A 119,970-nucleotide genomic window follows, 5' to 3' on the forward strand; every position below is an offset into this window, starting at 1 on the left:
GTTTCCAATGCATGTCATATAGGAAGTGCATGTGAGGCGCCAGGTGACTGGATTTATTTCTCACATCAACCTCAAAAAACAAGTTGTAAATTGAGAATATCCCATACATGTATTTTGTTATTCACAGGAGATGTTCTCAATGCATAACTACAATGTGGTGTGAGTAACAGCAAGAGTATATCCAAATCTTGCATTGGGTGAGGTTTACCCCTCATTGTATAGCCCATTAATAATTGCATCCTACCTCCAAGCTTAAGTTCCACTATTCTTACCAATTAGATAAATACGCACCCCCACTGTTTATATTCTTACTCTTATGTACTCTTTTTTTCATCTTTTGTTCTTAAAATTCCTGAAAATCAATGAAGCAATATGAATTGCAAGAATTAGGATATGTTTGATTTGCAGTCAGAATCGAAATTAGAATGGTCCATTCTATTTCTATGCTAAATATGTATCCAATTTTTTCACCAGTAATTATCATTTAATAATACATACTTTGCAAATAAGCTTGCTTCGTTTACTTTAATTTGTTTATTTCTTTATATTGTGAGTGGGGGAGGGGGACCAATCTACCTCTCATCCCTCCTCACCCCAGCAGGGCCACCATAGATGGGCAAATCCAAATTTACAGCCACACATTACGCATACACCCTCCACAAGACTACAACCACCGAGGCATGTGGAAAAGAAGGTCCCCATATAGATGGGGATCCATTTGTGCTAGTATCGTGTTTATTCCCCTGTCCATGTCAGCTATACACCCACCATATGACTCTCAAGTGAAACACATATCTAATTATTGAAATTTAAATGCAGTTCACGTGATGTTTTGAATTTATTTTCATGCCAAATTCGTCTTTGTTTGTTTCATTGAAGGGTCACAAGGAAATATCATTGGCAAATGGGGTCACTAAAATTTGGAAGAGAAGTTTTGAGGCACATTTAAATACATTGTTTTTAAAATATTATTTGTCCTCACTCAGTTTTACTGAGCTTGTTGTTGGGTTACAGACAATTTTGTTCTCAAGATATAGCAAATGGGGTCACTAAAATTTGGAAGAGAAGTTTTGAGGTACATTTAAATACATTGTTTTTAAAATATTATTTGTCCTCACTCAGTTTTACTGAGCTTGTTGTTGGGTTACAGACAATTTTGTTCTCAGGATATAGCAGAGCCTTGGGTGATAATATACAACCAACAAAGTTGAAGAGTCACCAAAGAAACCTTCTATGAGACTGTAGCACACCGCATTGAGAGAGAGAGAGAGAGAGAGAGAAAGTGATTTTCGAAAAAAATGTTATGTGTGAAAGCTTGATTCGCACTCCTTAAATAGTTTTTGAAGAGTTATGTAAAAGAGGAAGAGGTGTTAGTTCAGAGAAAAGCACTTTGAACAGTCACAATTCCAAACATTTGTGACTGTTTAAAAGGTAGTTAACAGTTGATCGAATCGTGCCTCTTGATCACACTTGATCAAATCGTGGTCGTTGATCACATCAAAAAGTCTAACTTGCCCTTCGCAAGCCATGCGAGTGTGAGCAAAGTGTGCCTCTAAAGTGTCTCATTGCACACACACACACATGCGCGTTGCGCAATAGCAAGCCTTCATACTCTCCTCTTATATTTCTAAGGAGTGTAAATCAGCTCCTATTAAAATACCTAAAACAAAACTTGTAATTTTACAATGTGGGATAAATTCAAAAATGGTTTTAATAAGAGAAAAGCTATTTTCCAAAACAAGTGTGCAGATGTAATTTCTCATATAATTGACCAATCAAACCCATTAGATTTAATCTCTAATGAGATTAAAATCCAACAACTACTCTCAAAATTCAAGAGTGAAACTTTGTACCTTAAATATTTGAGTTATTTCAAACAGACATCACTAGGCATCATGTAAGACAATTTGTCAATCCCACGAACAAGAATTTATGTAAAGTCCACATAAACCAAATACATAAAATGGAAAGACAACAAAATATTCACGTATGAGATTGGATCGCTTGAAAGCAAAGGTCATGTATACACCCTACGAGTACAGCATTAAGCCACATATTAGGAGTATCTCTCCTAGAATGTGTATTAAGATTCATTGAGATATGGGTTTGGTTTGAAAGAAAATGTAGGAAAATCTATATAAACCTTGCACAGATTTCCCTATCCTTACTTTCCTTATGTACCTTTTCTTTCAAGCCAAATACAGGTGTATACATGGTTTTTAAAAATGACCGAAATCAAACCGGTCAGGGGTCCAGTTGTCGGGTTGAACGGTCGGCTTGTTCTGACAAAAAAATAAAAAATGGTCAAAACTGCTCGAATGGTTAACCACCCGGGTCAACGGTTTGCTGACCAAAATCAACGGTTTTGGGCAAATTTCTAATTTAGGGAAAACCGAAACCGATCACCTGACCGATTCCCAGTTTTTCCATTTCGACTGTCCGATCCAGTATGATTTTGAAAACCATGGGTGTATATACAAATTTTTTGCTTTCTCGAGACCCAAGGCTCTTTACAAATACCACTTATGTTCCACATGGAAAGACCCTAGCACCCATTTGGATTTCTTCGCTAGGCTGTGTTTGGTTTGAAGGAAAAAATAGGGAAAGGAAGGGAAAGGTAAGAAGATCTATACAAAGTTTGTAAAGGTTTTCCTATCTTTTCCTTCCTTTTCCTACTTTTTCCTTCAAACCAAACATAGCCATGAGCAAACATGCTAAATAAAATTCCTTTTTAAACCTAGCTATTTTGCCATGTGAAGTGATGATTTGGCTTTTGGGCCATTTATCAAAGAGAGGACACTCCGAATATGCCATAGTTCATTCCCCTATACTGCATTTTCTCTATGACTTCAATTTTAACCTCTTCTTATTAAGCTCTTTGTTCCACACACACACAAAATAAACTTTTAGCTCTGTATTAGAGTTTCAATTAAGTTATATTAGTTATTCAATTCCAAAGTTTCTAACCTTTTAGGGCCACTTTGGTTCTCGCCTGAAGTTAGATTCAAAACCCCCTCGAATTGGAATCAGATACTAATAATCTATGGGTGAGAGTGGTGGCAAATAAATACCATAGGAAAGATAGACTTTTGGTTCAAATAAGAATTAGAATTGGATTTCATATCTTTTGCACTGACTCGCAAAGAGGGTTAGTATACATCAAGTAAAAAGAAATAGGGTTAGTATTTCTTGTTCTGTTTTTGGCCAACTCGAATGAGATACTCATTCCTAATAGTCCGTTTGGTTCGCATGACCTGCTCATTTTGTTTTACGAGACATGTTACGATGTGATGAGAATAGCATTCTCAAAATATGGGACGTGGGGTCTCACCAAATAGGTGCAACCCCACTAAAAAAGGAAAGTTGTGCAAAGATGGTGAGAAAATTTTTTTGAGGGGTGGATTGTTCTCACCTCCCACCCAAGGATCAAAGTATTGATATGCCCCTGTGTATCAGCAAGGGCATACCGGTACAAAAAAACAACCACTTAATGTTTTTTTTTTAAAACTTGATTTTTGGATTTTTTTTAAGTATTTTTTTTAGTGAAATTAATGGGTCCTGAAACACCTGTAAATAGGTGTATAGACCAATCGATACTTTGAACCTTGAGTCCCACCTCTACAATGGTTCGAACTCCGACCACCTGTATCCTTCATCTCTGACAAAATTTACAGCCTACGGTGAGTACTTCCATCCCGTATCAATACTTTAAACCTTGAGTCCCACCTCTACAATGGTCCAAACTCCAACCACCTGTACCCTTTATCTCCGGCAAAAGTTTACGGCCTTCGGTAAATACTTCCATCCAGTTTCACGCTGTTAAAGTTATTTGATATTTTATTCCATCGAAAAATCTCATTCCCTTCCTCCCCCAATTTCAACTTTAGATCTCAGACAACAAGGAGACAGGTTATTGTCTTTGTCTTCTCCGGCGAAGGTAACATTGTATAATGTTTTGTTTGCATCATTCTTTTTTTTTTTTTTTCCTTCCATGTGTTTCAGGCACTTAACGGACATGGAGCATGGGTTCGTCTATGGAGTTCTCATCCTCAACTTCTAAGAAGGTCAAAGCTGGTATTCTGGTGTATTCAAATTTGCCTTCTTCCCAGTTGCTAACCCCATGCTATTGGGTTTGTAGATCTAAAACCCTTCTTTTTTTTTCTATAAACCCCTGTTAAACCGAAAGTGATTTGTTGCAGATATAACATGTATTTAATTTTTTCATGATTTATTTGTTCTAACAACATAAATTTCTTTTGCAGATCTGCTCTTGAATCAACCAGCTCTCAGATATGAATTAAATTTCATTTTGTGTTCTTGAATAAACTATTCTTTTCCTATTCCTAAAGACATTGTATGCTAAACCGGTTGTGCTTGCTTGGAATGTAAAGTCTCATTCAGAATTATGAAGAATCACTATATTTGAGAAGTTTAGTTCAGATTCTTGTAGATCAGTTTTTTAATTCTTAACTGATGGAGGGTGATTTGACCTAACCTCCTAAGAAGGCGACACGTGGATGTGACTCAACGTAAGGAACAACTCAGCATGACAACATGGTTACAACTGAGTAACGAGCTCGTTAAAGTCCTCGCAGGACAGCTCGCTACATTATAGGTAGCCACGGAATGAGCTCGCTACATTATAGGTAGCCCCGGTATGTGGAAAGGGAATACTCCAAGCCAAGCCTATCCCAGCTCACGAGCTGAGAAAATCAGCTCGCTCCAATACTTAGGCAAGAAGACTACCCCAAAGGCAACCTCAGGCGGAATCACCTCGAGATACGTCTAAGAGCTCGCTACAAGTCAGCTCGTTGTTAAGTGATGCGGCATTCTTAGGAAGCTTCTTATCTAACGAGATTGTACTCGTCAGACAGCATCACGTCTCTTGACTGACGGCGCAATCCCTGCCAGCCCAGCAGACTACACCCACGTCTCTCGACAGGTGGTGGCGTGTCTATCCTTTCCGGGTCGTGTCTCTCATCTGATTGGGTAGTACTCTGCAACAGTTACTTGCATAGCCCTGGCAAATAACGGTTGCGATAGAGGGGTAGTGGCGGTTACGCTCGATTTGACAAGAACATCTGCATTTAAAGGCCCCAATGTCGAAGGGGCGAAGGTATCTTGAATTTAACTGATCTAGTGCTATTGGCACTCTTAGATTTCTTTGCATCCTTTACAGCTCTCTCGAGTGTTCTAACTTAAGCATCGGAGTATTCCCACCAGGCGAACTCCTCGGGAATCCTTCATCTTTTTCTTCTCAGGTACCATTCGTCGCCAGTTAGGAGTCAGGCGTCTGCTAGCTAGGAGTGTCCGGATCACGTTGCATCATTTGGCGCCGTCTGTGGGAACGCTTCAAAAAGCCTTCCTCTAATCTATGCAACTTTCTCTAAGAACTCAGCATCCTTGGCTTCCTCTAGCAATGTCGGATGTGGTGCCAACCAAAACGCTTATGGGGAGCAACCCCAGCTCTCCACTGTCTGCATTGGACAGTTCACCGTCCCCCTCTCTGTGGATGGAGTTCCCAGCCAGAATGTGCCTCCGACAGTGGCACCTGTGAACGCTCCACTCCCTTCAACGATTGGAGCAACCTTCACTAAACCTTTCGTTGTTCCCTAGTGATCAACCAAAACCAACTCGAAGACCTGGTGCAGTGCATGCAAGCCATGCGAGATAAAATGCAACAGTTCCAGCAGTTTCAAGTCTACCAGCAGCAAGTGTTGCATCAAATTTCTCTGTACCAGTACCAATAGCAGTTCCCTTCACTGCCTCAAGCCCAGCAGTTTCTTCCTCCTCGGCATCCAGCCACGAAGCAAGCCAAGCCCTCCCGTCGGAGCGAACGTCCTTACTGGGGAGAGGCCTCTCAAACCCAAAAACCTTCCAAAAGCCAAGCCTCGTCCCATGGCAGGAAGGAGAGACCAGTCACCCCCGCTTGCAGCCTGTAGGCAGGTCGGGGGCCTCCCAGCTGGTCAAGCCCGCATCGCCTCATCACTCTCAATTTGAACTCCCGCTCGCAGAAAACCAGTTTGAGGTCCTAGCCGCAGACTACAGACAGGACCCTTCGGTTCACAGCTATCATCAACAGTCTGAGCCCATCGAGTTCGGTAATACTGAAGCAAGCAGCACCAACGCCGAGCCGACGAAGCAGCAGCGGAGGCATCGATGAGCTCGTCGAACTGCTACCCGCGTCTTGCCCGAGCTCAAGGGTAAGGAGGAGGTAAGCTCAAACAAAGTAAAAGCTACTCCTCTCCTTTCAGTTCCTTCCCCTCTGTCGCCAGAACTTCTTGCTGCCCCTATGCCAAAGGACTTAAAGCTTCTTCCCCTGGATAAGTATGACGGATCCTTTGATCCGAATGACCACGTTGATGCCTTCCTGTCCCAGATGCACCTAACAAGGGCCAGTGAATCCTGTATGTGCGTGGCTTTCTCCACCACCTTCAAAGGAGTGGCCCGCACATTGTACCGGAATCTCACGCCCGAATCAATAAGAAGCTGGGTGCGATTCGTGCAAGTCTTCACTTCCCATTTTGTCACTAGCAAGAGGTGCCCAAGAACTCATGAAAGCCTCCTTGGCATAGTCCAGAAGGAAGGGGAGTCCATTCGGAGTTATATCAAGAGGTTCAATGATGCTTGTTTGCAAATACCCGACCTGGACCCCATAGTTCGGCCCACCGCGGCCAAGCAAGGCATTACCCATAAAGAATTCAAGTGGCATGTGGTTGTTAATTAGCCCAAAACTGTGACCAAGTTCCTCAAGCTCGCAGATCAGTTTATAGGGACAGAGGAGGAAATCAACCAGAAGAACACAAGTGCACCCAAGAAGAGAAAAAGGGAAGGCGAGTCCTTGGTTCAAGGGGGCAGTAAGAAGAAAAGAGACCAAGCTCGGGGAGCAAGGCCGAGTCAGTCTTTCCGAGCTCCAGCAGCCAAAAGAATGGACTACACGCCCCTAAACGCGAAGCGGGCCGAGATCGTCATGGCGATCAAGGATGCCCTGTATGTGAAGTGGCCACCTCGGCTAAAGGCAGATCCTAGTGTAAGAAATAAAAATTTGTATTGTAATTTCCATAAAGACCACGGTCATAGCACTGAAAATTGTAAAAACCTCCGCGACGAGATAGAGGAGCTCATCCGTCACAGATACTTGAGGAATTTTGTACAAAAGAATAATAATAAAGCAGGTCGGCAGGGGGAGCAGAGTAGAGATGCTCCCGAATCTAGCAGGCAGGCAGAGCAACCGCAGAGGCAGCCCCCTGAAGAGAGACCAGTTCGGGGGACTATCCACGTGATCGTCGGAGGTTTGATTGTCGTGGGCTGCACTTCAGCTGCAGCTCGAGCATCAGCTTGCGAGGCCGCTAGGGAAGAGCAGAATCCACCGAAGCGGCCAAGGATGGAAGACCCGATCTTCTTCAAAGAGGACGACGCGCACGAGGTCCACTACCCCCATGATGACGCACTCATCATAAAGATAAAGATTAATGACTTTGAAGTCAGGCGTGTCCTCGTCGACTTGAGCAGCTTGGCGGATATCCTTTTCAAAGCAGCATTCGACCAGCTCCAACTCCAAGAAAGCGACCTGAAGCCCGTAAATACTCCTCTGGTAGGCTTCAGCGGAGAGGAAGTCAGGCCCTTGGGAAGGATTACAATACCTATGGAAGTCGGCACCTGGCCTAGCATTGTGAGGCTCAACCACGACTTCTTAGTGGTCGCAACCCCCTCCCTGTACAATGCCATAGTAGGTCAGCCGATCACCCATTCCCTATGTGTTGTGGACTCCACTCACTATTTGGAAATGAAGTTCCCCACGAACTTCGGAATCGGGATAGAGCGAGGTGACCAGCTTGAGTTTCGCAAGTGCTATGTCACCGCCCTCAAAGGGAAAGACAAGGTGGCCGATGACCTCGAGCTGGAGCGACCTACGGAGCAGTGCGAGGAGCGAGCTGCACCCACAGAAGAGACTGTCTCCATCCCAGCATCGACGGAGGACCTAGCTCGGACACTTCAAATCGGCACTTCCATTGAGGAGCCTCTGCGATCTCAACCGGTACGTTTCTTACTTAAAAATTTAGATGTTTTTGCGTGGTCCGTGGCAGAGATGCCTGGCATCGACCCTAGCATCATAACTCACAAGCTGAATATTGATCCTGTAGTTAGGCCCGTTAGACAGAAGAAACGCAACTTAGCCCAGAGCGATGGACAACCCAGAGCGAGGTCGGGAAGCTCATCGCAACCGACTTTATCAGGGAAGTCCATTACCCGAGCTAGGTGGACAACCCCGTTCTGGTAAAAAAGGCTAACGGTAAATGGCGCATGTGCGTCGACTATACCGACCTGAATCAAATTTGCCCAAAGGACTGCTTCCCACTCCCCAAGATCGACCGTCTGGTGAACGTGACCTCAGGGCATGAGTTGTTGAGCTTCCTAGACGCCTATTCGGGCTACAACTAGATCAGGATGGACTCAACTAATGAAGAAAAGACTGCCTTCATAACCGAACTCGGCCTGTACTGTTACAAGGTCATGCCCTTTGGGTTGAAAAATGCTGGGGCAACCTTTCAGAGACTTGTGAATAAATTGTTTGAGCCATTGATTGGCAGAAAAATAGAATGCTATGTAGACGACATGGTCGTCAAAACCCAATTTTTGCATGATTTAATGCAAGACTTGCATTCAATTTTTGAAAATTTGCCTAAATTTAACATGAAATTGAACCCCAATAAGTGTGTCTTTGGTCTCACATCGGGTAAATTCCTGGGGTACATTGTTAACCGGTGCGACATCGAGGCCACCCCGAAAACTGAAGGAGGTTCAGAGGCTGAATGGCCGAATAGCTGCTCTGAGCCGCTTCATGTCCAAGTCAACAGACCGCTGCCTGCCTTTCTTTAAGGCAATTAAAAGCAAAGATTTTGAATGGACAAAAGAGTGCCAGCTCGCGTTTGACGAGCTCAAAAGGTACCTCACTAGTATACTGGTCTTAACCCGGCCCGAGGAGGGCGATGTTTTAGAGCTGTACCTCTCGGCAAGTGACGAGGTGGTCAGCTCGGTACTAATAAAAGAGGTAGATCGGGTCCAACGACCTATCTACTATGTTTGTAAAGTGTTGCAGGGAGAAGAGACAAGATATCCAGAGATAGAAAAGTTGGCCTATGCACTAGTTATTGCAGCCCGGAAGCTTCGTCCGTACTTCCGAGCTCACACTGTCATCGTCCTCACCAACAAACATCTGAGGCAAGTTTTACTCAACCCTGAGGTCTCCGATAGACTGATGAAGTGGACCGTTGAGCTCAGCGAGTATGACCTCCAATACACTTGGTAGACTTCGTCGCGGAATGCACTTTCAGCTCTAAAGTCCCCCGGCCGGTCGAGCACGAGGCCCCTAGCTTGGGCGAGCCCGAAGTTTCCAGGCCAGTAAAGCTCGAGCACCGTGAGGTTGCAACCAATACGACACCTCTCCTATTTAGGCCAAGCGCGAACTGGGATGAGGAGCCCCAGATCCTTCACGTAGATGGCTCGTCAAACCTGTAGGGCAGCAGAGCCGGAATCGTTCTGTATAGCCCAAGCGGCACAAAACTGGAGTACGCACTATACTTCGAGTTCGCGGCATCCAATGAAGCGGAGTACGAGACGTTAATAGTCGGACTGGCTTTAGCCAAAGAAGTGAAAGCCAAGCATATCGTCATCTGCAGCGATTCCCATCTCATGGTCAATTAAGTCACAAGCGAATACGAAGCTTGTGAACCAACAATGATCGCCTACTTAGCCAAAGTAAGAGAGGCTCTACTAAACTTCCAGTCACACTTCATCAAGCAAATCCCGAGATCGGAGAACGCTGAGGCTGACGCCCTGTCCCGGTTAGCCAGCACCAGTGATAATACCATGAGAATCGCTACAAGGCAGCTCGTTGTTAAGCGACGCGGCATTCTTAGGAAGCTTCTTATCTGACGAGACCGTACCCGTCAGACTGCATCACGTCTCCTAATTGACGGCGCAGTCCCTACCAGCCTAGCAGACTGCACCCACGTTTCTCGACAGGTGGTGGCGTGTCTGTCCTTTCCGGGTTGTGTCTCTTATCTGATTGGGTAGTACTCTACAATAGTTAGCTGCGCAGCCCTGGCAAATAACGGCTGCGACAGAGGGCCAGTGGCGGTTATGCCCAATTTGACAAGAACATTTGCATTTAAAGGCCCTAGCGTCGAAGGGACGAAGGTATCTTGAATTTAACTGATCTAGCGCTATCTGCACTCTTAGCTTTCTTTGCATCCTTTACAGTTCTCTCGATTGTTCTAACTTAAGCATCGGAGTATTCCCACCGGGCGAGCTCCTCGGGAATCCTTCATCTTCCTCTTCTCAGGTACTGTCCGTCGCTAGCTAGGAGCTAGGCGTCCACCAGTTAGGAGTGTCTGGATCACACTGCATCATTAATCTTTCTAGTACTTAATATACAGGGAGAAAAATCTTTTCAGTTTTTGTAGATCTCTATTTTTATAGTCTTCAAAAATTTTTAGAATTGTTAACCGTTTGGTAGAGTCCACTTGATTGTCTCGGACCCTAATTCAATGTATACTAATATATAATAAGGAGCCTTTTTGAAGGAAGTATTTGTTGACTCAATCAACAAGAATCTGGATTTGTTCCTCATACAGTCACACCAACCTCACAACACGTTGCAGCCATGCATTTAGAACTTCTCTTCATGAATCATAATTGGTTTTACAAAAAATGCAAAAGTGAAAGGTAAGGGAAAGTTGTAAAAGAATTTCATGAAATTTCTTACAAGCCAAATATAGCCTAAAGGTGTTATTCTCTCTATTTCTCGGCATTTTGTTTTGCGACAGTACTTGGGAGTAGCAATTTCCACCCTAACCAACAGGGCATGCTTTTTGGTTTGAAGGTGGGGACGGGTTTTGAGATTTTCACAACTCATACAATATGGGTAGGGTAAGGTATTAGATTAAACCTGACCCTCCACAACTAGTATATTGAATTTACTAAAACACCCATGGTACTTATGATTAAATTGTTGCTGTAAGGAATATGTATTTATGTATTGTGTTGAATTTAATAATGTTTTCAATCTTATGTAAAAGACAATTGATAGTTTATGTGTTTTTTTTTATATTTTTCAACCAAATAATTAGAAATTGTAATGCATGTTCATGCTATTTTGTTTGTTTATTAATTATATATAATAGGAAATTAAATGTTGGTTTTAGAACTGACCAATGTTTTAAAAACCGGACCAGACATGGAATCATTTTAGTTATCGGTTTCTTAGTCAAACAGTTTGACCGTTTTGTTTGAATGGACAACCCATTTTGATTAATAAAAACAAAAAATTAAAAAAGGCCAAAACCATTATCCGAGTCGACGGGCCAACAGTTCAACCGCCTGAGTTAGTGGATTGCTGATCAAATCAATGGTTTTTGGCCTAGGAAATGTTTTAGGGTGAAATGGAATCGGCTGTCTGACGGAGTCAATCGGTTTGACTGCCTAGTCTGGTCCAATTTTCAAAAGCATGGAACTAACCCACCAACCCAACACACCCACCTTCAAATATGAATATATGAGGAGGGTATAGTAGGGTTGGGGAGTGTCTTGCATTTTTTGCATAAAGTTTGGATTTTGAAAATCTAACCCACTGTAGGTTTTGGATAGACTGCAGGCTGAAAAAGAAGATTGAAAAAGGGTCTAAAATTTACAAAACCCTCCCAAACCCATCTTATTCTCATCTTCTACAGTTGTACTCTTTGTCTCCCTAAATTATATATTTCTTCTGTTTTTATGGTATGATTTATTAATTTGCTTCTCTACAAATCAGAAATCTCTAAATCCAATGATTTACCCCTTCTTCACCGTCAGGGACGTAGCCAAGGGGTCCATGCCTAATACTTTGGTGAATAGGAAGTGGCCCCCATTCTAATAAAGGCTCCAACCAATTCCCATATTGTGGGGGCTTTCAATTGCATTTGTCCCATCTTGCAATTGGTCTTGAACAAGACTTGCCAAATCATTCTCTTTTTGCAAATGGAAAATGCCATATGAAACACGTTCCTATTGTTAAATTGTCATTACTATAATAAGTTAGGTTCCATTATAAAATGTTTCTTCCACAAAAAAATTATAGAAAAAAGGTATTCATTATATGGCCTTTGTACTGATGTAGTTTAGGTATCATGGTCCCGTGACAAATCTGCAACCTTCAACTTTTAAATCTGAATAAAAATGAAATCCTCTCTGTGTTTGATTGCAGCGCAATTTGATTTGTACTAGTTTGAATACTTAAGAGTGCAATGAAAAGAATGAGAATTCTGTTTTAATTTTGTTTTGGGTTTTTTATTTAGGGAAATTTTCTAAATAATACCTTAAACTTTGGGGGTTGTATCAATTCAGTCCCCAAACTTTAAAACGTGTCCTTGCAGTCTCTTAGATTTTCAAATTGTGTCTATTAGGTCCTCACTGTTACTTAACACTGTTACGTGACATTAGATGCACATTAAATAATTTCAAAATGGCAAAATTACCCTTTATAATATTTTTCTGACTATTTTACCTATTTCATTTGAATGTTAGAAGAAGACAATCAACTGTTGAAGCTTTCGTTCCCCTATTATAACCAGATGTCATAATCCTTCTTCCCCTTCCTTCTTTTAACACTTAGACGAAATGGGCAAAATGGCCAGAAAAATATTATAAATGGTAATTTTGCCATTTTGAAATTATTTAATGCATACCTGATGTCACGTGACGGTGTTGACTGACGATCAATTAACATTAAGGACCTATTAGACACAATTAGAAAGTTCAAAGTAATGCAAGATACGTTTTAAAGTTCGGGGATTGACTTGACACAACCCCTAAGCATCTAAACCATTTATTCTTTTATCTGTAAGATGTAAGATGCAAAGAGAGGAGAAAAAGAATGAGGGGTTACAACCATTTATTCTTTGATTTGTATCATTGTTGTCGCTATAGGTAGAGCTTATTGCACAGTCTTAGCAGTAGAGTGTTCTGTTTGATGTGTCATGCACGCCACATCATCAATTAAATGGAATCGGTAAAAAATGGCATTTGGCAACCATATTTAAAAAAATACGTTTTTGCAATGATTAATTTTGGGGTTTGGGAAAGGAGGGGCCTTGAAATGTCAAATTTTAGTTTCTTGAATCACCTTGATGATTCTAAATCACCCTGGTGACATGGCACATTGGAAATTGAAAAGTTTGACTACTTTTTGAGGTGTCACATTGTAATCATTATAAATATATTATAATATTAAGCCAAATCAGTTTAAATGCTCAATCAACTTGCATCCCCTTTTTTTGTGTTTCTCAAAATAACAAGTGAAATGAATCACTTGTGAATTAGGAGCCACTTGTGATACAAAAGGCTTGTGTAATGCTCTGGTGCCAAACATCACCTTGGATAGGTCCCTTCACTTGAGTTGGGATCTCTTACCAATAAAATACATTCCAACACCCTACCAACATAATCTCACACTGCACATCACACCATGAGACTGGTACTTACTGTGTTGAACCAAGTTTGAGTTGAAATGGGCCCATTAATGGTTTGAACCAAGCCTTGAGTTGAAATGGACCCACTTTCTTGCTCAATCGGCTGACTGAATGGGTCAACGACGGGTTGCAACATTACTGTGGATCTCCATTCTCAGTAACAAAGCTTGTATGGGGTCATCTTATGAACTACATGAATCCTATTCATTTTGTCCTACCTCTATTTAGTGCTCTATCCATCATTAAAACATGGGCCTTTAAATTATTTGTTACCATCTTTTATGTGCTTAGCATTTCTAGTTCCTTTTTTTTTGTATTGTATCACTCGCCTTTGTGCCCCAATAGGTAAGGGTGTCAATGGACCAGTTTTGGATCGGACCTATCCAAACCAAAATCAATTTGGATGGATTAGATGGACCAATATAGCATATTTAATTGGACTAGTCTAGACTTATTGGTCCAAAGTGTTTATTGGATTGGATTGTGATGAGGGACGATTTGGTCCTCCAATGATATCATGACATGTGGCATTACAGAACAATAGAGTGGTACCTTGGCACTGTATAAGTAGACCTTAAGAACACTTTGGACACCTCGCAACCGCCTTGGCGACCTTGGCACCACTTCCGTAGGCCGAATTGTGAATGGCCTGGCAAGACATCAAGTCAACGTAAGATGCGACCTACTTCCACCGATCTGACCCGACTTCGGTTAGCAACCGGCTTGACGTGTTGGGTGACCTCCTCCTTAAGCGGACTATCGTCTTTGGCTTCATCGGGATCACGACGCCACGTCGGAAGAGCCGATTATCACCCCACCCGCTTTGAGCGCGACTAGATCAATAGTACCTGCTTACACGGAGTCCACTTCCAAGCGTAAAACCACCTCCGAACCAAACGGGCTGGAGATCTCAGACACGCTTTGTGATCTTCGCAACAACTTGTCTATATAAAGGCCACTCCTTAAACCTTACGAGGTACGTGCAATTTAGCTCTCTAATCTCTCTAACTTTCTTGCATTCCTACAATCAAATACCAGTTCCCTAACTTAAGCATCAGAGTGCCCACCCTGGGTTAAGTAACCCGGAGACTCTGATATATGACTTCTTGTAGTTCGGCCATGCAACCTATTTATTCCGACATCCGAGCTATCCGCCAACAGGGAGCGTCAGATTGCACACCATCAATTGGCATCACCTATGGGAAATGCTATACAAAAGCCTTATTCTCACACACACACTCTCTCTAATTACAAGCTCAATGGCATCTTCTAGCAACAACCCTGTCAACAATGCCAACAACAATGCATGCGTTGATGAAGCAGCCACAGGGGGGTAGGACCATCCCACCATGCACATTGAAGTCCCCTTTGTCACTATCGGGCAACTCATTGTGCCCTTGACCCTACCAAGCATCCCTATTGCGCAGAATCCCAACCTCCCTCTGCCTATTGTGAATGCGCCTCTTCTAGCGGTCGATCCCTCCGTGGTTCCCATTGGGATTGATGGCTACCAGTTTCATGAGTTGATGTAGTTCGTTTGCAGGATAGACCTGTAGATGAGAAAATGGGAATGCCGTTTTGTAGCAACCGCAGGGATGCAACAGTAGCAGCAGCACCAACAACATCAGGCCACCGAGCAGAATGTGAATCAGAATCAACAGCTTGACAACCAAAACTAGAACCAAGTACTGGACCCACCTCACCGTTATGATGATCTAAACCATGTTTCCGTCGTGGAATTGACCTCTGTGACGTCCGAGGCCACTAGCTCCATTGAGGGGTCCAGGAGAAGGCGTCACAAATGTGTACGCCGCAATGTAGGAAGGAGTTGCCTCACCCCGAATGATGACGAGGAGGCATAAAAGAAGGAAGAGGAGAAGAAAGATGCGAGCCAATTTGCCACCTTGTCAGCATAGCCAATAACCCACTCTTTGCCACTAGCTGTTGAAATCCTCATGGCCCCACGACCTAAGGACTTCAAGGCCCTTAGCTTGGAATCTTATGATGGAACAACCAACCTCATCGACCGCCTCAATAGTTTCCAGGCCCTGATGCATCTATATGGGACCAACAATGCGAGCATTTGCATGGCCTTTCCGACCACCTTCCGGGGCACAACTTGGATGTGGTACTTATTAATGGTTATGGGCTCAATTAAGAGTTGAAGCCAGTTCACCGACCTCTTCACCACCTACTTCATGACGAGCAAGTGGTGTCTGAAGTCAGTGACTTGTCTTGTGAACGTGGTCCAGCGACTCAATGAGAAGTTCCAGGACTACATCAAGCGGTTCAACCTAGAGCGGCTTCAGATACCGAACCTCGACCCGGCAGTACAACCCACCGCAGCAGTCAACGATGTCTGACATCCTGACTTGCGTTGAGAGGTCAAGTTGAACCCTCTGGACTCTATGAAGGAGTTTCTCAACCAGGAAGCCAAGTTCACAAAGGCCGAAGAAGCGCTCGGGTCTTGGTTAGAGCTGAGCGAAAAACAAAAGAGATTAGAAGACGAGTTGGGGAGCAGCAAGCAGCGGCGGAAGAGTAAGTTGCCAAGGCACAACAAATCCCCTCGTAACTGGCATAGTAGGTCATCATGGAGAAGAAGCAGGTCCCCTTACAAAAGGCGATAGATCCTCAAGTCGGCATTCTCGTACCCTTCCCATTCAAAACCGGAACTACACTGCATTGAACATAAAGAGAGGGAAACCCCGCCAATAGAAACCCAGATAAGTACTACAGTTTCCACCGAGACATCCGCCATGACACAGAGAACTCTCATAACCTCAAGGACGAGATTAAGAAGCTGATTCGCCGAGATTACTTGAAGCAATTTATCAAGCAGGAAGATCGACACCAACTTGTCGATCCTCCAAGAGAAGTGCCACAGTCAAGCAGGGACCAAAACAAGGATCAACCCCTATGAGACCCTCCATCGGCAGAGTGGCCCATCCGTGGTGTAATCAATATAACCATAGGTGGGTCCATCATGCCAGGATGCAACACATCAACTAGGGAGAACTCAGTTCGGAAGCTCGTGCATGAGGATGAGAACCCGCCTATGCCCTCGCGTGGAGGAATTAATTTACTTCACCGAGGATGATGCTCGCAGGATCCAGTATCTGCAAGATGATGCCCTCGTGGTCAAGTTAGTGATAAATGACTTTGAGGTAAATTTAATTCTAGTAGACTTCGATAGCTCGACGAACATCATCTTCCTAGAGGCATTCAAGCGGATGGAGTTGAAGAGGAAGGACTTGCTCCCGATCGATGTCCCCTTGGTCGACTTTAGCGAAGAAGTAGTGCGACATCTAGATCAAATAAGAGTACCAGTGACAACGGACTCATCATCGAACCAAGTACATTTCGATTACAACATCCGAGTGATTGCAACTCCCTCGCCCTACAATGAAATCTTGGGCCGACCAATTCTGTATGCCCTTAGAGCCGTGGTGTCGACCTACCATCTGTTGATGAAATTTTTGGCAGATTACGAAGTTGGAGCAGTGCGTTGTGATCATCTCGAGTCTCGCAAGTGCTACGTGGCAATGACCTATCTACTACCACTTTGCGAGTGACAAGGTAGTCAGCTCAGTTCTAATTCACGAGGTGGACATGGTGCAATGACTTGTTTATTACGTAAGTAAAGTCCTGCGCGCCGCCAAGATCAGGTACCCGAACATCAAAAAGTTGGCCTTCTCACTGGTGCTGGTAGCTCGTAAACTATGCTCTTACTTTCATCCCCATACCATTGTGGTCATGATCGATCGACCTCTGAGGAAAGTCCTTCAGAAGCTCAAGGTCTCAGGAAGGTTAAAAAAATGGGCAATCAAGCTCAACGAGTACGACATTTAGTTCGAGCCACGCCCAGCGATCAAGGCCTAGGTCCTGGCAAATTTCATCATCAAGTACACGTTTAGTATGCCAACCCCTAAAGCTGTCGAGTCTATGGCCACCTCAGCGGTATCTATTAGTGTGGCACCCAACCTGTTGAGGATCCCTAGATTCATCATGTGGACAGGTCGTCCAACTAGCGCGAAAGTGAAGCTGTGCAATTCCTCCATGGACCTAGCGAGGAGAAACTGAAGTAATACTCTCCGATTCACATTTCAAGCTTCAAACAACAAAGTTGAGTATGAGGTGTTGATAGTCGGACTATCATTGGCAAAGGAGGTCAGCACGAAACATCTCGTGGTGTACACTGACTCCTAACTAGTGGTGAATCAAGTGAATGGGTAGTATAAGGCTCGTGAATCAACGAGTACTAGTGTGGCACCCTAGCATAGAAAGGGTGGCAAAAGAGGTCGTACTTGTTTTGGCTACGGAATCAAATTGGATAGACCCGCTCATTGACTATCTGTGCCACGAGACCCTATGAACAGAATGCAATGTAGCTCGGAGAGTAGAGTGGTAGTTAAATCGCTATGTTATCATTGACGAGCAACTATATCATAGGTCATTCACACTTCCATGCTTGCGTCTAACATAAGCAAACTAGGTGTTACGCGAGATCCACGAAAGTCTCTACGGAGGACACTTGGGGGGCGGGGCACTGGCCCAAAAAGCCCTATGACATGGCTATTACTAGCCCACAATGAAAGCAGACGTAGTGGAGTTATATCGGAAGTGCGACAAATGTCAGCGGCATGCTAACATACCACACCAGCTTGCCACTGACCTGAGATACCTTACCAGCCCGTGGTCGTTTGAACAGTGGGGGATAGATATCCTTGGCCCCATTCCACCTGCGACCGGGCAAAGGAGGTTCTTGGTGGTCGTGGTGGATTATTATACTAAGTGGGTGGAAGCTGGACCATTGGTGTCAATCACAACTCAAAATGTGCAGAATTTTTTCTGGAGGAACATCGTCTACAGTTTTGGAAGCAGTTTGAAGATATTAAGTTTCAGAACAAGTGTGCCAAAATAGGAATCTAGTAGAACTTCACCTCGGTGGCCCACCCCTAAGCGAATAGTCAGGCCGAAGTAACGAATAGGACAATCATCTATGGACTGAAAGCTCGACTTTCCCGAGCTAAGGGTTTGTGGATGGACAAGTTGCCCAATGTTCTTTGTGCCTATTGAACTACCATAAAGACAGCGACTGGCGAGACCCTTTTCAACCTGACGTACGGGACGGTGGTTGTCATCCTAACCGAAATCAAAGTGCCGATTTTGTGGTTTAAGACGTACGATGAGGAAGTTCGTGACTTAGCCTACATTCAGACCGCGACATACCAACAACGAGTAGCTTGGTACTATAATGGTCGAGTTAAGAGACGCCAATTTCGAGTTGGTAACCTGGTACTAAGGAAGATTATGGTACCTGAGCGCGGAGTGAGAAAGTTAGGTCCAAACTGGGATGGCCCTTACAGTGTACTCAAGGTGATCGGGGAAGGCACATACGAGCTCGAAACGTTGGAGGGGAGGTAACCAGAGCAAAAGTATACAGTGTATCCCGTGCGTGGAATGTTTATAACTTAAGGAGAGTAACCTATGAGTTCGGAAGTTTTGAGTTGCGTTAGCAAGAGCAAAAGTATAGATGGCTCGCTACGGCGACCTAGTCAACTATTAAACGAACAAGGAGAAGCCAAATTGCTTTTAGCTCTAAGGCCCCCTATGCTAACCTCAAAAGATGTCGGCAACACTTTGACTTAGACGAGGAGATAGACAATTCAACAACATCTTGACTTAGCCGAAATTGCAAGTCTAGTCGCTTCGGCATCTAGGCATTGGTGCACCTCGGCTCGCATTTAAAGACTTAGCCTATTTTCTAGAGATAGAAAATAGAAGGCAAGTAAGGGGGCACGATATATGCAAAAAGGCAATTCTATTAAGAAATAAAAGAAGTACATCACTACTAAAAAAATAGAAGAAAGAAATAGATCATTATGAGATTGTCGAGCTTCTGAGCTCGACGTACAATATATATTTAAGGGGTACATCCAAGAAAAGAGGCAAGACGCTCAAATATCTTCGGGCTCCTCAATGCCCACATCGTTAAATCCATTCCTGTCAGTACTAGCTCCGCTAATCATGCCGCCCTCAATGACCTCGTCTTCCTCCTTGAAGTCAAGCTCTTGATCAACCCGAGTCATCATCTCATCCGTGCGCACCGAACTCTTCAGCTTGGTCAAGTTGAAGCTAGGGCACACTGAGGCCACCAGCATTGGGCATAGCTTGAAGTCTTCGACAACTCGGATCTTGGCAGCAAAACATCGTTGAGGAGCTTCCCTTGTAGCTCTGCAAGCTCAGCCTCCTTCTCTTGTAACTCATGGCCCTTGGTTTCTAGCTCGTTGGTCAACTTCTCGATCGTGCTCACTAGGTCAACGCTATGATTTCGTTCCTAAACAATCTCAGTCTTCAGGTCATGGATGAGTCGACTAGCCCGTTTTGGGCGAGATCTGTGCTTCGTCGCCTCCTCTTCAAGAGCTTGGGTCCTGGTAGCTCCCCTCTCAGCCTACCCCAATAGTACATTGGCTATGGTGTTCGCCTGAGAAAAAAAAAAAAGAAGACAATATATCATCAGTGAACCAAAGTTTTTCTAAGTACAAAGGAAGAGGTCAGACACATACCACTAGAAGGCAACACATGAGCTTCCCACCGAGTTCACTAGGATGCGATTCGTGGACTTTCACTACCTCTTTTAGAAAAACAGACTCCTTGCTCTTTACTAGGGCAGTTTGGAAGTCCATGATGGTGCGCTTCTTCTCGATAACGACCCAATGTCCAAAGCAACGGATGCCTCGGCCCCGAGTTGTGGAAGGGGATCATCAGAAGTATGGAGATCCTCAAGTTTTAGCGAGGTCCACTTTGGTCAGTCTTCCACAACAAGGTCTACCACTGGCACGGCTTCGGCTGAACTCTGCTCGGCAGGCTCGGAAGTAATGACTTGAGGAGTCTCTTGGGGAGTCACCTTCCTCTTCTTCCTTTTCATAGGTTGGAACAACTTGGAAGTTGGCACGCCCGACATGTTTTCTACATGAGAAGTCAAAATCAAAGAGGGAAAGGAATATTCTAGAACTTGAAATGATGACCTACTCGGAGGACTCAACCCAGCCTGGATTAGCTTCTCCTCGGCCAAGAATCTACTCAACTCCGACCTCCTGTTCACTAAGAGCTGCACCCTTATCTGCATCTGTTCACTCAATATATCCTCCCCGGCGTCCCTAGTCCCCTTTCTCCAAGCCGCTGGGAATGACCATCCATCACTCTGGTCAAGGAAGAAATATATCCTCTTCTAGTCCAATACCTTGGAGGGAAGTCGTACAGCAACTTACATCTAGAGTGGTAAGACAGGTAATAGCTATACATCCCGGGGGTGTTGAATGGATTTTGCTTTATGTGGCATATGCCGGTGAAGGTCTTGACATCTAAAGGGAAGGTGACATGGTGACAAAAGATATAGTGCTGACCAGATTCTTAATGGAATTAGGGTGAAGTTGACTTAGGTTGACGTTGTAATAGTTCAACACCTCGGGAATAAGTGGATGAATGGGGAACTGAAGACCTACCTTTAGGGCCTCCTCAAAGACAGTAACCTTGTCTTCATCATGCGCCCATGGGTATTGCTCAAGGGGAAGGGAATAGCCAAACTGGTCTAGTATCCTATATCGATCTTTGAGCTCATAAACGTCCTCGACAGTCAGTTTAGTGGGACCGAAATCGGATTTACTCTTAAGTGGACGATGGGAGGATGAGGTTCTCTTATGGGAACCTCGCCGCCCTTGGGCCAAGCACCCCTCCTTGGCCTGGCTGGACAGACCCCTCTCTTCTTCCGATTAAACACTAGACATAATAAAGGAAAGGACAGAACCAAGGGAAGATGACTCGCTTAGAACGAATAGACCGACCTCGCTCACTACACCAATGATTTTGACAAACGTCAAGCTCCGCGATCTCACTATGCACCAAAACTCCAAAACTCCAAAGTCAGGGATGAGGGAAATGGGCCGCCAAGGGTCCTATTTATAGATAGTTGAATCAAGCTATGGACGGTTGAGATCGGTTAGATCCAACGATTCACAAGGTTGCGACAGTTCGTATTCCAAGGAAAAATTATTTTAGAACATCTTTGATGTTTGTGCGACTTAACAACTATGTGGCATCCACGTGTGCTCGAAATGTACCTCGCGCCCGAGTCGAGCTGATCGAGCCAACTCGATCCTGAGCCATTGGTCAGACCGTGGTTGAAGCTGAAACTCAGACCAAATCACTTCAGGTTAAAACTACTCCATCACCGAGCTGATCACACCAAACTTGGGAGTGGGGGGCAATTGATGAGGGGTGATTTGGTCCTCCAATGATATCACAACGCGTGGTATCACAAAACAATAGGGTGACACCTTAGCACCGCGTATGCAGACCTCAGGAACACTTCGGACACCTTGCAACCGCCTTGACGACCTTGGCACCACTTTGGTAAGCTGAAATGCGAATGGCCCGACAAGACATCAGGTCGGCACAAGAGGCGACCTACTTTTGCCGATCTAACCCGACTTCAGTTAGCAACTGACCTGAGGTTGGGCGACCTCCTCCTTAAGGGGACTATCATCTTCGACTTCCCCGGGATCACGATGCCACGTCGAAAGAGCCAATTATCACCCCACCCACTTTGGGCACGACTGGATAAACAGTACCTGCTTACACGGAGTCCACCTCCAGGCGTGAAACCACCTCCAAACTAGATGGTCTAGAGATCTCGGATGCGCTTCGTGTGCTTCATGAAAGCTTACCTATATAAAGGCCTCTCCTTCAACCTGATGAGGTACATGCAATTTAGCTCTCTAAGCACTCTAGCTTTCTTGCATTCCTGCAATCAAATACTAGTTCTCTAACTTAAGCATCGGAGTGCCCACCCCAAGTCAAGCAACCTGGAGACTCTGATATCTGTCTTCTTGCGGTTCGTCCATGCGACCTACTCAGTCTGACGTCTGAGCTATTCGCCAATAGGGAGCGTCAGATCACACACCATCAGATTGGACCTAGTCCATTCATAATCAATTTATATTGGGTTGGGTTGGATTGAGCCCATACCTGGTCCATTAATAGAAGATAAGAATATATGTGTCAATGGACCACGTTAGGGTTAGAATTAATCTAAAATAAAACAAATTTGAACAGATTGGACGGTCCAGACATTGAATTGGACTAGTCCAAAATTATCAAAAATATTCATTGGATTGGACATGATCCATTTGTAAAGGACTCACATTGGACTAGATTGGATTGGACCAAATCCAATCCAATTGACAATTTGACATCCCTAACCTTCAGGCTGTATTTCATTATTTTTTTGGTATAGTAGAGTACTAATTTCCAAGTAACATTCTAATAACTCTCCTCAAAGGTGGCAAGAGCCAATCAAAACCACTTCTCATATGAGACTACCCGATTTACGTACTAATCGAGCCACAACACTGTCTCAATTAACCATGATAGTCGAGCATTGGAAACATCTTCCAAAAAACAAGGGAGATATTCTCAATGTGCAGGTGTAGTGGCTTGTTGGAAGTCTTTTGTTGGTATCCAAAACTTAAAAGTTTAGATAATGATACCATTACTGAAGAGTGCAATATTGAATTGTGTTGAATAAAATGGACGGTAAATTTCTTAAACTACCCTTATGGTTTAGTTAATTGACTAAGTATGCCATTACTGTTTGAAAATTGACTAACACTACCCCTACTATTTTTGACAATTGACTAATACTTCCCTTACTGTTAACGTTCCATCATAAACTATTCAAATGTGCATCACGTGACTGTTATAACTCCAAAAATACCGAATTTACCCTTGTCATAACTTCCAACCCTATTCGAACTCAGCCCTCTACCATGCCTCTCCACTAGACTGCATTTCTCCCCCATTTCAAATCGTTTGCTCAGGTTCATCCACCGGAAACATCACATTGATCCGGTACTCCCGTGCCATAGGTGCATCCCTTTCACCCTCCGCCGACGTTTTTCCATCTCAGATCATCGACTCCACCAAGTTTGACCCGCTGCTCCTCCATCGCTCCAACATATCGCCTCGTGGTTCTTCGCCATCCCCTCTGTCGTCGATATAAAACTTGGAGACCCCGCCTGGATGATGAGTTGCTGATGCTTCTGATAAAACAACAAAATTTGGGTTCCTTGGCATCATATGTAGGAGTCTTTCTCTGGTGGCTGTGGCCCAACTACCCATCTTATAATCCATATGAACAAGTGCTTTAGTTTTTCTTATTTCCATTCAACCCATCGACCACATTGCAACCTGCCAACACTGTCTGCATAACTCACCGCCATGAAACCACAACTAAGAAATACAGAGTGAATGGAATTGCACAAAGTGCAGCGAATTACGAATTGTCAATTGGATGAATGGATGGACCGCAACTTCATTGTATAAAATTCCGATCCAATGGTTCTTATGTGACGACGATACGAGACCTTCACCGATGAAAATCTCTCAGGCCTTAGCTATCTGGTGAGCAATGCAGAGGCAAAAATTTGAAAAATAATGAGTAAAATAGTCTTTTTATCTTTTTGTTGACGAATATTAATAGATGTTAACAATAAAGAAAATATTAGTCAATTGTCAAAAACAGTATGGGTGTTATGGGTGTTAGTGAATTTTCAATAATAAGAGTACACTTAGTAAATTAATTAAACCATAAGAATAATTTAAGAAATTTACCCTAAAATGGATATAGGCAAAATGAGGGATGACTTTTGATGGAATGGTAATTGTTTACGGGACCCCACAGTCCATATCAAGAGCTAGTCTCATACGTCGTTGGTGGTTCTTTGTCTTAGTTGAAATGTTTACCTTTTCAGTGTTCTTAACTGCACTAGTGTGAACACGAGAAAAGAAATGCAAATGTCATCCTAGGTCAATATCTATTTAATTATTGAAGTACTGTTTTTATGATTTTATTATTACTTAGTTGAGACACATGTTTTCTTTTGTGAAATGAAATTGACGAAGGAGCCTTGTGATTAGTCTCTAATTAATAATTTAATTTATAGTTTTCTCTTAAATTTAAAATAAGTTTAGACATCATGCATGCATGAATGATAATGTATTTCCCACATCAATTAATGACAAAAGATGAACACATATAAAGGTAAGGAATAGCTTCAATCCATCATAAAATGAGAGAGTAGGTTAAGATGGTTTGGCATAAAATCAATTCTGATTAGAAGAAGTAATTTGTTATACGTGAAAATGATTCAAAGAACTAGGGGTAGACAAAAAAAAAAAAATATGAATAGACGTAGTAAAAAATGATTTAAGTATTAATAATTTAACAATAGATACGGTTTTAAATAGAATGGAGTGGTAAAGCAGGATTCATGTATCTGACCCCATATAGTTGGGATAAGGCATGAATGATGTTAATGATTCTTAAAAAATGAATTTAGCTAATGACCTAATGATCCATCTAGTTGAACTATGAAAACCTTTTGACCCAATCCATGGGTCATAGGATAGACACTATGTCCTTTTTTGTATTTCTCTCTCTCTCTCTTTATTTTTTTGAACTCTTAGCCATTTCCATCATTAATAGCAAAATCATCATTTACTCGTATATTTTTGTCTAATATGATGATTGATGAATATATAAAGCCATAGACACGATCAACTTTATATGTATATATATAAGAGATGTATATAAATAACATATATATTTACCTGAATTTTATAATTAATAAATCAATATATATATATATATAAATTTGTTATATAAGTTAAAAACTAATTAAAATTTGTATAACTTTTAAAAAATATTCTTTATTTTACACACAATAACGTGGATTTGGATTAAATCCAAATTTGATCTAAGACCAATATATTGAATTTAGATGTAGTTGTACCCAATCCAGCTCGGGCCAATTAAATCCATATAGATATAGCCAATTATTCTGTTCTTCCTTTTTTTACTTTTGTATGTATTTATTTTCATATTTTTGAATAGTTGAACTGTTGACATAGGCCAAAATTAGAGATGTAAGCTGGACCATGCTGGGCCCATCCCGTTTTTGTAGCATGTGGGCTGTGCCTTAGCCCGACCCATACCCTTGGGCCATGTTGGGCTTGGATTTTCAGGCACGACCCCTATATATAATTATAGTTATATACTTACATAATTATATAATCATATACATATATATGTATATAATAATTATATAATATATAATATATTAGTATATATAATTTTTATTTCCAATTTTATTATACTATTTTATTCCATTTTTTTTGTTTCATTTTATTATGCCATATATAAATAATTGTATACATCAAAATTCATATAAAATAAAACTGGAAGATTTTTTTCAATTTTTTGCCTATTTTATTACTTTATTTTAAAATTTTCATTTTTTTTTTAAATATACCTCTCATGGCCTAGCCCAAGGCCCGGCCTTGCCTGTTCTCATGCCATTGTTCGTATCGGGACTGACCTGTTAAGGATCCCAGAGAAGGTAGGCACGGCCCACGTAGGCCTGCAGGCCGGCATGACACAATCCTCTAAAGCATGGGTAGCCCAAAAAGTTGTCGTGCCGACCCATCACCCTCGATTTACACCTCTAGCCAAAATTGTTGAATTGCTGACGTAGACCAAAATCTTCTATATGTATATCAATTCTGTTTTGATGTATATAATTAATATTAGAATTTGAAATTGGGTGCACTATGATATAGAAAAGATATAATATCTGAAAACCAACTGATGAATAAAGTGGAATCATAAACGTAGTAGCAAATAAGGATTTTTTTTAATCAAAATTCATAAATAGATTTTGATTGATAAAAACTCTTTGCATACCATATCTTTCCCGCATCATTGCTTTACCTAAACTGCTACAATAATATTAGAATTGGCTTACTGACACCACATAGCCAAATCAAGAGCCAGAGTCCCATACGTTATTTCTGATGGAAGGTTTGCCTTGTCAGTTTTTCCCATTAACTACACCCGTATGAACACGAGGAAGAAGTGCAGATGTTGTCCTAAGTCGATGTCTATTAATCAATTGAAGTACTGCTTCAATTCGTGTGTGTATGTGCTCTAATAATTGAACTCAGCGTCACCACCAGGCGAATGGAGAATAGTTTATTCACCCTCATCATTCATGGATTATTAAAAATTATTAATTTTCCTTTATTCTTTTTTGTCTTCTAGGGCTACGTTACAGCAGTTTTCATCCATGTTTCTGCTACAACGAGATATAGATCTTATCAATTGAGCCACTGTAAGTATGGGCATCCAACTGAAAATTGGAATCATCTCCCTGTGAGTTTAAAACACATATATTGGAGATATTTACTAAATTTCATGCTCAGTTTTGCTTTCAGTGATCCGGGCGTGTCATCATCTACTTCTTCTAGTCTATTTTATATTGATAAAAAATTTATGATAAATCGTCAATAATAGAATTCTCACCAAAAATAAAATATTTATATATAAAGCTGATCTTTGACTTGATTTGATATAAGTCATATAAAACTTAAATTTGATAATATAATAGTAGTTTATTATCTTCACCTTCTATTTCACATGTTTTACATTAATAAAGAAGAAAAGAAAGGACACAATGCAATTCCTTGTCAGAGTGGATCAATGAAAATAAATATTAAATATATATAATATATGATAATTAAATTTAAATTTAATGAATTGCATGGTATAGGGTTGAAGGATCCCTAATCGATCGGAGGTAGTACAAGCCTTGGCCAATCAGGATTTGGTGGAAGTACAAGTATTGGGTACGATGAATGATGAACAATGGTTCTGAGTCCCATTTCCCTTTATTAATAATTATTTATTATCACAATAATAGTATTAATTGCAAACTTGCATGTGACCACTAAATGCGGTGTAAGACACTTGTCATTTCTAATTCTCTTATCTTAATTTTATGCTTAACATGGCAGAGGGTCTTAAGGGCAGAAGAGATCATTTGTCAAGTCCAAGGGAACACCAATGGTTTTAGTTAGGCATGTATGTGATTTGATGTGATCACCGATCACTACAAGGCAAAATGATCGAACCAAAAGTATCAGGGACCCAAAGATATACTACAATATGGCTTTAAATCTCGTAAAAAGGTGTATCAAGAATCCAAAGATACAATACGATTATTATGCCTAATACGGGTGCATTGTATTGACAGTTTGAACCTTAGTTAAATTAAATCATGTTGTACAAATAGAAATGTTTTTGTTTTCATTTGCTTTTCAAATCATTGTATTGATACAAAACAAATATATTCTTAATTTGTGTTTTAATTAAAAACAAGATAATTTCAGATTTTATTTAAAAAATATAATGATAAATCATACTAGTACTAATGCACTAAATCTCATCAGAATTCTGAAGTTAAATGTACTTGGGCGAGAATAATACTAAGATGAATGACTTCCTGAAAATTCCTCATGTTGCACACCAACTTTTTAGCTTAATATTTATGATACGCCAATTTCTTTAGATTGTATATGTAAGGGTGACCCTCATGTTGGGTCATCCTACCCTTGTGTAGCACCTTTCCGTCTTACAAAAAAAATCATATCAAAGCATGAACACATTTTGGATTTTACTTTATTTGTACTGTACAAACACAGCCTAAAGGATAGACACCAATGACATTTTCTTTAGGCTCAGTTTGGAAGGAGTACATATTTGTATTTGTACTCTTTCCAAAAAAAAAATCTAAGGTTGTGTTTGGTTACAATGCAAACAAATTTGTACTGATGCAAAACTATGCCAATGCAAATGATTTGAGTGCAAATTCTAACCTATTTTTCTTTCAAGTTTTAGATTATTTTGTTTGATTGCAGTACAAATGAAGTAAATTAAGACATGATGCAGAATAAAGTAAAATCCAAAACAAAGTTAAACCAAAATTTGCATACTGCAACCAAATGCAGCCTAAATGATAAACACCACCGAGATTTTCTTTAGGCTCAATTTGGAACAAGTACAAATACAAATATGTAGAGTGCAAAACCTCATATTTTGTATTATTTTGTATGTATTTGCACTATACATATTTGTATTTGTACTCTTTCGCCCTAATCACATCTATTCCCACCAATTCCAATATGAGATGAACTCTACATGAGAAGATCAAGCTTCTTTCATTGACCTGATTTTTCCATCAATTGGAAGGCAAATTTGACAGTATTTGGTATCAGCAATAGTGAGACTTGCAACTTCAAGGTAAAAAGAATGCTAGTATAGAGTATAGAAATACAAAGTGAAGTTCATGTACGTTTAACAGTTATCTGAGAAGCAAGCATATCCAGGCTCACCCATTCAGACATCAAGGTATACCTTTGAGAGAAATTTTCAACCTCCAGATCTGCGCAATACTTCCGATGGTTTAAAGTTCATGGAACTTCAGACTTTGTAGAAGGATCCATCTGAAATCAGGTAAGTGCTTGGGGATGTCTTATCATTTACCAATGCAGCAAAAACTATTCTCACCAGAACAACTGCATCAATGGAGCAAGCATGTCTTGAACCACGAAAAATGTGTCCAAGTCTACTTTCATTCAGACCCACCAAACATGAAGGGGAAACTTTGTTTTCATATGTATTCTTACCTGATCTTCTTCCCCCTTCAGGTGCATTTGGCATTTGAGTATCACTCTATAATGGAGCGCAAAGCCATCTCAACATCAGCTAGTGGTTGCCCAGCATAGAGCTGAAGCTGCCCTTTCCTCACAAAAATTACTTTCATTGTTCTTGATTCTACTGCCTCCTTGAGTTCCTGAAACAGATCCAAACTTCTAACATCAAACCATATTCCAATGAATTATATTTGCTGACAAATCTATCATTGGAATGACTAGAAAATGAATCAGGTAAATTTTAATGAGTGAACAATGGTATGATCTGCACAATCACAATGAATTCATAAAAATATATGACGTTCACTAGTTCAGATATTTACTTTTATTGACAATGGAACAACATTAGCACTGAAATCCCCCAGATCTTCAAAAAATGTTTCCAATAGATAACAGAAGTTTCTGGCATCACTTCTACCCTCAAAAACAACAGTATAAGAACTACTTTCCTCCTCTAGTTGAGAATTGATCTTTAAGGAATAAAGTCCGTTTCGCCCTTCACGGTCAGAACCTCTGTGCAAAAGAATAGCCTGTAATGGAAGACACATTGGCAGAATACTTGGTAGTCAGACCTTCAAACCAAAGAAGCTGTGATATAGATAATTGATTTAAGTTATCAATAAGCAGTCTAGATTAAAACCAACTAAAGGAAAATGAGGTAGAAAATAGTTTGGTTATTTCTCAAATATAATTACATGTGTTAGAAGGGTACAACCATAATAAACTTTTATTTTTTTTGGTAGAGAATGGGAATTTTATTGATTAACTTAAGGAGGGATGAAATGGGGCCTGGAACTACAGAAATAGCTTAGCTTGAAAATCGACCTAAGCAAATGACTCACATCATCCAATTATCTTTATAAAGAATTGCAGTTGACTAGATGGTTTAGACATTCATCAGGCAGAACTTAGGGCTACAATTTATTAAATTAAGCTGCATAAGTTCACTAACTACTTCAATGCCTCAGATGACATGGTGGAAATCTGTTAGATTCATTCAACACGAAACCAAGATCAAAGAGCATGTGGACTGGATACTGAAGTGATAAAGCTGGCAGTTCATTGTTGAAGTCATTGGACAGTCTGACCTGTGGGGCTAAAAGAAATGAAAATAAAAAAGTACCAAAAACAGAGAAATAAAGAAAAGGCAAACCCAAAGAGAAATATGGGTAACCAAAACCATCATCTCCAAATATTCTCATATTATCTTATAAATAAAATAAATATTATTTGACCAAATCAACTGCCTTGCAGATCAGACATTGACCCAATCCAGTGTAGACTGTCACTGTAGAGATGAGCTGACATTCAAACAGCTCTATTGTCCTGTCTGGTCTGGATTTCAGAATGTTGTATTATAGCATGTTACCTAGCACAAATATCCCTTCTTGCTGAACTAAATCACCAAGAATGATGAGGTTAGAATCCAATTTCTTTGACTTATTTGTGCAAGTAAAATCATATAACCGGAAAAGTCAATCAGTGATTATGCAGCTGATTTACTCATTTACATACTAGTGCATAAGGAATGATGAGGTAGAATCCAATTTCATTGACTTATTTATGCAAGTAAAATCATATTATTGGAGAAGTCAATCAAAGTCAATATGTGCCCGATTCACATACTAGTACATAAGGGAGGTTCAGCGACCACAAGTCATTCTCAATATCTGATGGCCTATTTTTGACGATTCGTTTTTGTTCGATTTCTCCATTTTGTAGAAGCATTCTTGAACTGCCACTACTATTCAATGGGACCTTCGTATATGTTATTGTGGAAGTGTCCTTGTTCTCTTTTGTAAAGCTTCGAGAAATTTGTCTCTTTGGCCTAGCTGATTCACTTAGCTGTGCTGACTCAACTGATCTTTTACAATTAATCTCTTGAATGTCACCTGGAAAATCAAGGAATAACTAAAATCTGTCCAGATAATTATCATATTTATATCCTTTATAATAGAACAAATTGTAACCAAACCCTTATTTTCAAGAAAAGAAAGCATGCAACATCCCATGGTAACAAATAAAAGGAAAAAAGTGGTGCACTGGTCCATAGCTTGACATATTGCAGGTTCCAATAGATAGTAATCTATTTAATAGACGGATGGTGAAGAGGAGAGGAAGAGAAGGAACAACAAAATGATTACAAAACTAGCTATTTATTGGCCTAGATGGAATCAAAAGAGTCTGATGTAAAATCTCATATGAAGACATGCAACTCCATAATTGTTTCCATATGACACTTTTGGTGTTTATGAGTAAAAAGATTTTGTCCATGAGGCTTCCAATCAAAAACATCTAGGAAAACATGCTAATTGGAAACACAAAAAGTAGAAAATGGCAACTGTAGCTCCATCACATATACAAGGTTAGAAACCATGATTGCCCTCTGATTCTTGCAGAATTATGTCAAAACAGTGTATGCCTGATTCATTCCAAAGGTGTTTCAATACTTGTATCATTTCATCTCAACCACATGCAGGTGCATCTCTAAGATTCACTGTCCATATTTTCACTGCCAATGTTATACTTTTTTTTTCTGTTCTTTCCACTTCTTTTAATTTTATTGCCATCTTTCTCTAAATTTTAATTCATTTTTTGAATCATTGCTATAGTTTCTACCATGCAACTAGTCCAAACTCCAGAATGTGGGTCATGCCCAGATTTCATAATACACTATATCTATTGTTAAGAACCTGTGACATTTGGGAGGGGAGGGGGCGAGAAAAAAACATAGTCAGAATCCCTATTTTACGTCTATTTATTTGGTCTTCTTGTGAAGGTAATATTGTTTGTTTAAGTTCATATAAATTGATATTATGGCCTGACAAAAATTGCAGAAATGTTGTCTCCAACCATTCACATACAAGTTGGTGGTTTCTAACCTTGATTCTCAAGCATGGTTTAAAATGTAGGTGTTAGTGGAGATATCGGCAATCCAAATATGAGAAGAAACATGTTGGAAATGTCAGATGGAAACATTGTAAAGATTCTAGACATGGTAGAAACATTGTTAAATATGTGGTGTACAATGATATTTTATGAAATGACAAAAGAAGTATAGCTGCACACTTCTAGATTATAATCTTGTTCCAAACCATCAAATAAAGCCAAGAAATTAAGGTTAATAGACAAAATAATACACTATAGAGTTCCCTTGTAGACTTTAAGAGTTAAAACTATATAATAGAATAAGTTCAAGCAAAACTTAAACTCACAGAAAGTGCAAATGATTCTAATAGATCAACCAAATAACCAGTTGCACAAACAAATACTAAGATTTAGTTTCACAACCAACTAGAATTTTCCCCCAGTTCAAAGTGGCCATCATTTCCATAAGGTGGACAATAACACTGTTATTCAACACGCCTACAATATTGTTGCCAATTCACATGTTATAATACCATCTCATGTACTTCACATGGTGATGATAGTTTTCACTGTGGAAATATGATGATTCCATTAGTATTTCGTGTCAATGACCATGGAAATTGAAATATTGGGAAATACATGGACATTTTTTTTCCTGCCTTTTTTTTGTCATTTTCATGAATCTGCAGACATAACAGGAATCCAGGCGGTAGACAAGTTTAGTAGATTGAGTTGCTTCATATGTCCATCAATTACTTCATGTGTCCATCAAATAAATTCTTACGAGCTGCTACACAGTGCATCACATGACTACTAAAAAAATCTCAAAAGTTGGGCTCTTGACCAAAAATATTCTTAGTTGACTAGGTACCTTTTTTTTTTTTTGGTAAATGATGACTAAATACTATTGAGCATTGAAAGATCACAGTGTTGATTTTGGTTAATGAAGACTTACAAATATCAGCCATGTGGAAAACAATGAAGAGGAAATTTCAGTAGTCTTCCAAAACCTTTTTCTTTTATGGATGAATCTAGATGCTAAAGTCCAACCCTGAAAAATCCCATATAATTTTAAAGTTAGGATCTTCTGAACTTTTTATTTGTTGCACCAAGCAATCAGTTTGTGACAGGTGTTCCATTACACATGTAAAGACCCATGCATCTGAGAGTAACTGGGTTTTACATTAAGTCCTGGATACCTGTCACACACTGATTGCTCAGTGCAGTAAGTGCAGGAAAAAAGTGCAAGCAGAACTGGGATCATAACCTGAGTTCCAGGTCATTCATATAAAAACTGTAGAGTTTTCATATTGATATTCTGGTTATTCTGCCAAAACCCACTTCCCAAAATCCCAGAGTCAAGCTAGATTTTGGATGCCAAATCTGTTTAATTGAATTTATTTATATTATTTATTCTTTTAAGGCATGCTTTCTACATGTTCTGCAGGGAGTTCTCTCTCTTCCAAAAAAAAAAAAAAACTTCTCCTAAAGTAATTTCGTTTGCTAAAAGTCATATTGTTTTAGTGGTAGAACTCCTATACAAATGGAAGGTGTCCTGTAGTTTCAACAGAGGGTGGAACAGACTGTGTTTCAAGGAGAAAAGAATCTTTTGTCCTTTATATTCCTGAGTAAGGCAGCAATACTAAGGCGGCTTGTTATAGGTTCTTCTTTCAAGGAAAAGAGAATCTTATGTTAAGTAGATGCAACTGGAATAAAGAAGTTAAGAATTTGAGAATCTAATATTCAGAATGAACTTGAGATGTATATAGTAAATTGGAAACTAAAGCGCAAGCAACATCCTCACTTTGCATAAGTAACAAGAAATAATTGTAAAGCAAAAAAGGAATCTCATCAAGCAAAAAAAGGCATGACCGGATGGCTAATTAAGTAATTATTAAAGAAACTCTGACCATATATTTTGCACATGCAAGGACATTTAAGAGCCTTACCTTTCATGGTTTTAGAATTCTCAATGCCCATTGCCATCTCCCTTCTTGAATTCTCCAATTTCTTCCTAACAGATTGCATGGAACTTGACTCGTTGTTAAATGGCTCTCTTCTTGCTTCTTTGTTTTCCTTCACCTCGTGAATAGTTTCTCCTAAAGCATTATAATGCATTTTCTCTATGTTCATGGAAGTACTTTCTTGAGAAGCACCATTTGTTATGTCTATCTTCTGTTCTCCACCTGATAAATCTAAAGCATTACTCAATGGATCTATAGTTGCAACTTTTCTACCAATTCCAGTAGGAACACTGTTATCTTTTGGACCCTGAAATCCCTGGGGATTATTTCCAGGGCTGGATGGAGAGCTTCTAAACCTGCGCTTTTTCTTAAACACAAAATTCCCAGACTTTTTGTTGGCATTAGAAGCCTCTGAGTTAGTCATATCTTTAACCTTATCCGAACTAGTCAAATAACTAAATGAAGCCAATGGAGAGTTCTCCCGAAGAGAATGGAGCCTCTTTTGTAACTTAAATATGCGCCCATCTACCTCTTTCTGTATGTTGGTTTTAACTGTAGAACTAGCAGTTTCAGCAGGAACTGAATCGGCACCATCACCAATTACATCCGAAGACGAGGCCAAACCACTTGCCCTCAACTCCCTTGCCTCACTTTCTCTAGCTTCCTTTGCCATAGCCCTAATTTCAACAATTTTCTCTAAGATTTGGGATTTATCTATATGAATGACGCTACTGGGCTTAGAGCCAAACAAATTTTCAAGGACTCCATTATTTCTATTCAATGAATAACCCTCCATTCTCTTCCCATTCCTCACTTCAGATTCCGAAACCCCTAATCGAGCCGCCTCGGCCTCTTCTTCCCCATTCGTAGTCTCCCTGCCGAAACTGGTAGGTCCCAATACCCAAACAGCACATATGGTCTGCAACACGAAAAGGCCGACGACATAGAAAGCAAGTTCAAGTACCGACCTCGAAGAAATAACACCAACACCACCAGAAACTCCGTTATCGGCAATTTGAGAAACATTAAGACCCTCAGAATCCAACTCCTTCTGTGTGTCATTTTTCTCATTTACTTCTTCGACAATATCACCAAAAACTTCTCCAAGACTTCGATCAGAATAAATCTCGAGCTCCTGTTCATGTACAATTTCTAGGGTTTCGCATAGATGCTGAAGGTTTTCTACGGTTTCGGTGATACTTCTAGGGTTTTCTAGGGCTTCATGGGGAAGTAGAGGTGTAGGATGGGATTTCGTTAGGGTTTTCAAAAGCTTAGGGCGCAAATAATTCTTTCTCTTTGTAAGTTTAGATGGAGTAGGAGACGAAGCAGAAGCTAGGGCTAGGGCTCTCCCGTTAACGATGATACCAGTACGGTGAACAACGGAAGGTGAAGAGTGGAAGCTGAGGGCGTATTGCGCCCACGCCATCGCTAGCCTACGAGGACGGGGAGGCGCACAATAGTCAGTTGACATTTTTATTTCCTTGGTTCTTACTTCTTTGAATAGATCTCTGGCTGGTTCTGTCTAACGTGTACGCACAGACGCACGACGTAATCGTGTCCGTCAGATGGCACCTTTTCTTTGGGCGGGGCGCGGGAAAGTTTTCTGTTAGTTGGCACTGTGGGCGCCAATACCGTTGGCACATCTGCGCCTTCGCATTCGACCGTTAATATCGTTACGAAATTCTGTTGTCGGAATCAAATCTCGGATGGATCGTCCGAGTCCGACCCTTCCGATTGTGAAGCTGGAGCGAGTTTCTACTTCTAGTGCGATTGCGCCATCACTGGTTTATTGCAGTGTTTTCGAACCATCTTGATTCGGACGGTCAGATCATTTGACCCAAAAACCGTTTAGGCAATTGATTCTGTTTCACCCTTAACATGTTATTGTCAAAAACCATTGATTTGGTCAGCGACCCACTGGCCTTGGCAGTTGGACCATCAACCCATTTGATCCAGATAATGGTTTTTGACCCTTATTTATTTTTATTTTTTAAATTGGAACAAGCCATCCATTCGATGTGGATGGTCAAACCATTTATCCAGAAACCAGTGGCCAAAACGATTCTAGTTCTAGGTCGGTTTTTAAATCATTGGTTTGTTATTCTATTCAAAGCATTACTAGTATTTGTTCTCTCTCTCTCTCCATGAGAAGTCCTTTTTGGATTTATTGCAATTTACTTACAGTTCTAATGAGAAATTATACAGGGGATCATTTAGCAGGGCTTTAGTGTTGATTGAGCTGCATTGATTGAGTCACTCACGAGAAGATTTATCATCTCTCTCTTTTGACGCAAATTTCTTAAACTATTCCTACTATTTTGCGAATTAACTAACTCTACCCTTACTATTTAACTATTATCTTAAACCACCCCTACTGTTTTTGACAATTGCTATTGCCATTAATCATAATGGAAAAGAATGAAATGTCCTTTTTGCCATTAAGAGAAAAACTCCTTCTTCCTTGTTTCTATCCTTTCTCTTACCGTCCTCCCCAGTTTTGAATGTTCAATATTGAATCGACAAGAGTGGCATGAGTCTAAGTTGCAATGTGCAGATCAATTAACTAAGTCCCAAGTCCGAGATCTCGAGTGATGTGCAGCATGAGTTGGATCTCCGAAGTGGAGGTCTAAGATCTGGACTGTATTTGTTGCAATGTGTAGCATGAGTCCGAGTCTCAAATATGTTGTATCAGACTCATACCACTCTGGAGGTTTGAGATATCTAGCCAGATACAACCCAACTAAGCTCTGAGTCTGAGTTGTGGTGTTTAGTCCAGATCTCATATCTCAAACCTCTGAAATGGCATGAGTATGAGATCTGGACTGTATACGACCATGGAATTTTGGGAACCTAACTATAATCTTCTTTATCAGTGACATTAGTGGTGATGTATTGGTGCTTACTGTCTTCTTATTCTACAAATCCTAAGCAATGTCAATGCATACTTGATCAACCATGCCTAGAAAATATTTGATTATAATAAATAACTAAAGTAGGTAAGCCCCCTTGAAGATTTTGCGTGGTAATACTCTACTGTTTCTGTCACAAAATCCAGTGCCTTGAGTTGTTTTTCAGCTTTGTCTAAGAATCCTTTCATTTCCCATACAAACCCACCTCCCTCGTGGCTGAAACTAGAATGCAAGAATATGAAAGAAAGGGTTCAACACACAATGCTAGTGTGATCCCAAGTCAAGTATATATATATATATATATATATATATATATATATATATATATATATATATATATATATATATATATATGTTGATGTGGATTACAATAGAGATAAGGGATAAGTAGATTACAAGAGATAAGAGATAAAATGATAAGATACAAGAATTCTAGATAGAATAGAATACATGGGACTGAGTCTATCACAAATTTGAGTTATGGCGAGGATAAATATTATCTCGCTTACATGCCCCCTCAAGCTGAACTGGGGCACACACATTCAGCTTGTCTCGGAAAGAACTAAAACAAGAGTGATGTAGACTCTTTGTGAATACATCAGCAAGCAGAATTTTTATTGGCATATTGAAGGGAGAGTGCACGTTGTAGTACCAGATCACAAACAAAGTGGAAGTCAACTTCCACGTGTTTGGTACATGCCTTGAACATCGGGTTGGCACTGAGGTAGAGTGCCCCAACATTATCACACCAGATAACAGGAGGAGACCCCAATGAGATGTGAAGCTCTTTTAGAAGGTGTCGAATTGAAATCATTTCTGTAACTGTAGTGGCGAGGGCACAAAGTTCAGGTTCCACGCTAGAGCGTGCAACGGTGAGTTGCTTATTGGCACTCCATGAGATGAGGTTGGTTCCAAGGAAGAGAGCAAACCCACTAGTGAATCTATGATCATCTAGGCACCCGACCTAATCGGAGTCGGTATAGGCTTGCAATTGAGATGATTGTGAAGGCTTTAAACATAGACCATAGTCGAGAGTCCCTTTCAGATAACACAAGATGCATTTGGCAGCACTCTAGTGAGTAGTGGTGGGAGCTGAGAGGAACTGATAGATCTTATTAACTACATAGGCCACATCAAGCCGTGTAATAGTAGCATATTAAAGGGAGCCAACTATACTCCTGTAGTTTGTTGGATCAGGCAGTGGATCACCATCATTCTTGGAGAGTTTGTAGTTGAGAGCTAGAGGAGTAGGCATAAGTTTGGCGTCGGTAAGATGCGCCTTCTAAAGAAGATCCAGGATGTATTGGTGCTGTGAGAGGAACAAGCTGGATGGAGTGCACTGAACTTGAATACCCAGGAAGTAATGAAGGTCCCCAAGATCTTTAATAGAAAAGCTATGTGAGAGATCATCAATAAGTTTTTGGACCGTTGAGGGCTGGTTACTTGTAACAATGGTGTCATTAACATACACAAGCACATAAAGAGTGAGCCCATTAGAGTGAAACAAAAACAATGAAGGATCACAAGAAGGCCCCTGAAAGCCCAACTGAAATAGATGAGAGCATAATCGAAAGAACCAGGCTCTGGGGGCCTGTTTAAGCAAATATAACGCCTTACGAAGTTTACACACATAGTTGGGATGATGACCATTAACAAAACCGGGTGGTTGTGCCATGTAAATATCTTCAGTCAAAATCCCATGAAGGAAGGTGTTGTGAACATCTAGGTGCCTAATGGGCTAATTGTTTGAGAGGCAATTGACAAAACAGCCCATATAGTCATTGGCTTGATAACTGGGCAGAAAGTGTCTATGTAATCAAGCCCATATTACTGAGTGAAGCCTCTGGCTACCAAGCGGGCCTTGTAGCAGGCCAGGGAGCCATTTGTGTTCTTTTTCACCTTGAAAATCCATTTACAGTCCATAATATTAACATGAGATGGAGCTAGTACCAACAACCAAGTGTCATTCTTCATCAAGGCATCATATTCAGCTTGCATTGTTGATTGCCACTGAGGCTATTTCTTTGCGAGTTGCGACTATGTAGGAGGTGGGTTCAATAGGAGCAGCTTCAGAGAGGTGGAATTCATGAAGGTGGTGAAAGGAGCACCGAGGGGGAGGCCGAGTGGGAGGATCGACATCTAGAGAGACAACAACCCGTTGGAGAATATCATAGAGCGGCAGAATTTTGCGAGGTGAGGAGTCATCATCATGAGAGTCTATGGGCCCAGAAGATGACTAAGAGGGCCCAATATCGGCTGGTACAACTACTGGGGATGAAGGTCTAGAATCAGTGGACAACATGGCAGGCTGAAACGTTGCTAGAGATGAGAGTCCATAATCATTGGATGGTATAGCTTGCTGAGATGAAGCCAATGGTGGGTCAGCTGCTAGGGTAGTGGGCCCATGTGAGAGATGGTTGTCGTTCCTTACCGCTGAAGTGGACTCAATATTGTGAGATAGCGTGTGAGTCCTAGAAACATGAATTGTGATTGTAACGCCAATATTGGATGATGAAGAATCAACTGTTGGAGAGATAGCAGTATATGGGAAGTGAGTCTCATCAAACTGTACATGGCATGAGACAACAATCCGACCTGTAGAGGGTAAGTAGCAACGATATCCCTTATGCATAGCACTGTAACCAAGGAACACAAACCGACCAGAATGATATTGAAATTTATGCTAATTATAGGGACTTAACAGAGGGTAACAAGTGCAACCAAAGGTTTGCAGCATGGAATAGTCAAGTGGGCGCCCAAATAACACCTCATACGGGGAAAGACCATTGAAAACAGCAGAAGGTGATTGATTAGAAACACGACACAATGAACTGTGTCATGCCAAAAACACATTGGAAGGGAAGCATGACTGAGGAGAGCCAAGGTGGATTCTATTATATGGTGGTGCTTGCGTTCAACAACACCGTTTTGTTGATGTGTATGTGGATAGGAAACTCGGTGAGAGATACCACACTCATTAAGATTCTTAGATAGCCGCCTAAACTCTCCCTCCCTAGTCACTTTGAAAAAAAATTGATTTTGCGTTCAAAAAGATTTTCAGCATGGCGTTGAAAATGAAGAAATGTAGTAAAACACATCCTTTTTGCAAGTAAGAGGATAAAGCCATGTGAAACGGGAAAAATGATCAATAAAATTGACATAGTACTGGTACCCATTATTAGAAAGATAAGGGGAAGGTCCCCATACATTAGAAATAACTAATTCAATAGGAGAAGAAGATTTAAAAGTAGAAGGGGAATACGGTAATGTAGTAAAACACATCATTTTTGCAAGTAAGAGGATAAAGCCATGTGAAACGGGAAAAATGATCAATAAAGTTGACATAGTACTGGTACCCATTATTAGAAAGATAAGGGGAAGGTCCCCATACATTAGAAATAACTAATTCAATAGGAGAAGAAGATTTAAAAGTAGAAGGGGAATACGGTAGCTGATGACTCTTCGCACGCTAGCAGGAGCAACAAAGTGACCGATGTGCATCATTATTGGCATTAACACCTACTGAAGTAAGAACTTGCTGAACTAATTGTAAAGCTGGATGCCCCAACCAAGCATGCCATTGAGAAGAACTAACACAAGCACTGTTGAAACCAAAAGGAGACGGCTTGTGAGTACCCGAGGTTGGAAGCACTTCCTTCCCTGTGATAGAATCCTTGACAACAAAATGAGAAGAATGGAATTCAAAGAATAAGTTATTGTCTCTAGTGAATTGAGAAACAGATAAAAGACTTTTGGAAAGAGAAGGAACATGAATCAAATTATTAAGACGGAAAGAACGATTGTTGTGTGTGATATTAGAGTGCCCAACATGACTAATAACCACACCTGAACCATTGTCGACTTGTACTTGACCTGTACCACTATAATCCATCGGAGATTGCAGATTGTTGATGTCCAGTGTCATATGATTCATAGCTCCCAAATCAGGATACCGTTTTGGATCAAAAACTTGTGAACTAGAATTGGTGTTGGCATGATAAGCTTGCATGGGACTATTCATCTGTTCACCATGATAAGAGATATCAAAGTGCTTTCATCATGTGAGAACCATGTGTCCAGGACGATTGCAAAGTTGACAAACCAGTCCATTATTATTGTTACTATTGTTGGAACCACCTTGAAACATGTTTTATTCACGACCTCGACCACCAGAGCTGTGACCGCCGCGCCCCCCTCTGTTGTTATGATTGTTGGATCCTCGTCCACCATTACTATTATTGGAGCGTCGACCATAGTAATTATTAGAGGGGGTTGGTTACCAACTTGAGCCATATTAGCATCTAGAGAAACAAGATCTGTAGTAGCAGACTGAAAGGTATGTTGCTTAAGCCAAATCTCATGGCTTAAGAGAAGTCCATGAAGTTCTTCAACGGTAAGGATATCATTATCTGTCTGTGTAGTAAGATAAGTAACAAATGACTCATATTCTGGTCCTAGACTAGCAAGCATATAAAGAACCATGTCTGTATCTAAGACATGTTCAAAAACTGCAACAAGACAATCAGCATAACCTTTAGCTTTTTGAATATATTCATGAATAGAACTTGCACCTTTTTTCATTATTTGAAGTTGCAGACGTTGGAGAATTCGTGCTCGAGAGGGTGAGCCATATATGCTGGCTAGAGCACACCAGACCGCTACAGCAGTGGGCAGCCCAACGACTTGGGGTATCACACTTTTGAAGAGGGATGAGATGATCCAACTCAACATGAGTTGATCAAAATGCCTCTAGGTTATAGCTAGCGGGTTGTCAACCTTCCTTGTAGAATCATTAGGATCAAGAATCTTGGTTGGGTGACACACCATCGTTCCATCAATAAGGCATAACAAACCATGAGTGTTGAATATACGAAAAAACTAGGCTCACCAGATACTGTAATTGTCGGCAGTTAACATGATGGGCAGGTAGTGGGTTACGTTGGGCATATCAACTATCGAAGAGGTGAGGAAAGCTGGTAGACCATTGTTAAAGGCATCTAGGGTCTCTGTTTCTGTTGAGAGAGATGGAGACATTGCCTAGCCACTAGAAGCCATTTCAAGCTTTGGTATCATGAAACTAGAATGCAAAAATATGAAAGAAAGGGTTCAACACACAATGCTAGTGTGATACCCAAGTCAAGTATTTATATATGTACGTTGATATGGATTACAATAGAGATAAGGGATAAGTAGGTTATAAGAGATAAGAGATAAATGATGAGATACAAGAATTCTAGATAGACTAGAATACATGGGACCGAGTCTATCACAAACTTGGGTTATGGCGAGGATAAACATTATCTCACTTACATTGACACTGCACTTTACCAAGATATCTTGAGTTTGGGCAATGCGGGCTGCTAGGTCGGAGCATGTTTTGACTAAGGTATCGTAGTCTATTGTCGTTGCTTTCTTTACATTGAACTCAATGCTTAGTCCTCCAACCACCGGTAGCCCGAGCATCATATACTCATTCTGTCATTCTTCTTTTACAACCGAAGAGTTGGAGCTCCCACTACTGTTGGTGCTTAGTTGGAATCAGAAACTGCTTGATTCCACCACCTTTGATGCCTTTGATCCTTTGGTATCTGATACTTAGATCTGAGATTTGGACCGAATGTAACCGTTGGAGGAGCATGGAGCCCAAGGCTTTTAGCATGGAGTCTGCGTACTAGATCTGAGATTTTCTCGTTAATCTCTGCTAGAACAATTGAAGATGAACTCTCATATCTTTAGATTTTCTTCTAAGACTGTTAGGGCCATTCTTTCTACTTCTAAGAGCTCCAACCACAACCTCATTCAGAGGAAAGGTGCCTTCTTTGGCTTCATTTTATAGAAGGGATGAGGTTGCACCAACGGCAATGCCTTGGTTGAGAGTCCACTATGTATGGAAAGAGGTGAGCAGAGAGAGATTAGAAAGGGTATTTTTGAATAAAAAATATTGGTCGTGTGATGTCATATGTGACTGAGTGTGACGGAAAGTTAACTAAATAGTAGGGATAGTTTAAGAAATTTACCCTTTTTTTTGACTTTTTGGTTTTTCATCAAACATCGCTTCATAGCTTTCCATGCATAGTCTTTGCCAAAGCCCTCCCAAACGGGCATATATGTTGTATCGTATAAGCAATCCTCTCTATGCCAATAGTCTCTTTTTTTATAATAACAAAATATATTAAAGCAACTAAAGAGAGAAACAAAAGTTCAGATCTAGCCATGGCCCATGGGGGAACACTATTCCAACAACAAAAAAAAAGGGGTAGCTTTCGCCACTTGGGTAGTTATATGCTTTGGCGAAATTAATTCCCTAGGTAGTCTAAACTGAATATATACATATCCAAAATCATTAATAAGGTTCAAGATTTTGTCAAGATAATACTGCAATTTCCAATCAAAAAATTCTAAAGATCTTGTTATGGCATCCACAAAGCGCTTTTGCATCCGAGTAAATGCAAAAGTCCTTTATGGGTGAGGCTGGACCACCCATGTTGCTTGGCAAAAAAAGGCTTTGAAGAACCACAATACATTCAACTTCCATGGGGCTGAAAAGTCCTTTATGGGGATCCTGACCATACCCGAGAGGGAAAAAAGGCATTATAATTTGTCTATCTCAAGCCAAATTATAAAAAAGGAACCGTTTTACTTAATCTTGCCTATGGAAAGAAAAAACATGAGAAAGGAAAAACCACTCTCGGTGTTCAATAAAGCTGTGTTTGGTTTGAAAGAAAAGGTTTAAAGGAAAAGCCCTATCTTTTCTTTCAAACCAAACAAAGCCTAAGAGATGAAAAGTGAAACTTATTCATTGATTTAAGAGATCATTCATGACTATTCTAAGACTAGTGGACTAGAGGACTGTTTTTCTTTTTTCTTGTTTGATAAGTACAACTGGAAAACTTTATCACAATATAACAACTTAGGGGGAATTCTATAGCATGAATGTTTTTGTTTGGGTAAATTACAAATTAGTACCCTATACTTTGGGGCTAGTCTCATTTATAGCCAAATTTCAAAATGTGCCATAACAATACCTAATCGATGGTTGTGGAAAACTATCAATTGTTTTTTGGTATTTGGTGCCACACACCACTGATAACCCTCATTTTCTCCAAATCGATGGTTGTGGGAATCGATTCCACGTCAATGTTGGAGTGAACCAGCTAACATACCAATGAGCCCCCCTTGGTCGGTTCAAAAACTATCAATTTAGTACTTATCATTAGTCTGATAATTATCTAACGCACATGATGTCACATGAGATTTATAACATTTCAAAATTCCAAATTTATCTCTTAGGTCCCGTTTGCTTTTCGGTAAGTTATTTACCCGGGTAAATGCAATTACTTTGGTAAGTTTTTCCTATGAAACACTTACCCAGGTAAGTGCATTTACCCATGTTCTTTTATTTCTTAGGTAAACAAGGTAATGACCATTTTAGTCATAAAAATCCATTATTAAAAGGGGTATTTTTGTCTCATTCAAGTGTTAATAACTTTCCTCTTAGGTGGAAAGGTTATTTACCCACCTAAAAGATGGGTATCACTTACCTTGGAAAGTGATACCTAAGAAAATAAACTTTCCATGGTCCCCACATTTATCTGAAAAATGAACATGGGATTCTTGGTCAATGGGAACCAAAATCCCATTGACCAACTTTCCCCCCTTTCAAAATCCAAAAAAAGAACGCCCCCTTAGAAGAAGACACTATTCATTATCTTCTTCCTTGAGACTAAACCGGAGTAGTGGTGAATAGAGTCCCAAATCCACCACCGTTTTCAACCATATGTTTCCCCATGGATTTTAATAGTTTTTCAGCTCTTGTCATTTTCAAATAAATAAACTTATTAAAAAAAACAAAATTTATTCATTAATCACGAGGGCCAATTACAAGGCTTTGTTGTTGCTAAGTCAACCCAGATCATTCTACTATAATGAGATAGCATAAACAATGGCAAAACTGCAATCCTTGCTTACTGTATGTCACTATTTTTTCACCATTTATGCTATATCTGAACTGAAACTTGATTGGTACAACACTCAACCTTGTTTCACATTGTGGCTCAGCCTAGCAATATGGAAAACAATCTAGGGCCTGATTGAACCAATGTAGTCTTGGCTAGCGATATAAAACTCATTGCGTTTTTTTTTTTCAGCTTTTAGCATTACCTTTATTGTTGCTTATGGGGCATGAGCTTCATTAACAATAGAATATACAAGAAAAAGAGAAAGGCAAAATTGTTGTTGTTCTCCAATGACTACCTCCAGTGATGATCTTCTCTGAATATGAGATTGTAAAGAGATGAACAATAACAACAATAACAAGAGGGACTTTGTATGGGAGAGAAAGAAGAGAGTTAGGATAAAGTGAGTTCAACATGGTTGGTTGATAATGGAAATTAGGTGACACTTGAAATGCATTGTTGTTCTTTTACATGCCACTTAATGTCAGTTAAAAATTTTGGACCAAATTGATAGTTTTTAGGAGTTCAAATATTATTGTGACATGTTTTGAAATTCAGGTACTAAAGTGAGAATAGCCCTAAATAGGGATGCAAATGGATTGGATTGGATTTGAATTAGGGTATATTCGATTCTGATCAAACATTGTTCATGTCAGATCTGATAAGATCTAATAGGACTCGATATAAATTTGAATCCTGTTGGATCTTTGGACATGCATGGGTTGTGCTTAGATTTGATTCAGTCTAATTACAAATTTCACATTGCTCTTAGGGGTGCAACTTAAGGGGTTGGGTCAGGTTGAGGATCAACCAAAGCCTAACCTAAAGTCTTAAACCTTGAGCTTGGGCTTAGATTAATTTAATTATGACTAAAAAAATTAATCTATGGATTAATTTAATTATAACATTTAATTTATTAATGAAGTAAAATAAATAAAATAGAATACTAACGGATAATATGAAAAAATAATTATTTATTAAGTAATTAGTAACAACTTATTATTTTTGTTAAAAATTACTAATACAATTAACATAACTATCAATTTCCATCGTTTCACTTTTCCTTGATAAATCACATGCATCTCATGAGTCCCCACTAGTTGTTAAATTAAAATAAGACTTCATACCTATGCTATATGAAGGGGTATTTGTCTAATTCCCGTACAAATAATAAAAGCTAAGTATGTGTTTGGCATAGCTTCCATTTATTAAATAAACATTTGTACTTGATTTGTCTTCGAAACTTAGAAAGATACTTGATAAATTGTTTGTGGACAACTAGGCACCACTAGGCACCACATCAGCAAAACAGTGAATAAATGCTCAACCATTGGGGTAAGCGTTAAAATGAAGCTTCCCCTAACGGTTGGTGCACACATAAATCAAACCCGCCTTTGTGAATATCAATGAGTATGGATGAATATGATGGGGAAAAAGCTAATTTGGATGATGATATGGCGACATTTGGATAAATGCCTATCATGAAATGCCCATGGAACAAAACACACTCAAAATCATATATTTACTAGCATCACATTCTATAAGAGATTTCATTTTTACTCTTATATCTTTACTTTTAGATGTGCATGCGTGCACTTATACTAGTATATGGCTATGGGTAAGGGTGAGAAAAAAAAACCGAACTGAAAAATCAGTTAACCAAACCAATCGATTCGGTTTTGGTTCGGTGTTTTAAAAGCAAAAACTGAATGTATCGGTTCAGTTTCGGTTAACCAATATAAAAAACCGGTAGTTAAACGAACCGACCAGTATACACATATTTCTATATATTTTATATATATTTATGTATATTATATATATATTATTAATTAATAAATACGCATTAGTTATAAATATATATTTATAATATATGATATATGATATATTATTTATTATTTAAAATATAATATTTTATATATATTTATAATTTTTTTGTATGTATTTATTTATATATATATATATATAATATTATAAAAATTAAAAAATAGAAAAACCGACGAACTGAACTAACGATTAACCGAACCAGTCAACTGGTTAACTGATTGGCTTCGGTTTGGTTTTGGTTATCGGTTTTCCAAAAATCGATAGTACTAGTTTGATTACAAAAAAATGCCCACGATTCGGTTAACCGAACTGAGAGCACCCCTAGTTATTGGGGTATTTATCATTATCTATGATTTTGTCTCTTAAAGGTTCTGTATGGAAAAAGTATAAATATAAATATGTACAATACAAATACATATAAAATACAGGGTTTTGCACATATTTGTATGTACTCCTTCCAAATTTAGCTTAAGCAACTTTTAGTCATTAAACTTACATTCTTTTTGTAATTATATGTAGATCAACATTGCGGGGATTGCGATGAGGATCATAATGTTGCAAAGGTGATCACCATAGTATCTGTGATGAGTGTTGTGCTTGTTAACGAATTTTCCGAGTAAACACAATTGCAAACCTTTGTAACGACTAAGAATCTCTCCAAAGTGACAAACACGATCATTTACACCGGTGATGTCCTAAACATATCGCTCATAGCCATTTGAAACTTCAGCATATAATTCGTCTCATGCTCAGCTGCGATGACCTATAACAACTAGTCTCATCACAGTGGGCCATGTCACTAAGACATGCCATCATCCCAAGAGCTTCATACCTAACATGTGACCACAAGTAGGTGTAAAAGAGCTATAGCTAGATATGTACCATGTAAGAGTTCTAAGGGGAAGGGAATCCCCATTCCAAAAGATCCTCACCGGACACATAGTGAAACCTCGATAAGGCTTACCGTTAGGTACCCAAAGAGTTGTGATCCACTTTCCTAAAGAGAAAAATCTTTTTTTGTACATTTCTCGTTATAGCCTCGATGGTCCTTCTATAAAAGGGAGAGACTCGAAGGTCTCGACATGAGATCAGTCTCAAGAGCATTGAGAGAGTCTTTGCCTTTTAACCTTCTTGCCTTCCTGCTCCCCTCCTTTGCTATACCTTATCTCTCTCTTCAGTAAGACTCCCCTCATACGTATAAGACTTTCCGGTCATCCTCTACCTTTCAGGGAGACCACTCTTTGCCACATTACAACCATACTTATTACTTTTTGTTAGTTTGGGATTTACTTTTGGTTTCAAAAAGCAAAGCCATAAATATTTGTAAACACCCTTTGAATGGGTGGCATGTTTGAGATTGAGTGGTTAACTACCTAAATCCAAGTAGTAGTATTCAATGCAACAAGGGATTTCAGTACTTAAGGCTGCATTTGATTGCGGTGGAAAAATCCTGTGTAAAAGTCAATCCGTCGGTTTAAAATTTCAATGGACCATTGGGGGATTTTTTATATGAGAATCGATGTATCATTTACATTGATTTACGATAAAAAAGTTAGTCAAAAAAGTGGTTTACATTAATTTTTGGTTTAAATTTTATATTGGAAACAAATAACCGAAAAAGTGAACAAGGTGTGGACTTTTACACCAATCTGCTTTTACACAGGAAACAAATACGTGTAAATGCAAATCAATGATGGAGTTTTACATCGATTCGCATTTACACTGCAATCAAACACAACCTAAGTCTACAATCCGAACATCAAAGATTTAAGCAGCTATGCTTAATCTCTTATGTCTATATAGATGTTACTGTTGATTGCAGGAGTACAACAATGGCAAAGAGAAAATGTATGGGTGTTTGCCAATGTGCATGGATTTATTTTTTCAGAAAAAAAAATTCCACCATTTTTTTTCTTGAAAAACAAAATTAAACCCTAATGATGAACCAAGTTTCACAATCTTCTCAAATCACAATTATTTCATAAACTATTAACAAGTCTATTGGGATTTTGTAAGTTCTAATAGAATTTCGTTGGTTACCACACCTCATGGTTGTTCTTCAAAAGATTTTCTCAATAATTTACTTGGTAATTAGGTAATTTTGAGGAATAAAATGAAAGAACTCGTTAAATCATTACCTCGGTTCAAGAGTGGTTGAAAATGATTGAGGGAAAAATAGGTCCAAAAAGTGGTTGGAAATACTAATTGTGGGAAAACATTACCTTTAACCTCTTTTAAAAAAAATCCTTAGACCTATAATACTATCCATTAAATGGTATCACCACCACCATCATCATCATAACCATCTAAACGTTGTACAAACTAATGAGGGGTTGGCCCTCCAATCATATGTGCCATGTGGCTAACCTGAAATGATTAATAACACGTCCATGCCATGTGAGACCGGGGCTCATTTGGCTGGACCAGCTCCGGCTACATGAATTCTGTTTCACCATTCTATTTTGTTCATGCCATATCCATCATTAAATTAAGTATTTAAAATCTTAAATAATTTCTCATTACTTTCATCCAAATCCTTCTCAATCTGCCCGTACTCATTCTAGCCCCTCAACTTGTAACAGATCACATATTTGACAAATAAAACTAAACCAAATATTGCTGATGCTCAATTCTCTAGGTAGGATCTTCATTGATTTATGCAATAATCTTTTGGGATTTAAGGTTTTATATTTTGAAAAAATTGTCCAATCAGATGCTTGGGCCAAGTTTGGGGTTTGAAAAATAAGTACATAATGAAAAGTGCTTAAAACAAATAATAAACACTTATGAGTATTTGGTGAAAAAACTATGCTTATTGATCTGGTCCCATCCCAAAATAAATACTTATTCCAATAAGTACTTATTTTTAAGCACTCCCAAACTTAATACTAGTTCTTAATATTTTTTTCGTTATTCCAAAACTGTAGGAAAGTTTGTTAATAAGATTTAATTACTTTTATTCAATATCTAGTCTATATTATTTTATGACATTTAAAATTTTGGATATATTACATGTTATAATGTTGCCTCTTGGTTGCATACTTGCACCCGGGCTTGGCTTTTTTCAAAGTTTGAATGGGCCTGACCCGAACCCTGAGCCTGAAATAATGTACAACCGAACCTAACCCCGGCCCATGAATATGTCAGCTAGTATGATTAAACTATTTACGTTATTAATAGATCTTATAGCTTTGCCACCTCATCAGCTGCCACGTTAATCAGACTGTTATTGGCAGCATTAGTATTTTAGAGGTAGAGAAGAGGGTTTTATTGTAATTTGACCAATCGGTTTGAAAGTTCAGATAAGGTTAGCTGTTTTGAGATAAATAGATATAAGGAACTTGTTTTTTTAACCATGCGTTTGGGATGAGGAGTGAGAGGAGATAAAAACTCTTTCTCCCAACAACAGATAAAAACAAAACAAATGCAACCACACAAACCCTGCAAGAAGTAAGAGCCAACCCTGACACTATCCAAAATAATCAACACTACAAAAGATCTCCCAATCTTGACAGGTGTAAAGAATAAAAGAAAATAGGATTCCAAAAACCAGACCGCCATTTATGGTTGGGCCTCATCAACTCATCAAGATATTTCCTCTTCACAACATGTGAGTACAAAATGCAAAGAAAAAGATTTTTGGTCTCTTTATCAAAATCCCTACCTAAAATCATCATCATCATTATTATCATTTAAGTCTTGATCCCAACTATACTATATGGGGTGGGCTAATTCATATATCCATTGTTAAGTTAAATTATGGGTGTTTAAATCATTTTTTATTATATTTACTTAAATCTTTTTTTTTTAATTTTAGTGTGTAATAAATTACTTCTTCTGATGGGTACTGTACGGATGGTTGTTTTATACACTAACCTATCCAAACTATAAAAACTGTCATTCAACCAACCACTGATTCATATCCAACAATAAAGACGAATATCCTTTCAAATAGAACTAGGGCTTCAAGTCGAATTGCTCGGATCTAAGAATTTCAACTACATTAGGCCTGCGTTAAAGTTCATGTCCATTAGATCTGTTCACGGGTCGGGTTGGGTCGGTTTACTGGCATTTTTTCAACTGACCCGACCTGGTCGGTTTACCTAGAAATGAAACCGAAACTGACCCTATACTAAGTAAAACCGACCTAGTCGGTTTTGTGAATGATTCTTTCGGTGTGAACGGTAAAGGATTCAAGTCTAAGAAGCGAAGGCTGGATGCTTGGAAATTAAAAATGATTTGATAGATTAAAGCTGAAATTTTATATATAATATGTATATTTTCAAAAAAAAGCTGAAATATATATATATATATATATATATATATATATATATATATATATATATACATATCTGAAATATTATATATATAATATATATCTAAGTCGGTTCGGTTTCGGTTTTCACACATGAAAACCGAAATTGAACCAAACCATCAATTTATGTTTTTTTGTAACCCAAAACCAACCGGTGCTGAAGAAAAACCAGTCGACTCGGATTGGTCAGTTTGGTTGGTTTGGATCTTGTTATAAACAGCCCTAATGGCCTTTGAAAATTTAATATTCCCAACCCAACCCGACCCAAATTGCATCCCTAAATGGGGTGAGGTGGGGGGTCACCTGTTTAACCCGTCCATCAGTGTCATCTCTAGCTGTTTTGTTAATCCTTGATTTCTTTTCTCATGCACCAGTACCATCTTTTTGAGGAATATCCCTCCCCACAGAAGAAAAATAGTTTAACAAGAAGTCAAGAATAAACACAAAAAGCTCATGAAAGAAAGAAGACATACCAAAAGGCATCAGTTTCTTTTTTTAGACAAGTAAAGTATTTAATTGTTGTCCTTCAAACCTCTAGCACCATGAACAACACTTACCAAGCAATACAAAACCAATGCTCTGTTTTCTTAGTAGGTGTTTGGCATCGGTGTTGGGAACATCACACTGTTTTATGAGAAAAACGGTACTAGACATGTGGAGTTGTAAGCACCGTTTTCTCATTTTTGTTTGGAATTGATGTTGTTACATAGACATTTTTTGAAAAAGCAGCACTGGTTTTGTTTGGTACTAATGCTAACATCAATGTTTTCAACATTGATCTATATTATCCAACGTCCAAGATAATACCACATTGATGTCATGTCATTTAATGGCTGGCAGCAACACATAGTTTTTTCAGAAAACATTGAATTAAGTATTGCTCCAGACCACACTTTCTCGAATTCTAAAATAATGTCATTTAATGGCTGGTAGCAACACATAGTTTTTTCAGAAAACATTGAATTAAGTATTGCTCCAGACCACACTTTCTCAAATTCTAAAATATATTCTAGAGCAACGTTTTTTTTTTTTTTAAATGATACCAAATAAGATGATATTTCTTGAAGCACCATTTTCTTTAATGTAACACCAACATAGCACTGCTTTCTCAAAAGCGACATTAATACTAACATCGCCAAGCATACACCTAACATGAATCCTTTGTATCTTTATTATTCTAACCAATGATCCATTATACATATTGATGGGTGCCTATGACATAATTTATATAAGTATGTAATGGGTAAATCAGCCCATTATTACATGATAATAATGGGATCCTTTTAAGCTTCAACCATGGGATTCCAAGCCTGTGATTGAGAGATGATGGCCTGTAATCTTTTTTATTTTTTTCCTTTCATTTTTGACCTTTTCCTCTTAACCCATTTGGGGTGATTGGCAAAATACTTCACTTACTAGAAAGAAAACAAGAGAAAACAAACAAGCCTCCCTACAGAGAGAGAGTGTGTATGAGTTTGACACCTAAAGATGCTTACTTAACACTTTAACAGAAAATCCTAATAGGGACGTATTTATCTCACATCACATGAAAACCAAACAAAAAAGATAACCCTACAAAATACAAATTATTACAAGATATCTAAAAAGGGAAAAAATCTACAAGGGTTTATTTATTTGTCAATAAAATAAAATAAAAAAATTAAGGAAAGAAATGCGAAAAAGAAAGAGGGAATGAGCCAATGAGCTAAGAAAACAGATATAAATCTCGCACCTTCAATCTTATTTTGTGTGGCTTTCTCCGTGCCAAACCCATATCAAAAATCCTATCTTTTCGATCGAAACTACAGACGGTAATTGGGATATGGAAGGAGGGGAGGAAGGAAAAGAAAATTGAAAAACGAAAAGAAAACCCTAATCCTAATCTATCATTTCCAGCACTTCGGCATCTGTGTATTTGTTGGTAGAAACAAAAGGTTACGTCCATGGATTCAAAGGCTTCTGTCCCGCTTTACGCAACAGAGGAGGCCCCATTACCAGCGGAGACATCCCAGCAACACCACCACCCACCAGTTAAGGTCTCTCTATCCCGCTCACCAGGTATCCGAGCTCCTCCTTTTTATTTTGATATAGAAAATGATGAAGATAATGTTGGTGATAAGAAAAGCAATGGTAGTAGCGTTAGCAGTCGCAGTACCGAAGGTAGTTATGAGTCCGAGGGCTTCGTGAGCGGTGAGGACGAGTTCGAAACCGCTTCAGAGAGGCCATTTATTGCAGACCCAGATGAAGAAGCTATAGAAGTGGCTATGGAGGGGGAAGACGCTGGCATCTCTTTCGTTAGGGATGGCCAAGTGGAAGAGGTGACTGTCCCTTTTTTCCAATCTGCTTTGGGTTCTTCGAGTTTCTCGCCTCCGAAGACTGTGATGCCTATTGCGAAGCCATCGAGGGAGGACGATGACGTCGAGGATGAGGGGTTGGTGAGCGAGGTGGAGGACGATGGAGTTTCGGGCGTTGCTAGAGTTCCTTCTAGCGAGGAATTACAGGGGTCTGGTGGCATGGTAGAAACTCCAACTCCAAAAGTAAAGGTTTTAGGGGATGAGGGAGGAGAAGAAGATGAATCTTCTTTGGGGAGGGATTCTGCCCCTTCTGAAGGATTGACTTCGGGTTTTGTCCAATCGGGACTGGGCAGGGATGGGGTTCCTGAACCACTTGGAGTTGCTGGCAATGATTCTGAGACTATTGAAGAAGGCAGCGGCACTGAAAACCCTAAACCTGAAGCTGGGGTTTTGGATTCTGCAGAGAAAGAACCTACGGGAGAAGCAAATTCAGTTTCGGATGAATTGGGTGAGGACCAGGTTCCCATCAGTACAAATTCTTGTGTTGAGGATTCAGCCGCAAGTGAACAAGATAACTTGCCAGAAAGTGCGAAGTTGAACGAGGATGCAAACCCTGCAGGCCAAGGAAGCCCTGTACCTGAAAAGCACGAGTTAGAAGGGACCGAATTGAAAGATATTTTGGAGGAAAATAAAAATGATGCTTTGGGTGGCAGTTACACTGTTGAAGTGCATTCTTCAATTGAAGGCGAATTTTCTGTTGATTCTAAGCAGAACTCTAATGTAATTGCAAAAAACCCGAGTTTGGATGGTGAAGCTGATCAATCAGTCCCTGTCATCGAAGAATCTGTAGATTCAAATTTCATCAAGGCAGATAATACGAATTCTGTCACTGGTGGAGATTTGGTTGTTGAAACCAGACAACCCATTTTGCTAGGTTCAGAATCTGGTGTTGTTGGAGACAAAGAGGAAAATGATGCTTCTGAAGTTAAAATTGTAGAGCAACCGGTGGGTCCAGAATCTGGTGTTGTTGGAGATAAAGAGGAAAATGAAGCTTCTGAAACTGAAGTGGTGGAGCGACTGTTGGACTCAGAATCTTGTGTTGATGGACACACAGAAGAATACAAGGCTTCTGAAACTGAAGGGGTGGAGCGACTGCTGGGTTCAGAATCTGGTGTTGTTGGAGATAATGGAGACTACAAGGCTTCTAAAACCGAAGAAGTGGAACAACCAGCAGAGAAAAGTGTCAGATTGGGTACTGGATCTGATCAATCCAGTCATGTTGTTGAAGAACCTATTCTTTCCAAGTTGATTGAGGCAGATACTGGTGTTGCAAAGATAGAGGAAGTCAATGCTGTTGAACATGAAGCAGCAACCAACCCTGTCCATGAGGCCAAGGAACTAGGATCACTTGAACCAATAACCAACAAGGCGGGAGTGGTGGAAGTTGATGTTTTGGACACCGGATCTACTTCTGTTGATACTATAATGGCTGTATCTGCAGATGTCCACGAAGGGGAAAGGGATGGTGCTGGTGCTGATGAAAGTATTTGTCTAGATGAAGATGAAAACACTGGGATATCTGAACTTGAAAGTGAGCAACAGACTGCTGCTTCAGGAGCTGATGCAGATGAATCCACCCTGGACTCAGCTATTAATGGAGTTGCTATTAATTCCACTGGGCCTGTTGCGGAGGAGTCCAAGCATTTAGAAAATGGCGATGCCTCCATAGCTGCTCAAGGTTATGAATTGGAAGATGGGATCTCTAGCAAATTAAACAGACCTCAATCCATGGTACCGGTTTCCATCCTAGACCCAGAAATAAAGCAGGAAGCTGAAGTTCAAGACCTAGAAGGAGGAGATGATGATGAAGGACCAGTTTCAGATGAAGAAGCTGAAGGTGTGATGTTTGGAAGCTCTGAAGCTGCCAAACGGATCATGGAGTTGGTGCAAGGAACAGGCACTGGTTCTCACTTTAGTTCTGAAAGCTTCCTTGATCATTCTCAGAGAATTGATGGACAGATTGCTACGGACTCAGATGAAGAAGTGGAAACTGATGAGGAGTCTGATGGGAAAGAATTATTTGATTCTGCTGCCTTGGCTGCTCTTCTGAAAGCAGCAACTAATGCAGGGTCAGATGGTGGCAGTATTACAATTACCTCATCAGACGGTTCCAGGCTTTTCTCTGTTGAGCGTCCTGCTGGTTTGGGATCCTCAATAAGGTCTCTGAAGCCTGATTCCCGACCAAATCGTCCCAGCATTTTTACTCCTTCAGGCCTCACAGCTGAGGGGGAATCGGAGGACAATTTGAGTGAAGAAGAAAAGAAGAAGCTGGAGCAGTTGCAACTCATTAGAGTGAAATTCTTGAGGCTTGTCCAGAGGCTAGGCCATTCTCCTGAAGACTCCATTGTGTCACAGGTTCTATACCGGATGGTTCTAGCTGCAGGAAGGCGAACTGGTCAAGTATTTAATCTGGAAGCTGCCAAGACGACAGCAATGCAGATGGAAGCAGAGGGCAAAGATGATCTGATCTTCTCTTTGAACATCCTAGTACTTGGAAAAACTGGAGTAGGCAAGAGTGCAACCATCAACTCAATTTTTGGTGAAAAGATGTCTGTTATTGATGCATTTGAACCTGCCACAACTACAGTGAAGGAGATTGTCAGATCAGTAGATGGAGTTAAGATCCGGATCATTGACACTCCTGGTCTCAGACCTTCTGTGATGGAACAATCTTTTAACAGGAAAGTCCTATCATCTATAAAGAAGTTCACCAAGAAATGCCCCCCAGATATTGTCCTTTATGTAGACCGGCTAGACACCCAGACCAGAGATCTTAATGATCTGCCATTATTAAGATCAATTACTAGTTCTCTTGGCTCATCAGTATGGCGCAGTGCCATTGTCACTTTGACCCATGCTGCTTCAGCACCCCCAGATGGGCCATCTGGGTCCCCCTTGAGCTATGAGGTTTTTGTTGCTCAACGTTCCCACGTTGTACAGCAGTGCATTGGGCAAGCAGTAGGTGATCTTCGTCTAATGAATCCAAGTTTGATGAATCCAGTGTCTCTTGTTGAAAACCACCCTGCATGCAGAAAGAACAGAGAAGGTCAACGAGTTCTTCCCAATGGTCAAAGTTGGAGGCCCCAGTTATTGCTCTTATGCTACTCTATGAAGATCTTATCTGAAGTGAGTTCCTTGTCGAAGCCTCAGGATCCATTTGACCAGAGGAAGCTTTTTGGCTTCCGCATCCGCTCACCACCTCTACCCTATTTGTTGTCTTCACTGTTGCAGTCCCGTGCCCACCCAAAGCTATCTGCTGATCAGGGTGGTGAGAATGGTGATTCTGATGTTGACTTGGGGGATTTGTCTGATTCTGACCAAGAAGAAGAAGAGGATGAATATGACCAGCTCCCACCGTTCAAACCACTGAGGAAAGCTCAGGTTGCTAATCTCAGCAAGGAGCAGAGGAAGGCATATTTTGATGAGTATGATTATCGGGTAAAGCTTCTACAGAAGAAACAATGGAAAGAAGAGGTTAAAAGAATGAAGGAGATGAAGAAAGGCAAGGCTAGTGATGATGATTATGGCTATATGGGTGAAGATGTGGATCAGGAAAATGGAAGTCCCTCAGCTGTGCCAGTTCCATTGCCTGACATGGTCCTGCCACCTTCATTTGATGGAGATAACCCAGCTTACAGGTATCGGTTCTTGGAACCAACATCACAGCTTCTAGCAAGGCCAGTTCTAGACACACATGGGTGGGACCATGATTCTGGGTATGATGGTGTAAGCCTTGAACAGAATCTTGCAATCGCTGGTCAGTTTCCAGCAGGGGTTGCTGTTCAAATCACCAAGGATAAGAAGGAATTCAACATCCATTTGGATTCTTCAGTTTCAGCCAAACATGGGGAGAACGGGTCAACTCTAGCAGGCTTTGACATCCAGACCATTGGAAAACAGCTTGCATACATCCTCAGGGGTGAGACAAAATTTAAAAATATGAAGAAGAACAAGACTACAGCTGGGATATCTGTTACTTTATTAGGTGAAAATGTGGCCACTGGACTCAAAATTGAGGATCAGATTGCAATTGGAAACCGCCTGGTTTTGGTTGGGAGCACTGGGGCAGTTCGATCTCAAGGTGATGTGGCATATGGTGCCAATTTAGAGGCCCGCTTGAGGGAGAAGGATTTTCCAATCGGTCAAGACCAGTCCACTTTGGGGCTTTCTCTGATGAAATGGAGGGGGGACCTGGCACTGGGGGCTAATCTGCAGTCTCAGTTCTCTGTTGGAAGTAACTCAAAGATGGCTGTTCGTGTAGGATTGAACAACAAGCTAAGTGGGCAGATAACAGTTAGGACAAGCACTTCAGAGCAGCTTCAGATTGCACTCATGGGTATTCTTCCAATTGCCACTGCAATCTTCAGGACCATCTGGCCAGCTAATGAGACATACTCAGCATACTAGATCTTATTTCCTTCTTTTATAGTCACTGGTCTACTTCAGGAGGTTATCTTAAGATAGATTAAAAACAAAGTATGGTTTAGTCATTTATGTCTTTCTTTATTTCCCTGTAGTAATGCTTCATTATATTTGTTAGAACTCCTGTTATTTACATTTGATCTTATTAGGCATGATGGATTGTAGCGAAAATGAGGTGGAACCAAGAGGGCATTGAATAACAATATTCGACATTTGATGAGCTTATCTATTGCAATTGGTTTAGAGCTTCCTAACAAAATTTTCCATGGTTTGTTTTGGTTGAAACCAACCTTGATGATATTTTGATCTTTGTGTTGGTTTGACTATTATTTGGTTTTCTAATTCTTTGCACAGGTTTTCTATTGACATCGTTGTGTTGGGTTTGACTCATGTTTCTGAAGAATGAAGTACATTGAAATTCTTAGACGCATTCTGGTGATGTCCTTATTTGTCTGACTTCATTCGTATATTTCTTCCATCTGGAGTGCAAATCGATTTTTGGTTTAGATTGGCCCAATTTCTTCTTCACTTTTTTGCTTTAAAAAAATGTTCACTTATTACATTTGGATTAACGGATTAGGGGTGATTAGTATAATCGTGGTTTACAATAAAAATGGTGCCATACTGCCATTTTAGGATTACAAAATGAGCACTTAACAAAGCGATTTGGAATCCTGGTTTATATAGGGGTTTATTTCTACTTGTTAAATCCAAGGTTCAAAAAATCGTTAAGTATCGACCACTTCTCAATATCGGGTCAGGGCCTGATTCAGAGGGTCGACCCCTCCGAACTAAAATAAAAAATAAAGTAAAAGTTAAAAAAAAAGGACTGATGCTGGCCGATACGCTAAAGGAAAATGAAATGATTTCCTTTCAAATTAATGGATCATTGAACTTCATCTCTATCGAAATGCAAGCTCTGAATGATTGTTTTCTCCTTGTCAGCGATACAGAATTAATTAAAAAAAGAAAGGCAAAAGGCACAGATAGAAGATCGTTTAGGTGGCGGCCTGGTTGCTTGTCTCGTGATCTCATCCATTTAACGTGTCATAAAATTGTAAAGGCAGTGTTTGAGTTGAATAAAGTGATTTGATCCCACTCTTGATAAAAAGGTCTTAGCGAACAAGTCCCACTCTTGATTTCAGTCCGCAGCAGAGCAATTGAGATTTGAGCAGGGTCAACTTTTTTTTTCGGTAACAAGGTTCTCTTAATTCCACCTCATGCAGTTGCATTGATTTTTTTTTTTTTTTTGAAATTTCATATTCCCTTGGTTAAACTACTTTTAAGTGAAAATTTATTACAATGAATGATCAATAGCGATGAAGACTTAGTTAACTTTGAACCATGGCCATCAAATATGAATCATTGCTATTACTAGTAAAACTTTCATGCCAAATCCACCTCACCTGCAATACAAGCAATAAGAAAGCTTCGTTTAGAACCTGAGCCTGATCACCGTTTTAATGTTTTAACTACGAAAATTAACAGCTACAATCAGGAAAAAGGGGAAAACTACTTACAGTGGTAAAGGGATTATTAGCATTCACTAAGCGAAGATTTACACGCCGTCAACAACCTTAATTCCAGCTCTCTTGTCCCATTCCTCTGGTGCGGCAACATCAGCCATTATTTTCTCTTGACCACGCCAAAGAATCTGAGTGACAAGAACCAACAGTCATGAGAGGAGGTTAAAGGTGTTAACAAGCCACCTTACAAAAAGGAGGGGAAGGAGCTTACCTTGTCAATGACACCAAACTCTTTAGCCCTTGTGGAATCCATATAAAATGGTCTCTTCATTGCATTTGTTACAGTCTCAATGGGCTGAAGGAGGAAGTTAAGGTATGAGTGTCTTCATGTTTATCTTTTTGTAATTTGTAAATAGAATTAAAGAAACTTATATAAAAAAACGTTGCACTTACATTTCCGGTATGCTTTGCCAAGAGTTTAGTGAGTGTGTCCCTATTTGTTATGACCTACAAATGTTTTAAAGCAATATGAGCATCTTCTGAAACAGAAGTACAGGAAAGAACAAAATTAAAGGCCATTACCCAATGTTGGTCCTAGCCATCAGGGGTTTTAGGAGGGGTGGACTGGATACAGACCTAACCTTTGGCATCTTTTTTCACAAAGTGACCACTTTCTGACTTGAATCCATGTTCCTATGCTTCCCAAGAGTTTACCATAACACCAAGCAATGTATCCAAAAAATTGAAACCAGGGTTTGGATTCCTTATTAAAAAAAATGACCAGGAAGTCAAGCTGACAAGGGGAGAGGTCAAACTGGTTAATCATTCTGGACCAACCTGATAATGTCAATGACTTAATTCACACATGTAATATATGCATACATATAAATACATATGTGCATTAGATACACCTTCATCATCATCCAAGCCTTATCCCAACTATATGGGTTCGGCTAGTAGATACACCTTGCCATTGGTTATATAATATATGAGAATCCCTTGCTGAAGTTAACCCAAGTCTCTTAACAATCATCTCACCTATCAAAATCCATGCTACTTCCCTTCAGATATGGCTTATTCAGGTTTTCATACTAAAGTATATTAGTTTTTTGAGCATATTATTTTTATGCTAAAGCCATGCATGCATATTATTATTTCAGATGCATTACTTATATATTTACATGGATGATATAACTTTTTTGTCTAATAAAGGAAGCCATGCATGCAAAAGCATGTTCCCTATTGCAAATTAACAAACTTAGGTTGTGTTTGGTACCATTGCCACTTCTACTTACAACATAGTGTTGGTCGATACAAATTTTTGAGAAATTGTCTTGTCACATCACATTAGATAACTACTTCCACTAAAAACATATAAGCATTGGATTAAGTGTTGGAATTTATAGTAGAAACACCAAATTTGACGTTTCCTGGAGAAGCAGCAGTGGTACCCCCAATGTTGTATTTATCACTCAAATCATCTGTTGGTAGAAAAAAATATATTCTCATAAAACTTGTTTTGACCAACCTAAAATGTTGCAAGTGGCAATCGTACCAAACACAACCTTAGTCTTTACCTGAGCTCATGTACAGCATGTTAACATGCACCATGTACCCTGAGGATGTGCATCTTCTCAAGGGCACATACACCTCACTATTGCTCTAAATTTACTAACCAATAATTAATAGCTTGCACTCTTAGTTATAACTTTTAACGATAGAAATACATGTTTTCAAATAACAGATAGAAGATGCAGACTTCCAAGAGAGTCAATGCAATAAAAGGCAAGGATGTCAGAAGACGTTCATCACAAACCTCTTTTGCACGAATAAGAACATCACTTGCTGGCATTAATCCAGATGATGGGACACGAGGTTGCTGAATCATGGCTGAGACAGGTTTAAGCAAAGATTGATACATGTTTAGAGATTTTAGAACCAAGAAATTATGAATCAAATGAAATGTTAATGATGCCTCAAACAAACCTTTGGCATGTGGCATCATAAAACGTCTACCCTTCTTTCCTGCTGCAAGTAGGAGACAAGCCTGACCAATGGCAGCCCCAACAGCAACTGTTTGTATCTGCATTTACAGCATCAACTGTTCAGAACTTCCATTTGGCCATTAAACTATTTTAGAATTATAAACTATTTTAGGGAATGGAATCCTCCAGAGATCAATCTCAATGGTTTATGACTTGGTATACATGGTAGAAAACTATTTTTGAATTATAAACTAAGCCTTATGCTAGTTGACATGTATATATATAGTCACCTCAACATGCACAACTGCACATACTGTTCCTAAAAATTGCTTAAAACTTGAAACCTAGATAAAGAAGTTGAAAAGAGGAACATGTTTTCACTTCTAAAAGCTGGAAGAAATAAATACAGATCTAGGATCAAATAAATAATACCTTTTATTCAATTACTTACAAGAAGACACTATCAACAGATTGCAGTGGGAGATCTTACTAATCTATGGCTGAAACTTCAAGGCTCTACACCAAGACAGATCAAGATGATGCTAGACCCTATCATACTCCTTTATAGCAAGATCATTCTTTAGGAAGCTACACTAGGATGCACTACACATTTAGTCAGTGATTTTCCTAATACCCAGATTTGGGAGTTCAATTCCCCATCAAAGGTAACCTTCATGGTTTGGACTAAGGGTGTTCATGGTCCGCTTTGGAGAAGATCTCAGACTAAACCAGTAAATTATGGTCTGAATAGTTCTCAGACCAAACCAAACCATTCTAGTATTTGGTCCAGTTTCTAATATGGTTTGGGCCATTCTATTGGGCTTAACCCAATTAGAAATCCAAAAATAGCATACATTCATGCATAAATAACAAATAAAATTCAAATACCAAATTGACATGTTAAGAAATGCCACCTATTAAGGTCAATTAAATTGCATTCACAATTTATCAAACATAAACAGGTCCTTAGGCATCAAACTACAAGTTAAAAATTGAAACAAACAACAACAATGTATGAAATACTTATATAGTTTAGAGTTATGTAATATGTTTAAATGTTAAAAGAATACTTATGTTGTGTATATATAACTAACTATATTATACATGCTTAAATGTATGTAATATATATATATATATATATATATTAATAATTCGGTTTATGGTTTGGTTTCTGAAATTCAGAAACAAACCAAACAAGAAAATTATGGTCCGAGAATTCTCAGACCAAACCAGACCATTTTCTAAGGCCAGACTAGATCAAACCACCAATTTCAGTTTGGTTTGGTTCAATTTGGCAGTCTAGACCATATAATGAACACCCCTAGTTTGGACTGTCACACCTAGGAAATCTAACAAAGGATAAGCTAGTGGCTATTCTTGCATTGCAAATTCTGCACCTCCATTAGGGGTATGGTATGGATACTTTCAAAGCAAAATGGTGTTTCCAATGAATAGTGAAAGAGTTTCTGCTTGTCTGGGATATTTGGCGATTATGAATAAAATAGAGAAGAAGCTTGGGAACATATAATTCCAATGGCTTCTGTATGCACTCCTTGCACAAGAATATTTGGCAACAGACTGCACAATAAAAGGAAGCAGTAAAAGGTTTCATGGCAGGATATACTCTTAGCTAGCAACTGAAAGAGTTCAGGGAAAAATTCCATCAGCTTATTATGGTATTGGATTATTAAGTAGGAACATGGACACTAGCCTATACTTGTAACACTTGTTATACTATGAGTTTTCTACTATATATTCATCTATAATACCATCTTGTTGCACATGAGCTCAAATGTGGAAGGGGTGGAATGGCCAAGACTGGATGATGAGAAGGCAAAGTGGTTGAAAAGGAATTTCAAGGAAAAAGAGATAAAGCAAGCTGTCTTTCTAATGGATAGACCCAAGGCTCTGGACCCAGATGGCTTTTTATCAAGATTATTAGGAGGTGCTAAAAGAAGATTTAGTTGAAGTTTTTAAGGAATTTGCAGATAACAACATAATAAGCCCTGGAGTTAGTGTCACATTCTTGGCCTTAACCCCTAAGAAGATTGATGCCAACCACCCAAAAGATTTTAGGCCTATTAGTCTAGTGACAAGCATCTATAAAATTCTAGCTAAAGTGCTCTCGTTGAGGATCAAAGAAGTTCTCCCATCCATCATCAACCAAACTCAAGGGGCTTTCATTTAAGGGCAACAAATAACAGATCAGATTCTAATGTGAATGAATGTGTGGAGGAAATGAAAAGGTTTAGGCAAAGAAGTTTCATTTGTAATTTGGATCTTGAAAAGACTTATGACTTGGTGGATTGGGAATTTTTATCAAAGGTGATGAGGAATTGTGGGTTTGGGGACGAGTGGTGTAGTTGGATACTTGCGTATCTTAGTACTTGTCACTACTCTATATTGGTCAATGGTGTGGTGAAGGATTTTTTCCAGCTTGCAGGGGTGTCAGACAAGGGGACCCACTCTTTCCTTTCATATTTACTTTAGTAGCCGATGTGATTAGTAGAATCATTACTAAGGTCGATAGAGGAGAGTAGGGAGAAACCAGATCCCAATCACCCATCTCCAGTTTGCAGATGACTTGATGATTTTTTGTGAAGGAGGTATTAGCGAGAAGGTAACAAACTTAAATGAACTAATCAAAGGTTTTGAAAGAATCTCTAATCTGAAAATAAATTTGGAAAAGAGTTGAAAGCGGGTATTAACTTGGAAGATGGGGAGACTAAGGCTATTGCGGAGTGTCTTGAGTGTTCCATCTCTTCTTGGCCTATGTCCTACTTAGGGCTTCCATTAGGGGTAAATCCTAGGGAAAGCAGATTTTGGACTCCAGTGCTAGAAAAAGTTTGAGAAGAGATTAGCTTTGTGGAAGAACATTTAATCTCTTTGGGAGGTAGCATCACTTTAATAAGAGCTACGTTGGCTAATTTACCCACTTACTTTCTGTCTATCTTTAGGATACCACCTAAGGAAGCTAGGAAGCTGGAGAAGTTGATGAGAGATTTCCTATGGGAGCTAGGAGAAGGAAAAAAAAAGGACCATTTGGTTAAATGGGAAATTGTATGTTTAAGTAAAGAAGAGGGGGGTTTGGGAATAGGGAGGGTGGTTGAAAAAATCAAGCTCTATTGGGGAAATGGCTGTGGTGATGGCCATTGGAAAGCGAGAGAAATTGACATGAAGTGGTGGGAAGTATTCATGGGAGCTCAAAGAATGGGTGGGATGGTGGTGTATTAAGGCAGGCTAACTTGGCAGCACCCTGCAAGGCCATTCACAACACCCTTCCTCAATTTCTCAGGTTTGTTAGGTATGAAGTTTGTTCTAGTAACATTGTTCCATTTTGGGAGGACATCTAGGTATAAAACACCCCACTAAAGGACCATTTCCCTTTGTTATTTTTTGTTTCGCTATATAAAAAAGAGGTGATCTCAAAATTTGTCTCATCTTCGGGAACACCTATGGCTCCTAATTGGGTTTTTAGGTTTTGTAGGGGATTAAGGGATGATGAAATTGAATCCTTCTCTGACTTGCTTTCTCGTCTTAATCAGGTTCGCTTGGATCCCTCCAAGCCAAACAAAAGGGTGTGGGCTCCTAGGCCCAAAGAGACCTTTACTTGTGCTTCTTACTTCAAGTCCATCTCTACGTCTTCTGTCCAACAGCTTTTTCTGTCAAAGGAAATTTGGTGCAGGCCAGTTCCCCCAAAGATTATGGCTTTTTGTTGGGAAATGTACTATGGGAAAGTAAACGCTCTAGATAACTTACAAAAGAGAAGACCTTTCCACTGTATTTCTCCCAACCGATGTACCTTTTGTATAGCTCATGGGGAGGATTGTTACCATCTACTAATGTCTTGTCCATTCTCTGCAGACTTATGGGCTTGGTTACTTTCATTGTTTGGGAGTAGTTGGAGCTTTCTAGTAGAAGTTTGCATGATCATTTTGACCATTCTACCTTCTCTTGGCCTACAAAAGAGGGAAAATTATGTGGAGATGTGCTTGAGCAGCCCTGATTTGGACATTATGGGAAGAAAGGAATGCTAGAATATTTCAAGACAAGGAAAGGAGCAGCCAGGAACTGAAAGACTGTGTTGAATAGGGCAATACTTTGGCTGAAGACTTTGGAAATTTTTCATCAATTCTCATATAATGACTTCTGGAGAAACTGGTTAGCAGTAGTGAGGTGGTCTTCCTTTAAGAACAAAATAGTTACAAGGTGGTCTCCTCCGTCTAAAGGTTCATTGAAGCAAAACTTTGATGGAAGTAGTTAGGGTAACCTAGGGTTATCTGGAATTGGGATTCGGAGATTCTGTTAGGGCAAAGCTATTAGCTGCTGTACAACGGGTGTAATTTGCAAAAAAATTGGGGGTAGAGCATTTAATAATTAAAGGGATTCCAAGGTGGTTGTGGGCTGAAATATCCTGAGGATACCATATGGTGCTACAAGAATGAAATTAAGAAAGGTACTGAAAAACTCGGTGGTTATAGGCCAATCAACGTCATTGGTGGCATTTACAAGATAATTGCCAAGGTTCTCGCTAGGAGACTCAAACCAGTGTTGGGGAGCATAATTTTAGACAGTTTAATGTAGTTTGATAAAACTGCCTATCAAGAGGAGATGAAATTGAGGCAATGGTCCAAATGCTTATGGCTAAAGGAGGGTCACAACAAGACTCAAACCAGTTTTCTTGAGTCTCCACGGAGACTCAAGAATATCATCGAGGAGTGTCATCATCTTTGCATGCTGATGGATCTGAATGTTAGGTACTGACATGTCTACCGTGATGCGAATCAAGCGGCAAATTGGTTGACTCATATCTCTCTGTCTGGTCATGATTTATCTATGGGCGAGTTACCTAGTGATCTTATTTATATCTGTTTTTGTGATGCTTGGGGACGTGCTACCCCCCGTCTTGTCTAGCCCCCTTCGACCTATCAAAAAAATGTGCATTTGTGGAGTGAAGGTTCATGATGGATGGGTTACTAATCGCGAATGAGTTGATTGGTTCAAGATTAGTAAGTGGAGGGGCTGGTTTGTTGTGTAAAGTGGAATTTGAAAATGCCTATGATCACATCACTTTGCAGTTCTTGGACTGCATATTAAGAAGAATGAATTTTGGCTCTAAATGGAGGAACTGGATCTTGGTGAACAAAGTGTCTTGTGGGCGGTTTAAGAGTTCAAGGGGACCCACCATCCCGATTTTGGCTTATATGTGTGACAGAAGCTCTTATTGAATGATGAAAAGGACCACTTCAGGGGGATTTTTAGAAGGTTTTGCAATGGGAGATGAAAGATACTCTTGTTCTGTGAGGCATCTCATGAACAACTTGGTTATGCTACGACAGTTCTCCGGTGGTGCATGAGTTAGAAAGTTGGGCAGAGGAATGGGGGTGTAGAGTGGGCAAACTACCCCTTAAGTATTTGGGGATGCCTTTGTGTGATAGATGTAATTCTCAATCAATATGGGAACCTATTGTGGAGAGAATTGATAAAAGATTGTCTTCTTGGAAAGCCAAGCATCTGTCTTATGGAGGCAAAATTACTTTGTTGAAGAGGGTGCTGTCTTCCTTGCCTATGTACTTGCTCTCATTGTACCCGATTCCAGCTAGAATGGCAGATGCTATAGAGAAGAAGATGAGAGACTTTATGGAGAGGGTGGAGGGTCAAGAAGAAAAAATACAACCTGGTTAGTTGGAAATAAGGTTTGCAGGCCTAAGCATCAAGGAGGTTTGGGTGAGCAAAGAGTGAAGAATGTTAACATTGCTATGTTGGGAAAGTGGTTTTGGAGGTTTGAGGTAATCAAGGAGATCAATAGAGGAGGGTGTGGATACAGAAATTCTGGTTGGGAACTTGAGGTGACAAATCAATCTTACAGATGTGCTGTTTAGAAAGGTATCGGTTAAGCATATGATCTTTTCTCGAAAGGAGTAAGGTTCAAGGTTGGAGATGGTCTTCAGGTGAAACTTTGGAAGATGAATGGTGTGAAAACAGACCTTCAAAGGAAGCTTATCCTACTCTATTTGAGCTGGAAGTGGACAAAGAGGCTTGTCAGGCAAATTGTATGCTGTGCAGAATGGAAATGTGATATAGGCTCCTCAATTTAGAAGAAACCTGAATGACTGGGAAGCAGAGATAATGGTGGAATTATTGCATAAATTTTATAGTACTCAAGTGGGCATTAGGATAGATGACAGAAGAACTCGGGAGTGGGAGAAGACTAAGAGAATTTTCAATCAAGTCTTCCTACAACCACATCTATAGATTGGAGGAACAAACAATCTTGGTTAAGATAGTTTGGTGCAAGAATGTGCCCATAAAGTTATTTATAAAAAAATATGGATGTGTCCATAAAGGTAGCCTTTTTTGTTTGGACTGCTTATTTGAATAGAATTATAAATAGCGACAACTTTGTAAGGAAGGGTATGTTACTGGATTACACCGTCTGTTTTATGTGAACAAAATGAATCAATCAACCATCTGCAATTACATTGCAGATTTTCTTTCGAGGTAATTGCAGATTTTCTTTCGAGGTATGGTCTAAAATTAGGAAATTGTTTGAGGTACACAGCTGATGCCCAAAATCCGTGGTTGACTTTGTGAAGGGCTGGAGAACTGAAGGTTTCAATGTTTTTTAAGATAAATAAAAAAAATAAAATTCATTAAATAAGAAGAAGGTATAATGCATCAGGTGACAAGGCATCGCCCACAAAATCAGTTAAAAGGACATAAAACATAAAGAAGAACAAATGAACAGACAGATACATATACTTTTGCGTCAATTAACAAAGACTCAAAGAAGTCCAGAATCAGAACTAAAATCTTCTCTCTTAGAGTCTCTGAATTCTGGAAGATTCAACATCCATTCATAGTTTTCAAGGTGCCAAGGCGAGGCTAGGCGACAGGGGGGTGCCTTGTCGCCTAGTCGCCTAGGAGGGTGCCTAGGCAATGGATTTTTTTAAGTAAAACCATATACCCTAGGGTAGTTCCCTAGGTTCCATAGCCATCTTTCATTAATAATTTTCCATAATTTTCATAAGAGAAGTATAAATTTCATGTTTAAGTCTAGAAAATCAACATTTTATGAGAAGAAAAAGAACAAAGGAAAGAAAATTCAAAAAATATAGGGGCTGAACCCCTACTTTTGTTATAGGAAAAGAAGAAAAGAAAAGGTGGAAGAAGAAAATATGTTGATTAGACAAAATTTTAAGTTCTTCCCTTGCTTATTGGTTCAGATTTTGAAATCTTTGAGGATTCAATCAAGGACCAAAATTTCAAAACGATACGCCCTATATCGAGTGTATTGTGTTGTATCTTTGGCATCCCAATACACATGTTTACAGGTGTCTTTGGGAGCCATTTTTTAAAATAATATGTACATATATTTAAAAATGAAATTGAAAACCAAAGAAATTAAAAAATAGGGGGAGTATCGTTATAAGTACTGATACACCTCTACCGATGCACAGAGGTGTATCGATACTTTGAACCATGGGTTGAATACAGCAGTTAGCAATGTTTGTGTTGGTTAAACCCTAACAAATAAGAAAATAATAAAAAGAAATTAGTATATAAACACATAAAATGAGTATTCTAGCTTAAGAATGTCTACTTTATAATTATAATGTCAAAAAATATAAAATATAAAAGTATTTTATAGCACAATGCACAAAACTGCTGGGTGACTGGGCGAGGCGAGCCTCCAAGGGCGCCTTGAATCAATTACAGCACATTGCCAATCCTTCTTTCTTGCTTTGTTGTTAAAGATTCTTCTATTTCTTTCTTTCCACACCTCCCAGCAGATTGCAAAAGAAACACAACTCCACATAATTTTAGCTTTCTTCCCCTCGTTGATTCTTGGCCACTTATCAAAGATCTTCATGGGTGACTGGGGATTCCACCCGCCAATGTTGAAGAGGCGTAAATAGAATAGCCATATTCAGCTCACATAAACACAGTCGACCATCAAATGTATCATATCTTCTGAATCCATTTCACAGAGAAACACACCTATTAGCCAAGAAGAAACCTTTTTTCTTCAAATGATCTTAAGGATGCTGTTCATTGCCATCAGCCATGCAAAAGCTTCAAATCTGAAGGGGGATTGGATTACCCCACACACCTCCAATGTGATGACTTTCCACTTGATTCTTGACCAGGGCTTTGTAGAAGGATTTAACTGCCAATTTGCCAATTTTGCTCTCTTTCCACCATCTCTCATCAGAGTTTTTTGACTGTATCACTGTCTCTTGAAATCTGGCCAACAGCACTACACATTCTTCCACCTCTCTGTGCAGGAAAGGCCGTCTAAAAGTGGGGCACCAGCACACCTCACCCTGCCTCCATTCAAAGCAATTAGCAATGGTGATATCTTTTCTGCTCAGCCTATAAAATCTGGGACAGACTTCACAGAGCTTCCCACGTTTAACCACTCATCCTCTCAAAATCTAATACTTGATCCATCTCCCACCTTCCATGAAACACAAGCTTTTACTGAAGCTTGGGATTTCACGATACCCTTCCAAACACTCACCCCATAAGAAGAAAAACCTCCCTCAGATCCCACCCAAAATTCACCACACCATACTTGCTTGCACTTACCCTTCTCCACAAAGCCTCCCTTTCCCACCCAAACCTTCATACCCACATCCCTAAGGACCTTAACAAGGCTTGATCAAAAACTCTCACCCTTCTAATTCCCAAACCCCCATCTTTCTTTGCCCTACAAACCCAATCCCGTCTCACCAAATGAAACTCTTTCTGGGCCACTTTTAAATTCCACAAAAAATCCCTTTGCATAATTTCAATTTCTTGACTCACCACCATAGTTTTCAAGGCGCCAAGGCGAGGCTAGGCGACAGGGGGGTGCCTAAGCAATGGATTTTTTTAATTAAAAAACATAGCTCCTAGGGTTGTTCCCTACGTACCACAACCATATTTCCTTAATAATTATTCATAATTTTCATAAGAAAAGTATAAAATTCATGTTAAAGTATAGAAAAGCAACATATTCATGAGAAGAAAAAGAAGAAAGAAAAGAAAATTGAAAAAAATATAGGAGCTGAACCCTTATTTTTGTTATAGGGAAAGAAGAAAAGAAAAAGTAGAAAATATGTAAGATATGGAAGAAAAAGTAGAAGAAAAGAAAAGAAGCAAAGAAGAAGAAGAAGATATGAAAGAAGAAAATGTGTTGATTAGACAAAATTTTAAGTTCTACCTTACTTATTGGTTCAGGTTTTGAAGTCTTTGAGGGTTCAATACAGCATTTAGCAATGTTTGTGTTGATTAAACCCTAACAAGCAAGAAAATAATAAAAAGAAACTAGTATATAAACACACAAAATGAATATTAGTTTAATACTGTTTATTTTATAATTACAATCTCAAAAAATAAAGAATAAAAAAGTATTTTATAATAGAAAGTACAAAACTGCTTGGTGTTTAGGCGAGGTGAGCCTCCAAGGCCGCCCTGTCGCCTAGGTGTCACCTTGACAACTATGCTCACTACTGCTGATATTTTCAACAGAGAAAAAAAGTATATTGGTAAGTTTCATAAAAACACTTTTAACGATGGTGATCTTCCCCCCAAATGAGAGATACTTAAATTGCCATCCTGCCAACCTCTGGTCAATTCTATCTAATACTGGTTGCCAAGTAGAAAGAGTTGAAGCTTTCGCACCAATAGGCAAACCCAAGTGAAAGGAAGCTCCCCTCTTAGGCAATCCAAAGAGGCTCCACACTCTTCTAAAACGTCTTGCTGCACATTCCCTACTCCAATCATGACACTTTTTTTTAATTAATCTTCAGACCTGAGAGCACTTCAAACCCTTTAAAATTCTCCTTAAATTCAGCACTTGCACTGATGATGCCTCCAAGAAAATCGAAGTGTCATCCACGCATTGAAGATGAGATATCATCAGACTCTCACTTACCACCTCAAAACCTCTAAGCAGCTCTGCCTCCACTCCCTTAGCAATTAATATTGGGGTACTGCCCAACACAGGCTCCTCTTCGAGGGAGAAGCTACCTCCTGAATCAAAGAAAGTGAGAAAACAGAAAGATAGAGTGAGAAAGAAATGGGATTCGGTAAACTACTTCTCATTATTCTCGGAGCACAAGACCTGTTTTTATATATCTGTAATAGTCGTGTGACATTTTTATTACAGCTAACCACTTTGCCCCTTGATTTCTTGATCTGTTACTTGTAACTGAATCTTGATTAGTTGTCAGCTGGTTCTTGGTTAGTTGTGCTGAGTTGTCCCTGTGGCTGAGTTGGCTTCTTCCTTTTCCTTCTAGAATATACTTTCAGCCTCTTGTTCATTCTTTCTGGGTCCCTAAAAATTAATTTGCTCAGCACCTCCACTACTAAAACGAAAAGCAAAGGGGATAGGGGGTAAGGATAGAAATTATAATTCCTCTTTAATTTATGAAAATCTTTTTGTAAAGCAAGGTTTGGGGGTATAGTACTGCACAGGCAGTGATTGTAAATCAAAGTATGCTGTGTACAGCAACTTGTCATACATACTTTTTTGTCTACATAATGATACCATACTTTACCTTCTTCAAAAATTGGTGTCTACTCCATTCTTAAGGCTTCCAAAGGTTACAACTTACAAATTAGATCATTTTAAAGATTATCAGTACAAAATCACTTTCAATCCTTCCTTTGATGTTTATGGGAGGGCTTACTTGTATGATTGTATCTGTAGCATTTTGGTCTTGTGATCTCCATGGTTATGTACAGTCTCTCATTTTGAGTATATCTCTTCCTCCTGGAAGAGCTAGGCAGTAGGCCAAAAAGGAATTAGGTTGAAGTAGTGAGAAATGATTTGAGAACCCATAATTTAACAATGAATATGGCACTAAACAGAGTGGAATGGACGAGCAGGATTCTATGTAACTGATCCCAAATAGTTGGGATAAGGCTTAGTTGAGTTGAATTTGTTGAAATCAGTTAGTTTCTCCTAGTTTTTTATTTATTTTTTTGTTCTTTAGTGCCACAGGGGCACTCTTGTAATTCCTCTTATCTTTATTAGTAGTTGGGTCGCCCTAATATAAAAGCTAATAGCTGGTGCCGCCAGCCATATGTTTTGAATCCAATTTTTCTTCTCTCTTCTCTCTTCCTCTTCTTCATTCCTCCTCTCTTCCTCTCCTTCTCTGATATCTCTGGCCTGGAAAACATGGTATCAGAGCAGGCTTTCTGAGATCAGAAAGAGTGCAATAAAGTTTCCTTTTTTGTCTTCTCCTTGCTGTGGACCGAATCTGATCAAAAAGCAGATTGGACTGATCTGAAGGGGGTTCTACTAGTCTTCTTCTCTTCTTCCTTGGCCGTGTGCCAAGGAACCCTTAAAGGAAGGGAAATCTGATGCTGTGAAGATAGATCTCTCTTCTGTGGATCGTGTGATCCTCTCATACCCAGGTAAGTGGGCTTTTGGAGGTCTAGATGACCTGAAACTGCTAGGTTTCTTTGAACTGTGGATCATGTGATCCTGAAATTTTTTTTACCCAGACAACTGGGCGGTGTAGGTCTAAATGACCTGTAACTGTAAGACAGTGGTTGACTACCTTCCTTAGAAACATTTCCAGACTCCAGTAGCTGTGTATCCAAGAAAAGTGATGAAAGGGTACATACAAATTCAGTCTAGCTCCAGAATTGCCCTTCTTTGTTTCTGAACTGTGTGGTATTCCTAAAATTTATACTTGACTGAAACTGAACTGGGAACTGAACTGTGGCTGAACTGGGGAACTGTAATTAAACAGTGACTGAACTGTGGCTGAACTGAATTAGGGATTGAACTTTGACTGAACTGGGGACTGAACTGTAATTGAACAGTGGCTGAACTGAACCAATCTAAACTGAACTGTTAATGAATTGTGGCTGAACTGTGACTGTTTTTGAACAGACCTGGTCTGGGAACCTAAATCTTATAATATGTCTTCTGAGGATTCTATCCTGTCTAGTGGGTCCTCCAATCAAGGTGGAGTGAGTGGGGGCTTTGACATGAGTTTTCCCATGGATGGTCTTAACTACCTAGCCTACCTTTTGATGGTCTTAACTACCTAGAATGGTCAAGGGGAATCAAACTATACATAATAGCCAGGGGAAAGGTAGGCTATATTAATGGTAAAACTAAAGAACCAAAGTCTCAGGGGGTAGAGCATGATAGGTGGGATCAGGAAAACAGCATGGTGATGTCATGGCTGTTAGTCTATGTTGCCTCCAGTCAGGAAGACCTTCATGTGGGCTGAAACAGCCATTAAGATTTGGGAGCACGCAAAATCTACCTATTCAGAGCAACGCCATTATGTCAAAATATACCAGTTGCAAGCTGCCTCCTCTACTTGTAAGTAGGGGGAGAGGACCCTCTCAGCCTACTATTCAGATTTGACCTCAATTTGGAAAGAGCTAGATCACTATTAGAACATTAATTGGAAGTGTGAAGCTGATGCTAAGGCCTACAAGTCTCTGGTTTCCCAACAATAGGTCTTTGCCTTCCTCTTGGGGTTGAACCTTGTATATAGTCCCTCAGAGTTCAGATATTAGGAAGTAAAGATCTTCCTTCAATACAAGAAGTGTATGCTCTAGTATAATCCGAAGAGAGTAGGCGAAATGTGATGAATAGCTCCAAGGGGGAGCAGATTGCCTTAGTGGCTAAAGGGAGTATGGATGTAGGAAGCAATAATTCCTTTAAGAATGGTGACTTCCAGAAGACAGTGAATGATAAGGATAAGCTATGGTGTACTCATTGCCAGAAGGCCAGACATACTCGAGATACTTGTTGGGACCTCCATGGAAAGCCAAAGTGGGCCCAGAAGTTGAGTAAGAAATCATATCGAATAAGAAGTCGGGACAGCAGAGTCAGAAAAAGTTTAATACAGCAAACTTGGCATCTCAGGAGCCTCAATCATCTATTGCTATTAACTAGGACTGCCCATCCGTTGCCGATCCCCGGGAAGATATCATTAATTCTTTCTGTGACCACTTGGATCTATATGGGAGAGCAATCCGCTAGATGGATTCTGATCCTCCTGCCTCGACTTCGTTTGCATCAAGTCCAGGTAATGGTAATCTTGCCATAGCCTTCCATGCGTCTTCCCATTCACCTGATTCCCCTTGGATAATTGACTCTGGAGCTTCAAACCATATGATGGGTAAGTGAAATTGTTTTCAATCCTATCAACTTTTATCTAGTAGGGACAAAGTGAGATTAGCTTATGGTTCTTTTTCCACTATAGCTGGTCAAGGAACCATAACCCTTCCTTTTGGTCTTACCCTTTCTAATGTATTATGATGCGACACAATCTGGCTGCTCCTAGCTGGAGGTGATTTGGCTTCCAGTAGACAACGGAGTTGGCTGATCTGCACAGAGAGAATTAGAGAACCTGGGGGTGCTTACCCGACGAGGTTACTCCAATGCTTAAGTCAGTAATTCGCGAGCTGAAGGTAGTTTAGAAAGCAAGAGAGCTAGTAAGCAGAGATTACGCATACCTTTGTCCCTTGGAGGGTTGGGGTTTTTATATACTGGAGTCCTCGCGGGTTTTTCGGAGTTGTTCCGGGATTATTGCTATGATGAGGCCCGTTTCCATATTAGCAGGAGATAACACCGATAAGGCTTATCGCTTCTGCCCGATTTGGACGGGGGAGATAAGGCTAGCTGTTACGAGGTGTGATCCCATAAAGCGTGGAATCTGGTGGCGGGATCTTCGGGATCGTCGTGCATAGGTCGCTCAATATTACCCGGGCTCATGATCACAATGAGCTCGCTATTTTTGAGGAGCAGCTCACGGAAGGGCTGCGCTTCCCACTCCATCCTTTCCTGATAGTAGTTAAGTTTTACAACATCATCATTGGCACCATTTCTCTGTTCCACTCCTACGGCCGACCTCTAACTCTGGATGTCTTCAGCTCGATCTGTGCGATCAAGCGAAACTCGGCCTGTCTGCGCGGGGACGTCAGACAGAGATACTATATCTCTCCCAGGCCTAGATTCAAAATCTTGCACGGTTGTCCGAACAAGGTTCCGACCTGGAAAAGGCGATACTTCATCACTTGTAACCTGGAAGGGTGGTCTTTCCCAATCCATTGGAGGGTGGCTACTCAGGACCTCGGGGTGAGTTTGGACGGAAAGACCAGGGCGATGATCAACTCATGGAGGGACCTCGGGCTTGAAATGAAAAACTTCTTGGCCGAGGACGCGCTGGTGCAAGCTGGTTTGAGCCCTCCCGGTAGGTTTCCTTTCGGATATTTGCTTAAAATACCCTTTAAGTTTTTTGACTAACTGTTTGTTTTTTGAAATTACAATGCCAGAGGTCGATGCGGAGAACCTCCTGAGGAGCTCCCAGAAGGGGAAGAAGCGGAAGGCCGCGAAGAGGCCTCGCCGGGAAGCCGAGCCTTCAAACTCTGGACCAACCGAGGTCCTGGCAGTGGAGCCGATCTCCACCGAGCCCCCTAGGGAGGAGGCCCGAGCTGCACACCCCGAGGTGGTCGTAGAGGAGGGCCGCGAAGAGGAAGCTCATCCTCAGAAACCTATCAGCTTCGGAGGAGCCCGTTGCCGAGCCAGAGAAAGCATCACAAACCATGTGCTCGCGGTGCGCAAGAGCCGGGATGCCGTCTTTCCGAGCGAGGTCGCGCAATGGGCTGACATGCCTCTGAACCGGCACTTGGAACTAGCCTCTAGCCACTGCATGGTGGTAAGTATTCGGCCTTTAGCTACACTCTTCTCTATTTTTTTTTTTTTTTACTTACCTCGATTTTCTTTTGATAGGTCAACTTCACCCTTCATGCATTGGCCTGCCAGTCCGCGATCCACTCAAAGGAGGCTCGGGACGCCAAGGTGGAGGTACGAAAGCTCCATCGCGAGCTGGACCTAGTCGGGGCAAGGTACTTCGGGCTAAAAAGGGAACCGAGTGCCAGAAACAGCTGATCCTGGACCAGGAAGGACGGATCTCCACGTTGACGGAGGAGAACGCAAAACAGAAGGAGCTGATCTCAACAATGACCGAGGAGAAGGAACGACTTCAACGAGAAGTTGAAAACCTTGAAGCAATGATCTAGGAACGAACTCAGATCTTCGAGACTGCCATCCAGGAGGCACGGGAAGAAGAGAGGAACCAGGCCGTTGAGTGCTTCAAGGAGTCCTCGGAGTTCCGTGCTCTCCAGGTAGAATATGGCTCAAGCTCCTACCGCTCCGGGTTCAAGTTGTGTAGGTATTTGGTCCGGTAAAATTTCCCCGATCTCGACCTCGGTGCCATCACGATGTCAGGCTTAGCCCCTGGAGTGGCCAAGGCAGCGGACGAGGAGCCCGACTCGTCAGAGGAGGAGAGCGATGACGAGATCGAAGTGGTGGACCCTTCAGATAAGGCTAGCAGTCCTTCTGCGTGATTCTGCTCTTTCTTCTTTTTTCCCTCTTTTTGAATTATGGATGTACACCCCGAAGCTATTGAGCTCGGGTGATAATGAGATCTTTGTACTCAATCTTTTCATCAATGAAATACGAACTTTTTGATTAATCTTTGCGTAAAAATATTCTAAGTGTGAGTGACTCCTGATCTGGGCAGCAAATGTATAGGTTACCCGAATTGTCGAGCTACCGAGTTGGACAATAAGGATAACCAAAAACAAAAATTTTTCTAAGTGGGGATTACCCTGAATTGCCTGCCCAGACTACTAATCGGAGTAACTTCACGTAATGTACACCGAGGTGAGCGGCATTACGGGGTATATACCAGACTTGTCCACGCGCGGGCTACTCATTTAGATGTCGGTTGTCCCTAACGGGCTCAACCTATTGTTATATGCCGAAGCGGGCAAGACATCGTAGGGCTTATACCCGAGCTGTCTATGCCTTAGGCATTAGAAGTACCTTGCCTATGCCGAAGAGGCGACTAGGACTTATATGCCCATGCCGGCAACTGGGACTTATATGGTGACGAGTCCGTCAACTCTATACTTTGGCCCTTAGGCCCTGGGGGCAACTTATTGTCCACCCTCCTTGATCTTGCCCATGCCGGGGAGGCGACTGGGGCTTATATGATGCCGAGGCCTTTTATTAGCTCGGCACTTTCAGTCTTTAGACTTCTGGGAGTGACTTACAGTCCACTCTCCAGTTAGACGATCACAGGTAGTATTGCCTTAGGTTGCTGACGTTCCATGCCCGAGGCACCTGTTTTCCTTCTACAATTTCGAGCTCGTACGTACCTTCCCCCCAAGCACCCGATTTACTCGGTAGGGTCCTTCCCAATTCGGTCCGAGCTTACCAACACCGGGCTCAGGCACCATGACTTTGCGAAGAACCAGGTCTCCAACGCGGAAGTTCCGCTTCTCGACCCTGGCGTTATAGTACCAAGCCACTCTCTACTGGTAGGCCGCGGTCTGGATGTATGCGAGGTCCCGTACCTCTTCTACTAGGTCGAGGTTGGTGCGTAGCTCGTCATCGTTTGTCTCTTCGTCGTATGCCTCCATGCGTAGCGTAGGCACCTCGATCTCGGTTGGGATTACTGCCTTCGTGCCGTAGGTGAGGTTAAAGGGGGTTTCTCCCGTGGCAGTCTTCACAGTGGTTCGATAAGCCCATAGTACATTGGGCAGCTCATCTACCCATAATCCTTTAGCTCGGGCTAAGCGTGCTTTCAGTCCACGGAGGATGGCCTTGTTTGTGACTTTCGCTTGACCATTTGCTTGAGGGTGTGCCACCGAGGTGAAATTCTGTTGTATCTCCATTTGGTTGCACCAGTTCTGAAACTTGATGTCCTCGAACTGCTTGCCGTTGTCAGAGATAAGCACTCGAGGTAGCCCGAAGCAGCATACTATGCTCCTCCAAAAGAAGTTCTGCACGGTTCGTGCTGTGATCGTCGCAAGAGGTTCAACCTCTACCCACTTTGTGAAATAGTCCATTGCTACCACTAAGAATCTCCTCTGTCCTATCGCTGGCGGGAACGGTCCAAGGATGTCGATTCCCCACTACGCGAAGGGCCATGGGCTAATGAGATACTTCAGGTAAGCAGCGGGCTGGTGGTGGACGTTGGCGTGCCTTTGACACTTGTCGCATCTTTTGACAAGCTCAAGCGTATCTGCCTTCATCGTTGTCCAGTAGTAACCCTGTTGTAGCGCTTTCTGGGCGAGAGCCCTGCCTCCCAAGTGTCCGCCACACAGACCTTCATGAGTGTCGCGGAGAACAAGCTCAGCTTCTGAGGGTCGCAAGCAACGCACATAGGGGAACATGTAGGATCTTTGGTACAGCCGTCTGTTTATTATGACATACCTGGCTGCCTGTCGCTCTACCCTTCTAGCCGCGTTGCCATCTGCAGGGAGGGTCCCGTGAAGCAGGTAGCTCACGGGTGGATCGATCCAGCTTGGCTCTGCTTGTACAACAGGAGCGACCTCTTCTGCCCCCCCCCCCCCCGAGAATGCTAGGTCGAGGCAAGTTCTCTATGTACACGGTCCTCATGGTGTTGTCGCTTGTGCTGGCTAACCGGGACAAGGCTCGGCCTCAGCATTCTCGGATCTCGGGATCTGCCTGATGAAGTAAGACTGGAAATTGCGCAGAGCCTCTTCGACTTTGGCTAAGTAGGCGACCATGGCTGGCTCGCGAGCTTCTTAATCACCGGTAACCTGGTTGACCACGAGCTGGGAGTCACTACATATAACGAGGTGCTTGGCTCTTACTTCGTTCGCTAGAGCAAGTCCGGCTATCAATGCTTCGTAATCCGCCTCGTTATTGGACGCGATGAACTCGAACCGAAGTGCATACTCCAGCTTCACCTTGCTTGGCCCGTATAGAATGATACCAGCTCCGCTATCTTGCTGATTTGACGAGCCGTCCACATGGAGGACCCAAGGCTCCTCATCCCAGGTTGGTGTTCCTCTGACCGGGGGAGGTGCCGCACTGGTTGAAACTTCCCCTCTGTGCTCGGGCTCAATCGATTCAGGAACTGCAGTGCCGAAGGTACATTCCGCGACAAAGTCGGCTAAGGCTTGGGCCTTGATAGCTGTTCGAGGCTCGTACTGGATGTCGTATTCGCTGAGTTCAATGGCCCACTTCGTCAATCTACCGGAGACTTTGAACTTGAGCAAGACTTGCCTCAGAGGTCTGTTGGTGAGGATGATGACGGTATGGGCTTGGAAGTACGGTCGAAGCTTCCGAGCTGCGGTGACTAGTGCGTACGCCAGCTTTTCGATCTCCGGATACCTTGTTTCTGCATCCTGCAAAACTTTACTAACATAGTAGATGGGTCATTGAACCCGATCTACTTCTTTTATTAGTACCGAGCTGACTACCTCGTCAATCGCGAAGAGGTACAACTTCAAAATATCTCCCTCCTCGGGTCGGGTTAAAACAGGGATACTAGTTAGGTACTTTTTGAGCTCGTCGAAAGCAAGCTGACACTCTTTGGTCCACTCAAAGTTCTTACTCTTTTTTATTGCCTTGAAAAAAGGCAGGCAGCGATCTGCCAACTTGGACATGAAGCAGCTCAGAGCGGCTATGCGATTGTTCAACCTCTGAACCTCCTTCAATTTACGGGGCGGTCTCATATCTAGGATGGCCTTGATTTTGTCAAGGTTGGCTTCGATGCCACGTCGGTTAACGATGTAACCTAGGAATTTACCCGAGGTGACATCAAAGACACATTTATTAGGGTTTAACTTCATGTTGTATTTGCGCAAAATTTCAAAAACACAATGAAAATCTTTTATTAAATTATTTGAAAACTGAGTCTTGGCGACCATGTCGTCTACATAGCATTCTACTTTTTTGCCAATCAACGACTCAAAGAGTCGGTTTACAAGTCCTTGGAATGTTGCCCCGGCATTTTTCAGTCCAAAGGGCATGACCTTCTAACAGTACAGGCCTAGTTCGGTTATGAAGGTCGTTTTTTCTTCATCAGCAGGGTCCATCCTGATCTAGTTGTAGCCGAAGTATGCATCTAAAAAGCTCAGCAACTCGCGCCCTGAGGTCACGTCCACCAAACGATCGATCTTGGGAAGTGGGAAGCAATCCTTCAAGCAAGCTCGATTTAGGTCAGTATAATTGACGCACATGCGCCATTTCGTTGGCCTTTTTTACCAGAACGGGGTTAGCCACCCAACTCGGGTAATGGACCTCCTTGATGAAATCGGCTGCGAGAAGCTTCCCGACTTCCTCGTCGACTACTCTCCAGCGCTCCGGGGCTAAATTGCGTTTCTTCTGTCTAACGGGCCTAACTATAGGATCAGTGTTCAACTTGTGAGTTATTATTTTAGGATCTATGCCGGGCACCTCTGTCGCGAACCATGCAAACACATTTAAGTTTTCAAGTAAGAAACTTACCAGCTGAGAACGCAAAGGCTCCTCAATCGATGTGCCGATTTGGAGAGTCTTAGCTGGATCTTCTGTCGAAACGGGTATAAGGACCGTCTCTTCTATCGGTGAAGCTCGCTCCTCAGTGTACTTCGCAGGTTGCTCTAGCTCGAGGTCATTTGCTACCTTGGCTTTCCCTTTGAGGGCGGCAACATAGCATTTGTGAGACTCGACCTGGTCGCCTCGTGCTACCCCTACTCCGAAGTCCATAAGGAACTTCATGGCCAAATAATAGGTGGACACCACTGCGCGAAGAGCGTGGGTGATTGGCCGACCTATAATGGCGTTGTACGGGGAGGGAGTCGCGACTACGAGAAAAGTGTGGTCGAACCTCGCAATGCTAGGCCACGTACCGACCTCTACAAGTACTAAAACTAGTCCTAGGGGCCTGACTTCCTCTCTGCTGAAGCCTACCAGAGGAGTGTTCGTGGGCTTAATCTCGCTTTCTGGGAGCTGCAACTTGTCGAACACGTCCTTGAATAGTATGTCTGCCGAGCTTCTTGAATCGACCAGGACGCGCTTCACTTCGAAGTCGTTGATTCTTATTTTTATGACGAGCGTGTCATCATGGGGGTACTGGATCCCACGCACGTCATCTTTGGTGAAGAAGAGGGGCTCTTCTAACCTTGGCCGCTTCGAAGGATTCTGATCTTCTCTTTCTAACTCATGAGCCGATGTCTTCGCCGCGGCTGATGTGCAGCCCGCGACAATTGACCCGCCGGTGATCATATGGATTATTCCTCGAACCGGCCTTTCTTCGGGCAACTGTCTCTGTGGCTACTCACTCTGCCTGTTGTTGGATTCGGGAGCATCTCTCCCTTGCTCCCCTGCCAATCTGTTTGATTTTTATTTTCTTTTAATACAAAATTTTTGAGGTATCCGCGACAGATGAGTTCTTCGATCTCATCGCGGAGGTTTTTACAATTCTCGGTGCTATGACTGTGGTCCCTGTGAAAGTGACAATATACATTTCTATTTCTAGTATTTGGATCCCCTCTCATCCGAGGTGGCCACTTCACATAGGAGGCGTCCTTGATCACCATAAGAATTTCGCCTTGTTTTGCATTCAAGGGCGTGTAGTTCGTCCTTTCAACTGGAGGAGTTCGGAAAGGCTGATCCAATTTACTTCCTCCTCTAGCTAGTTCATCCTTCTTCCGCTTATTATCCCCGTTGGTTGAGGTTTCACCTTCTCTTTTCCTCTTTTCTGGTGGATTCTCGCTTTTTTTGTTCATCTCTTCTTTTGTTCCGATGAACTGGTCAGCGAGCTTGAGAAACTCAGTGGCATCTTTAGGCTTGTTGGCAACCACGTGCCACTTGAATTCTTTGTGGGTGATGCCTCTTTTTGCGGCTGTGAGTCTCATGGCAGATCTAGGTCGGGGATCTGCAAGCACGCGTCGTTGAAACGCTTGATATAACTCCGGATTGACTCTCCCTCCCTCTGGACTATGTTGAGGAGGCTTTCCTGGGACCTCGGGCACCTCTTGCTAGTGATGAAGTGCGAGGTGAAGACCTGCACGAACTGCGCCCAACTTTTAATTGTCCCGGGCGTGAGGTTTTTGTACCATGTACGAGCCACTTCCTTAAAGGTTGTGGAGAAGGCAACGCACATGCAAGGTTCATCAGCCCCGGCTAGGTGCATCAAACTCGTCGTACTTGTCCAGGGGAGGTACCTTGAAGTCTTTGGGCATCGGGACGGCCAGGAGCTCGAGGGATAAGGGAGACGACACGGAAAGGAGTGGAGTGGTCTTCACGGTTCCCAAGCTCGCCTCTTCTTTGCCTTTAGGCTATTCAGGCTGACTTTGAACTACAGCTTGGCGAGCCTTACAACGCCGCTTTTGCTGCTTCTTTACTAGCTCTGCATTAGTGCTGTTGGCTTCTGTGTTGTCAGCACTGTTCTTGTTGGGAGCTGCTCGGAGTGCTGGCGGCGGCTGCTATGGACTGAGGGACCTTGCCTAGAGTTCGCGGCCAAAATCCCGAACCGGTTTTCTACAAGCGAAACTTCGAACTGCGAAGGCCGAGGTGAAGCGGCTCTGGTGGGTTGGGTGTCTCCCGACCTATTCACTTGTTGTGAGGCGGGAGGAGTAACCTGTCTCTCCCTCCTGCCACGGGACGAGACCTGGCTCCCAAGAGGGTTCTAGATCTGAGAGGTCTCTCCCCGGTGAGGAGGGTGTTCGCTCTGGTGGCGAGGCTTGACTTGTTGTGTCGTTGGATGCCGAGGTGGAACCGGCTGCTGATTCTGTGGTAGCGGAGGAAACTGTTGTTGGTAAACATGATGTAGAACTTGTTGCTGGTACAACTGAAACTGCTGAACCTGCTGCATTTGGGCTTGCATAGCCCGCATGTGCACCAGGTCGTCAAGTTGATTTTGTCCGACCGTTGGGGGAATAACAAAAGGTTCGGCGAAGGTTGCACCCACCGTAAGAGGGAGTGGGGCAATCACCGGTGCAATGACCCGAGGCACGTTCAGTGTGGGGACCCCGTCCGCAAAAAGAGGTACGGTGAACTGTCCAATGCACACTGTTGGGACCTGAAGTTGCCCCTCGGAGACGTTCATGTCAGCGTTCTGTCCTGCGTTACTGGAAGATGCCATGGAAGCTGAATTTGGAATGCTTAGTGGAAAAAGGCTTTTTGAAGCGTTTCCTACAGACGGTGCCAAATGATGCGACGCAATCTGGCTCCTCCTAGCTGGAGGTGATTTGGCTTCCAGTAGACGACGGAGTTGGTTGATCTACATAGAGAGAATCAGAGAACCCGGGGGTGCTTACCCGGCGAGGTTACTCCGATGCTTAAGTCAGTAATTCGCAAGCTGAAGGTAGTTTAGAAAGCAAGAGAGCTAGTAAGCAAAGATTACACATACCTTTGCCCCCTGGAGGGTTGGGGTTTTTATATACTGGAGTCCTCGCGGGTTTTTCGGAGTTGTTCCGGGATTATTGCTATGATGAGGCCCGTTTCCGTATTAGCAAGAGATAACACCGATAAGGCTTATTGCTTCTGCCCGATTCGGACGGGGGAGATAAGGCTAGCTGTTACGAGGTGTGATCCCGTAAAGCGTGGAATCTGGTGGCAGGATCTTTGGGATCGTCGTGCAGAGGTCGGTCAATATTACCCGAGCTAGTGCCCTTAGGATCCGACCTGGTATGAATGCCGAAGTGCCTTGTAACCGAGGTGACCCTGATGCAACCGTGTTCCGAAGTGAACTTGCTTCAAGGTGGACTTGCCCCGAGGTGATTCGATTATTCGAGTTCGATCCGTCGCAGACTTGGTACGTCGGGATGAGCTATCGTCCTGTCAGTTAGGTCATGTTCATGTGTCCCCCTATTACTAGGTCGGGCCAAACCACCCTACATATTACATATTCCGAAATTACCTATAAACTTGTTTTCTATCAGTAGCATTACAAATTCATTAAATTGTTCAATGACCTTTTTCCCTTCTTCTTGTGTTCTACAGGATTTGGACTCAGGGAAGATGATTGGTAGAGGTCATATGGTGGATGGTCTTTACATACCAGAGAACAAAGCTAGTCTTGCAGTCATTGAGTCTATGAGTCAGTCTAGTATGAATCAAGTTTACTTATGTCATAGTCACTTGGGTCATTTATCTTTTGAGTTGCTAGAGGTCTTACTTCCGGATTTATTTAAATTAGTGTCACTGTCTGAGTTCAAATGTCAAACTTGTTAGTTGAGCAAACATTGTAGAAATCATTTTTCTTCAAAAAATAATAAATCCGATTTTCCTTTCCATATTGTTTATTCTGATGTTTGGGGCCCTGTTACTTTACCATCTGAGCTTGGTTATAAATATTTCAATACTTTTATTGATGACTATTCCACTATTCTAGGTATACACGAGTGTACCCCATGCGATCTAGGGATGAAGTACCAAAGATTGTAAAAGATTTCCAACACATGATATTCACCCAATTTCAGACAGAGATCCAAATTTTCCAATCCAACAATGCCAAAGAATACTTCCATAGTGATCTCACGGAATTCTTTGCTTCGTGTGGCTCTATCCACCATAGCTCTTGTGCAGAAACTCCTCAACAAAATGGTGTTGCAGAAAGAAAAAACTGCCATCTACTTGAAGTGGCTCGTGGGTTATTCATCCATATGAGCGTTCCATAACGTTTTTTATTGGATGTTGTGTTATATGCTACCTATCTCATCAACCATAAGCCATCCGGGTGTTAGGGTACAAGGCCCCTCGCCAACTTCTATTCCTATTTGTGTGTTTGGTTGCCGTTATTTTGTTCAAAACTTGTCCCCTACCCGTGATAAGTTTGACCCTCGTGCTCTCCCTTGTGTATTCTTGGGCTATCCCTCTTCTCAAAAAGGTTACCATTGTGTCAATCCTGTTTCACGGAAATAATATGTTTCTATGGATGTGTCTTTCTTTAAGAGTAATCATTTCTTTCCTATTTCTCCTCAAGGGGAGAATAGGGTGGAGGAGAAACAATTTCAAGTGCTACCTCCCCTACCTGACCCTCCTCTGCTCCGTGTCTTTCTCCGTTGCCGCAAGGGCTAGCCGAGTTCAAAAACTGTGGAGCAACTTGAAACGTACCACCAACATCATCAAATTCACTGGGGACAGATCCCATCCCACCAGGTGTTAGTATTCTTGTTGACATTCCTGATCCTATTGCTATTGATTCTTCTTCTACCAATGACCTTGACATCCCTATTGCACAAAGGAAAGGAGTTAGGTCTTGTACCACCAAACATCCTATCTCCCACTTTATCTCATATGAGAACATCTCATCCTCCTTTCGTGCTTTTCTCTCTTCTATTTGTTAGACAGTTTTGTATGCCCTTAGCTCCAATCAGTTTGATGTACTTATGACATTTATTGTAAATGAATTAAGTACATTTTTTATTCATGTTCCTGTGGTGTGTTTCTGTATAATACCCTTAAACCGGAAACTTATGAGACTTGTGTTGGTTTAGAACGTTCACAGCCAGTGAGTCGGTTTGGGGAGACCTATCCTGATAAGGCTGACACTGATGTGCTACCAAGTCGGTTGGGGTAGCCTGTCTCTGCCACCAGGGTGAGACGCGAGGTACATGCAGTGTAGGATTAATTGAATCTTTGAACCGGACCAGATTTCCAGTATTGCCCTGGACCTTGGAGATTGATGGGCAAAACTAGAAAGTTACACCTGACCCCTAGACTCGATTATGATACTGCACTAGGTGTTGGATTGGGTTGTCTTTGATATGCCAATCAGTGAGATCCTTAGCGGGGGTCGAAACCTGGGTATGTTGGGACAGTCTGAGAATTCATCTGAGTGGGTGATCATAGTGACAGGATCAGTCCCTTTGTCAGACAAAGGTAATGATCGGGGATGCACTCTCTCTGATGGAAACCAAGACTGCCGACAGCCGATTTCAATCGTTGAGATTTGTTTTGCAAAATATATTTTATATGAGATATAAAAGTATATATATTACGGTTTCTAAACATTTGCAAAAGGTTTTAATTCCCGGGATCCATATGAGTAGAGAGTGCAGCACTGTTCATTGCAGCCGAGGGAGAGGTCCTCTCTTGTCGGGCAATGTTTGATCATTATGGGCTGAGAGGTTAAGTGTAAGGCCATTGAGGGTAATACCTGATGGGCTAATCTTGCATTTGCCCACAGTCCCTGGGTGTTATAAGGTGGTTTGGCCCAGGGACCACTTAGGGTAAGTGTTAGGCCCATAGAGCCCATATGATGGGTTTCAGGGGCTGCACTGTCCATAACAGTGTATTCGGCCAAGCCTTGTAACAAAGGCTGGGCTGAACCCATGTGACTGATGTGTAGATCAATGTTTGGGTCCCACGCCATACAAGGAAGCCCAACTGGCAGCAATTTGGAAGGCTAAGTGAGCACATAACCTTATTGGGCCTAAAGCCCATTTCGAACTAGGCTGATTTGATCAGTTAAATAAGAGGTGAATTCTGAGATTAGATTAGCATATAGGATTGGGTCTTAACCCTATCCACTCACAGAGTCCAGATCTGAATGTGATTCAGATCTGGAAACCTCCTAATAGGATTAGGAGGGGGCTGATCTAATCTACAGATAAGATAAGGGTTTACCCTTATCACTTAAAGGGAATTCTGATCCAAATATGATTTGGATCAGCAACTCCTAATGGGATTAGGAGCTGATCCCTTTAAGCTTATAAAAGAAGGAGGGGGTGGCAGCCTTAAGGAGACATTTCATATTCACATCCTCTTTAGAGCTGAAATCACAGAAGAGAGAATTCAGCATCACTGTGCTAAATTCTTTCTTGCCGCCTCCTTCCTGCCGCCGCCATATCTGCCAATTCGATCTCCTATTCTCAGTGGGATTGATCAAGATTGGATCTTGATATCAGTCCTTTGTGAAAGGGCTGATTGGAAGTAGTGCTCACATGCCATCCAACTGATTCTTGCAAAGGATTTGATTCTTTTGAAGAGCACTGCTGATTCTGCTCCATCCTGCACTGCGCCATCTTCAGTGGGAGTAGATTTTGGTTCCTTACTTGGGCGTGAACACCTCCATTGGGAGATACTATTTCTCCGTATCAGGTATATCCCTCTCCTACTGCTTTTGTTCAGATCTGGTTCGGTTCTTGGTTCAAGATTGATCCTTGAAAAATATGATTTTTCTAAAATAAGGAATACGATTCCCAGTAGGATGGAGAGAAATTTTTGAAATGTCCCTATCTCCAAAAATCTGGTTCGGGCATCCATACGATGGATATCTCATCCCTTCACTATTGGCAATGTCCCTATCTCCAAAAATGTGGTAGAAGCTCTTTCAATGCCTAAATGGACAGATGCAATGAAAGAATAGATGGATGCCTTACATAAAAATGGTACATGGGAATTAATGGACCTTCTTGTGGGAAAGGAACCGGTAGGGTGCAAGTGGGTTTTTATAATAAAGCATAAGGCTCATGGTACAGTAGAAAGGTAAAAAGCTTGGTTGGTGGCGAAAGGGTTTACTCAACTGTATGGAGTAGACTATGTAGAGACATTTGCTCCAATTGCTAAGATGAATTCTATCAGAGTTCTTTTTTCTCTTGCTGTTAACCTTGATTGGGATCTCCACCAGTTAGATATTAAAAATGCCTTCCTGAATGGTGATCTTGAAGAAGAGGTGCACATGGTGCAAGCTCTTGGTTTTTATGCTCAAGACCAAGAAAAAAAGGTGTGTAGATTAAAGAAGTCCTTGTACGAACTAAAACAATCACTAAGAGCTTGGTTCAGGAAATTTCATCTAGTTGTACAACAGATTGGTTATAAACAGTGTCAAACTAATCATACATTATTTGTGAAAAAAGGAGAGGGAAAATTTGTAGCTTTATTATTGTATGTTGATGACATAGTGATCACAGGCGATTGGAAGGTGGAAATTCAGAGATTAAAGATGTTCCTAGCCACTCAATTTGAGGTGAAGGATCTAGGTTCCTTGAAGTATTTTCTTGGAATTGAAGTGGCCTGTTCAAAAATGGGGATCTTCATTTCTCAAAGAAAATACATCTTAGATTTATTACAAGATGCAGGAAAACTTGGAGTCAAGCTTGTTGACTCCCCCATTGATCCAAACCACAAATTAGGTGATTGTCAAGGTGAGACTATCAAGGATGTAAAACAATTCCAAAGACTTGTGGGCAGACTATTATATTTGTCTATGACACCGCCGAACATTGCTTATGTTGTGAGTGTTCTTAGCCAATTCATGCATGTTCCTAAGACTACACACTTAAAGGCAGCCAATAGAATCCTCAAGTACCTAAAGAAATTCCCAAGGGCTGGTTTATTTTACCAAAAGAATGGCCACTTGAAGGTTGATGTGTATATAGATGATGACTGGGCCAGACCAGTTGATGACAGAAAGTCTATTAGTGGGTATTGTACCTTTGTGGGAGGAAACCTAGTCATGTGGAGAAGCAAGACACAGAATGTTGTGGCGAGGTCTAGTGTTGAAGTTGTCCCATGGAGTGGCTGAAGTTCTGGATAAAGAACTTGTTGAATGAGTTGGGATTTCTTGTAGATGGCCCCATATCCTTGTATTGTGATAACAAAGCTGCCAACCCAGTACTTCATGATAAAACTAAACATATTGAAGTTGACAAGCATTTTATTAGGGAAAAAATTATAAAGGGGGAAGTGTGCACTCCATATGTCAGTTCCACAGATCAACTTGCAGACATCTTTACCAAGGGGTTACATCATTCGCGACACAATGATTTATGTGACAAGTTGGGCATGATTGATATCTATTTCCCAACTTGAGGAGGAGTGTTGAAATCAGTTTGTTTCACCTAGTTTTTTATTTATTTTTCTGTTCTTTAGTGCCGTAGGGGTACTCTTGTAATTCCTCTTATCTTTATTATTAGTTGGGTCGCCCTAATATAAAAGCTAATAGCTGGCACTGCCAGCCATATGTTTTGAATCCAATTTTTCTTCTCTCTTCTCTCTTCTTCCTTCCTCCTCTCTTCCTCTCCTTCTCTGATATCTCTAGCCTGGAAAACAGAATTCAATCGAGTTGAGCTAATACATACCTAATCAGAGATTTCCAAGAAAACTAGAGAAGAAAAGTTGGTTAGAATTCACATTTTTTGGCAATGCCTACCCAAATTCAGAGATATATTATGGCCTATGATATTATATCTTTCAGAACTATATCATGCATCTTTTTTCTGTTTAATTATTGAATGTTAACAATTATCCAATTCAATGTAAAGGAAAATGTGTAACCACATTTTATAGTATGATGATATTTTTATAAGTATTTAAAAGTATGATATATTTTCTTGTAAATGTGAAATAAATAAATATACTCTGGATAAATATATCTAGAAAAAAAAAGAAAAAAAAAACTTATATAGTAGTTAGGAATGGGCTAACCATCTAAAAGCTTATGACTTATCATCATTCCATAAAGAGCTAGATTGACACTTAAGATGCTGAATTGCTGATAATGATAAAAAGAAATATGGAAGAATAAACACCTATGAACAACACAAATCATTCAAATCATCCAATACATTAGTATACAGAAATTACTATATATTCAAATAGGAAAAGTCTCCTTCTATCTACATGGGAAGTTTTTTGGATCAGTCTATCTCATGGAAAGTTTTACCTAAATTTTCTATCATTAGAAGAAAGACACTTTTTCTAGGTCATATGTTTAAAAATTAAAACTTAAAGGTTTAATGGATAACAAAGTTTGAGAAGTTATACTAGTCACAGAGGTAGCTAGCGATGGTAATTGGGTATGTTGGCCGTGGGTTGAGCTCCAACCTACCCATTTAACACCAATCTAGATCCAAATGGTATAACTCAACCCACACCCACTCTGCACCAACCCAACCCCCACCTATTCAAATTCCATGCTTTGGAAACAATCTCTTTTACCCCTTTTGGCTTGGCCATTTAGAAAGAGGAGGAGGATCTGAACATAGACAGAGCACAAAGAAGAACTGGAAAATATAAAAGCACACACACACACACACACACAATCAATAACCATGATCTTTGTTTTATACTTTATACAAAAGGAACTTAATTGGTATCCATGACCAAACCCAAATCCACCCATTTATACTCAAACCAAATAGATTTCCCATGCACGTCTATGTGTGTGTGAGTGAGAGAGAGAGAGAGAGAGAGAGAGAGAGATCTACTTCATTTTCTAGCTGCATCATTGCATCATAGATAGCAAAACCCTCTGACTCCATCCCAACCTGTAACAATAAACACTTCCACCTCAGAAGGAACCTTATGAAGCAAATGTACCACTATTCTAGATATCTATATCACCATAAGAAAGCAATTTTAGGAGGAATAAATTCACCCAGAACCTGTAAAAGGAAACCCATGTATTGTGAATGATCAATATCACAATGCAATATTCATAGTTTTTGGACCATGAAGTACAGTACAATGTTATTCAAGTGGGTGTTGCACTCATACACCTTTTTCTATATGTTTCATGTATAAAAGAAGAAGATGCTCTGATCTAAACAGGGCAAATACATTCCCCAATATAGAATGGCACTGTGATAACTCCCTACTGTTTAGAAACTAATACATAAGCTGATATATTAACTCCATAATGTTTAGAAACTAATAATTAAGCTGATACATTCAAAACATTCTAAAACCTGGTTTATAGGTCAACAGAGAAGGAATAAACACTAGAAAACATTGACAATAAAACCAAGTCTGCATTTCGTGTCACATCAAAGATAACTTTTTTAACAACATGATTTTAAATAAAATAAGGTTCATGAGATATATTCATTGAAATAAGAAAAAAGTGTTTTAACCCACCCATGGAAAACAAATATCTTTTCATCCTTTGCAATATCTTAGGATTAGTTTCTTATATATGTTGAGCGTAGGCCTTGTTGCAACAGTTGGGTTGCTTCATTGTCACTTGGGTAACCAGGGTTTGAATATTGGAAACAGGTAAACAGCCTCTCTGTGTAACTGTAGGGGTAAGATTGCATACATCTGTCCCTCCCCAGACCCTGCACTGGTGGGAGCCTCGTGCACAGGTCTGGGTAATCAACCAACTGTGTAATGCATGATCTACGAAAATAACATCCTACAACCTTGTTTTTGGGTTGACAGAAAGGACTAAGAACTGGAAGGATGAGTAATCAACCAACTAAACTGAGCCGCCACTCATATCATATCCAAGATAATTTTTTAACAATGGGTTTTATAAATGAAACGAGGATGAAGGATCATGGTGTATGTTGATTGAAATAAAAGTGAAAAGTTTTTAATCTATGGGTCAAGTAAATATTTTAAGTTAGATATGTTATTGTTGGTAATGAGGTATATATAATGTACGATTTTATGCACCAGTGAATGTGCTGGAGATTAAGTATGAAGACTGGGAATACATTAAACATATGGATGGAGTAAGCTCCAGTTGAAATCTCTTTTTCTGATAGTAAAAAGCTCCTATGAAATAATTTCTAAATATGGCATCATATGTAGGAGTAGGACGTGAAAGGTTAGATAAGATATTATAGTAGAATGACAGAATCACTACAAGGGGGTAGACAGAGACTAACCGTTTCACCATCATCACGGGTGGTACCAGTTGAATTAATATAAATATAAATTGGTTCTTTTGGATCCATCCACTGCAGGTAAAGCAATTCTGCAATCACAAGCTCTGTGACAGCTGGAACCAACTGATAAAAATAAAAGTTAGTTTGTAACTATTGCAGGACCAAAACAATTACTATGTATTACAGTGATGGTTAAAGAAATAATACTTAAGAAACTGACTAACATGAATGAGTAACTGTGATTTCTAGCTATTCACAAAACCATGTATAGGCCCTTCTATATTGCCAAGCACATAGTTGCTAAATTAGAAATTTCACAAACAAGTGAAGAAATAATAGCAAGGACCACAACTCTATATTCTTTTGTTCTCTCTGTTGATGCATAGTTTTTTCTATCATCCACAACATCTATATTTTTTTTGTTTTCTCTGTTGATGCATAGTTTTTTGATCGTCCACAACATCTATATTTTTTTGTTCTCTCTGTTGATGCATAGTTTTTGATCATCCACAACATCTATATCATACAACAGCATCAACGATGCAAAAGAACCATGAACCAAGTCTTTCAAGTAACCAGACCTCTATTGTCAAAGTGGATAGGCCGACTAATTACTTAATTCCTCCTCCTCCTCCTTTCTAAGCTCATCTAATCTATGCTGGGAGACGACTTTCAATCAAGGCCGTTAAGAAGCGTGTTAGTAACATAATACTTACTGGCATGCCAATATAAACAATCCTCCCATGGAGAAGTAGTGATGGCAAATCTGGTGGAGGCTTCCTTGGTCTGTGTTCGTTATAAGATACAGAGCGTTCCACCTGGTTCATAAATAATGAAACTAGGAAAAGTGATGAACAAATTCTTAAAAGAAAAGGAAAAGCAATCAGCATATAAATAGGACTTCAAAAAATAACTTAATTCCACAAGAGAACAACAATCGAAACTTTTATTCAAGAAACCTCGAAACGAATAAACTTCAACATGGCAGTCATGAAATTATTCAAGAAACGGGATAAATTGCTGACGGAATCGATGAAAAGTTTCAAATAAAATGATTTAATAACCTCAATCAGCATTATAATGCGAGGCAAGACTAGGGAAAACACAAAAGCCGAGCATATATAAAGAAGAATTACAAGAAAAAGGAAAAGAAAGCCAAACCAAAGGTAATATATGGAAACAATTAACTAAATACTGAACAAATAAATTTTATGGAAGAATCAAGAAATCAAGAAATGAGGGACTCTTACCTGAGCCGGGCTTGCCATGAGCTTCGGAGAGTCGAAAAGATCCAGATATGGAGGAGTATCTGAATTTGAAGGTCGGGAGAGTAAAGACTCTGGAGAAGCTGCAGCGACTGAAGCAAGCTTGGAGAGAAAGGGGTCTCGGGGGTTCAACGGAGGCACAGGAATCTTGGCCGCACATCTGCTGTTAATGCTGCAGCAGGTCTTAAAGCTCCGTCCTTTGGAGGAGGAACAAGAAGAAGATAACGACGACGCCAAGGGCGCTTGCAGTTGCAGATACGTCGCCATTCTTGCACGAGCTCTCTACCGCTCTGTTATGAACTTCCAGTAAATCCTTCTCTGATTCTTGCTTGAGTGGTGGTGTTTTAGAAAAGCTTTGGCTTTGGTCCCTTCAGACTTTAAATCTTTAATCCAACCTGAGTACCTGACTTATATCAAACTGGTTTTTTCCAACTCTCCGTTCAAGTTGGAGTGGGCTGGATTTGGGTTTGCGCAAAATGAGTTGCACCCCAAATAAGGGTGCCAATGGACCGGTTTTGGATTGGACCCCGTCCGGTGCAAAATCAATTTGGACGGATTGGACGGACCAACAAGATATATTGAATTGGACCAATGGGTTCAAAATATTTATTAGATTGGATTGGATCTTGTTCGTTCGTAACAAATTTATATTGAATTAGGTTGGATTAAGCCAATATCTGATCCATTGATATAAGATAAGAATATATGTATCAATGGACCGGATTTGAGTTGAAACCAATCTAAATCAAAATGAATTTGAACAGATTGGATGGTCCAAACATTGAATTAGACCAGTCCAAATTGATGCAAAACATTCATTAGATTGGATTAGATCTGGTCCATTTATAATGGACTCACATCGGAATGGATCGGATTGGATCAAATCCGAGCATAGACAAGGGCCATTTTTTCAGCCTTAATAGAAGGCCTAAGAGCTAATACTGGCCCATTGACTTGAATTTACTGGATTTGGTCCAATCCAATCCCGTCCAATATGAGTCCATTCTAAATAGATCAAGTCCAATCCAATCTAATGAATACTTTGAACCATTTTGGACCAGTCCAATCCAATGTTTGGACTGTTCAATCTGTTTAAATTGGTTTTAATTTAGATTGGTTCTAACCCAAACCTAGTCCCTTGGCACCTGTATTTTTATCTCCTATCAATGGACCAAATATTGGTTATTATTGAATCGAGTGGAATATAAACCATTACAGATGGACCAGGTCCAATCCAACCGAAAAAATATTTTGAATCATTAAATCTGAAATGGTTTAATTCAATGTGTCTTATTGGTCCATCCAATCCATTAAAATTGATTTTGATTTGAATGAGGTTTAAACCAAACCAGTCCATTAGCACCTCTGATTACAAAGCCCAGGACTAAATATCAACATATAAATGTGCCCAGCTCCTAATGATGATGAGCCGATGTCTTTTTCCTTGCTTTTATTAGAAAGAGAAGAGGCTACACAAGACAGGGGTAGCACGTCCCCAAGAGTCAATTAGACAAACAGAAACGATGTTCCATAGGAGGTTAGATAAATCTAAAGAAATGGAATCCGAGATGCTTGCAAGAGCTTCATGTGTCAAGAGATTAGCAGCTTGGTTTGCCTCCTAATAAACGTGACGATAGGAAACTCCCTTATTGAACCTCTCCAAGAACTCCAAACAGCTTGAAATGATATTCTTCAATCTCAACGGAGACGGAGGTCGGGTGATCTATTGCAGGCAAGAGATGACTAGTCTCCTTCACTGATGATAGAGGAATCTTTGAAATTTAGAGTCAAGTTATGCACTTATCATGCCGCCCAAGCCTCGGTGCATTAATGGTGGTGTACCCAAGTTTGCAACATTTTAAAAAATGACTCGCAAATAGAATCATTCTGGCCACCAATTTTCGGGTCAACAGTCTAATCATCTGGTTCGAATGGATGGCCCGTTCTAACAACAAAATTAAAAATAAAAAAAATTGGTTAAAAATTGTTGAACGGGTCGATAGGTCAATGGTTCAACCGCCTGGGTCAACGGTTTATTGACTTTTTCAACGGTTTTTTACTAGATTCTGGATTTTGGATAAAACGGAACCGATTGCCTAGATGGTTCCCGGGATGAACGGTCCGACCATCCAGGTCAACGGCAGTTCAAAAACGTTGCAAATTTGTATGCTTTAATGTCTAAAATATTACCTAGGTGATCCCTTACAATGCTTGTCATTGAACAATTACCCGCATGCATGAGATATCAAAATTAACCTCGATACACCCAGCCTTTGGACTTTCCTACACAATTTGGTCTCCATGGTTTCTGCTAATATTGCTATTTCGATACTCTCTAAAAAGAAATAGAGCCCTCTCAAGAATTACAAGAGGAAGGATGAGGAGTTGTGAAAAGTCTTTAGGTTTCTATTTTTCCAAATCAACCATAAGATACATGTTATTTTTTCAAGCATTTGATCCTCCATGCTGTTGGGACTACCACTCATTCTATTCCACCAGTCCCAAGTACTATTATCATCCTCGCAAGGTCCTTCTATTGATGCGGAGACCGTTAGCCATGTCACACCCCCTAAAAATGTTATCTATATCCTCTATGTCACCACAAAAACAGCAAGATGTGCTAGTGTTAATAAAGTCTCTCTTTTAAGTTAAATTTAGGGCTTGTTCGTTTCCTCTGAAATCTGACATTTAAAAGTATAATAATTACATTACGAGGTATATTGGTATTGGTGAATTTTTCTTTCCTTTGAACTTTGAATGCAGAGAATGTTGTTCTGAATTCTGAATTCTAAATTTTGAAAATTATTAAATATCCATTTTAACCCTATATATGAGAATTTATGTTTCTCTTTTTTGAGAGTATCATTGAAAAACAAAAAATTGTATGATTGCATTTTAAGAGATAAGAGTAAAAGGAAACGGACAACCATTTTTCTCTTAAAATTAAAAGATTCCTCTTAAGAAATAAGAGTTAAGAGGAAACGAACAGACCCTTAGAAGGGAGCCCGTTGTTAAGCAATAAATATAGGTAGGCTTTAATTTTCAGAGGGCACTAACGGTTATATAGGTTGTCACCATCCTTGATGGGGAAAATCTTGTTGTGTTGGTAGTTTTAGCTGAAAATTTTCCATATGGGTTGAGCTTCCATGTCATATTGTCCTTGCTAGTGTTAGAATGAATAAAAATGGATCTTATCATGAGCCAAATTTGGTTGGAAATCAAATTATGGATTTTATTCTCTCCAACAACCTCTTTCATGATCTATCACTTCAGTGACTAACATATTACGGTTTCTTATTCTATTCTGGTCAACCAGTTCAGACAAAGGAGAGTCATTGGCCCATCTATCGTCCCAAAACTTGATGGTCCCTCCATTGCTCACTGTCCAATCTATTCCCTTCTTAAGGAGATCCCTAGATAACAGGATACCTCTCCAAGCCTAAGAAATCCCCTTCTTAGCTTTTAATACTTCAGAAGTTCTCTCCCATAATGTATTTAACCCTCATTATTTTCACCCATAAGTTATTTTCTTCGTTAAGAATTTTCAATCCCAATTTAACCAAACTAGCCTCATTGCTCTAATGTAAGTGGTTGGTACTGGGCCTAACACTTTTGACATAAGTAGCTCAAACACTTCATTTTCGGCATCCTCTAGATGTCTGGGTCAAGTATAGTTCCCACAGGATCCATGAGGGTGTTTAAAGGGAACTAAGTAGGGCTGCAAACATTATCTGATTATCTCTGAATCCAAATTCGAATTTGATAGTAGGGTAGTCCAAATTTGATCCGTTTATAATAGAATCAAATACAAATACCCCACCCGATTCAATTCAATTTAAATACATATGCTCTTATATGTTTAAAATTTATATTATATCTATTATTGAAGTTGATCTAAATATTGTATTTTCACTAAATTGTCAAAGGTAATATTTTGATAGTTTGAAGTCTAATTTATTTATACCATTTTATATCCAATTATAATCTGAATCCTATTCGAATCTGCTAGATATCTATGGATATGATACGATTTCAATTCGAATATAAACAAATCAAATTTCAATCTGCCTATATCCAATTCAATCCGATTCATTTGTAGCCTACCATGGAGGCCGGCCCCTTAGTTGCAATTTGCAAAGCTCATCTTCAATACTTCACTTCTCCTTTCATTTATTTTAACTTTTGAGGCTTTGTGTAATTAATTAAAATCTTATAAGTTACTCGAAATTTAGAATGTTTTATTCATTATCATTTCCATGACATGTAGTTGGACCCAATGATTTGTAAGGAGGCGTATGATGTGTCTTTGTGAATTGGGACATGCCCCATGGAACATCCTAACTGTGCATTGGGAATAATTCCTCATGATAAGTACGAGAAATGTTTTTAATGCACCTTGAGATGTGCATGTGGGGTGTGTATAGGGTACACAATATGTAAGGATAGCAATTTATGCCCTACCCAGTGAGTACCCACCCCTACTTGCCCTAATGGGGCTTTTTTTTTTTTGCTTGAAGGATGAATTTTGGGATTCTACAACCCATATGGGTACGGGTACAAAACAATATTAGGATAAACCCAACCCTCCCTGACCCACATATTGTTGAACAACATATAAAATTTAAAATTAGATGTTGATTTTAATAATTTTTTGAATTTTATGTGAAGGATAATTGATGATTTATATGCATTTTACATGTCTTAATCAAATAATTGGAAACTTTGTTGTTTGTTTGTGTTATTTTACTTATTTATTGCTTATATATAACAAGAAACAATAAGGAATTAGATGTGGATTCTAAACCCAACCCGCTCCTATCCTTGAATACAAGGAAAGCAAGGTCAGGGAGGGTTTTGCATTTTCACGTGCGGGGAGGATTTGAATTCTCAAGATCCAACCCACTACAACTTTTAGGGTGAGTATAGATTGGGGGGGTTATGGAGGCAGGTAGGGTCTAAAATTTACAAAACCCTCCCCAAACCCACCCCATTGCCATCCCTAACTATATGGGGAGCCGATTTGAACTCAGTACCAACACACCTTAGTGGTTTATACTAGAATTTGGTAGTTTATGTAATTCTCATGGTTTGAACAACTTGTAACTTGACACTATTGTTTTGTTGATGGCTTGATGTTGGATAGAATTTGGTTTTTTCTTAAAAAAAAAAAAAACTGTAGCAGACTATAGCCAAATAAATATTTAGGCTCCATTTTGTTTACGTTTAGAATTGGTATGGTCTATTCCTTGCTTGTTTGATCGACACATGAATCAAAATTGGAATTGGAATCAATTGATCCTAAGGGATGGATGGAAACACTAATGTAATATTAGTTATGTGTCGCAAGGGGCACTTTAGTTCTTTTCTTCTTTTTTTGTTTTGTACAGTCACTCTACTCTATAAATATAAGTTTTGACACTACCAACATATCTTTTTAGCTCTCTAACATTTTCTCCTCTTCTTCTCTCTTCTCTTCTCCCTCCTCTCTCTTCTCTTCTCTCTTTCTTCTACTCCGTTGAAATCATGGTATTAGAGTAAGATAGTGCTCTATAAATTATTTTTTCTTGATTAAAGCTCTCCTACCTATTTCTTTGGATTGAGAATGGAGACAAGTTCAACTAGCCCTAAGAACACTTCGGTTGTCACCTCTTCTTCTATTTCTTGGTAGAAACTCAATAAAATAGATTCTAGAAATTAATAAATGATTGGCCGAAGCTTCCTAAGAGGTTGGCGATTATTTTTCCACGATTCTTATTTTTTCCCTGGATTGGAACCTCCACAAACCTCTTGAACTAAACAAGGATAGAAGCTAAGTTTTTTTTCTTGGTTCTTGGTATTGCTACCAAGAACATGTTAAGGTTTTCCTTGATCGAATGGTATAAGGGGAGTTTAACCCCTCTTATGGGTTTGAAGATCCAAAACTATATGCATGTGGAACCTTTATAGGTCATGAGTGACCTAGTTCAGCTGTCAATGTACAATAGTAGTGTTATTGATGTCGTTTTTGGCTCATCATATTAACTTCATAGAGGTCTATTAGACCTGTGAATGTGTGTAAAAACAAGTGTTGTGTTTTGTTTAATAGTGTTTTAAACACATAAAGTGAGGGTTGAGTAGGGGTGGCAATGTTGACCCTGACCCTTTTGACTCACCCGCTTCAAAACCCACCCATTTCAACAGTGGATTGTATGGGTCAAGTGACCCATTAGGGTCAAGGAAAAGAGGGTCAGGGTGGGTTGGGTTGAGGGTACCTATTGGGTCAAAAGGGGTTAGGGTCACTTGGGTAAGGAGAGGGTCGAGAGAAGGTAAGACCGTAAGAGGAGAGGGTCGAGAGAGAGTTGCTGCAAGAGTTGAACTGTCGAAGAAAGATCTCTGGGTTTCTCTCAGTTCTCAGTCGAACGTACTTCCACCATTGAAGATTAATCCTTTATTTAAGTTTAAGATCTTTGCTCTTTGTTCCACTAGTCATTAGATCAAGTGAAAGATTGGAAGGTGTTAGGGTTTCAATCCATTTGCAGTTATTTGTTCCGCCATTGAAGCAAGATTGTCCTCTCTTCCATTAAAACAAGTTTGTCTTCTTAGCTTCAATGCCATTGTTTCTTAGAGTTCTCAAATCTCAAGTCGCGTGTACATCAGAGTTTTGGATAGGTAAATCTTTTGACATTGTTCAACCTTCATTGATTATCTTCCTCCCATAGTCATATTGTTCAATCAAAAAGTTGAACATGAAACATGTCTAAAACTTGTCCCTGTTGCATATATTTTGCGCCAAAAGTGCCCAAAACATATATTTACTCTCCAGTAAGATCCCCATTGGTTATGTGGGATGATTCATGGAAAGTTGAGTCATGGGCTCATGGGGATCTCTCTGTGTTGGACGATTGTTGGAAGAAAAAGATAAAACAGAGAAAAGAACGAAACGGCTACAAGGCTGCCGGACTAGATCAATGAATGTCTCCCTTAACTTGGTGCTTGTAATGGAGCTTCATTTATTAAACACCGCAGATTTACAATATAGTCTAATGCAAATCGACCCAGCAAGTATGTCTTCAGTTTGTTCTTTTATCAAATATCTAATGGTCATTTGTCTTCTCCTTATATCTTGTCTAAAGGTGATGGTTCTAATTAAGTTGGGTTGACGTGAGCGTTCATTCCTGATAACTTCATTTCTTTTATTTTGTTTAAGATTGACGATGACTTGTCTGAACTTAGATTCTGAGGCTGCCATGCGCCCATGCCCATTGAACATGGTCACTATTTTATGACAATCTTATCTAATATCCAGCACTGAACCCCACATCAGTTCTGTAAATTTAAATTAAGGTCCACGGCATTGACTAATTATTAATTAAATTGGAGCAATGGAGGTCACATCCTCTACTATGCTGCACAAGTCCAAGCTCATAGCAGTTGTATTATTACAATTTATAGCCTCAAATCTGCCGCTCTATTCATTTTAATATGGTTTGGTAAAGAAGTTTTCAATCAACACCATGGGATGGTCTCCAATAAATAAAGAATATTGAAAAGAACAGCAAAGTTTCACAGACTTTTTGAGTTTAAACATGACTTCATTTATAAAGAATTATCTTCAGAACTTTAAAGAATATTGATAGAACTTCTCTGTGTCATCCAAATTAAATATTTGATACTAGAAACATTCATTTGGAATCATATTCTAGTTAGCTGATTTTTGAGCCTATCACTCTCCATTCTAGGAGGGTGGGACACCTGAGTAGCTTACCCCAGGTTGGAACACATGGCAAGTTATATGGCCCCAAACTATGTTAGAGGTCTTGTGTCTAAGTAGCTATGAAAAGTCCCTAGTTGTCATCAATGACTCCTGATCACAATTCACAATGTGTCTAATCTTCCAAGCTCACTCTTTTGATTAAAATAACATTAACATTATACACCAAAAATGCCACACTTCAACAACTTCAGCTTTTTAACTACTCTAATACTTATGGTTTATAATTTTAACCCAGCACAGACATGATAAGACTTGATCATGCCCAATCTAGCTTCTAAAATAAACATTCCGAATATTTCATCAAAATATCTATGTTCTTTTTAATTAAATAAGGTCTATTACTTTCCTTCTTGTTTTTCTTCTGTTAGAAATAGCAAGGCATGAGTTTTTGTTAGTATACTGTTACTAATTTAGAAAGTATTATTTAATAAAATGAACATTTTCACCAATCTACTAGACCAACCCATAGTTTCCTGATTCAGCTTCCTGCTTGTGTGGTACTAATTGGCCTTGATTCATAATGAAGGAAAATTACAAATTGGGGTAAACCATGCACAAGCCATAATCTTTTATTTATTGTGTTTATAACTAAGGAACAAGTTAATTACTTGCTTTTGTAAAATAGAAAAATAAGTAAGTTGGTTGACAAAAAATGGATATTTTTTGTCTGAAACTTGTCTCTGTGTCCCTGTTCCACATTGCTTACTTGGTTTTAGTAGCAAATATATAAATGTTATAAATGTTCAAAGTTACTGATCGTAATAAGGCAAAGCTTTTCTGAACTTGGTGCTAAAGATATCGGGAATGTAGGATCTGATGACCATCTCAATATTTATAGAACGAAAATTCAAATCAATAACTTCTTGGTTGAAAGCAGAGTTCACCCATCTGAAATTTTGTATGCCTAGAAATTCATGTGATATTTAGCTAAAATGACTAAGCATATGTTTCAATTTCCTTGAAGCAACAAATTATTATTCCATCCAGAGGAGCATCCTTGAATAAGCAACAAACTATTATAGGCATGGACAAAGTATTGTTCCATGTCATACTCTAATATATAGCATCTATAGGCATGGTCAAAGTATGTACTTAATTTTGCTCATGGCTAAATATAATGAATATTATTTTTGTATTATTTCTCTTATTTCTCATACACTTACAATATGAAATATGTATTTTTTTTTCTCTTTGTCATACACCTAAATTGTATGTTTGCATGTTTTTTTTTTCTAGCTTTTGTTCAAAATGTCAGAAAGTTATAAATTTTTTCTGATTTTTTTTCTACAAAAAGTTATACATTTTTTTATAATTTTCTACTTTTTGCATTTTCTACAATTTTCTGGTATTTTCGGCATTTTCTGCTATTTGTCTGCATAATTTTTTCAATATTATGATATTCTCTGCTATTTGTCTACAATTTTCTGGTGTTTTTTGCATTTTTTGTAATTTTCTGATATTTTCTGTATTTTTCTTGCATTTTATGCAATTTTTTGGTAATTTTCTGCATTTTCTGCTACTTTCTTGTATTTTCTTGCATTTTCTGTAAGTTTCTGTAATTTCTGCTATTTTCTACAATTTTCTGCTATTTTCTACTATTTTCCTGCATTTTCTACAATTCTCTGTTATTTTTTTGCAATTTTTTGCAGCATTTTCTGCTATGTTTTGCTATTTTCTGAAATTTTCTGCAATTTTCTACTACTTTCTGCATTTTCTACAATTTTTTCTAATTAATTTCTGCATTTTCTGTTATTTAGGCTATATGGGTCAACCCAACCCATTTATGCCACGTGGCAATCTCAGGAGAGCTGTTTCTCTCAAAAAGTTGTTATTTTTCGGGTATTACGGGCGGACACGACCCGTTTCTACCATGTGGCATCATTTAGAGGTGCTTCATCAAAAATGTTTTTTTTTTTGGGTACATGGGTCGATCTGACCCATTTATACCACTTGACAATCTCGAGAGAGTTGATTCTCTCAAAAATTGTTGTTTAGGGTATATGGGTCGACCCGACCCTTTATGTATTTATATGTGATGGTAGGTGGGTTAATATGGGTGAGGGTGGGCAAGGGTCATATGAATGGGTCAAGTGGGTTAATATGGGTGGGTTATGACCCTTTAACAAGCATTGATGATGGGTCATGGTGGGTTGGTGGGTCAAGATGGGTGGGTTGGTATTCAACCCTTACCCAACCCACCCATTTGCCAGCCCTAGGGTTGAGTAATTTTGTGTGTATGTGTGTGGACTGAAGGAAAAAAAATTATTGTCTACTTAGAAGTGTTATCATGGCTTCTAAAGATTCTGCAACTTTAGGAATCACCACTAATCAAGGTGGGATGAATAGTGGTCATAATTCCTTAAGTTTTCCAATGACCATTACTCCCTTGGATGGTAGAAATTACTTGGCATGGTCTAAGGAGATGTGATTGTATATTATAGCCAAGGGTAAAGTAGGATATATAAATGGAAAAGTAAAGGAACCTAGGGTTGGTACTGCTATATATGGTAAGTGGGACCAAGAGAATTGCATGATTATGTCATGGCTTTTGATATCTTTGTTATCATTTGTCAACCAGAACTTCGTGTGTGCCAAAACAACTAAAGAAATATGGGAACAAGCAAAGGCAACATATTCGGAATAAAGGCATTATACTAGAATTTATCAATTACAAGTAGAATCTTCAACGTGTAAGCAGGGGAGAAATGAGTTTATCAACTTATTATTTTGCTCTTACTTGAGTCTGGAAAGAGTTGGATTACTATCAATTACAAGTAGGACTTAATCCAATGTAAGAACTCATATGGGTATAGATTTTGGACAACAAGGACCTTCCTTCTATCAAAGAAGTGTATGCATTGGTTCAATCTAAGGAAAATAGGAGATCTACTATGAATCCTCATGAGGGGGAGACTATTGCTTTAATAATAAGAGGTAACACAAGTTGAATAAGAAAAAGCAAAAAACAAAAAAGGTAAATGGTAAAGATAAATTATAATGTATTCATTATCAAAAATTTAGACACACCTGTGAGACTTGTTGGGAGTTAAATGGGAAATCAAAATGGGCACAGGAATTAAGTAAGAAATCAACACAAGAACAAAGCAAGAAACCAAATCAGAATATGTTTAGGGACTTAGTATCTCATGAACCTCAAAGTGGTTTTTCTACCATGAATTCTTCTCAGGATTGCCCCCTAGTTTTCATCTCAAGGAGGATATTATTAATTCCTATGTGACCATTTGGAGCAATATATTAGGCTCTCAAACAAGTAGATTCTAAATCCATTCCTTCAACTTCTTTTGCTTCCTCCTCAGGTAACTCAACCTTTGCTTTCCATTATCTACTGATACCCCAAAATTCCTATGGATTATTGATTCTGATGTTTCAAACTATATGACTGGAGGTAAGCCAATCTTTTTCCAATCATACACCTTTCTCTCTAATAGAGATAAAGTGAGGTTGGTTAATGGATCATTATCCTCTACTGTTGGTCAATGATCTATATTTTTGCATTTTGGATTTTCTTTAACAAATGTTTTACATGTCCTAAAGTTGCTTATTAGCTTATTATCCATTAGTTATATTACACATGCTTTGAATTAATTATTTAGTAACATTTCTTCTACATTCTTGTGCTTTTCAAGATTTGGCCTTCGGAAGGACAACTAGTAAAGAGAATATGATCGATAATCTCTATATGCTGGAGAAAAGTTGGTATTGTGGTCTCAAAGTCTTTGAGCCAATCAAGTTACTTTGTGGCACCATTGTTTAAACTATATGTCTTTTAAGTCCTTGAAGTAGTTATTTCCAAAATTATTCAAGTCTGTATTAGTTAATGATTTTTAGTGTTAAGTGTGACAACTAAGTAAGCATTGTAGAACTTCATTTCCTTTACATGATAAATGATCAAATTTTTATTTTTATATTGTGTATTCTGATGTTTGGGGCTCTATTAATATTTCAACTAAGAATGTATACAAATACTTCTCTTTATTGATGACTTCTCTCGATAAACTTGAGTTTATCATATTCATTCACAAGAATTCCTTAAACTTGTAAGAGATTTTCAACAAATGGTCTACATCCAATTCTACACAGATATTAAAGTTTTTCAATCAAACAATGCAAATGAATACTTTTGTGGTGACCTCACAGAATTTTTTACATCATATGGCTCCCTTCACCAAAGCTCCTGTGCCAAAACCTCTCAACAAAATGGTGTCATAGAGAGAAAACAATTTCCATCTTCTAGAAGTTGCTCGGGGTTGTTTTCACAGATGAATGGTCTAAAACGATTTTGAGTGGATGCTATCATGATTGTTGCCTATGCTATCAATTGAATACTATCTTAGATTTTGGAATATAAGTCTCTTCATCATCTCTTCTTTCCTAAGGCCCCAATGTTTCCTATACCTATGTGTGTATTTTATTGTTAGTGCTTCTTTCATGACCTATCTCCTACTTATGGTAAGCTTGATCCCAAGAATATTGTTTATGTTTTCCTTGGTTATCCTCTTTCTTAGAAGGAATATCATTGGTTTGACCCCATTTAAAAAAATATTATGTCTCTATGAATGCCTCTTTCTTTGAAAATGTTCCTTATTTTCTTGTTTTCCTTAGGGATCAACTGGGGGTAAGAAAAAGCAAACACAAGTTTTATTGCCTTTTCCTCCCGACCTTCCTCCATTTCATGTCTTCTATAGATAATATTATATAAGCCAAGGTCAACAAAGTTTAACAGTTATAGAGCAGCTTAAAGTTATGTAACCAATGCCATCGAATTCTTAGGGTTGGATCCCTCACCACATCCAAGGCCATTATTCTAATTGATATCCTTGAAGCTATTGATATTAAAACTTCAAATTGTGATATGAACTTTCTTATGGGAAAAAGAAGGGTGTTAGATCATGCACCACACACCACCCTATAACTCATTTTTAATCTAATGAGAATATTTCATCCTTTTTTCATACTTTAATGTCTACCATTGATGGTATTCTCCTCCCTCATAGTGTTGTAAAGACTATTTATTCTTGAGTAAACAGATGCAATGAAGAGATCGACACCTTACACAAAAATGGCACGTGGGAGTTGATAGATATTCCTAAGGGAAAAGAGCCTATGGGATGCAAATGGGTGTTCTTTGTGAAATATAAGGCATATGTCACAGGGGAGAGATATAATGTTCAACTAGTAGCAAAAGCTTTTACATAGGTATATGGAGTTCACTATGCAAAGACTTTTGTCTGATGGAAAAGATGAATTTTATTCACATTCTTTCTTTAGCAATAAATATAGACTATGAAATCTATAAATTAGACATTAAAAATTCCTTATTGAATGGTAATTTGGAGGAGGAAATGTACATGATTCAACATCTTGGTTTTGTGCTAAGAGCAAAGAATAAAATGTTCACAAATTGAAGAAATCATTATATGGTCTAAAGCAATCTCCAAGGGCTTGGTTTAGCATATTCCACTAGGCAGTTCAATAAATGGGTTTTAAGTAGTGTCAAACTAACCACACACTCTTTGTTAAAAAAAAAAAAAGGAAGAAGGAAGAACGACAACCTTGATTGCTTATGTGTATGACATTGTTATCATTGTGACTAGGTCTTAGAGATATAAAGGTTAAAAAAGTTCTTGGCTACACAATTTGAGGTGAAGGATCTAGGGCCATTACATTGCTTCCTTGAGATTGAAGTTGTCCACTCTCAACAAAGTATCTTCATCTCTTAAAGGAAGTAAACTCTATATCTGCTGAAAGATACGGGAAAGCTTACAGGCAAACCAATTGACACTCCTATAGATGTGAATCATAAACTCAGGGACGACAATGATGAGCCTATAAACGTTTCAAAACAATACCATAGGTTTATGGGTAGACTCCTTTAGTTATCTATGACTAGGCCTAACATTGCATATGCTGTGAGAGTCCTTAGTCAATCATGCATGCACCCTAGGCAGCACACCTAAAGGCAGCAAATAGGGTTCTCAGATACCTAAAGAAATTCCTAAGAACAAGTATCCTCTTTAAGAAGCATAGAGATATGAGAATTGAGATTTACATTAATGCTAATTGAACCAACTTTGTGAATAACAAGAAATCCACCTGTTGCTACTATTTATAAGAGAAAATCTTGTTACTTGGAGAAGTAAAAAATAAAGTATAATAATCAAATCTAGTATAAAAGCATAATACATGGCCATGTTTCATGGAATTACTAAACTAATGTTAATATAAAATCTATTAGGTAAATTTGGCTTTTCCTTTGATAATCCTATAACTTTCCTTTGATAATCTTATATAACAATAAAAGTTGCTATCAACATAACCAACCCATTGATAGACAAACATTTCATAAGTGTTGATAAAAAATAAATCTATTAGGTGAATTGAACTTTTCCTTTGATAATCTTATATAAGAATAAAGTTTGATAATCCTATATAACAATAAAGTTGATATCTAACATTACAACCAACCTATTTCCTTGATAAAACTAAGGACATTGAGATAGACATACATTTTATCAAGAATACATCAACTAATATTAGAATTGAATTTTGTCCAATCAGAAAGTTAGAATTGAAACATACCATTCCGATTTTGATTATAGAACTTTTTCCACCATGGAGTCTTGGCTCAGCCAAATAAAAGTTTTGACGTGGTCTACAATGACATACAGTACATATTTTTACCCAAAAATTATAAAAAAGAAAAAAGCAAGGTCAAGTCAAAGTCTGCTAGCAAGAAACAAAGGCTAAGCTTTTTCGAGTGGATAATGAATGAAAAGCAGGTTCAATCACCATTTGATTGATAAAAGAAGAACCTTTCTTTTTCATCCTGATGTTAGAAGTTTTATAGGGAAGCAAGCTTCCAGACCTAAAACACTATTTGCAACCATTTGTTTGATTTGATATATAGTAGAAAAAAAAAAAAAAAGTATTACATAGACTGATAGACATTATACCAAACCGAACCAAACAAACCTTACAACTACTGACTTGTGCTGCTGTTTTTTTCACAATTTTATACAGGAAATATCATATGAAAACAGGAAAATCAAACGGCCACTACTGCGCCACGGTAGCTGGTTCTGCCTGATTCCCCCCTTCTTCGCTGAATACTTTGGCGATTCTCTCGGTTGGGACCAACGGCAGATACGCAAACACGGTGTACCCCCTCTCCGCCGTATAACATACGGCCTGATTGTACTTCTCCGAGCAGTAGGCTGCCGTCGGTAACACAACCTGGGCAATCTGAGGAAACAGTGGAAGCTGGTTCAGCGATTTCCATGTCGATACAGCGTAGTGTTCGGCCACCGGCTCGTATTTTGCGTATAGATCCTTGGCGGTGGGCTCGCACTTGGTGTACACCGATTTCGCTATTCCGGTGGCGGTCTCCACCACGCCAGAGCGCTGCACCTCCGAAGCCACGGCTCGAGCCACCTCCGGAGCTTTCTGAGCAGCCGAGAAGGCTTCGCTTGCTGCCCCCTTCACGACCGATGGCAAGTGGCGTTCAAGCTCGCTTACAGAGTCGTCCACCTGCAAGCACGAGAATGCGGAAGCGGAACGAGTCAGTCACAGAGAGCCCATTAGCCCAAGGCCCGAAACACGCGCAATTTCTCGAACTACGGACATGGCGCCGTAGTTCGATAGAATCTCACTCTTGTGTATCAGATGTCAGAACTCCGAAGAGCTTAGTTCATTCGAAACGTTTCAGGCTCCAAAAAAATGCACGCCTAAGCTTATATCAGACGGAGTAGAGAGCAAAAGATTCAAAGAATGAAGTTCGGAGTTGGCTTGAGAAAATAGATCAGGAGGGTTCTTACCTTGCGGTCGACGAACTTGAGAAATTCGAAGGGGACGTCATGGAATTTCTCGTATACAGGGCCAACCACGGTCTTAACGGTACCTTCGACGCTTTGCACGCCGGGTTTCAGAGGACCGGAGTTCTCCTTCGCGTAGTTGTACAGGCTGGAGAAGTACAGTGCGGCGTGGATTACCGCAACTTGGACGAACTCCAGATACTTGAGGTCCTTTTCATGATTTTCGGCCTAAATTCAAACAGGTCCAGGAAACAACTCCCATCAATAAGAACCCTAAAAAGTTTCAAAAGCCCTAGAGAAAACAAAATTGATCCAGAAACAGAATAAAACAGTTGCCACGATCACCACAAAATATGATAACAAAAATTACGCTACGCTCCTTTTCAAAGAAACAAACAAAACTATAATGAAGAAATTACGAGTATCATATGTCTTTCGATCTTCACAAAATAAGCTTAGATCTTCCATTCTGAGAAATATCATAAACAGAATGGAGTAGGGGGCAAGAAAACAGTTGGATCCACATCCTCAGGTTGGATCATAGAAAAGAAAGAGAAAAAAGAAAGCCTCAAATCGAACACTAAAAAAACCCTTTCTTACCATTTCCGGCTGCTGTCTTACATCCTCTCCCGCCATTTTATCTCACTGGTTCAATTCACCAAGCTGTCGACACCGTTTATGTTTCAAACCCTTTGCGGAAACGACTGATCAAAGAATAAATAAACCTACGAAGAAACGCAACCTTTCTTGACAAATCGAAGATTCGAACAGAGAATTTCAGAAGGCTGTGTGGAAGAAGAATCAGTTGAACCGAGTCGTTTTATACAGTAGGGAAAGCAAGAGACGATTCTGCTCGAAATCAGACGGCAAGTACGTAATCGGCTACCCAAGCGGGCCCCAGAAAATCACCGATCCGGTCTAATGAATCAATGTTGACAACTTCGTGATTAAGGAAAAGAATGTGGAAGCACCGTATCGTTTTTGTGACACGTAGAAACCGACAGAAATGGTTCACCCAATTAGGTCCATATGTCTTAAAAATATCGCACATAACTTGACACGTGTCGCCAATCGCCATACGAAATGGAATAGTGAAAGTTTCGAACTCCTACCGGCCAGTGGAGTGACGTCCCACACGGCCACAGTACTACTCATAAATCATATTCGTATCAATGATGTTCAGGAAAACGTTCACACCGTAACGTTCGCGGCAGATGGACTACTTGCCTATCAACAAAAACAAAACCGGAATCCTTGCCGGTGCCCACAGATTAAAGGTTGGCCTTGGTTCATATAGTTCATACCAATCCAGTCGGGAAATATGCGATTAGATGGGTCCTAGTTGGTAAAGAAAAAGAATTAAAAACTACAAGGAGGGTTATTTACATAAATAATAGGATTGGAATAAGAGTAGGGAAAATCTACGATGACGGAAAGATATGGTATAGAAAGAGTTTTGATCTTATTCTTGAATTTTGATAAATGATACTTTATTCGCTATCACATTTATGATTTTAATTTATTGGCCAGTTATTTTTCGGATATCATATCTAGTCGTACTCAAAACAAAATGATTGGAGTAAGGGGGATTTTATAATGCCAATAAAACATGATAGGGGGAAATACTTTTACCAATCATAAACCGCCCTGAAATTTGGATTGCTAGAAACAGGTTGGTGTTTGAAGATGTCTATCGTGATCCCTGTATTTTTCCTGTTTTATGTCACAGGATGATGAAGAAAGTGTAGAAATTTTCTCTTCAGGCTGCGTTTGGAAATAAGTGTGAATGCAACAAAATGTAGATTATAAAATGGTCCATATAAATTGTAAAGTTGGATTAGTTTTGCATTAATAAATTTATCTTCTTACCAAATTGACTTCAGTTGTAATGGATGTAGACACGAATGCAAATTTATTTCTTTTTTATTGATGTATTTTTACATCTTATTATCAATGTAAATATGTATTGGAAAATATATTTTCTGTTATTTGTCAATGCATAAATGTAGTGTTGTCAAATACAGGCAAAAGTGAATCAGAGTGCAAATTTATCCTAAACCGGGATTTACACTCCATTTGGTGCTTTTGTTCTAGCTAAGTGTGGTAGTTGTAAATTTATCTCTGTGGAGTAAGCTGAACTTCATGCTATTTTGGACTGTTGTTTATCGGCTCAGTCCTTGGGTTTAACCTATATTAGCATAGAAAGTGATTCAGTCCTTGGGTTTAACCTATATTAGCATAGAAAGTGATTCAGCTCTCCTGGTGTTTGTCATCTACTATTGGGAATTGGGGTCACTGAAACTTGGAGGATAAGTTCTTAGGCGCATCTGAAGACACTGTTTTTAGAACGTTATTTGCCCCCACTCAATTTCACTGACTTTGCTGTTAGGTTTAGGGATGGCAATTTCACGGGAATTTTCGGGTATCCAATGCGTCCCGACCCTAAGAGGACCCATTTATCAAAACCCTATAGGATTTGGGACGGTTTGGGATTTTAGATTAAAACCCTATAGGGTTTGGGTTTTGACTTTAGTGTATTCGATACTCGATACTCGATACTCGGGATGCAAAAATATGAACCCATTATATTATATATCATGCAAAAATTTATGAATTAGAAGTACTAAGATAATTATTCTATTATTAATATTTTATTTGTATTAATTTCTTGGTATTAAAATCATCATTTGATGTAAATTTTAATTTGATAGATTGTTTATTTCATTTAGTTATAAAATGCTAATTGTAAATATTATTTCTTTTAATTTTTAGTTGGAATTGTTAATCATATATATGTATTGATTGTTTTAATGAACACAAAAGTTAATAAAATCTATTTTATTTCATTAAATAACAAAAAATGCAAGATGACTTAGTAGCTTAAAGTAGTGCTAAGAGATTTGGCCCTATCATTAATTGATTTGGGTTCAAGTCACATTATAAGCATTAAGAAACTTTTTTTAGTAGAAAACGTTTGGTCAAGGGGCTTAATGGGTGAGACGGGTTGGGACGGGTTTAATGGGTTTGGGAAATTTAGAGGAAAAGTTAGATGGATTTGGGACGGGTTTGGAATTAGGGATACATAGGCGGGTTCGGGAATGGGTAGGACAATTTGCACGGGTACCCTGTTAGACAGTTTTGTATGCCCTTAGCTTCAATCAGAATGATGTACTTTATGAGTTTATTGTAAATGAATAAAGATACATATTTGATTCATGTTCCCTTGATATGTTTCTGTGTAATACCCTTAAACTGGACACTTAATGAGACTCGTGTTAGTTTAGAATGTTCACAGCCGGTGGGTCGGTCTGGGGAGACCTATCCTAACAAGGCTGACACTGTGGTGCCACCAAGTCGGTTGGGGTGGCCTATCTCAGCTGCCAGTGTGAGACCCTAGGCACATACAATGTAGGATTAATTGAATCTTTGAACTGGACCAGATTTCCAGTATTGCCCTGGACCTTGGAGATTGATGGGCAAAACTGGAAAGTTACACCCGACCCCTAGACTCGATTATGATACTGCACTAGGTGTCGGATTGGGCTATCTTTGATGTACCAATCAGTGAGATCCTTAGCGGGGGTCAAAACCTGGGTATGTTGGGACAGTCCGAGAATTCATCTGAGTGGGTGATCATAGTGACAGGATCAGCCCCTTTGTCGGACAAAGGTAATGATCGGGGATGCACTCTCACTGATGGAAACCAAGACTACCGGCAGCCGATTTCAACCGTTGAGATTTGTTTTGCAAAATATATTTTATATAAGATATAAAAGTATATATATGGTTTCTAAAATGTTTGCAAAAGGTTTTAATTCCCGGGATCCATATAAGTGGAGAGTGCAACACTGTTCCTTGCAGCCGAGAGAGAGGTCCTCTCTTGTCGGGCAGTGTATGATCATTATGGGCTGAGAGGTTAAGTGTAAGACCATTGAGGATAACACCTGATGGGCTAATCTTGCATCTGCCCACAGTCCCTAGGTGTTACAAGGTGGCTTGGCCCAGGGACCACTTAGTGTAAGTGTTGGGCCCATAGTGCCCATTTGATGGGTTTTCAGGGGGTACACTGTCTTCAGCAGTGCATTCGGCCAGGCCTTGTAACAAAGGCTGGGCTGAACCCATGTGGCTGATGTGTAGATCAATGCTTAGGTCCCACGCCATACAAGGAAGCCCAACTGGGCAGCAATTTGGAAGGTTTTTTGAGTACATAACCTTAAATGGGCCTTAAACCCATTTCGAACTGGGCTGATTTGATCAGTCATTTAAAAGGGGGCGAATTCTGAAGTGGGTCAGCTAAAAGGATTGGGCTTAGACCCTATCCACTCAGAGAGTCCAAGATCTAAATAAGATTTAGATATGGAAACCTCCTAATTAGATTAGGAGACAGCTGATCTGATCTGCAAATAAGATAAGGATTATCCCTTATCACTAAGGGACTTCTAACCCAAATATGATTTGGAATTAGCAACTCCTAATCTGATTAGGAGCTGATCCCTTTAAGATTATAAAAGGGGAAGGGGGCGGCAGCCTTGAAAAAAACAACAACATCAATAGCATTCTTCTCTTTAAAAGAAAGAGAGATTGAGAGATTTCCTGTATACTGCGAATTCTCTTCTGCCGCCACCTTCCTGCCATTGCCATTCCTTCAGTTCGATCTCCAGTTCTTGGGAGCAATCAAGATTGGATCTTGATTTCAATCTTTTGGGAAAAGATTGATTGGAGCTGTACTCACAAGCCGTCCAGTTGATTCTTGCGAAGGGTCAAGTTCTTTTGAAGAACGTTGCTGATTCTGCTCCATCCTGCACTGCGCCATCTTCAGTGGGAGCAGTCTTTGGATCCTTCCTTGGGCGTGAACACCTCCATTGGGAGATAGTATTTCTCCGTATCAGGTATAATCCTCTCCCACTCCTTTTGGTTCAGATCTGGTTCAGTTTATGGTTCAAGATTGATCATTGAAAATATGATTTTCTAAATAGGGAATACGATTCCCAGTTGAAGGGAGAGAAAAATTTTTGAAATTCACCCCTTATTCCGCAATCTTTGGGCGTCCATAGGATGGATCTCTCGGTCCCTTCATACCCTACCTGTTGCCATTCCTAATTGGGTTACAGGCAAATTCGTTCCCAGGATACAACAGAACCTTGGGCAAAGAAATCTTCTGTGAGACTGTAGCAGACCTAGGGATGGCAATTTCCCCTGTAAAACCGGGGCCCTGCCCCGTTTTCCTCGACCCTAAACAAGGACGGGATGGGGAGGGGGAAAATAATTTTTCCCCGAACCGGGTACAGGGCGGGGATGGGTTTTGTATATAATTCCCCGAACCCACCCCGAACCCGAAGGTAGATTAGTAAAAGATCTCTAGGTTTAAAATCATAGGATCCCATAATTTTATTTTTGAATTACCCCTAAAGTATTATAATTCAATTCTAAAATACCCCCAAATTCCTATATCCTATGTATAAATTGTCCATAAAATAGACAATTTTTAAGTAATTGCCTTGGAGCGGGGAAAATTTGGGGATTCCCCGTCCTCGATGGGGAATGGATGCCCTGCCCCAAACCCGCCCTACCACCAGAGACGGGGCGGGTACGGGGCAAGGTATCGTGACTTCGGGGCAGGGATGGGGAGAGGGTGCCCCGCCCCGTTGCCATTCCTAAGCAGACCGGACTGAGAGAGAGGCAAAGTGATTTTCGAAAATTGTGTGTGCAAATACTTAATTCACGCTCCTTAAATAGTTTCTGAAGAGTTATGGAGCAAAGGAATGTGTTGGTTCAGAGTAAGGCACATTGATTGTGACTGTTTAAAAGGTAGTTAATAATTAATGACTGTTAACTTTGAATTGTACCTCTTCATCACACTCGATCAAATCGTGGCCATTGATCACATCAACGGTCAGCCTCGCACTAAAAACCAAAACCACACTTTGCGAGCCACGCGGGTGCGAGCAAAGTGCGCCTCATTGCGCTGCACACACGCGTGTATGCACGTTGCACGGTAGCAAGCCTCCATACTCTTCTCTTTTATATCTAAGGAATGTAAATCAACTCCGATTAAAAAACCCAAAACAATTCTTGTAATTTTTCAATGTGGGACAAGTTAAAACTGGTTTTAGTAAGAGAAAAACTATTTTTCCAATATGTATAGGTGTGCTTTTTCATGTAATTGACCAATCAAACCCATTGATTTTAATATATAACGAGATTAAAATCAAACATCTACTTCAAGATATTTATGCTCTCAAGGATATAAATCTTAGGTTTAGTTTTATTGACTGAACTGTACAGCCCATGAGTCGGCGAGAAAAGGTAAAGCAGGTGTCCAAGCTGAATGGACAATCATTCCAGATTGGCTAGCCCCATTTCTGGAATTCACTTATTCTGGTGCTTCTCCGGTGGTTGGGAAGCCCCTTTAGTTTGGTTTTGTGTGTAAATGCTTTTCGACCTTGCATCTGTAACCACGGCACCATGCATACAACCTAATTTCACCCATAAATCGTCCTCAGTCCTTTGATCTTCTCAGTCTCTTAATCTTCTACAATCTGTTTCCACCACAGTTCCCAACCTGCCAACTTAGCATTAGAGTCCTTCGACACGCTCTACCATCTACTTACTGCCTCAGTAAAGAGCTCATACATACTAACAGGTAGCTGCAATTTCAACTTCAACGTCAAGGGTTTTAAAGATTGATGGCGTCCAAGTTCGAAGGGTAAGGAGGTGATTTTGCAGGCCCCGCATATGGAAGGTAATCAATGCATGCATGAATATTCTGGGATTATGGATAATGAGTTTTCCTCCTTTGAACCAGTGGAAGAAGATCTTCGAATCTCACAGTTAATAAAGGGGAGAATATTCCCTTGGCAACAGGTCTCCCAAGATATACTGGAAGGACATGTTAAAAACCTATGGAATATTAAATCCTCATTAACTGTGAGATTTATTAAAGGGGTAACTTGGAGTTTATCTTCGAAAGTTTAGAAGACAAAAAAAAAAAAAAAAAAAGGTTCTCGAAGAGGGACCTTGTTCTAAGATCTAACTGGTTACTACTAGACGAATGGTCTGACTCCTTTACAGGGAGAATTGAGAAAATATAGACACAACGTGTGTATGGTTGCACATGATACCCAAAGGTATGGTGGAAGATGCTTGCATTTGTTTCCTATCCCAATATGCAGGAACGGTGATACCAAACCAAGAGAAGATAAAAAAAAGGGCATCTGGAGTGTGGGCTTTATGTCAAGAAAAAAATAATCATAGACCTTTGGCAACCTCTATATATAGGGAGATTTATCATCTACAGTGGTAAACCGGTATGGCTTTGGTTCTGTTATGAATAACTACCAAGAACTTGTGCTAACTACGGTCTTGTGGGTCATGTATGGACGAACTGCAAACAGCTTGACGCCTCAGTGCAAGACTACAAATTGTATTTGGAAGGCCATCCCATCAACAACCTTGGAAAATGGCTGAGAGCAAACCACTGACCAGATAAGCCATACAGTATACCTGGCTTCAGCCCAATGCTTCAACCAACTAGTACCTGTAAAATTTTCCACAATGACCAGGGCTCCGATGAAGACTCCGAAGATGGAACGGGTGGCTGGAAACAACGCTGCATTGAACATCCAGCTCCCCCGCAACCGGCGATTCACAACTCGTTAACTCAGTGCCAGGCAATAGAGTTGACTCAGTCTCAGAGAGAGAACATCCACCACTGAGCACGTGGGAAACCCTCAGCTCCACGTAAAGCAAATGCAAAAGGGAATTAAGGTATCCCCATGCAATGCCAACACGTGGTAGACAACCCAAATACTTCTCTCATGGCACGTAACCAACATGCATTAGCCTCTCCCATAGCTCATTTTTATCGGGCTCCAAAAAACAATACCCTAGTTAACCTCAATAACCTACAATTAACTATGTCAGCTCACGCGCAACCCTCTGGCCAATTCTTGCATGATGGCTACAAGAGGTATTACATTACAAAAACTAGAGGAATAGGAGTCATTGACCTGCACACCATGAAGCGTAAAAGAGGCAGACCTTTTGGTATCACCATAAATGAGAGCCAACGAAACTTAATTACAGTTCATAAATTCTTTTCAACTGGTGGACCTCAACTTTGTGGGACCCCATTCACTTGGACAAATGGGCAACAAGGGTCCCGTAAAATATTAAAAAGACTTGATAGGACTCTAGTTACACCCTCCTACTTATAGATTTATCCATAAACAACCCTCTTTCACTTACCCATAATCTCCTCTGATCATGGTCCCATCAAAATATCCACTCTCCCAGAAAAAACTCCAAGAAAACCACAGTTCCACTACCAACCTTTTTGGACAGACCATCCAGACTGTAAATCCATAATTGCAGAAGCTTGGAATGTCTAGAATTGTCATACAGTTCAAAGGCAACTGCAATCTTGCAAACAAGCATTGCAAGCATGGAACAAATCCTCTTTTGGGTATATACAGCATCACCTCCAAACTCTTGCTCTCCAAATTGCTGAAATGCAACTCAAACTTCTATCAGCCAGGGAAGAAAAATAACTGCAAAATCTAAAAAGACAATATCAATATTGGTTACAGAAGGAAGAACAACTCTGGAAGTTAAAATCCAAAGAACAAAGAACTCTGGCTACAAGAAGGAGACAGGAACACAATTTTTTTCCACCACATGCAAAACTATAAAAATACCAAGAATGATATTGCCTGGATGATTAAGAAACCAAATGGAGAGTGGACATCAAACAAACAACAAATAGCCAAAGTTTTCAAACACTCTATGAGGGCAATCAATGGAGTAAAGGAAGACTTTAACCCAAGCTTAATCTCCAACATCCCCCTACCTTGTATCTCACAGGAGTAATCGCAAATTCTCTTAATCTCTTGCACCCACCTACAATGGAAGAGATTGCTGCAGTAGTGCAGCAGATGAACCCACATAAACCCCAGGGCAAGACGGGTTTACAACTCACTTCTATCAACACCACTAGGATATTCACCAAATGGTTACAAATTTCTACAACACAGGGAAGTTTCCAGAAGGAATCAATGATACCAACTTAGTGTTTGTCCCAAAAAACAAATCACCAGTGGATGTCACTTGCTATAGACCCATCAATCTGTGTAATGTCAGTTATAAGATCATCTCCAAGTGGTTAGTCATGAGAAGGCAACCGATTCTATAGGACATCATCTCCCCATACCAATCAGGTTTCCTCAAGAACCGACAATATTTTATTAACAAAAGAGATCCTTTATCAAATGAAATCATGGAAAAAAGGGAAGGGTGCAATAGCTTTGAAACTGACACGTTGAAAGCTTTTGACAAAATGGGGAGGAATTTCATCATAGAGGTACTAAGATACATGAAATTTCCCGAAAAGTGGTGCAACCTACTATATCAATATATATCTACTCCAAAGTTCTCAATGAAGTTAGGAGGAGAAACATATGAATCTTTTCAGCTCAATAGGGGGTTACGACAAAGAGATCCACTCTCTCCGTACCTTTTCATAATAAGTATGGAGGTCCCTTCTCAGCTACTACATAAAGCTGCAGCTCTCAACCAACTATAGGGAATTTCACTAACCAAGGATAGTACCCCCATCACACATCTTCTATTTGCAGATGATTGTATCTTCTTTTGTAGAGCTGAACTCAAACAAATAAAAGAGCTCAATAAAACCCTCCAACATTTTGAATTTCTCTCAGGACAAAACTCCAATCTGGGTAAGTCCTCAGTAACATTCAATACAAATGTGCCAAGGCATCATAGGAAAATCATCAGCCATGTACTCAAAGTGAAGCAGCCATTACTTGGGACCAAATACCTGGTGTGCGATTGTTGTCACATGACAGAGAAGCCAACACACAAAAGGAGCTCCAGAAAAAAAAATATATATATATATATATTATCAAAATTCAAAACTTGGAGCTCAAACCTGCCATCCCAACAGGCAAAACCACCCTTGTAAAATCAGTACTCCAACCCATCCCATAGTATCAAATGACATCAACATTACTCCCCCCAAAATTCCACAAATCCTTGGACAAATTGGTCCATGATTTCTGGTGGAACCCTCAGTCGAGACACACCATCTCTTGGAGCAAACTGTGCCTCCCTAAAATTTACGGTGGACTTTGGCTTCAGACAAAGTGCTCTAATGAACAAAGCCTTGTTTAGCAAACAGATATGACGAATAATTGCTTTCCCAAACAGCTTGTGGAGGTCACAGATTAAACAGAAATACTACCCCAAAACACAGCAAGAAAATAAAAAACGAATAGCTCCACTTGGTGGTGGCATACTCAGAAGCTCCTGCCAACCCTCAAACCAAATATTATGTGGATGATTAAGGGTGGGTCTAATATATTGGCTTTTGAGGACTCTTGGATCCCCACAACAAATGGAGGGCTACCAAAGCCAGGTCAAAATGCCCAACATGTCCCACATGTCAGGGTGTGCGACTTGTTAAGGCCAAGTGGAGAATGCAACCAGTCATCATTGCAACAGTATGCAGATCAACATTCAATACCCCATATATTAAGCATCTCTCCCAACAATGAGTTCGAGAAAGACACCCATCTGGAATTAACAAAATCAGGGAAATACACAATCAGTTCAGTGTATCATGTCCTCTCCACAGAGGAGAGTTCATCATCATCATCTTTCTTCGAATGGAAACTACTGTGGAAGTTGAAAATCCCATACAGGTTCCAATTGTTTATATGGAAAATGTTATGGGAAGGGATACCAACAAAAGACAAAAGTCACCACCGGTTAACTCCATCGGATTTAACATGTGTGCTGTGCTCAAGTGAGACTAAGTCTTTTCATCACCTTTTCTTTCACTACCACTTCACCCGAGCAATATGGTGCTCAGCCCAGGTTAGGCTAAACCCATATATGATAACCAATCAGCCAGCCCATACAATTCTTCTGCATTGGTACCAGAAGCTCAAGATCACACATTCAAAACAGAAGCCGTGGAAGTCTTTGGGAGAGGGTGCATCCTATTCTAGAAACAAAAAACACTTCGATAATATCACATACACCCCCCAGGAAATATTAAAAAAGTGGAAAACTTACCAAGCACAAGATGGGCAACAGTATTTAGGTAGTTCCGCAGATGTTCAGTCCTCAGAAAACCCCCCTAACGGAGTGGCTACACTACAAATTGATGGTTCATATGATCCTGTAACAGGAGGTGCAGGACGAACTTTCATCCTCAAACAATCGTCCAGAGATAAAGCCATCTTTGAAGGTAAACCATGCTGGCAATCAGCCCTTATGATGCAAAACTAAAGGCTTTAATTGCAGGTTTAGAGGCAGCTCAAGCACAAGAAGTAACTACAATAGCAGTTTAGAGTGACTCCATGCAGCTTATGTCTTTTTTGCAAAATGTATCAAAACCCAACCTCTGGATCGAAAAGTTACATCAACCACAGATGGCAAAACTTCTGAAGGCTTTTACTAAACTTTTTTTGGTATATGTAAATAGAACTAACAATCAAGCTGCTCATACTTTAGCATACACAGCATGTAA

At 40.0% G+C, this 119,970-nt stretch overlaps 3 protein-coding genes and 1 pseudogene across 5 annotated transcripts; 1 reads left to right on the top strand and 3 right to left on the bottom strand.

The window, feature by feature from the left end:
- Positions 1 to 28,599: 28,599 nt before the first annotated feature.
- Positions 28,600 to 35,446, bottom strand: LOC104606151 (ABC subfamily C protein). Of its 2 annotated transcripts, XM_010271219.3 has the most exons (5): positions 33,935 to 35,446; positions 30,744 to 31,009; positions 29,441 to 29,647; positions 29,091 to 29,257; positions 28,600 to 28,979 (listed from the first exon to the last, which is right to left on the bottom strand). In XM_010271219.3, the coding sequence occupies exons 1-4, from the start codon at positions 35,418 to 35,420 to the stop codon at positions 29,132 to 29,134; spliced, it is 2,085 nt and encodes a 694-aa protein (XP_010269521.1). In that variant the 5' UTR covers positions 35,421 to 35,446; the 3' UTR covers positions 28,600 to 28,979; positions 29,091 to 29,131. The 2 variants fall into 2 exon arrangements, with proteins under 2 accessions (XP_010269521.1, XP_010269520.1); XM_010271218.3 differs by having other exon boundaries at positions 28,600 to 29,257; positions 33,935 to 35,445.
- A 17,185-nt stretch (positions 35,447 to 52,631) lies between these two features.
- LOC104606150 (translocase of chloroplast 159, chloroplastic pseudogene) lies at positions 52,632 to 57,951 on the top strand (annotated as a pseudogene). The gene has a single exon (XR_016085684.1). The product of XR_016085684.1 is annotated as a translocase of chloroplast 159, chloroplastic pseudogene (transcript).
- Positions 57,952 to 58,843: 892 nt separating this feature from the next.
- Positions 58,844 to 93,220, bottom strand: LOC104606149 (ATP-dependent caseinolytic (Clp) protease/crotonase family protein). Its single transcript, XM_010271215.3, has 10 exons — positions 92,820 to 93,220; positions 92,286 to 92,387; positions 91,570 to 91,692; positions 90,166 to 90,225; positions 61,181 to 61,277; positions 61,011 to 61,084; positions 59,648 to 59,701; positions 59,466 to 59,549; positions 59,249 to 59,382; positions 58,844 to 59,134 (listed from the first exon to the last, which is right to left on the bottom strand). Exons 1-9 carry the CDS (start codon positions 93,099 to 93,101, stop codon positions 59,287 to 59,289), a joined length of 972 nt encoding a protein of 323 aa, XP_010269517.1. The 5' UTR covers positions 93,102 to 93,220; the 3' UTR covers positions 58,844 to 59,134; positions 59,249 to 59,286.
- A 14,264-nt stretch (positions 93,221 to 107,484) lies between these two features.
- Positions 107,485 to 109,248, bottom strand: LOC104606148 (stress-related protein-like). Its single transcript, XM_010271214.3, has 3 exons — positions 109,020 to 109,248; positions 108,423 to 108,647; positions 107,485 to 108,135 (listed from the first exon to the last, which is right to left on the bottom strand). Exons 1-3 carry the CDS (start codon positions 109,053 to 109,055, stop codon positions 107,665 to 107,667), a joined length of 732 nt encoding a protein of 243 aa, XP_010269516.1. The 5' UTR covers positions 109,056 to 109,248; the 3' UTR covers positions 107,485 to 107,664.
- Positions 109,249 to 119,970: the final 10,722 nt, after the last annotated feature.

This window comes from Nelumbo nucifera, chromosome 4 (genome assembly GCF_055504915.1).
Source record: "Nelumbo nucifera cultivar China Antique chromosome 4, China Antique-T2T, whole genome shotgun sequence".
In the NCBI taxonomy this organism is placed as follows: domain Eukaryota; kingdom Viridiplantae; phylum Streptophyta; class Magnoliopsida; order Proteales; family Nelumbonaceae; genus Nelumbo; species Nelumbo nucifera.

Excerpts from the sequence above, each read along its gene's own strand:
- LOC104606151 (XM_010271219.3), bottom strand. The coding sequence starts at position 35,420 with ATGTCAACTGACTATTGTGCGCCTCCCCGTCCTCGTAGGCTAGCGATG. Across the intron at positions 29,648-30,743 it reads TGAACCTCCCTTATGTACTA|GCTATTCTTTTGCACAGAGG; the intron begins GTATGTGAATCG and ends CTTCCATTACAG. Across the intron at positions 29,258-29,440 it reads TTGTTCCATTGTCAATAAAA|GAACTCAAGGAGGCAGTAGA; the intron begins GTAAATATCTGA and ends GATCTGTTTCAG.
- LOC104606149 (XM_010271215.3), bottom strand. The coding sequence starts at position 93,101 with ATGGCGACGTATCTGCAACTGCAAGCGCCCTTGGCGTCGTCGTTATCT. Across the intron at positions 59,550-59,647 it reads TGGCAAAGCATACCGGAAAT|CCCATTGAGACTGTAACAAA; the intron begins GTAAGTGCAACG and ends TTCCTCCTTCAG. Across the intron at positions 59,383-59,465 it reads AGTTTGGTGTCATTGACAAG|ATTCTTTGGCGTGGTCAAGA; the intron begins GTAAGCTCCTTC and ends CTTGTCACTCAG.
- LOC104606148 (XM_010271214.3), bottom strand. The coding sequence starts at position 109,055 with ATGGCGGGAGAGGATGTAAGACAGCAGCCGGAAATG. Across the intron at positions 108,648-109,019 it reads TAAGACAGCAGCCGGAAATG|GCCGAAAATCATGAAAAGGA; the intron begins GTAAGAAAGGGT and ends GTTTGAATTTAG. Across the intron at positions 108,136-108,422 it reads TCAAGTTCGTCGACCGCAAG|GTGGACGACTCTGTAAGCGA; the intron begins GTAAGAACCCTC and ends TCGTGCTTGCAG.